General features: G+C 40.4%; 7 protein-coding genes and 1 long non-coding RNA gene across 15 annotated transcripts; 6 read left to right on the forward strand and 2 right to left on the reverse strand.

Moving 5' to 3' along the window:
* Nucleotides 1-9326: 9326 nt before the first annotated feature.
* On the forward strand, nucleotides 9327-18342 carry LOC141909824 (uncharacterized). Its single transcript, XM_074800465.1, has 20 exons — nucleotides 9327-9430; nucleotides 9530-9623; nucleotides 10478-10582; nucleotides 11001-11181; nucleotides 11252-11390; nucleotides 11884-11950; nucleotides 12091-12276; nucleotides 12883-13003; nucleotides 13121-13228; nucleotides 13416-13516; nucleotides 13601-13719; nucleotides 13804-13931; nucleotides 14009-14119; nucleotides 14419-14583; nucleotides 15077-15406; nucleotides 15865-16031; nucleotides 16149-16272; nucleotides 16602-16964; nucleotides 17631-17929; nucleotides 18101-18342. The coding sequence occupies exons 1-20, from the start codon at nucleotides 9411-9413 to the stop codon at nucleotides 18248-18250; spliced, it is 3078 nt and encodes a 1025-aa protein (XP_074656566.1). The 5' UTR covers nucleotides 9327-9410; the 3' UTR covers nucleotides 18251-18342.
* A 730-nt stretch (nucleotides 18343-19072) lies between these two features.
* Nucleotides 19073-32956, reverse strand: LOC141910047 (serine/threonine-protein kinase RIO3-like). 2 transcript variants are annotated; one of them, XM_074800748.1, is made up of 11 exons: nucleotides 32206-32956; nucleotides 30982-31080; nucleotides 29745-29849; nucleotides 27478-27587; nucleotides 26879-27022; nucleotides 26141-26268; nucleotides 23682-23873; nucleotides 22516-22675; nucleotides 21689-21859; nucleotides 20770-20874; nucleotides 19073-20105 (listed from the first exon to the last, which is right to left on the reverse strand). In XM_074800748.1, exons 1-11 carry the CDS (start codon nucleotides 32441-32443, stop codon nucleotides 19860-19862), a joined length of 1698 nt encoding a protein of 565 aa, XP_074656849.1. In that variant the 5' UTR covers nucleotides 32444-32956; the 3' UTR covers nucleotides 19073-19859. The 2 variants fall into 2 exon arrangements, with proteins under 2 accessions (XP_074656849.1, XP_074656848.1); XM_074800747.1 differs by having other exon boundaries at nucleotides 30982-31169; nucleotides 32199-32956.
* Nucleotides 32957-33287: 331 nt separating this feature from the next.
* Nucleotides 33288-42167, forward strand: LOC141909952 (centrin-3-like). Of its 2 annotated transcripts, XR_012619799.1 has the most exons (8): nucleotides 33288-33376; nucleotides 34580-34715; nucleotides 36823-36937; nucleotides 37473-37587; nucleotides 37995-38071; nucleotides 39395-39485; nucleotides 39593-41166; nucleotides 41532-42167. XR_012619799.1 is itself a non-coding variant. In XM_074800636.1 (7 exons), the coding sequence occupies exons 1-6, from the start codon at nucleotides 33360-33362 to the stop codon at nucleotides 39436-39438; spliced, it is 504 nt and encodes a 167-aa protein (XP_074656737.1). In that variant the 5' UTR covers nucleotides 33288-33359; the 3' UTR covers nucleotides 39439-39485; nucleotides 39593-42167. The 2 variants fall into 2 exon arrangements, 1 of the variants encoding a protein (XP_074656737.1); XM_074800636.1 differs by having other exon boundaries at nucleotides 39593-42167.
* Nucleotides 42168-43089: 922 nt separating this feature from the next.
* Nucleotides 43090-84332, forward strand: LOC141909731 (uncharacterized). 5 transcript variants are annotated; one of them, XM_074800324.1, is made up of 26 exons: nucleotides 43090-43454; nucleotides 49557-49762; nucleotides 50732-51460; nucleotides 58150-58342; nucleotides 58855-59009; nucleotides 59365-59443; nucleotides 59889-59970; nucleotides 60455-60641; nucleotides 62766-62899; nucleotides 63659-63847; nucleotides 64408-64651; nucleotides 65059-65179; nucleotides 65305-65406; nucleotides 65598-65704; nucleotides 66309-66573; nucleotides 66837-66996; nucleotides 67768-67818; nucleotides 68617-68658; nucleotides 69154-69288; nucleotides 70321-70383; nucleotides 71032-71149; nucleotides 78263-78326; nucleotides 79413-79550; nucleotides 80236-80383; nucleotides 81134-81361; nucleotides 82141-84332. In XM_074800324.1, the coding sequence occupies exons 2-26, from the start codon at nucleotides 49594-49596 to the stop codon at nucleotides 82222-82224; spliced, it is 3987 nt and encodes a 1328-aa protein (XP_074656425.1). In that variant the 5' UTR covers nucleotides 43090-43454; nucleotides 49557-49593; the 3' UTR covers nucleotides 82225-84332. The 5 variants fall into 5 exon arrangements, with proteins under 5 accessions (XP_074656425.1, XP_074656429.1, XP_074656426.1 ...); XM_074800328.1 differs by lacking the exon at nucleotides 81134-81361; XM_074800325.1 differs by lacking the exon at nucleotides 68617-68658.
* A 666-nt stretch (nucleotides 84333-84998) lies between these two features.
* On the forward strand, nucleotides 84999-86735 carry LOC141910226 (uncharacterized). The gene is made up of 3 exons (XR_012619875.1): nucleotides 84999-85058; nucleotides 85464-85530; nucleotides 86706-86735. It is a non-coding gene; the product is annotated as an uncharacterized LOC141910226 (long non-coding RNA).
* Nucleotides 86736-87587: 852 nt separating this feature from the next.
* On the forward strand, nucleotides 87588-89645 carry LOC141910003 (uncharacterized). Its single transcript, XM_074800693.1, has 3 exons — nucleotides 87588-87689; nucleotides 88729-88995; nucleotides 89548-89645. The coding sequence occupies exons 1-3, from the start codon at nucleotides 87605-87607 to the stop codon at nucleotides 89643-89645; spliced, it is 450 nt and encodes a 149-aa protein (XP_074656794.1). The 5' UTR covers nucleotides 87588-87604.
* Nucleotides 89646-91413: 1768 nt separating this feature from the next.
* On the reverse strand, nucleotides 91414-92511 carry LOC141910004 (adenosine receptor A2b-like). Its single transcript, XM_074800694.1, has one exon. The coding sequence runs from the start codon at nucleotides 92509-92511 to the stop codon at nucleotides 91414-91416; it is 1098 nt and encodes a 365-aa protein (XP_074656795.1).
* A 39290-nt stretch (nucleotides 92512-131801) lies between these two features.
* On the forward strand, nucleotides 131802-137311 carry LOC141910128 (zinc metalloproteinase nas-14-like). 2 transcript variants are annotated; one of them, XM_074800844.1, is made up of 5 exons: nucleotides 131802-131893; nucleotides 135542-135629; nucleotides 136502-136528; nucleotides 136602-136740; nucleotides 137078-137311. In XM_074800844.1, exons 1-5 carry the CDS (start codon nucleotides 131861-131863, stop codon nucleotides 137289-137291), a joined length of 501 nt encoding a protein of 166 aa, XP_074656945.1. In that variant the 5' UTR covers nucleotides 131802-131860; the 3' UTR covers nucleotides 137292-137311. The 2 variants fall into 2 exon arrangements, with proteins under 2 accessions (XP_074656945.1, XP_074656946.1); XM_074800845.1 differs by lacking the exon at nucleotides 131802-131893 and adding an exon at nucleotides 134996-135092.
* The last annotated feature ends 1216 nt before the right edge of the window (nucleotides 137312-138527 follow it).

The following is a 138527-nucleotide window of genomic DNA, read 5'->3' on the forward strand; positions in this document are numbered from 1 at the left end:
GGAGTTCAGTCTCAATACTTCAAGTGTAGACAAGCGACGCGACGCCTACCGACGCAAAAGGGCAACCACGATCGGAGCCAAGCTTATGTCGACTGCGCTCCGATTGACAAGCAACTGAGGCCGACTATCGGGATACGCGGTCCGACCGCTGCGATAAACTGCGGAATCTGCGACTTGTCATTATCATGAAAGAAGCCGAATTTGCGAAGGCTCCAAACAGGAACAAGATGGGTGGAATGACCAATGTCACAGTAACCTCGTGATTCATGATTCAACTTTTTGAAGGCGTGGACTGACTGGCTCAATAAACTGACAAAATTTAGAGAAAACAAACCATTTCTTATTCATTAAAGCTCATCAATTCTATCTTTCGCATCAAATTGAAAATCAATTTTCAGAAATCTGTCACAATTTGAATATACACATTAGAATGGTTCGTTTGATAAGTTGTATGAAGTAAATAAATGGTTATTTCTCCGAATTCCTGCAGCGGATTTTCGCACAGAAATATTCACGAATTTCTCGTCCCAGTAAAAGATATATGTAGAAATTAACGACGAAGTTACACATATGGAAATGTGCGAAAATGTCGAATAGAAAATCTTTCTCCTCCGGGGAAACTGGTAAATATGTTGTAACAGTGGACGGGAGTGTAAAAACGGCAAATGCGAGTGAAACTGTTACGAGCATTATCGTCGTACGTTTTGATTTCGTAGTTTTCTGATCGGACGAAACCATTTTCGAGCCTCTGAATAACTGAATTATTATCAGAGAATTCGATGTAATGATCAAAGATAAAGGTATCACGTGAATGTAGATGCCGCCTATTGTAAAATATTGTAAAATTAGGTCGGATAATTCGTAGAAACATCCGACGAATTCATCGGCAAAATGCATCGACAGACCTGGCGAGAGATATAGAACCAGTATGTTTGCTGCGGTAATTATCAGTATAGCGAATCTGGGTGTACATATCAAACGAGACGTGAACGGGAAGAGAACAACCGCCGCGCGTTCTAGAGATATCGCTACTACCAACCACGAACTGTTGAAACCCGCGAGTTGAACTGTAAATTCATAGACTTGACACGTGATCACTGCATTCATCAAGAATATAGGACCGATGACGTGTGAATTCAAGAGAGCAAACTGTAAAACTGGTATCAGCGTAAAACTACTGATAAACACAAATCGCTGAGGGATAAAACGATCAGATAGTTAGCGTAAGATAAACCGCGGAATCTGCGACTGATCATTATCAGGAAAGTAGCCGAATTTCCAAACGCTCCCAACAGGAACCAAACAGGCAGAATGACCAACGACACAGTTCGGTAGACTCCGGACTTGTTCACCACTGACATGATGATCAGGTTACTAACATAAGTCCGGCCGATTTGCATCTGAGTGTAATTCATGATTCATGAGGAAAGTGTAGCGGCTGTCTGGCTGTCTGTCTGTACTAGACTCGTCTCTGGCGTATTGGAAAATTGAATTGATTTAACGCTAACATAATACAATCATTAGAGTCTTTATCACAGCTATACAATTCATTTCTAAGATCCATTGTCAACAGCGAATGAAAGACTAATTCTCGCAAATCTCCCGCGCACACGTGTTTATTTTCAGGTTTATTCGCGTGTGAAATATAAATGCAACCTAATCGAATATAGATTTTTGTTTCATAAGAGTTCGTTGCAAATGAATGTGTTTGCACGAGTTGAATTCGTTTAGTGAGAGGTACTAGGATTAATATCGCATTGAAACCATATCTATGAGCATATAGGACTTATACCCCGTCGCTCGATGGGTTGGGTAACTACCGCAGATACCTGGAGGTCCCGAGTTCGAGTTCAGATACAACTGAATCATTCTACTTATTTTCCATTTACCAACTCGATGCCATTTACTGAAAACTTTTAATAGAACATAGCATTAAAATGAGTTCAGTTTATGAAACTACCTTCATACTATGATAATATGTAAGCCTCAATCTAGGCACAAATACGATCAACATAATGAGTTTTGACAATAGAAACTAAGTTTCACTTTGTCTTAAATATATTCTAAGCACTTTATGGTTTAAGGACTCGGTTTTGAAAGTTGTGAAGTAAAGAACATTCTAGAGAACAAGCTGCTTCTCGCGTACGTCACGTGGACCATCGCGAGAGTTCACGGTAGTTTGTAGCTTGACGTCGTGGACTTGGTGACCTGCATGGACACCTCATGGTGGACCATATGGCGAACCCCGACATTTGTATTTTCAAGGAAAAATTTTCCATTTTTTACTACAAGAGAATGAAAGATGAACTAGAGATGAAAGCCCAGAACATTGGAATGGCCTCAATTCGTACGTTTATGTACACTGCTTCCAACATATATTGCCCAATCACATTTCTAAGAATTTTTGATCAGCCAGATTTCATCACACATGTTCAGAATTTACCGAGACAAATTTTGAATGAAATTGAACTACAAAATCGGCCAATTCGAAATTCTATTTTTTTTGTGAATTTGAAATCTATTTGCAGGACGTGGACGGAAGGAAAGTTCCTGATATTCGACGACTCGTTCGAACACGAGGTCTGGCACGAGGGCGACACGTCCAGACTGGTGTTAATAGTCGATTTCTGGCATCCAGAACTGACCGAACAGGAACGATATTCGCTGTCTCCGATTTAGGAGTCATCGCTTCCACCCTGCACGCGTACAATATTACATCGAATGCTTTTTGTTTGTTTTTGGTTCTTCAGTCAGCTAGCGGTGAAAATTAGACTAATCTTCACTATCATTGATGGTGGCTGATTCGAGATATATCACTTTTTATTTGTCATCCTCCGCGAAAACAAATTTTACCACAAAAAAACAAATTATTTGTTTTTGCGCGGTAAAATTTGTTTTTTTCTTGTCCGCTCTGCTGTAGGACGAAATGAAGTTTTTATTACGCAGATAGGTTTCAATGCCCTCTAGCGGTGGTCAGGGTTAGTGTCTTGTTGAACGACAGAGCCGTGTATGCCAGAAGCTCCCCCTCGAAGCTTCCCGTCAAAAGTTGGGTTTTTATCTTTTTCATTCATTTCCGAACGCGAAAGGGTTTACATTTCCGCGTCCCTAGTTGAACAACGGCGACTCTGAATTTACTGTTAGACAAACAATAGACTAAAAAGTTCATACACGAATCTACCACAGTTAAACCGATAGCGATTTTTCGCTGAACCATAAGCGTGTCAAAAGCACTGAAATTACCTAAAAAAATTATTCGGATACCCGGAAAACCCGCATACTGAAATTTTTCCAAAAATATCAAAGATTCGAACGTGATGAAAACAGCAACAAGAGCAAACGACATTCTCAACGCGCGTAACTCTAACGTGTTGGAAGATTGATTCTTTATTGCTGAACGACTTTTACCAATTCGTGAAAATTTAATCACAATCAAAGCCAAAATTAAAATGACGTTTAAAGTAACAAGTGCGATCATAGGAGCGACGATACTCGACACAGTGCCTTGCCATTCTGCTGCAAAACTCTTCCATTGACGGAGAAGAGGAGAGAAGTAGGCAAAATCCCCGCGTTGCCAAAGAGTAGGGTATCTGTGAAAACAACGCATGGGTTCAACAACTCGATCTGGCAAAAATATTGGAAGGTAAAAACAAAAACTATAAATATTTATCAATATTATTATACAATTCACTACTTTTCGTGTCCAGAACAATCTCGATTTTAACGGCAAAATTGTAATTACGAGTCTTTCTAAACTGATAAGAATAACGCACCAGTTTCTGGTCTGTTGAAACATGTGATACGGCCCTAACGCAGTTCTTATAAATTCCCAGCCAAAATACCAATCGTCCATTCGCAAAATGACATCCCCTAAATGTGTGTAGAGGTGAATGGCGCGTAGAGGGTACATGACGAACACACTTATTGAATAACATATGTCCAAAATGGCGAGAACTTTGAGTAAATAGTAAACATCTTTGTTCATCTTTTTCAAGACTAAAATCGTTATGACATTCAAAGTGATGCCCAATATAGTGACGGGTCCGTAGAAGAAAATGTACATATAAACGCTGATTTGGTAATCCACACGGATATGCAGTTCACCCTGAGCCCGATCACAAATATCATGATAGACTGGTTTCGTAGTAGTTGACAGAACAGTAACGTTTGAATAGCTCATCATTCGTCTAGCGGCTTCTCTCACGCCCGATTCAACTCGACTCTCTGAAATATCAACCACCTAAACTTCCCGGCGTCAGTACACACCCATTTTCAGTAGCAGGTAGTAATTTGGCAGACGACTGTAAGGCGCTGGTATATTTCGTCACACCCTGAGGTATAAAGGCCTGGTTCACCGCTCGGGAACAGTATCTGCAAGCTCGCTATTTCGGTATTTCTAAAACTATGTATGAATATTTTCTATTTCAGCTTTAGCTAGTTTCAACTCTTGGTTTATAGGATGGTCTAAATGTTGAAATTTCATAAGTCCGTATATAATGTTTGATAGAGGGAGCATATTGTGATTCCAGTTCAGAACGGCCCGTATCCGCCCTGCCTATTACTCCTCAAGCCGCCCAAACCGCCCCGGCACTTTTTTCGTATGCTGCACAAAAACGGTTATAGTGGGATTCGAACCCAAAAGCTTACGATAAACTACACACCTAAGTCCTCGAAATATCAACCAGAAATCATTATCCTCCTATTTGGTATTTGGTATCGACGTGATGAACTTAGATTTTACCTTGAATTTTAATTTGAGTAATTGACACTACATAGTGCATTTCCTGAGTGCTAATGGGTTAATTACACATTTAGTGATCTGATTAAATCATTTCATTCCACGTCTTTGGTCACGATTCAAAGCGTTTCATATTTCGTAAAAATATAAACGCTATGACGATTTTTTTAAATTTTGAAAGTACCGTATAGTATGGAGTTTCCTATCATTGGTGTAGTTACTGCGATTTTGTATAATTCCCGAAAACAGTCTAGTATTTGCGGTTGAAATGGACTCAGTTTAGGCGCATGCTGCTTCCAGTTCAAAACGAAAACGATATTTTCTGAATACAGATTTTGCGATATGACTAAATCCCCTAATTGCGATTCGAAACAACTCGATAATAATTGATAATGATAATGATAATAATAATTGATAATGATAATGATAACGATTACGATTACGATTACGATTACGATAACGATAACGATAACGATTACGATGACGATGACGATGACGATGACGTTAACAATTACAATTACGATTACGATTACAATTACAATTATGATTACAATTACAATTACAATGATAATGATAATGATAATGATAATGATAATGATAATGATAATGATAATGATAATAATAATAATAATAGATTTCCCCTTTCTCAAAGGCTGTACGAACACTTTCGACGGAATATCAGGTTCCGATCTAAGGAATGAAAGCCACTTGCCCGGGGGGCAAGCATATCTGAAATTTGACTTGTCCCCTCCAAAAAATACTTGCCCTACACAGGTAGTCCAATTGTCACTATCATCCGTTGTATCGGGGGGAAAACAGTTTTGTGACATAAAATTGCACTAGCCCGGGAGACAAGTGGTAAATGATAACCTACTTGCCCTTATGAGAATATACTTCCCCGGGCAATCGGACAAGTGCTTAGATCGCACCTTGGATATGCTATAATACATACTGAAATGAGAAATGAAAGATGAACTTGAGAAGAAAGCCCGGAACAATGGAAGGGCCTCAATCAAAATAGGCCATTAGCTGACGTCATATACATTTTATTAGTCGAATGCGGTGTTAAACCGCGGTGATGATTTTCATAACCGCGATAAAACACGCGCAGGCGTTTTCCTGAATATCCGTATATCTGATTGACGGTGGGCATGGGCTAGAGACCAGACACGATAAATCAACAGTGCTCTAGTAGAACCAGTCTGGCGCAACCAGTCGATCGAAACGTCACTTCACTCGAGCCACAAATATGAAGAAGTCGTATTTGTCCGTGTTTTCGATTTGCGTGTTTTATTTTCACTGGTCGGTTTATTTCGCTGCGGTGCCGTCCTATGTGACGTACGACATTTTTCTGAAAGGAGCATCGCTTAGTATCAATATGACAGGTGAGGATTTTCATCTAGAATCGAGGCCCTTTACGTTTACCGAGTCTTGACCTGTTTCTAAGGTTTAATTCCCTGATACCTTATATCGTTTAAAAAAATCGCTAGATAATCTAGGGTCAATCTATGAAGTTTGTTGTAAGATCAATAGTCGGGACACTGATATATGCCTACCCGAATAACATGGTTTCACTGGTATTCGAACCCACGACCTCTCGGGTATGAGTCAATCACCCTACCCACCAAGCCACGAAGACAAGACATATCCTACCGTCATTTGGAGTCAATGGGAATATTAAGAATGATCCGAAGTTTTTTTCCGGAATGTTGAAAGGTTTTTTTCGAAACAGGTTGGAATGTCAGTATCTTCCACGGTAATGACTCGCTGCTCGCAGACGACGCCCGCAGTTCCGTGAGCTGTCCGAAAGGTCAGGCGATGGTAAGCTGCAGGTGCTCGAACAGGTGCGATGGTGCCAAGCTATCGCCGGCGACGTGTACTGTCTATAACTCGAATTCGCGAGGAACTACTCGGGTACGTCACGTGATACTAGCAGACTTACGGGCGACAATTCCCGACAAAAAGACGAGGGAATCGTCGCCCATACAGACTACCCGAAAACTTCGATCGCGTCGATTTTCAAGGCTAGCATATCGAGAGGTTTCTTAATCTGAATTCAGCTTATCGATCTTGAGATTATATATCATGTATTTATTTCCTGCGTATGGACTCAAATTTACACTTGGATCCACCCTGCCCCCTGGTGGACAGTAACCAATCCCAAAATCTGCATATCTTTTCTTTTAGGCAATTATTGGATGTGTGCCGAAAAGTCCGAAGCGAGACTTTTTAACGGAGGAGGCCACGGGAGTTCCAGTGGAACACAGTTTTCTGAAGGACCCAAAAGTCTGGTGTCAACCAGGGTGGACACTTGTCTCCTGTGCCCTATACTCTGCGTAAGTTTGAAGGAGCATAGTTCTACAATTCATGAAAAAAAAAACTGAGAAATTGTTGAGTCTTAAGCTTAAAACACGAATACGTCGAATGCGTCATACTGACCGTCGAATGACGGCCGGTATGACGCAATGTGACATCCTGGGCCCTGGGTAATATATCTAGTGGATAAATCGGTAAGCCATTGTGGTTTTATGCAGATTAACAAGAAATGTATTTAAAAGCTCGTTTGTATTTGTGGTTCAACTTTCAAATATATATATTATCCCCAGGTTTAACTTATCAGTGATCGCGTATTTCTAGATGGAGTCATTCTTACTTGAACGCGTTGCTGGAGATGCAGCAGCAAACACAGGGCTGCCAGTCCTACAACTGTGGACAATGCAAGCTACAAGCTCGGTGCACAAAACTAGTCGGTACGTTTCGTCAGGTTTTAAGTTGTTCCAGAGAAGCAGCAAAATCAATTTAATAAATCGATAATAGATTTTGCTAACTTTGGTCCCAGCGGCTACTTTGCGTTCACTTCCTGTCCGTAGACAGGGTTGTATTTTCAAAAAGTTTACAACGCGCTTCAATGTAGGCCTTGAATGTTCTTGATATTTAGTTGAAATATCGAGTAGAAATCTTGAAGAAGCTCTGGTCAATTGTCTTGACGTTTTTGTATGTCGTTTTTATCCGGGGCCTACTCGGGTCGATTGGATGGTACGCCTTCTTAACGTCATAAGTCTGTATTCTACGAGGCCTCAAGCTTCTTTAAAGTGTTTCGTATACTAGGCCGCTAACAGAAATACGGATAAAAATAAGAATTAGTTGTTTAGGCGACTTCCTTAGTGCGCATGGTGTCCCTGCCGAGATCCTAGTCGATGTGGTAAGTATACCCTCAGATCTAACCAAGCATCTATTGGTGTTTTTCAAAAACTTAACGAGCAGCGGTCATCATCATCGAACTGCAGTAAGTAAATGCCCGGCATCGATTTCGGTTATTTCGGAAACAATTCTCGATTGAGTCGCCTTTATGAGTATCTTCTTTATTTCCTCGAGTTGGACGGCGTTCTTGGACCTGACAGTGTATTTGTGTGTGTGTGAATTAGCTCATTAAACTGATTAAAATGGCCGTGTATGATTTTGAATGATTAATTGTGAATGTTTTTCATCAACTGCAGTAACTGCATCCAGACACGAACCCCCGGAGATTGAACAATTGCGGTATATTTTCAATTTTGCCGATATCTAAATTGATAAATGCGCATTGAAATAAGTTGTTCTTTCTAATTGATTGCATTAATTTAATGTTTCCAATTCTCTTCGCCGTCCTGGATATCATTATTTGAATTATTCATGATTTAAAAAAAAAATTATTTTGCAATATATACATCACATTTCCATCAAACCCCCTGATTTTCAACTCTGAAATATATGCAAACTCCTACCTACCGCGTTCCTAGATTTTATTGCAATTATCGCACAGCAATTAAATTGTCATATTCTATTTTCTTTTTTTTTAAATTTCATTGTTTGAAATGAAACCAGAGAGTTTACGATTAACGATGATACGTATGAATGTTAAAAAGAATTCAAATCCTTTAGTTTGAAGACATTCGTATAAAACTCCCATAATTCTATAAAAAAAATCCTAAACAAATTATCGAAAGATGGTGGTATTTCAGGCAGTCAATTATTATGACGGATATCGATGCAACGGAGAAAAAAACGCGCCTTAGCCCAGCTTCTAAAGTTGGTGGTGCTTGATTTCCATGAACCGGGCGCGATGCATGTAGTAATTAACACCTGTCCTGAGCTAGGGCTGGTGTTTGGCCCACGCAATAGGCTAACGTATTATGAGAGAATAAGGCCATACGTATTCATAATGATTGGCTATTCCAAAATCCTGCTCCAGGACAGCTTCGTGCCTTCGTCGCTCGCAATGTCGGTCGTCGATAACACAATAGATGAACTTTAACTGAAAACTGGGCTAAGGGCCTTCTCAGTCAGTTCAGTATTACAACTAGCCTTAACAAAATAATTCAGATCTAATAGGCCGATCTTATCAGTCGGATGAAGCCCATAGAAATGCATAAGCATAATTGGGAATTTCTGTTTGTATCACCGCTATCATCATTATATTATTTCTGTTATTTTCATTATTACGTATTTATTCATGAACTGCCAACAAAATTACTAATCACAGATTAAGCGGTAATTTCGCGAAAAAATACATATATTTGACCTGCGGGAGCTGTTTGCGAATACACCAGAGACTGTATAACATTGTGTCTAATAATCGTGTCAGGGGTTTCGGAAAGTCTTTCTGTCTCAGTCGGGCGCTGACGTGGTGTTTAAGATGGCGCTCGTGTGCAGAAGGTAAATTTATGAAGTTACAATTTGTGTGAATTTCAAAATGATTCGAAGCAAGCTTAAACACACCGTAGTTTAACCATCAGTGATGATGTTGTTTTTTAGGTTCGCTTCGGCGCTGTTGTTCTGCACGATGATATTTCTACCAGTTCAATCGAGTCAATTAACAGAACACGAACAAAATCAGCTACTTGAACAGGTAAACCATTTTACTAACCGAAAATAGTATACCGGGATATGTACCTAGGTAGTTATCTAGTAGTATCTAGTAGTATTTGGTAGTTCCAACAACTAAAACAATATATAAAGCATTAACGCAAGCATCCTCCCCCGGCAGGGATTCGAACCTGATGGCATCGAGATTGCCACGGCACGAAACCCTGCCATAATCGACCGTGTGCGCAGATACATGCGCAGTTCAGATGATGTGATTTTTAGCCAATCAGAAATCCCGTTTTATTTCAGCCCGGGTTTTCCCATTTATAGCTCTTCCTTGAAATTTGCCTCAACGTTTATACAACGAGCAATCTGATTGGTGCCGCCAGTTTTCGTTCGGAAAGCTGCGCATGTACCTGCGCACCCGGTCTACTGATGCAGGGGTTCGTGCCGTGGCTGAGTGTAGCGATGCCATCAGGTTCGAGTCCCTGCAGAGGGAGGATGTAACGCAAGCCAAATATATCTTGCTAAGTTTATAGTAGAAAAGTTAAATTCAAATTGTTGGTGTAATTGCCATTGTGGTAAGTTCATATCTTCAATGAGGACAACAATTCAAACTTAACTGTTTTAGGCTTTAACTTTTTCGTGAAACTGGGCCCTTGGGCGCAGAAAAAAAACTTGTTCGCGCTTACCGTGGTTAGTAAACTGGTCTTAAATGGGCGCAGGAAAACGCTGTTAGCGCTAACCATTGTCTTCGTGTGGCCTCTTATTTCAAGCCGGTTACCCTAACCACGGATAAGCCACTAACCACGGTTAGGCTAACAGGGTTTTTCCTGCGCCCGCCCCTGGTTGTGAGAAAGATTGAAGTCGATTGATGCTTTTATTCAAACATTCCAGATAGAAATCGATACAGACGAGATCATATTTGATTTCAAGGGCTATAAAATAGAGATCGCTAATTCGATGAGATATTGGGATAATGGTACTGAAATATTCATACAGGTTTGTAGTTGATTTTTTGATAATCAGCCAAGTCTATTTCTACGATATATTTACTTAATGCATCCTCGCTTGCCAGGGTTTGATTGCCTCCTGTCGAAGCTGATATCAACACAAATCATGGCTGCAGACCCTTCATTGGTCTATTACATCGCCAGAGATTTCTTTGGCGGACGGGTTGCCGCTCAGCGCCCACCAGTCTATGTATTAAGCCAATCAGATGCGTTGTTTTTCACCTGCAGATTCGCTCTGTCAGTGCAATGCATCTGATTGGCTTGATACATAGACTGGTGGGCGCTGAGCGGCAACCTGTAATAGACCAATGAAGCGTCTGTGTTGGCGTGAGACAATCAAACTCTGGCAAGCGAGGAAGACCTAAACATAACTATTTAACTAATCGATCCGATTAATGTTGCAATAGGTGGATAATCCAGAAGATGGACATTCGATAATCGACGAAAATCTTGGTAAAACGGACGAGACAACGACAGACGGATCAGAATTACTCACGCCTAGCAACGAGACCGTAGTGAAACGGAAAATATGGGCACAAGAGCGAACTTTATGGGCGAATGGTTTTATCCCATACTGCTTTACTAGTGGTAGGTAAAACTGAGATTTAGTTGTACAGCAAACGTATCACATTGACGTGGTACTTTTCTTTTTTCTAAGGACATTTCACGAACTCCGATAAGCAGAAGATTCGCGTCGCTCTTAGGCAAATAATGGCGGCGACTTGTCTGACTTATAGCGAGCGGAGCTATTGCGAAAAGAAAGCAAAGATGATCCGTTATAAACGTACCATGAATAGGTAACTAAACAACCGTGCCGTTATTTCTAATTAAATGCTAATGATATCATACATAAATCAACATCTTACTGAAGTGGTAACAATTACACGTACAAGTTCTTCAAATTCTGGAATGGGGTATCTGCAAAACCAGCTATCCTGCCATATGGCGTAACGTGCAGTAGGTTGTTCGTTGTCAAAATTAGTTCATTTTCATTTTCAATGAACTTAGAACTGGATGTTGAGACCCCTCAATCCATATACTATCGCAGCACCTATCAAATATACAATACTTTCATTCTTCTACTCAGATATCGGTTTAGTTTTCATAAATAATTGATTCATTTAAGAGAAAAGTTCATGAAATCGAACGCTGACGACCACGATCTACAACCAACACCTGGCGGATCCTCGCCTGCCAAACGCGGAATCCTCGATTGCCACAGTAGCACTGCGGGTACACAATGTCTAATCATTGAACGTTTGACAAGATATAATCTTCCTCCATTTTCAGTTGTCAGTCAAGCATAGGTCAAGGTAAACGAGGAGCTGGCACGAATTTGGGAACGAATTGCATGTTTGTAAGTTACGTAATCGTTATATAGAGATTTCTGCAGAAACTAACGCGGATGGAAATACGTGTGTTCAAATATCTATAGATTTGACTATTGCTCTATCGTGAATTTAACTTTTGATAAAAGAATCCGAAATATCGATTCAGACTGGAACCATAATTCACGAAACCCTTCACGCTACGGGATGTTGGCATGAACAGCAGAGAACCGACAGATCGGCGTACGTCATTGTATCCGAGAATGAGTACATTTATAGCGATCAGTTCGATTTCATGGAAACTATCGACAACGCCCCGTTTGACTATCGGTCGGTGATGGCTTACCGAGGAGTCGTAAGTAGAATAACCAGAAAATATCTGATATCTGGGATATCCAGGGGTGGATCTAGGATATTTGTAGGGGTGGGGTCCAGGGAAGTAAAAAGGGAACAATATATGAAATGTTACTGTAATGACGCCGACGTAAGAGACGCATAACGTCCTTATGACCAACGACCTTGAGGGGGTACTCGACAATAGAAAAAATGTTTTGAAATGTTGAGAAGAATTTTGGTGAGATTCCCACGAAGTTTGATAATGAAATCCATGAAATTAATCCTGAAATACGCGATATATCCCAATCACAATACCATTGTCTATTCATGATTTTGCATGAGAAAATACTACTCCCGGACCCAATTCCACAGTTGTGAGTAAGAGTTAACTCTGAGCTAAAGTTAGTTCATTTTCAATTAGTTAACTCAGAGTTGAATCTAAACTCGGAACTGTGGAACTGGATCCCGTTTTTTATTCACCTTAACTGAAAAAATGTCCTGGGGACATTCAAATTGAGGTGCCCTTGGATACCCTCTAAATCCGCCCCCGATATCCCAGGTATGATTAACTCGAACAAGCAACCGACAGTGATGAAAAATGTTAATCGACGGATCGGATTTGAAGGGAAAGCGAGGACGACCGGCTATGTTTACAGTAGACCCAGAGATGGAATTCGCTACGACGGGCGGACGTCTTCTAACATTCTACGACAACAAACAATTAAACGACGTTTATAAATGCGCAGGTACGTACCTACGTTCATCACTTGCACTGTCTAAAGCATTCCGAACAAAACCCTCGACGACGCTTAGATTTTTATATCGACGAATAAGTAAATATATAGTACGATATGAATTTCCAGGTCGATGTGGACCAAATCGATGCGAAAATGAAGGCTATCTCGATAAAAACTGTAAATGCGTTTGTCCAGATTTCGTTCGGGGAACATACTGTGGTCAAGTATCAACAGGTAGATGTCCGTATCGATTACGAGAAGCACTCACCGGGGATCGAACCCGAGGCAAGCGTGCAACTTGGGCCAGTGGTTATACAATTTACGTAGCATATCTGCCCTTAAATGTCGACTTAATATAGTTGCAATTCTATTGTTAAACTACTCTGTATTTTTTAATGAGATTAATCACTTGTTGTTGAAGGGTGCGGCGGAGTTATAAATGTATCTGGAACTAAGATTCTGACGTCACCTGGCTACCCGAGTAACTACAAAAACGGTCAGACCTGTGCGTGGCTGGTGAAGGTACTCGTTTAGTAATTTCGAAATGGAAATCAAATTCACGTTTTCGTTTATCAACATACACGTCCATCTTTAAATATATTCCAGGCACCAAAGGGATCAATAATGAAAATAAAGTTCTTAGATTTTGACGTGGAAGGATCGCCGACTGGTTGTAAAGATAGTCTGGAAGTACGGTACCATGGACTGGGTAACGTCGGACCCAGGTATATAACGGCTTAATGCGTGCGGTTATCATTAATGGTTATCATCAGCATTGATACTGCGTGTCTATACTTCTACATATTCAGATATTGCGGTCGCGGTGTCAAGAAAACGTTCGAAACGATGTTCAATAATGCCACGATTGTGTTGAGAACTAATAGCGCAGGTCAGCGCAGGGGTTTCAAATTACAGATAGATTTGAAAAAAGATTACAGTAAGTCTAATGTAGAAAAGAGAGATTCGTCACGGAATGAAAAGGACTCGGTAACGATTACCGGTGATGTTTTGCAGGTTGTAATCCGAATCCTTGTAAAAATGGTGGTAAATGTTTGAAAACTTTGTACGGGTTGATTATGTGCGATTGTCGGTTTGAGAACGTCGCCGGGCGCTGGTGTGAACACAGTAAGGATCGTTGAAGCCGGTTTATATAGATGTCTGGTTCCAGTTCCACGGTTCTGGGCCCAGTTCCACAGTGAGTTAGAGTTAACTCTGAGTTAAAGTTAGTTCATTTCCAATGAGTTAACTCCAATGAGTTAAATCTTAACTCAGAACAGTGGAACTGGACCCTGAGTTAAGATTCGACTCCGAGTTAACTCGTTGAAAATGAATTTTAACTCAGAGTTAACTCTTACTCACAACTGTGGGACTGGGGTCCTGGATGTCTTGTCTTGCGGTCATTGTGTTCGTTTTTCCGTTTCCAGCGAATGGTGCGTGGTCCCAGTGGGGCGGATGGTCGAATTGTCCTGGTAGATGTGGTTTACAGACTCGTAGAAGATTATGTAATAGTCCCAGGCAGACGGGACGGGGGTTGGACTGCTATGGCAACTCCGTCGAGTCGAAACCATGCGGTCAATGGCCCTGTGACGGTAAGTCAAAGATTGAAAAGTTTGAAAACCTATATCCAGGGTTCCCAGCTGTACGGCCAGGGTAAAAAGAAGTACTAGTGAGAACTTTTTCAGCAATTTTAGAACCGATGGATGGACTTTTGACTCGGAAAGAAGTACCGGTACCTACTAGTAAAATGAGGGCCCATAAGGTAGCATTTTTGCAATGCCTTTGCCAGAATACTAAAGTCATGTAGGACATATATACCGCGGTAATTCCATAACACTTTCCTGTAGATTCAATCTTATTGACAAGTGAATAAGCGGGCCCTACTCATAGAATACTTCAACAGTCAAATTCGTGACCAAATCGCACATGAAAAATACATCAAAATCAAATAAGGAAGGACAATGATGTTTGTCCAAACTTTTTCCAAAAGAAGGACTGGGAAGGACTTGGAAGGACCGCTGGAAACCCTGTATATCTGTTTCAGAAATCGAAATCATATACGCGATCCTTTTTTTATCGTAAAAGGTTTTTTCACGTGCGATTTTGACAAGTACAGTCTCGGGTCGACGTATTGCCCTCTGCGGCAAGTACAGAACTTAAAGGCGGATAAATTCAACGGAGCGGTCGTCAGCAATACCATGGCGATGAGCACGGTAAACAGTCAAAGGACGCCAGGTCGTAAAAGTTTCGCACCCCACGCCGATCTTACGTTGGGTAATAGTAAGGGTATGTTTTTCTGGAGCGGCCTAAACTATAAATGGTACAAGAAGGGATACGAAGCCTGGATAGTATCACCTACTATATCCACAGCCGGAGCGCGTTGTCTACGCTTTTACTTCCAGTCAACGTATCGAGGTTCGTCGTCAACAATCATTTCATCATCACTCTCAAAACGAATATAATCTTTCAACTGATATCTAAAGCCTAGCGCACATCGACACTGCGATTGGAGACAACTAGTTGTTGCTACCGAACGATTACCCCGCGCACATCGAAATCTAGTTACAACCGGTCAGTTGCAGCAACTGCATGGCGCGTGTCAATCGTCGAAATCCAGAGCGCGCACATCGACGGATATGACTGCGATTGAGTACAACCAGTTGCTCAAAAGTAGAACATGGGCAACTGGCTGGAACTGGAGATAGATCGACGCTTACCAATCGTAAGACACATTCAAGCAACTGATCGTATCCAGCCAGTTCCTCTCATGCGCCGAAAACTGCCTTGCAACTAGTTGTCTCCAATCGCACTGTCGATGTGCGCTAGGCTTAATACACTCTTTATTAATTAGTCTATATGTTTTTCGCAAAAAGGGAATCCGAAATTACCCGGGACCATTGTTGGATTTAAAATACTACGCGCACGAGATAATGAAAAGATAGCAGGATTTTCAAAGTTACCGATCGTGACTAAATACAATAAGTGGACTCTGTTCGAGGAGACCATTACAGATTTAGAAGGCGTCACGCCACCTTATAAGGTACCGGGGAACCTGATTTCTGTGTCTGGGGTTCAAAATGAACCTATAATTCACAGTTAATTATTCGATCAATATGACCGCCACTGACTTCAAGCGTTTCATTCTCATTACGTATAGGTGGTTATATATTTCTGGTGGTCCTCTTGGCCAGTCGGTTCTTTACCAGGAGCAGCAATTGACGACATTTCACTTTTATCGGGAAGCTGTAGCATTTACGAAGAAATGAAATACGCCACAGAAGGTAAGGTCGGCGATGTCCTGAAATGGGTTATAGTTTAGAAGAAGTTTAGAAGAGTTTTGCGTCCCAACTGCGAGTAACAGTGTAACCCTTAAGAGACGGCGGGGCCTTTTTTGTAGGTTGTCACGGATCACAAGCTGATTATGTAAGCATAGCATAGTCGATGTTTATGTCTCGACAGCCAATGCCAACGGTGGTTTAGAACCAGAGACCTCTTGGTTACCAGTCCTGCACTCGACCAACTGGGCTAACTGCAAAGGACCTTACGGACCTTAGGGAAACTTACTTCTCCGGACGTTTCTGATTCGGAAATTATATGCAATTTCATCTAGGAACATGTAAAGACAAAAATCCAAGCTGTAAGGCGTGGGCCGCGAAGAAGGAATGCAAGAAGAACCCGAAGTATATGCGGGTAAACTGTCCTGTGTCGTGCGAAAAGTGTGTTCCGTGTATTGACGCCGACAACAAGCAGTGCCCAATTTGGGCGCAGAAAAAAGAATGCGCTAAAAATCCCGGTTACATGTTATCGCAATGTCCAGTGTCGTGTCAACAATGTCTACACGGCTGTGTCGACCGGAACAAAGATTGCAGACCGTGGGCCAAATCGGGTGAATGTAGCAAGAATGCTAAATGGATGCGGACTCAATGTCCTAGAGCTTGCGGTAGGTGCAAGCCAGGATTTCTGATTCCGAACGGTGAGTTTGAAAGTTGAGTTCGGGGCTGTGGCTCTGGGCTCTATAGATCAGTAGATATTGTTATGGTACTTAACAATCTGAGCCACTTGTTATTCCACTAGCTTCTCCACCACTAATCGTTTCACGAAGATCTCCACCACAGTATCGTGTCCCATGACTATCCTCTATTGTTGCTCTAACTAATTTTGTACCGCTGGATCTTCTCGCTGACCTACCTCCTCCTCAAGTAGATATTAACTACTAACACTTCTACATGGTATGATCAAGCTTTTCTTTACTTCCCCTACACTGCTTACATTATTTCTTCTGCCTTATTTCCAACTCAAAAACCTTTGACCTATATACTAACAAGTACATTTTTCACATTCCTTAACCCTTACCTCACCCGCTTCTAACCTTACCATATTTGGTATGTTCAATCCCCGCTACTCCCTCCTGTACCACGCTAACCATCCCATAAAAGTCCTTACATTTTAAATATAGTAACTAAATGCTCTTCCGTGTTTCTCAACAAACTCCCAGCTTGATCTGATCTTTCATCTGGTACATTTGCAAACACATCTAGTGTGCGCTATCATGCACACACTGCACACGCTATCTTTTCCCGTACATATAAAACCCTATAACTATTGCCTTTACAATATCATAAATATTTTTTCGTTTCAGTTTGTAAGGGCAATAAATTATTATCAGACCGAAGGCACACATTCACCGCTTCCAGTTACAGCGGAAAGTGCCTCCCGCAAAACGCCGCTCGTGATGATGCGGATTGTAACGAGTGGTGTTCGGCGGAAAACAAAGCCAAAGGCTCGTGGATTCAAGTGAAATTCAACGGTGGCGCCAAGGTGGTAACATCGATGTCTTTGTGGTCAGGACGCACTTACGTTGTCAAACAAGCCACTTACAAATACAGCACTGACGGGGTACATTGGTACGGCGTATTCCACCGAGGGACCACAAATAACGTTAGTGTCTTCGGCTGCTATGTTAATTTTACGTTTCAAATTATAGATTTTCAAATTTCCTGAACTAATCCGAGGCTTGCCATGCCAGTCATTACTTTAGATAATTGATCATTTCTTACAACTGTGGAAGCCACCGACCCGCAATCAAAACTAATTGGATATCTTTTTCAGGTTTTCGAAGGCAACGGAAATTACTACGTCCAGAATTTCAAAGCAGTTTACGTCAGGATGTACCCGAAGCTGTGGACGCCGCACGATAAAGCGTGTGCGCGCTGGAATGCAGACGGCTGCGACGCCCAAGATATTGAACACGAATCCTAAAAACGAAACCTCTATCATCCTATAGAATGAATAGCAAATCACTGATAATTCAAAAGATCTTTAAAATGAGCTCATTTACTAATCGAGTGAACGCCGGGAATTCTAAAATATATATTCAATTGTTCCTTACTTCAGACTTTTTAGCAAAGAATTAATCAGCGACAGTTCGAGTTGTTTGTTTCTCCGACATATCCTACTATATTCATGTGAAACTCCAGCGTTCATTGCGCAGAATTTGTCTCCGAGATACTCAAAAGAATTCCAATACGCCTAAGAGCAAGGACTTAAAACGGTAAAGTACGATGTATTGAGTGCACTTGTTAGTGTGTCTCCATACAAGACACATGCCATGCTCTGGCAAAACAACGGCGAATGTGAAAGACGCCGATAATCAAACCGTTCGCGGTCCGGTTCCCAAATCAGGCCTCATATCAAGCTGTTCCATTCCTTGATCACTCTTACAAAATTTTGAAGTGGACTATTTCATAAGTCAGTTTTGTCACGCATGCACGCACGGACGCACGCACGCGACAGCAAACCTACAGACATCGTTATTGTAGAGAATAGCCACACTATTGGAAAATAGATCAAATCCACAATGTCTCCAAGAACTAGTTGTATCAAAATCTCTGAACTGGCTTAATATAAATGATCATCATTCTGTTGATGAGAGCTTCCGAGAATATCTTGCTAGTCAGAATAGCCGATAAACCTGCTTGAATTTTCATCCGTCAAAAGCCATCAAACTTTGAATCACCAACTGGTATGAACTCGGAGCACACGACTATCGTGATCAGTTAAAATAATTCTTTATTTTCCCTTAACGCAACGTAATTACAACAATATACACTGTACTAATATACACTGTACTAATATACACTGTACTAATATACACTGTACTATATAGCTGTGCAATAACTTAACTATTGAATTCCACATACCGGTACACCTTAAAAATTAACTCAACATGAAAATATCATCAAATTCATACTTCATTTGCTTCAGTTATCTGAACCCCACGCTGTGCCAATGTAGGTAAAATGCGGTGAAATGATTTCACCTATTGAGTCGCAACAGTGAAATCTAAACGGATCCCGAACAAGAAACCGATTCTTCAATGAGGGACCCGCAACATCGGTTATCCCACCAGATGGCGCGACGAGCAGTAGGTCTTACATTGCCAAAATCAGTTCATTTTCAATGAACTTTGAACTGAATATTTATACTCCTGGAGCCGGTTGCACAGTCATGGCTTAGACTTAAGACCAGTCTAAGACCAGCTTAGTTCTATAGCCAATCTAACAACTTAAGACCAGTCTTAAGACTTAAGACCATTTTTGGACTTAAGTCACAACTGTGCGACTGGCCCCAGGATCCATACATTATCACAGCACCACCAAATATACAATAATTTCATTTTTCTACTCAGATATCGGTAAAGTTTTCATAAATAATTGATTCATTTAAGAGAAAAATTCATTGAGTTTGAATTGAAATGTAGATGATATTGAACGCGGTAGACCGAGTTACTACTAGCGACACCTGGTGAATCCTCACCTGCCACAGTAGCGTTGCGGGCCGTTCCCCATTTCAGAAGCAGTTAGTTGATCTAAGTAGCATTATTATCCGGATCAGCGTCCGTCGACGAACGCCGTTGTTTTCGAGCTGATTTTTTCGACGACGCCGGTTTCTGTTGTCGCGTCTGCTCGGTTGCCCCCTGCGACGACGACGACGACGACGACGATGTTGTTTTTTGTCGTTCCTTCGTCGCTTTGTCGAAGAAGAAATCGAAGGGATATTCTTTACCGCTGGCGTCGTTCGCGATCAACTCTTCGTTCTTCTCGTAATCCTCGACCTGTAAACAAAGAATGAAAATATCGCGATAGACAAGCAGCTAATTAGCATAAATTATGTCACTTTATTTGCATAATTTACCCGCACCATTCATGGAATTGTTTTTAATTCTATAACAAATGACCTAATATTCGGATGATGGACGTGAAATTAATAGATGAAAAGTTAACCTATGTAGCAATACCAAGAAGCTGGTTGCTCAAAAGTTGGTTAGAGTTAACCAGTGGATATTTGATACGGTCACAATTGAAATTTCATTGTTACTATGGTATTTAACGGTCGGTTATCTTTAACCAACTTTTGAGCAACTGGCCCCTGCTGATCTCTACTGGATGCCAGGGCTAACTTGAACAGGGTAGTCAACAGTCAACAACAGAATGACCTAACCAGCAGCGTAGTATCAGCACCTACCCTTAACCGCTTTAGGAGGCGATTGGACAATAGTGGGTGGACCAGTTCTCTAGCCTGCTATAACTTTGCTATACATTTTAAGGTTCTGAGACACAGTGAAAACCACGCACTAATTTCTTCCAGTGCCAGACCGGCAAACAGGCGAGGCCCCAAAGTCAAGTCAAGTTTATGCAACACGCTGCTGGGGCTAACATTACGATTCGATTTCCATTGCTTTTACTTCGTTGTTTTTTTTTTAAATCATCCTTTTTTACCTGAGCCAAGAATTCTTTTCCTTCTCCGGTTAACTCCATGCCGGAAATATCGTTAAACAGTTCGTACGGATCTAACACGTTCGGCACGGATCTCTTCTCGAAAAACTATCGAACCAAATAAAAAATATGTAGACAATACAGGAAAAATTCATTGCGAAAATTTTGAAAGATTTGTATTCCAACAGGGGGGATCAGGGTCCAATTTTCTTATTGAGTATGAATAATTTCAAACATTCCGTTTTATAAAAGTCATCAGTAACTATCAGGCATTACTGACAGATTATGACAGAAATTCAAAAGGGCATTTTCACCACCGCATTCAGGAATACAAGGATCTGCGCCTGTCCATTTTACAGTAAACTCCTCAAGGCGGACATTTTAAAGCTGTAAAACTGTGTCCGACTTGCAATATCTGTGTTGGACAATATGTTTTTCATAAGCTGAGGACAACAGGGAGGACCAATTTTCTTATGGAGTATGAATAATTTCAAAGATTCCATTTATAAAAGTCAGTAACTATCAGCATACGCATATAGTTTTACTGATAGAAATTCTCCAGAATATGACAGAAATTCTAAAGGGCATTTTTTAGGAGAAAAGGGTTCTTTCTTCACCACTGCATTCAGGAATACAGGGATCTGCACGACTATATTCCGTACTAATTCAATTAGGCCTAAACTGTTCAACTTATGATGCACATTGAGATAAAGTTTGAAGAGAGGTCCTTTAGAAATAGGTGATACAAAATTCTCTTGAAAGACACAATTTTGACAATTTGAGGGGATTTTGAGGGGCCAAAGGATAAAACTCAGAATTTGAGGGCTTTTGTACCCTCAAAAAATGGGTTTTGGAATTTACGGGGGTTTTTGAGGGATCTGAGGGGCTGTAAAAACATATTATAGACACGTGACATATCTACCTGCGAGATGTTCGTACAGTCGCGTAGCAGGAACTGGTAAGCGTTTGGATGGGCGCGGTCGACGGCCTGACTGACGTCGATCACCCACACTTTACCGTCGTACCACAATAGATTATACTCGCTGAGATCGGCATGAATTAACAAACACTCGTCGTGCAACTTCTTCATTAACTAGAAAATGTAGCAAAAAGAGAAAGAAAATACGAATAATTTTTCCGAAACGCCAAAAACGTCTACAAAATACGTAGTTTCGTCTTTAACCCTTTCAGTGCGTCTACACCGCAGTACGGTGTACGAATCAGTGATTGATTTTGCTAGTACACCGCACTGCGGTGTATTGATGTAATTAGTAATTATCTCTCTTGAAAGATGGCAGCACCTGTCAAACATAGTGAAATACTAGTAACTAATGATACACCGCACCGCGGTGTAGACGCACTATAGTGGTATTCCCGTTGTTCAACACACTAGGGTGGAATCTTTTAGAATTTTCAAATTATCTCCAGCACTATAGGGTATTAATAAGTCAGCACTGAAAGGGTTAAGGCTGTACAGTGAATAACATTAGCATTCTAAGGTACAAAATAGCTTTTGTAACAAGATTGGGTAATAAACACCATGGTATATATTCTATTCAACAGCTTCATACAGAACATTTTTATCCAATATCTGGTGTTTGTTCCTTTTTCAAATGAAATGTCTCAGGTGAAATCGATACAAATAATTCGAAGATTAGCGATAGAGCAGTTTGTGGGGGTACGCGGTCCAGGAATCAGACTGATACCTGCTAAACCTATCAGCACGCATAAATGACCAGTTACACTAACCTGTAAACACTGTTGATAAGCCGATTCCCATTGTAAATCCGTTAACGTCACATCTTTCAGTTTCGGAGCTGAAATCTGGTCGCGACCGATGAAACTCATGACTAACACATGTTTCCTGAGCAAAACCGGGTCCGGGCACGGCACGTTAGCCCGGCGCATTCTAAAACGATAAATGTCGGCCGAAAATAAAATCAAAATATTTCGATTTTTTTCAGAAGCAAGGTTTCCTTTATTGTTCGAGAGAAAAGGCTGGCTCTGTAAATGATGTTATCTAGAAATTCTCACTAGCTAGAGTCACTGTCGAAATTGCATTTCATACAAGTAGTGACTGTGAAGTAAAATTTACGAACAAAAGATTACGGGACTATTCTCTACCATGATGTCAAAAACAATTACTGTAGGCCAATAATATCAGGCCATTAACAATGCGGTTATCGAGGTTAAATATCATTTCATCCATCGATACAGAAATGACTAAGGCAAAATTTTTCAATCAGAAATTCTTCCCACGTAAGTTGAGAAGGTCAGAATGGTTGGTGGATTATACTCTTCATAGTGGAGTTAGAGCAGGGAATGAGTGAAGCCAGATTTCGATCGCTTATAACCCGGATAAAAGCAGGTTTTAAACAGAACTCGAGATTTCTCCTACATTTCCCCCAAAATGATGCGGATATAAACGCAGCGGTCACGGCTAAGGTGAGACCGGTCTAAGATCATCTTAGTCCTATAGCTTATTAGATTAAGATTCGGATTAAATTGGTCCGATGGTTAAGCCGGGTCTATGTACATAGTAAGCTTCTTGTTATTAATTAGATTGCATCATGATACCTAAATCCTTTCAGTGCTGACTAATTAATACCCTATAGTGCTGGAGATAATTTGAAAATTCTGAAAAATTCCACCCTATTGTGTTGAATAACGGGAATACCACTATAGTGCGTCTACACCGCGGTGCAGTGTATCGTTAGTTACTGATATTTCACTATGTTCGACAGATGCTGCCATCTTTCAAGAGAGATAATTAGTAATTACTAATTAAATCAATACACCGCACTGCGGCGTACTAGCAAAATCCATCACCGATTCTTACACCGCACTGCGGTGTAGACGCACTGAAAGTCATGACCGTCTGCACAACTTGGATTTCTAATTCCTCAAAAACTTACTTCCTCAAATTCGTCGCTTCCTTCTCCGCCCACATTTTGATGATTTTTCGAGGGTTGTGTTTTTTGAACTCGTCCTTCGAGAACCGGTAGTCGCCGTTGACGTACTTCTCGCGAGTTTTAAACTCGTTCAACGTCGTTTTGAACACCTTCAACGCGCACTCGTTCGGAACGGGAATTTCCGTCGACGTCGACCTGAAATGAATACGTTCTCTAAATTTTTTTCTAAATGACAACTTACTAAAAGCTTGCGAGCTCATGGAGACTATTCAGACCCGGGACAAATTGGCACGGATCAGGCCCGAGTCGAATTTGGCCCGTGCCAAATTAGAGCTCATTCACACGTAAACCACTCACTCAATACTTGATACTAAACGCTGCTTAACCCTTTCAGTGCTGACTAATTAATACCCTATAGTGCTGGAGATAATTTGAAAATTTTAAAAATTCAACCCTTGAGTGTTGAATAACGGGAATACCACTATAATGCGTCTACACCGCGGCGCGGTGTATCGTTAGTTATTAATATTTCACTATGTTTGACACGTGCTGCCATTTTTCAAGAGAGATAAAAACTAATTACTATTTACACCAATACACCGCAGTGCAGTGTACTAGCAAAATCCATCACTGATTTATACACCGCACTGCGGTGTAGACGCACTGAAAGGGTTAAACCAAAGTGAAATGAGTCACTTCCGGAACCAGTTGCAATTCACATTTGACCGGTGTATATGATGTATCTACTTTCTATGTACTGTTATAATCACTCGAATCGTCTTTGTATTGAATCGATCGAATTTGGCGCGTGCCGAATAAGAGCTCATTCACACGCAAACCACAGTGACAGTGCTTATTATGGATGGCCCTAAAATCTGGATGACCTTGGGGGTCAGACCCTGAAGGTGACCCCCAAAGTTCGCGAACTTGGTACCATTCGAAAGCTTATGAAAAGAGCTTTTATGAAATACATGCAATATGGGGGTTATCCCTCATATCTACTGAGTTATTCAGTTTTCCCCGTGTAAGGTCCAAAAGCACTCACAGGCCGAAAAATACTCGCCCGTTAAAGGGCTAAACGAAGCGAAGTGAGTTACTTGCAAACAACATGAAATGATTTGACCCGTGTATACAATGTATCTATTTTTTATGTTCTGTAATGCTTGAATTGTCTTTGTATTAAGACCAAGAGTTTGTCGAATAAAGTATATAGTGAAGTAAAGCTGAAATTGGGCTCGGGCCTGGGCCCACGTATATCTAGGCGGGCCACACTAGCATACCGTGGATCCTCTCACAGCAGCGTTAACGGTTGCGTACCCATTTGCTAATTGGCAATTTTTACTTATCTTTTTTCCAATTATTTTATTAAATAAGAGCTTTACTTGACACTAATTAACCAATAGCATAATAATAATACTAATTGATAGCATAATAATATAATAATATCAATTGTATTTACCAATCTTCAAATCAAATCTGGAATCATTCATCTTACACCTAAATCTTAAGTAGTAATGAGCTCTAATTTCTATTTCAACCTGACTTGAGAGCATTGCGGGTGGCCTAGCTCGCTCATTTTTGGTAGTACATACCTGAAAAAGGTCTTAATAGGACCAGAAAGGACTGGCAGTCGACCTAAATCATCATTTTTTAATCTATTTGAAACAGTATTGAACGATATCCAAAAAGTCTTCACTAAAACGGGTTAAATGAAGAGAATAGACTCCCATGATTTGAAAGTTTAACAATATGTTTCCATGCCTACCGACTGAAGTTTGGTACGTAGGCATGGGAACATATTGTTAAACTTTCAAATCATGCAGTCTCTTCTCTTCATTTAACCCCTCTATTGCCCCTAACCCGCGGGCTATCTCAAGTGATAATGAATTGAGTTAGCCCCCGGGTTAAAGGTAATACCGGTCTATAAAACAGGGCCCCGAGTATTACCGGGTATTACCTTTAACCCGCGGGCTTACTCAAGTGATAATGAATTGAGTTAGCCCCCGGGTTAACCCTTTCAGTGCTGACTAATTAATACCCTATAGTGCTGGAGAAAATTTGAAAATTCTCAAAAATTCCACCCTAGTGTGTTGAACAATGGGCATACCACTATAGTGCGTCTACACCGCAGTGCGGTGTATCGTTAGTTACTATTATTTCACTATGTTTGACACTTGCTGCCATTTTTCAATAGAGATAATTACAAATTACTAATTACATCAATACACCGCAGTGCGGTGTACTAGCAAATTCCATCACTGATTTATACACCGCACTGCGGTGTAGACGCACTGAAAGGGTTAAAGGTAATACCGGTCTATAAAACAGGGCCCTGAGTATTACCGGGTATTACCTTTAACCCGCGGGCTAACTCAAGTGATAATGAATTGAGTTAGCCCCCGGGTTAGAGGTAATACCGGTCTATAAACCCGGCTACTGTAGTAATTACTGAGTGAACTTACGTTCCACCGTGAGCGTGAAATACAACCGACTCTTTACCGGTGCTGATCACTCCGCTGATACTGTCTAATACTTCACCATTCACTAGTTTATACATGATCAGTCGAGTCCTCGGGTCGACGGCCATTTCCTGAAATAGAAATATATACATCCAAGAATAATACTGATCTTCGGCTTAAATTGAATCTTCCATTATAGACATTCTTGGACGATGCCAAAACCAAGTCCACCGGCTGCCAGAAATGAAATCAAAATATTTTGATTTTACCAGAAACAAACGAAGTTTCCTTTATTCTTCGAGAGAAGGGGGTGGCTCTGAATGCTGTAATTTAGATATTCTCAGAGACCCTAGCTCACGCTATGTCGACAGAGCGTTTCATATACCGGTAGGTTTCATATACCGGTAGGCGACTGTGAAGTGAAATTTACAGACAAAAGATTTCAAGACTATTCTCTACCACAACGTCACACCGAGATCAAAAACAATTACAGTAGGCCTATAAAATCCGGCCATTTGTCACGAAAGTTTAACAATGCGGCTATCGTGGTTAAAATTCGTACCATCAAAGTAAACTTTTTTTTTTACCTAGACTTTAAGATAACCGGACTATCGAGGTCATTTAGGTTAAACAATCGCGATATAATATCAGGCCATTAGTCATAAAAGCTTAAAAATGCAGCTATCATGGTTAAAATTCGTACCATCGAAGTTAACGTTTTTTTCTTTTGTTTTCACTTACGGCTGTTGAATGTTCCTTTTTCTCGTGTAGTTTCGTGCGACGTTTCTCCTCGGTGATGCTGTGCTGTTTTAAACTGTTGTACGCGTGATTCGGCAGTTTGAAGTCATCTCCGCGAACGTCTCCCGATTCGAAATCGGGCGGAAACTGGAAAATAAACGACAAGTTCCGATTACGGTCCTTTTCAGTGTGTCTACACCGCAGTGCGGTGTATGAATAGGTGATGTATTTTGCTAGTACACCGCACTGAGGTGTATTGATTTAATTACTAATTATCTCTCTTGAAAAATGGCAGCACCTGTCAAACATAGTGAAATATTAGTAACTAAGATACACCGCACCGCGGTGTAGCAAACTATAGTGGTAATTCCGTTATTCAACACACTAGGGTGGAATTTTCCCCAATTTTCCCCAATTTTTTTCAAGCACTAAGGGTATTAACTAGTCAGCACTGAAAGGGTTAAAGGTAATACCTGTCTATAACACCCATCCCTGGATTTTCAAGAGGGCTGCTCTGCTGGTCATCCCCAAGAATTTCAATTGCTTTTGAATGAAAATTCGAACTCAAGATCAAATTTAAATTTCAGTAATTGTTTACTAACCTCCATCACTCGACTGGCGTTGCGTCTGCCGCAAATCGTCGCGTCGTGTTTCGTCGTAATATTTTTGCCTTTTCCGCGAATTCCTTGTTTGTTGAATGACTGAGTACGGTCTGCGAAAACACATAATAATAATAATAATAATAATATGTGTCTTATAAAGCGCTGAATCCAGCCGGGCTGCTCAGAGTGCTTTACATTTTCGGTATTATTACCCCGACCAATTTTATACTCTAACATGTATCAGTCATCTCTCACTGGGGAGAAGTAACACCGAGCTGCGAACAAGCGCTCAGGAGTCATCTATCAGGCCAGGTACCCATTTACTGCTGGGTAAAGAGAGGCTATGAGGATAAGTGTCTTGCCCGAGGACACTACGGCAATGTACGGGGTTCGAACCCACGACCTGGCTTCCCAGAGTCGAACGCTCTAACCGCTCGGGCACACCGCTCCACATAAGTAAACCGATTTTAGGAAAATATTCGACCGCTGATCCCAGTCGCTTCGATTACGACGAAAATGGCTTAGATCAGATCTGAATTTCAGCCAATTAGACACCCCAAAGGATAACCAATCATATCGAAGGCCGGCAACGGATTAAAAGAATTTAAAAACGAGAATTTATTGATTCAATCTAAAATATATAATAAACACAGCAGTTCGATCTCACCCTAGAGATCATCGTCATCTGACGATGATCTCTAGGGTGAGATCGAAACGTCGTGTATTCTATATATTTTAGATTGAATAAATAAATTCTTGTTTTTTAAATTCTTTTAATCTGTAGATAGTGGGTTTTTATCTTATTACCTGGCCTATATATTTAGGGGAGGGGGGTATGTTCCGCCCAGACGCCGGCCTTAAAAAAAAATTTGAGCGTCCATTTAAAAAAATTCACACGACATTCGCTTAATCGTTCGTTTTCGTTCAAATTATGCGAATACTTCCGAACTTACTTGATTTGAGGCGAATTTATCGGAGAAACGAACAAAATTTTCACCCCGAAATGAACTAGAAGTCGTGAAATTGCATCTAATTTTCAAAGATTTTCAGCCGAACTTACTCCCAGTACGGAACATTAATTGCGCGAGCATGTTACAAAAAGTTCAAATTTCACGAAAATCGAATCCCCCTCGAAACAACATGGCCGGTGACAACCAGTCGGGATTCCATGACTTTTGAGCCCAATTATTATTATTATATATGCCCTATTATCAGGGGTTCCCAATATCATTCTCCATACATTTTCCATACTTTTTCCATACCCAGATGATAAATTTTCCATACCACTCCTACATGGCCAACCTAGGGGATTTTTACCAGAGGGGGGATGTTAACCACGGGGATTTTTACCCCTAGAAACAGGCAACGTAGGTCTCATCGAGGAGAAAGAACTCCGCGAATAACCCCTTGAAAATACGATATATACGACGCTCAGATTGCGGCGTGGTTCGTCGTGTTCCCGGTCGTATCCTGAGCTGACAGTGCGGATTGCTCAGATTGCGGTGTGGTTCGTCATGCTCCCGGTCGTATCCTGAGCCGACAGTGCGGATCGTATATCGCTAAAATCTACTTTCAGATCTAGTTTAGAAGAGTTTTACGTCCCGACCGCGATTACTTACAGTGTAACCCGAGTGGGTCTTAAGAGACGGCGAGGGCCTTTTTATAGGTTGTTAAGCCTAGCGCACATCGACACTGCGATTGGAGACAACTAGTTGCAAGGCAGTTTTCGGCGCATGAGAGGAACTGGCTGGATAAGATCAGTTGCTTGAATGTGTTGATGTGAGCGAGCTTACGATTGGTAAGCGTTGATCTATCTCCAGTTCAAGCCAGTTGCCCATGTTCTACTTTTGAGCAACTGGTTGTACTCGATCGCAGTCATATCCGTCGATGTGCGTGTTCTGAATCTCGACGATCGACACGCGCCAAGCAGTTGCTGCAACTGACCGGTCGTAACTAGATTTCGATGTGCGCGGGGTAATCGTTCGGTAGCAACTAGTTGTCTCCAATCGCAGTGTCAATGTGTGCTAGGCTTTATGGCTCACAACCGGACTAAGTTAGCAGAGTTTAGTCCATGTATGTGTCTCGACAGCCAACTAGGTTTCGAACTAGGGACCTCTCGGTTCCCAGTCCTCCACTCGAACAACCAAGCTAACTGCACAGGACGCAACATACATGATCGCCGCGACTGCCTCTGATTTCGTAAGAAGGTCCCCGCGCGCAACATCTGCGGCAGAACCAGAGTCTTTATAACGATATCGGATACTGACCTGTGAGACTTTTATTCGTCGGTTCGAACGGCTCGTCGTCGCTGCTATCCTCGTCGTCCTCGATATACGGATGAGTGATACGATAATTAGACAGAGAAATCGATACTAAAAAAGAGACATTAAAAAAAAAAACTTCAGACGAATTGAATGAAATTAAGGTTTTCCGAAAAACGGTCCTATCCTAGCGTAGCGATTAGACAATTTTCTGAAAAATCTCCCAGTAACCTTTTCATCTAATTTACCCTATAACTAAACTATGAATTGAATTAATCACTGTCTCATCCTAATATTGGACTAAATCGATTCATTTCCCATCATCTAATTTATCGCGTCGATTATGAATGACACAGACTAATTGAATTTAATGGATCGATTAGGCCTAGAGACTAAGATCTTATCGATTAGCCTATAATCATCTTTCTGATTATGCTAAATCACAAAATGTAGGCCTCATTACGATCGACCAGCTCGCGTGGTTATGTTAATTACCAACCTACATTGATTATGATCCCATTCGAAATCATAACTCATTACGTTAGTTTTAAAACGTTCATCATTTTGATTACAAACTTATAGCGATAAACCAAGTCTAATTAATTACAATATACCTACATTTGTTTTGACCTTTGAATTCAGTTTTTAACTAGGCCTATCACGATTAGGAACCCCATTAATTAATTGTGTTTAACTACTTATGATAACTACTTCTCCGTTGAATTCATCATGAATCATTCCCTATCACAATATCGTAAATCACATTGATTAACCCTTTCAGTGCTAATTGATACCCTATAGTGCTGGAGATAATTTGAAAATTTAAAAAATTCCACCCCAGTGTGTTGAATAACGGGAATACCGCTATAGTGCGTCTACACCGCAGCGCGGTGTATCGTTAGTTACTAGTATTTCACTATGTTTGACAAGTGCTGCCATTTTTCAAGAGAGATAATTACTTATTACTAATTACATCAATACACTGCAGTGCTATGTACTAGCAACTGATTTATACGCCGCACTGATAGGGTTTAAACGAGTCAAATTATAGCTTTGCTTTGGCCATAGAATTCATCATGAATTATCAATAATTACAATCAAATTAATCAGGATAGTTTTTACCTTTGCACTGGCCATAGAATTTATGATTACCTATATCATATATTCATAAATTCATAGAGTATCAATAATTACAATTTGAAATCATATTGTTAAACAGTGTCTGATTAATTACAATAATTACCTTTGCTCTGACCGTTGAATTTATCCTCCTGTTTTTTCAGACATTTGTCGTATTCTTTGTCGTATTCGTATTGTAACATCTGAGCGAGCAGGAAGTCGTCTGACGTGCCGCCGCCGACGCCTCCTCCGCCGCTCACATCGTCGTTTTCAGCCAAATTGATTAAATGCGAAAAATTGCTCAAATCTCCGCTGAAAAAGCCAAATTATCAAGACTTGGAATGGAGTTCTGAATATAGACCAGACACAGTCCGAGTAAAATCAGATCCCTTCAGAATTCTAGCCAAAATATATTGTGTTTTATAGGCCTAGTCTAGGCCTATATTTTATTGTCTTTTTTGGAATATTTCACTAATTTTTCAGAACATAAAATTGGTCTAAAGAGGACTCGCTTAATTGTTCAGAATTCTAACCAAATATATTGTGTTTTATAGTCTTGAACTATATTTTATTGTCTAGTCTGTCAACCTTTTTTGGAATATTTCACTAAATTTTTGAGTTTGGTCTAGAGAGGACTCTTGGAATTGTGCAGTCCAAATGAAGCATCATTTTCGCTATTCTGCAATGTTTTTTTAGGATTGTCAAAAATACTTTTTTTTAAACTCAAGTTGAATAGAGAAATGACAAGATTTTTTTAACGTTTACCAATACGTTTATTACGTGTCTCTTGTCTTACAAAAAACCATGATTTTTGGCGATTTCGAAAATATCTCAACTAGTAGGCGGCACGGCACACAATATCATTTAAATTATTTTGGCCCCAAGAATAAAAGAACACTTTTCAATAATCCTTAGGTGAAACAAGTCACTGACGATACAAACAGGAGTCAGTTGCTTAAAAGTTGGTTTGAGATAACCGGCGAAAAATAGTAACAATGAACTTTTAATTGTCACTATGTTAACCATCTACTGATTAACACTAGGCGGCCTAACCAACTTTTTCGAGCAAATGACCCTCCAGGCCCTCAAGCTCAACTGGTCCTCGAGGCTTTCAGGCTCATCTGGTCCTCGAGGCTTTCAGGCTCAACTGGCCCTTGAGACTTTCAGGCTCAACTGGCCCTCGAGGCCCTCAAGCTCAACCGGCCCTCAAGCTCATCTGGTCCTCGAGGCCCTCAGGCTCAGGCTCATCTGGTCCTCGAGGCCCTCAGGCTCAACTGGTCCTCGAGGCCCTCAGGCTCAACTGGTCCTCGAGCTTAACTGCATCAATTGAATTATAAATACCTGTCACTGATAACAGCCGATTCCACTGTCTCCTGTTGAAGTTGCCGTGCCAACTGTTCGCTCATTACATCCTCCAGAGACACGGCATTGTTACCGACAGCAACCGATTGTTGACTGCCTCGACCCCACGGCGATACGGGCGGCGGTAGTTCCACGCGCGTAACAGCTATCGGAGCCCACGGGCACTTACTACCGGTGCCCGCGACTTTCGACGACGGAGTTTCTACGACAGTTCCCGTTTCCATGGTTATGCGATGAGTTTTTGGCAGTGAATTTTCAAAAAAAGAAATTCGGATGATTTTTTTCTGTTTTAAAGCTTCTCGGATTTTTCTTTCCACAAGTTGGAAAATAAGAATGCTAGTCCGGCAGAGACAGCGTAGGCCCACAACGAAAACTAGTTATTTTCCGGTGCGCTACCTGACTGACTGTGTTTTTTTTACTTCTTGTACTTCGTACGTGAGGCTTCTTTCCAGTTTCCGTGTCAGTCACTTCGCTGTGTAGTTGTTTTTCTTGAAATCCCCGCAACTGTCTTTTGACTGTTTTGGCGTCGCTTTCTGCCTCTAAATACCGAGTGTCTCTTACGGAGTGTTCCTGCAATATCTTCACCACGCTCCGAAATTTAAGTTATGAAATTTTCTACACCGGTTTTCGGCTATTTATCGGCTAAAAATACTATAGAAACGAAATTTTGGGGACGAATTTCGACCCGGAAATGAAAAATGGTGCAATATCAGCTCCACAGATTCGAAGTGATTGCGCGCGCAGTGGTGACGATAAATGGACTGGTTGCCTGTCCGATTCAATATTAGACTGATTTGCTTGTCACCGGTAACCAGTCTAATTTCATGTAGACCGATTACCGGTACAGGCAACCAGTCTAATACAAATGTTAAGACCGTCAACCAGTCTATATGTAATATTCGATAAAAACCGATTAAATTCTGATCGTAAAACTCGGCTAATTATTTCTACAAACGCGCAAAAATATTAATTTGTTTTAGTTTGTTGTCTAAAAAATCCTTGACAAATTTTAAAATTGCATGGTCAGTTTAAACAAATGTTCGGGATTCGAACCTACCGGACCCGCTCCCGCGACTTCTAATCCTCTGAAAATCGGTTTTTATTTTCTTGCTGTTTTCTGCTGAATTTACCGCTATCACGATGAGTTTATCATTGAGGTAGGTTTTAAATTTTATTCCATACTTTTGTACACATTTTAGAGATAATTTTGGATCTTTTTAAGACGCTACTTTCACTCGAAATGCTCTTTAAATTCAATTCAATTCAATACAAAGTAGTATTTTGTTTAATGAATCGAAGTAATCATACTTAATCCCGGGTTCGAAAATTGAACCTAAATAAAGCTAAATAGAAGCATGTGTGCATTAATTATGTGTCATTTTTACCCCTCGCGCTTAAACTCATCCTCGCTTGCCAGGGTTCAGCGGGCGGCAATCAACAAAACACTGACTGGAAAGCGAGGATGCTCAAACACCAAATTTGAAAATAGTGGACCAAACTAATTTAGTCAGTTACTGGACTAGGTTTAGTCAGTAACTAGACTATGATTTAGTCAGTAACTAGACTATGATTTAGATAGTAACCGAACTGATTTAGTCAGTAACTAGACTATGATTTAGCCAGTAACCAAACTGATTTAGTCAGTAACTAGACTATGATTTAGTCAGTAACCGAACTGATTTAGTCAGTAACTAGACTATGATTTAGCCAGTAACCGAACTGATTTAGTCAGTAACTAGACTATGATTTAGCCAGTAACCGAACTGATTTAGTCAGTAACTAGACTATAATTTAGCCAGTAACCGAACTGATTTAGTCAGTAACTAGACTATAATTTAGCCAGTAACCGAACTGATTTAGTCAGTAACTAGACTATAATTTAGCCAGTAACCGAACTGATTTAGCCAGTAACTAGACTATAATTTAGTCAGTAACCAAACTGATTTAGTCAATAACTGGACTATGATTTAGCCAGTAACCAAACTGATTTAGCCAGTTACTGGACTATGATTAAGCCAGTAACCGAACTGATTTAGTCAGTAACTAGACTATGATTTAGTCAGTAACTAGACTATGATTTAGCCAGTAACCGAACTGATTTAGTCAGTAACTAGACTATAATTTAGCCAGTAACCGAACTGATTTAGTCAGTAACTAGACTATAATTTAGCCAGTAACCGAACTGATTTAGTCAGTAACTAGACTATAATTTAGCCAGTAACCGAACTGATTTAGTCAGTAACTAGACTATAATTTAGCCAGTAACCGAACTGATTTAGCCAGTAACTAGACTATAATTTAGTCAGTAACCAAACTGATTTAGTCAATACCTGGACTATGATTCTATTTTGTTGTTTCAGGACTGATTTCGCGTTTGAGAAAGCTAAACGAAAAAAGCGTCGTGAATTAAGTGATGAACAAAAAGAGGAAATAAAAGAAGCTTTTGAATTGTTTGATACGGATAAAGATAAAGCCATTGATTACCACGAATTAAAGGTAAAGTTTATTTTCACAGTCCCCTCTCTCACTGCCTCTCACTACCTCTCACTACCTCTCTCTCTACCTCTCTCTCTCTCCCTCCCCTCTCTCACTACCTCTCTTCCTCTTCCTCTCACTACCTCTCTCCCTCTCACTACCTCTATACCTCCTCTGACTACCTCTCTTCCTCGCACTACCTCTCTTCCTCTCACTACCTCTTTCCCACTCACTACCTCTCCCTCTCATTACCTCTCTCCCTCTCACGACCTCTCTCCCTCCTCCCTCTCACTACCTCTATACCTCCTCTCACTACTCCCTCCTCTCTACCTACTCCCTCCTCTCACTACCTCTCTACCTCCTCTCACTACTCCCTCCTCTCTACCTACTCCCTCCTCTCTACCTACTCCCTCCTCTCACTACCTCTCTCCCTCTCACTACCTCTCTCACTACCTCTCTCCCTCCTCCCTCTCACTACCTCTCACTACCTCTATACCTCCTCTCACTACTCCCTCCTCTCTACCTACTCCCTCCTCTCTACCTACTCCCTCCTCTCACTACCTCTCTCCCTCTCACTACCTCTCTCACTACCTCTCTCCCTCCTCCCTCTCACTACCTCTCACTACCTCTATACCTCCTCTCACTACTCCCTCCTCTCTACCTACTCCCTCCTCTCACTACCTCTCTCACTACCTCTATACCTCCTCTCACTACTCCCTCCTCTCTACCTACTCCCTCCTCTCTACCTACTCCCTCCTCTCACTACCTCTCTACCTCCTCTCACTACCTCTCTCCCTCTCACTACCTCTCTCACTACCTCTCTCCCTCCTCCCTCTCACTACCTCTCACTACCTCTATACCTCCTCTCACTACTCCCTCCTCTCTACCTACTCCCTCCTCTCTACCTACTCCCTCCTCTCTACCTACTCCCTCCTCTCACTACCTCTCTACCTCCTCCCTCTCACTACCTCTATACCTCCTCTCACTACTCCCTCCTCTCTACCTACTCCCTCCTCTCTACCTACTCCCTCCTCTCTACCTACTCCCTCCTCTCTACCTACTCCCTCCTCTCACTACCTCTCTCCCTCTCACTACCTCTCTCCCTCCTCCCTCTCACTACCTCTATACCTCCTCTCACTACTCCCTCCTCTCTACCTACTCCCTCCTCTCACTACCTCTCTCACTACCTCTATACCTCCTCTCACTACTCCCTCCTCTCTACCTACTCCCTCCTCTCTACCTACTCCCTCCTCTCACTACCTCTCTCCCTCTCACTACCTCTCTCACTACCTCTCTCCCTCCTCCCTCTTACTACCTCTCACTACCTCTATACCTCCTCTCACTACTCCCTCCTCTCTACCTACTCCCTCCTCTCACTACCTCTCTACCTCCTCCCTCTTACTCCCTCCTCTCACTACCTCTCTACCTCCTCTCACTACTCCCTCCTCTCTACCTACTCCCTCCTCTCACTACCTCTCTCACTACCTCTCTCCCTCTCACTACCTCTCTCACTACCTCTCTCCCTCCTCCCTCTCACTACCTCTCTCACTACCTCTCTCCCTCTCACTACCTCTCTCACTACCTCTCTCCCTCCTCCCTCTCACTACCTCTCACTACCTCTATACCTCCTCTCACTACTCCCTCCTCTCTACCTACTCCCTCCTCTCTACCTACTCCCTCCTCTCTACCTACTCCCTCCTCTCACTACCTCTCTACCTCCTCTCTACCTACTCCCTCCTCTCACTACCTCTCTACCTCCTCTCACTACTCCCTCCTCTCTACCTACTCCCTCCTCTCTACCTACTCCCTCCTCTCTACCTACTCCCTCCTCTCACTACCTCTCTACCTCCTCCCTCTCACTCCCTCCTCTCACTACCTCTCTCCCTCTCATAGAAGATCCCCGTTCTATCCGTTTATATAAACTGATATTATGAATTTTGTCTCATTCCTTGATGACGGTGTTTGTCGAAAAACCGAAAATTTGGATTTTAAGATAACTGTAAACCTTTCAATATTATTTCAACTCGGGATCTCGCGACGGAAGCTCCACCTATATTCGGCATTGGAACCGTATTAACTGTGTTTTTTAAGTCAATGATCGGAACGTATTTTACGTTTGACACTATAGGTGGCGATGCGAGCGCTGGGTTTCGACGTGAAGAAAGCGGACGTGTTGAAAGTGATGAAAGATTACGATCGAGAAAATACCGGCCGGATTCACTTTGATGATTTCAACGAATTCAGTGAGTAGAATAAATAGTGAATGTTATATCATTTCCGAGAATCTTATGGTAACAGTTGGATTTGGGGCGGGGGGGGGGTTAGATTGAGACTAGTGGACTAGTAGGTAAGTTATTTTTTTTTGCTCCACTGTGACTGTCTGGTGGGCGGAGCTGTAGGGGAGGGGGTGATGAGTTGTCCTCTGTCCATCATCAACGTTTATTTGTATCGCATTTTTCTCGGTAAATGTCATGGGTCTACGTTCACAAAAAAACTTGCTGTATGGAGTTCACCTTGGTAACCCATTGTTGGCTGTCGGATAATTTTTCAATAGGACTACCGCTAGCGCCACCAGGTGGCGTTTTGTAAAAATTTGTGTCTTACAGGCTGGTGGTTGTGTCCCGCGGGACTTGTCTCTAAATATGAGTTAATCTCTCTCTCCCTCTCTCTCCTCCCTCTCTCTCCCCTCTCTCTCTCTCTCTCTCTCTCTCTCTCCTCTCTCTCTCTCTCTCTCTCTCTCTCTCTCTCACGTCTCACACAGTTCTCTCTCTTGTATAGTGACTGATATGATGCTGGAACGAGATCCGCAGGAAGAGATTCTGAAAGCGTTTCGATTGTTCGACGACGACGACTCGGGAAAAATCAGCATCCGAAATTTACGACGAGTCGCGCGGTAAAATCTCATTATTCATAGAAATTCATTCCAATTGCCACGATCGGAATTAAGCAAAAAATGTAAAATTAAAAAAAAACGATGTTAAGATTTATCGTAAAATCTGAATTTTTCGGTTTTGGCTAAAAAGAAAATTTTCAAGAAATGACCTGGAATAGATATTTTAACAACACAATTTCAAAAAGTTATAAATTATCAACGGTTCACACGTATTCAGGACTTCGCCCGGGACATTTTTACGCTTGAATGCTTGAAAAAGTCGTTTTATACGGAGGGGTGTATTTACAAGCCGTCGATTATCTATCGTACCTGTGTTACACTGAAAAAAAAAACTCAATCCATACATCATAATTTCATTCGACATTTTCTACCATTTCATGTGATTTGTTTCGTTCTGATATTTGCAGAGATTTAGGAGAGAATATGACGGATGATGAACTGAGGGCGATGATCGATGAATTCGACAAGGACGGAGATGGAGAAAGTAAGTGAACAAGTTCCTGCTACTACGTAAACCTTCTATATCCAGGGTGCGATCTAAGCACTTGTCCGATTGCCCGGGACAAGTATATTCTCATCGGGGCAAGTAGGTTATCATTATCACTTGTCCGCCGGGCTAGTGCAATTTAATGTCACAAAGCTTTTACAAGAAAACTAAATACATTGCAAAAAATTTCCTCGTCTGAGAGATTTCTTTAATTATAAACTAGCTTATTTCACAAATGTTACATTTGAAACAAAGCAGGGTGCGATCTAAGCACTTGTCCGATTGCCCGGGACAAGTATATTTTCATTTGGGCAAGTAGGTTAGCGTTATCACTTGTCCGCCGGGCTAGTGCAATTTTACGTCTCAAAGCTTTTTTTCGCGCTATATAGGGCAAGTTGATATTTGAGGGGGCGAGCGAAATTTCGGATATACTTGCCCCACGGGCGAGTGACTTTAATCCGTTAGATCGAACTCTCATATCGATAAATGCCTCCCTGTATCCCCCTATGAGATCATCGATTTGACCCATGGTCCGATTGATGTAAAAAGGGAAAACTATGAAAAATTGATTTTCGCTTCGAAAATTGTATAAAAAAAATGCGGATAATTTGAAAATCTGCGAACGATTCCAGATATCGTCAAACCCATTAGCACTCAAGCCGCCCGTATCCACCCTGACTATTACTCCTCAAGCCGCCCGAATCTGCCCGACACTTTTTTCGTATGCTGCTCAAAAACGGTTATAATGGGATTCGAACCCAATAGCTTATGATAAACTACACACCTAAGTCCTCGAAATCCAAACAGAAATCAACATCCTCCTATCTCAATTTCTCGAGTATTTCGAGTTTGAACATGACACATCTGAGCGCTCACTTCAAATCCAAGTAAGTTTGGATGAATTTCGGGGGGGGGGGCCAAAAGGACACGATTTTGGTGGCCCACCTTATCAAATCTTTCATCATATGAAAGCCTTGACTTTTTACTACAAAATAACACTAACTTGTAATGCATGGAAATAAACAGCAAATGAGCTATTCAGTATCGAGATGAACTTGGATTTTACCTTGAATTTTCTGAGGAGTAATTGACACTACATAGTGCAATTCCTGAGTGCTAATGGGTTGATATGAAAAAATTCGGTGGAAAATAATGTGAAAAATTCTGGTAGTTTTTGTGCTAATTGTAGCCAATTTAAAGATGTGAAAATAAAAATAAAGAGAATTCCACCAGAGTTCATCATTGACTCCTTCCTGTTGCTTCCACTCCCGAGTTTCTGCTTAAAAAATTTTTTTTATTGTATTAAATTGTAATTTACAGTTAATGAAGGAGAGTTTGTTTCGATCATGACCGGAGACACTTAAAAAAACCGATCAGAAAACGACGATAACAAAACTGCTGTCGAAAACAGGTTAGTTCTCGAAATATCCGTGGATATATTTCGACGAGAAATTCGATTCGATTTTGCAAAAAAAAAAAAAGATTGTTTTTTATTCTTTTTCATCGTTAACGTTTCAGATGTGCGCATGTTTTTGATTTGATACTACACAATTTTTAGCCGTATTGCATTTATCAGGTTCTCGTATCCACGTGAAAACCAGTCGGAAATTAACTTGCGACTTCCTATTGATTTGAAAGTCCGCTACTTAAGTCATCTGCTACGATTGTCATTACGTTTACGTCCAATCCAAATGACAATTTACACTTAGTAAATTGTTATTTGAAATACAGTTAACCTTGCGACAGTCGGATAATCGCTTATGCAGGGTCCGATCTAAGCACTTGACCGATTGCCCGGGATAAGTATATTCACATCAGGGCAAGAAGATTATCATTTATCACTTGTCCCCCGGGCTAGTGCAATTTTATGTCACGAAGCTTTTTTCCAACTCGATACAACGGATGATAGCGCCACCGATCGGACTGCCTGTGTAGGGCAAGTAGCTTTTGGAGGGGGCAAGCGAAATTTCAGATATGCTTGTCCCCTCGGACAAGTGGCTTTTATTCCTTAGATCGGACCCTGCTGATATCGGATGGATTCTGATTGTCCCGAATTTTCCTTATCTCTTTTTCTCGAAGAAACCTATATTCCGAAGAATAGAATGCGGAAAAGAAAAATAAACCCGGAATATTCCGGCGCTTTTATATATCATTTCCTGTAGATGTTGATTTAATTTTTACGTTTAACCCTTTCAGTGCTGACTAATCAATACCCGTATAGTGCTGGAGATAATTCGAAAATTTTGAAAAATTCCGCCCTAGTGTGTTGAATTACGGGAATACCACTATAGTGCGTCTACACCGCGGTGCAGTGTATCGTTAGTTACTAGTATTTCACTATCTTTGACAGTTGCTGCCATCTTTCAATAGAGATAATTACTAATTACATCAATATACCACAGTGCTGTGTACTAGCAAAATCCATCACTGATTTATACACCGCACTGCGGTGTAGAAGCACTGAAAGGGTAAAAAGAAAATCTACTCCCAAGTCGAGGTTTCTGACTCGGACTTTTTCAAATTCAGACTTTTCAGACTTCGGATGATTTTTCTTGGTCCCGTAAGATCCGACTTGTGCAAGGTTTACCTCACACGCACAGTATAGGTACTCGCAAATACTGACGACTCTTTGTGATAATGCGATGATTTATCTCGTGACGACGATACCACTTATGCATTTTTCAATTTTTGTAGAATTCGTTGTCAATTTTTCCATTAGAAAATAAGACTATATCGTATTTATCGTATTTACCGTATATACCCTAGTAATTTAGTTACCGTAGTTATCTTATAATTCAAACAGTGAATGAGCAGGTCTTATTCAAAACACATTTATATATATATATATATATGTAGTAAGTACTTATCGCCATCAGTTAATCACTCTGTGAAAAAGGTACATTTTCAGTTTTGGTGAAGGAAGTGAATATAAATTGTTGAAAATCATTTTAGAATTGAGTCTGGAGAAATTGTTTTCCTGCTGCCAGTGATGATCTGTTGGAAAATTCATTTTTATTTTAGGAAATCTCGAACACAAAGTCTTTTTTACTTGTCAAAGAAAAATAGGGTGCACCCTTCAACCTTAACCTCAGGTCAGCCACTGCCTCTAGGCAATGAATTTAGCATCAAAATGTCAACATTCAGGGGCTGCAGTTGTTCAGGACCCAGTTCAAAATCCACAGTTCTGTGTTGAGATTTGAATCAGAGTTAAGTCACTGAAATTGAACTAATTTTAACTGTAAGTTAGCTCTAACACACAACTGTGGAACTGGGTTCTGGTAGATAGATACATACCATGGTCACACTGAAATTTTACTTGTCACTATATCAACTATCCACTGGTTAACTCTAACCAACTTTTCAGCAACTACAGCCCCTGATAAATACTATAGTAACAATGAACTTTTAATTGTCGCTATATCAACTATCCATTGGTTAAATCTTTCCAACTTTTCAGCAACTGCAGCTCCAAGAATCCATATTTGTTGTCAGCTGACAAGATTTAGTGCAAAGCGCTCCCGTTGCAAGTTGTGACCCTAAAATACATATATTATATATGTGTACGGTGGGCTGGATATAAGTTCGTCCTCATATGCCGGGGCGTCCCCAGCTGAAACTTGGAAACTTTGGTGGTTCCTTAAACAGTGGATCTTTGAGCTAAACCTTAAATGATATGAATGTATTTCATATAAAAATCGAATTCACGCTGACCGAAACTTCGGGGTTCGAACAGCTTAAACCGTTCCGCTAAGGTTCCCTCAACTGTTAAACTGTGCACACTTGAGTTGAGTCTGTATTTTGTAAAATTCAATGTTAAATGTTTATTTTATCAATATATAATGTATGTACAAAAAAAAAACTTAAAAAAGCTGGTCTTGAATTTTGTCGAGGAATCTCTGAGGCTGAATAACAAAATCGTATGAATATCGCGCGGGAGATTGTGTTTGAATAGTGAATAGTTTCAGCGAGACAAATGCGTGTAATCTATGAAGATTTGTTCTACAATGAAATATTTTTAATTCGACGGAACGATTAGAAATACTAGAATTGCTGAGCGCTCGCGAAGTTTCCGCAAAAATTAGAAAAAAAAATAAAATTTTTTACTCTTTCACGAAAAACTTGTGGTTTATTAATTCGTAATTTTGTCGGTGATTGAAATTAAAATATCATTGTTTTCTTTTGGTCTGAAGACGAAGCGACTATTTTTGTCAGGAATGGCTGCCCATACATTTGGCATCAACTCGCAATACTTGCATTCCGCTGACAGAAGAGATCTATTAAAAATAGACTGGTTGCCTGTCCCATTCAATATGGGACAGGTTTTGCCCGTCCGCCATCTTCCGCGGAATTTACGGATCAGATTTCAGTATTTCATCACGTGAACAATGTAACATGGCCACGTTACACAGTGTCTAGATTTACGTTCCATGGACCTCTTTAAAGTCATTTTTTACATCAATGAAGAAAGAAATTCCGTTAAAACTGCCAGGCAGCGCTTCTGCAGGCACTTGTTTAGCGTGTGGTCCCGAAAATAGGTGCGAGGGTTGGTGCGCCGTGTGGTTGAGTCTAGCGATGCCATTAGGTTCGAATCCTCCCACGACAGGATGCCATCCAGTCTGCTTGTCGACGCAGGTCCGCCCGATGACGCTATTTTTTGTAAACACAAGCTTCCAAACATCATTCGTGGCCAAATTGTAGGAAAACGAAGCAAAATATTCTGAGGACCCTGTGATCTCGGCCATTTCCAACCCGAAATGGAATTGCGTCTAATTTTCAAAGGAGTTCTTTGGGAACACTCACAGCACCCTTGGATGTTACAAAACTATGCACCTAGGCGTGCCGAATAACCAGTTATACATTTTCATGAAACTCAAATGATAATGTGCCCTTTTCGAACACAAGATCCATATATGGTTTAATGCAAGGCCGGTAGCTGGCCATAAACTCTATACCGATATCTTTATTCGTCGCTCGATCGCGAATCAATCAAGCTTTATGACTGGTTTTACTGGCGGACTAGGTAGTGTTATTTATACAGCAGAGCGGTCGGTTTGACGCGCAGCGAGTCAGTGACAAGGACGCGCGCGCGATATTGGTTCTGGGACTGGTTGTCAGGACAAGCAGTAACGTCTCCACGCGTGGCGTCTCTCTCTGATAAAAGGCCAAAGAAGTTGTCGACGGTATCAAAAATTAGTCACCGGAGTATAGCAACCTGTAAAAACACCGTCTTTCATTCGTTGGAGATAGATTCAAGAACTCGGAATTCAGTTCAGGTGTTTCAGATCCGGTTCGATTTACTATTAACTGCTGAAGCGACTCGGGATTAGAAAAAAAATATTACATTACAATGGACTTTGCACTTTGTGAGGCCAAAAATTTGGTACGTATTCGGTTGAAAAATGATACCGTGTTTCTGCTAATCAGTCGGGTCGTGTTGTTAAGTGCAATAAAAATTTATAATCAGTTAATTTCTATAACGGCCGGGTCTGTTATGGTAAAATTGATCACGATTTAAAAAAAAAAGAGTAATGCCGATATGTGTCTTCCATTAATACAGGGTCTTTAGGTAGTGATTCAACCCGGTCAATTGCCTTTCTTAATAAAACAAGATTCCCCTTAGTGTCGAATGAAATTACATAAATCGGTTTTTTAGAGGCTAAACAAAAATGATACCTGGTCACAAAATGAATCTAAATGTTTGTGAAGTCGACACTGATTCGATACTAAAGGCAAGACAGACTCTCACTCGGTAAAGGTGAGACTATTTCACCAGTTAGCGTCGAATATAAACGGTATTGCGTAAGAGGTAATACACCAGTATAGGCTATAGACTCGTTTGACTTTTGAGATTGGTAACAAATTCAACCGCTATACACCCGTTCGTTATTTGAAATATCCACTATAACATTGGCTGGAAATGTCTCTAAGACGCTTGAAATTTTAAGAATTTTTTTAGGTAGAAATCCCACCAAACCCCGCACGCAGCTTCGCGCCTGTTCCGCCGTATCTGAAATACGCACCCACCTGCGCCGCACGGGCCCGCCCGCGTAGACTTTTGGAAAGCGTAGGGTAATTCTTCATCGTCTCGTTAAATAGAACATTCCCAACTGAGTTAAGCGGTTTAGACTGCAGGTAGCCGACAGTCCATATTACACTTTAATTAATTTATTTAGGACACGCGTCGGTCAGCAAATTATGTTTTGTCGCTTAACGGTCTTAAGCCGAAAGCACGGATTTTATACTCTGGTGAACATAGCCGACAAACCGTGTTAAACGCGACCTCTTGTGACTATAAACACAACAAGCCCTAAATGAATTCATAATTGTGTGGCTTCTGATATTGTATGTTCACGTGCCAGGCCTATGCATGTATTTTATATAGGACTCTGCAGTCCCCGTAACCGGTCACATTAAGGTGAGTGGTTAAATGCATGTCTTGCGAGTGTGTACGGTAGTGAATATCTCTCCCTAATGATGAATGAGACAGTTAGTTGGGGCCCCCGACAACTATTTCCACAGACCTTCCCGATTGTTGGAAATGATATATAAACCGTACTTAATTATTCTTCTCCGTTCAATAGTCAAAACATTGGCCAGGTCTGATTATGTGGACAACTACTAGGAGCCGAAATTCTTAGATCGAAATTATGGGTTTATTGCCTTAAAGCCTGGAGTGGGCGCATGAAAACCCTGTAGCTGCTAAACCGTGGTTAGTAAACTGTGGTTAGGCGTAAAAGGGCGCAGGGAAACGCTGTTAGCTATTCATTGTCTTCGTTCAGCCTCTTATTTCAAGCCGGTTAGCCTAACCACGGATAAGCCACTAACCACGGTTAGGCTAACAAGGTTTTCCTGCGCCCGCCCTGGCCGTGGGATGGGCTGTTTCAGTGGGGTATAAGCTATAAACATATATATATATATATATATATATATATAAGATTGTGGCATTAGGACTGGAACTAGCTTAACCCGGCCCGGCCTAGCCCGCGGCCTGGACTTGCTGGTTTCTTATCTTGACTCCCTCCCTCTCAATCCCTCTCTCATTCTCATCGAAATCCGGATCCGATTCAAACACAAATTACTAGTGATTAATCTCATTCATTAGAGCCGCCCGTGTTCCATTCATCCGTCCTATCATTATCCATCACTCGCACCATGGATAATCACACCTGCCTCCTCCTCCATATCGACTCAACTCGCTGAGCTGCTGCTGCTGCTGCTGCTGCTACCAGTGCGGCTGCTATGGACACGCCAATTCCCGCTGATGATAAAAGTTACCGATAAAAAATCGACCAGCGAATGGTTCTATCTATACGGGTATCAAACCCCTAAAGCCTAGCGCACATCGACACTGCGATTGGAGACAACTAGTTGCTACCGAACGATTACCCCGCGCACATCGAAATCTAGTTACAACTGGTCAGTTGCAGCAACTGCATGGCGCGTGTCGATCATCGAGATCCAGAGCGCGCACATCGACGGATATGACTGCGATTGAGTACAACCAGTTGCTCAAAAGTAGAACATGGGCAACTGGCTGGAACTGGAGATAGATCGACGCTTACCGATCGTAAGCTCGCTCACATCGACACATTCAAGCAACTGATCGTATCCAGCCAGTTCCTCTCATGCGCCGAAAACTGCCTTGCAACTAGTTGTCTCCAATCGCAGTGTCGATGTGCGCTAGGCTTTATAACGTAAGCAAATCGCATTCGTGGATCCTCGGTTATGAGAAGTGACAATGAAGTACCACGGGATTCGAACCCGGGTCTCGTATAGATAGCAAGCGCGCTAGCCAGTAGACCAATATAACTAGTCCACCTGGCCAGTGGTTATACAGCTTCTCGTATATGCGTAACATCTTTTTGAGATCTTTTTTAGATCTTAATTCCACAAAGATACGAATTTACCATATTTTTCCAGTATCAAAATCGATGTATATTTCGTGCCACAAGAACGATGGATATAGGGGTAGACGGACAGTCCTCAGAAATGAGAGAATTTGCGACCTTTCTACCATGTATTCTTATAGGCCTAATACACGTATAGCTACCTACTAACAAAGAAACTCGTATTGTTTTGTATATGTAATTTGATTATTTACTCCCACGTCGCCCGTCAGACGACAAGATATATTTGAAGAAAAAAAAACTACTATAAATTCCTTCACACATAAATCACATACAAAGAGATAGATATGATTATAAATATGAATATGTTTATCGTAAGATGAGTTAAAAAATCTCCTGTTCACAAAGAGGAACACGCTGGAGGGTGGGAAAGTTTAGAGAAAGGCGTTTTGTTTGAAACGCGAGTTTAAACGTCAACTCAATGCGCAATAACTTTCGGATTTATGAGGCAGCACGCGTGACAAAAATAGGACAATTTCGGTATAAAAATTGACAGCGTTCGCGAAAGACTATGATTAAATTCCTATCGACTGCTTTTCTTGTCTTGGTTTATTAGAAACGTTGTACGCTTAAAAATAATTATTTTCTTTTTTTTAAGTTTTAAAATTCTCCGTAGAATTTCAGAAACATTTTGCTGGTAATCTTAGACATATTTAGTTCACTAAATCTTGATATTCATACGTTTTAAATCATTTTTTAAAGTCTTTCAATTCTTAATTGAACCCTGACTCTTTGTCAATTGTAATTTGGTTATTTTACTTTGTATTTCGTAAGGGTTCCTTTTCAATTCCTATTTACACAACTGTAGAACAAAGCCTTAACCGTTTGACAATAAAAATAGAATTCTAATAGCTTTTGAAAAAACGTCGTCAAAAGTATTGTTTCAAAATCTTCAAAAGATTGAAAAAATTGTTCGCTTTTTTCATATACGAAAAATCCTTCCAATTTGTACGAAAAAAGCCCTGAAAATGTAGAACAGTTTGGAAGGATAAGAATGGAAACATGTTTCAGATTTTTTCTAATTTCGTTAAATTCAAACTCATTTTTGTCGTCGTCGTTGTTGTTGAGAACAGAGAATTCATTCTCATTTTCTGAGTCGCAGGCCTACGACACACGCTGCAAATGTGTGCTGAAGAAATTTCATATTTCACAAGCCCTTTACTGCATTAACGCGCTATCAGGTTTAACGAACTACGTTCTATAAATAGTCGACGGTAAAGAGTAGATCAGTGGGCTAGGGGGTAGCTTCATTCATAAAGGCACCGGGATCTATTCTAGTTCGGAGAGACTTTTATAATAAAGAGGGCCAAAAAATTGGGGCGACCATTAAATTTGCTTCGGCAAATCACTAAAACAAACAAAGCGACACAATCGCTTAAAGCTTTTTTTTATAAAGCGGGTTCCACAACGTGTGGTAGGATATGTTTAGAAAGCGAAGAATCGATTTACAAATCTGACAGAAAATAATTCACCCAGTTATAGAGACCTATTTCGTGTTCGAAAACTGAAAACTTGTTTTAGAATAAGTGCGTCCGTAGTCAATACGTGTTTGTGTACAATATGTCTTTATACACCATTGAAATATAGAGCGTGTTTTCTGTTTTGCGCCGAAAGAACCTTTTTTTCTAAATGACATTTGAATAAACACCGTTACAAATCACGCGTGACAAAAGTTACTTTCGTTTGAATTCTCGTAACGGTCTATTCGAAATTTCTTTGCAAGATTTCGGGGATTTATATGTTCGAATTCTTGAACAAGCCCACCGGTAATTAGGGCCAGTTCAATATGGTTTGAATAATATGACTTTGGTGGTCACAGTTCTGAGTTTATTTGATTCTGGATTCAGTTAAGTACACAGTTTTGTGGGTCTGACTCAGAACCAAGTTTTTCAATTGATCGGGATTACAATTTCATAAGGTATTATTTGACGCTGGATCCAGTTACACAGTTTTGGGTTCGAAACAGAACCCAGTTTCAATATTTTATGGGCAATTGATTTTTGACCCAGTTCCTCAGTTTTGTAGGTTAAACCCGACCCAGCACCCAGTTTCCACGACTGTTTTGGTTACTTTAGATTCTGGATGGTCCATTGTCATTCAAATATGATTCTTCTTAGATTTGAAATTATAGTCCATTTTAAATGTTTTCAACCAGCGTTAAATTCGTACTATGATCCACAAGTTGTAATTTGACTTAGAATTGCTTTAACCATTGATTTGAAATTAGCTAATTTTGCCAGTCAAACCTTATGGAACTGGGTCCATCACGAATCATGAATAGACGATTTGCTTTGAATTTCATTAATATCCGGTCGCCTCTATGCGTGATTGCATATAAATGCGTATACATAACATATGAATTAGGCATTTGGGGATATGGTATTACTTATGTAGGTCTGGTATTAATTAGTTGTTTTTCTATGGAGAGAATTTCAAAGGACTCCGGGAAAAAACTGCTCGACGTAGAATTCGCGATGTCTCGCGATGTATGAGTTCATTGATCGGGCCAAACTATAATTGAACTCATAACTCTAGAACTAGAAAAATTAAACCCGCACAACTGCAGCGGCAACAGGCTCGAGAACAACTCGATCCGTTAAAAACTGGTTTTATCAATTATGGAGTAAAAGAAAAACTATCATCGTTGATTTACAAACATACGCGGTGTTTTTCTTGTGGCGCCTTAACCACTGATTACAAACCGGCCTTTTGACAATTACATGAACTGTCAATATGCGCGTATATGTTTTGTCCACATAAAAATCCGTCTAATAGAAATTAAATCCCGTGGCACTACAATGTATATACAGTTTATACAGTGTGTAGTGTATATGTAAAGTGTGTTAAACGTCCTACGCTAACAGAGTTGATCTATTGGTCATTTAACGTGATAAATACGTAAGCTGTAAATAAATACTAACTGCTGCCGTGGTTTATTTTCGTTTGGGGAATTTGAATTCGAAACGACGAGAATTTGATTCACATTCTATTGCAATCGTTCGCCTAGTAGATGAATGGCTGCGGCCCCGGGGCCGGGAAGCAGATTGATACGGTTTAATCGGGCAGCCTAGGTAGTTAGTCAAGTTCGCCAGGTAACTTAATTCGTTTGTCGAAGCGCTTAAGCTGTCGGGAACTTGTCTGACAGTCGTTTCAAGATCTTTTCATATTCAACAGTGTTCATTTCTATAAGTTCAAGTTCGGAGTGCTCGGGTAACTTTGACTCTCTATATCGTGTTTGAGGCCAATCCAATTATTCGATTACCGATATATTCAAGTCCATAACAATATATGATTTATATTATATTGTTTATTTTCGACAATATCGAGCGATATATTCATAATCTTTCAAGGCGTCAACATAGATTTTTCAAGTTAGTTTTCTAATTTATCTATATATGGGTTGATATGTTGCCTGCATACGTTCAGTTGTGTATTAAAGCAGCCCGTTTTCAAAACAGTTCTTTGTTTCGTGTATGGTGTTAGTGACGATTTTGGCGTATCTCATTAGTTCGATTTTGATGATTTTAAATTGTCGCGATTCATATCGATTATTCTGGTTATATTGTATTTTGTAGATGTTGAAAGCGTTGATTGCTGGTTTGTGTTGACAGCATGTTGACCGGAAGCAGAACTATCTCACCGTCGCTGCAACTTCACGCGGTTAAGACCGGCAATAAGAACCATCGCCACAAAAAACACCACCGCCCCGCGTTCAGCCGCGGTCTGACGGAGGAGATCGCCAATCTAACTGAAGATAAAGGCAAACAAATCGTCATGCCTGGTAAGTCAACACCGAGGCCTCTTTTACAAATTACTTAATTTAGTCCGGCGCCCGGAATCCTACCAAAAACCCATCGCGTTTTCATCGAACATCTTTTAAAAACATGTTTTTTTTGTAAATTCTGTCCTAATTTTCGATCAAATCATTTGTGAAAGATAATAGTTTTATCAGTTTTTCCCATCGTTCGAAATTCGATTCAAACACGATTTTCTCCGGGAAAATACTGAAATGATGAAAACGTGCTTATGCTTCTCCCGGTCCCCTTCCATTTGAAAACGCCTACGACAGAAACAGATTGTTGCGGTTTATTTTTTTCCTTCGCCCTTCTATTTTTTTCTTGAAAGAATAAGCACTCCTAGTGATTTAGAATTGCCTAATAGATAAAAAACGATTGTTCCCTCCATAAATCCATAAATCCATTTTAATGTGTTAAAATGTGTTATTATTATTATTATTATTATTATTATTATTATTATTATTATTATTATTATTATTATTATTATTATTTATTATTTATTATTTATTATTTATTATCTATCATTTATTATTATTTATTATTTATCATTATTATTAATTATTATTATTATTATTATTATTATTATTATTATTATTATTATTATTATTATTATTTATTATTTATTATTTATTATTTATTATCTATCATTTATTATTATTTATTATTTATCATTATTATTAATTATTATTATTATTATTATTATTATTATTTCTATAATTATTATAATTTTTCAGGTGCAGTGACCTGTACAGCCTCTAGGCTTTCACTGCTTCCTTCATTTAACTGTTATTTCTCTTCACTATTGTCGTTATTATATCTTGTACTTTAAGTTAAATGAAAAATAAATTATTATCATTATCAATCACCATCAAAACATAGTCGGATTCGCACTTTTACAACGTGCGGCACGAAATTGTAATTCTAACCGAAACTGAATTTCTGTTTTTTTTCAGAAGCCGACGGCTGGAAGGAGTCGATTCGTCAACAGATCGAGGAGGACATTGACAGACGCGTCAGAGCGGCGCTGGAAACCCCGCCCCTCGAGCGACTGAAACGAAACCGCGAACGAGCTCAAGAGAGATACATGAAACAACTCGAAACTCTAAACTCGCACTTACAACTCGATCTAACCGATAAAGAGCGGGACTATATGCGCCATCGACGATACCGAATCCTCCACGACTCGCGCCGCAAAGACATGGACGACGCCGACGGATTTTCCGATACCGACACGCCAGGCGGCGCCACCGACGACGCTGAAATCTCCAGCTCGAAATTCAATTTTCTATTTTCGTCCGACGATCGATTCAAATCCGGCGCCGCCGCGACGGACGCCGGAAAAGACGATCTTAACAATAACAACTTCCGGGAAGGTATGCAGGGCTACTTCCGGAAAGGAGAGGACGCGATGCGGAATTTCGGAACGCTGACCGGACACGAGCGGCGCGAATTGTTCCATATTTTTACCAGAAAAGCTTTTAACGCGGCGCTGAAGTTGGGTAGAATGTCGGACGGTAGTTACCTGCAGTCGCTGCCCGGCGGCAAATACAGGGATAAATACGGTATAGTCAGAGACGCCCACGGGCCGTTCTGGCCCCACGATTACGGACCCCTCTACCCGACCCCTGAACACAAGCGAGCCTGCTTGAAAAAGTTGGAGCCACTCTCTCACTCGATAAAAGGTGAGCGATCTTTTAAACGAAATACCTCTATGAATCTCGAAATGATATCATCGAATAACCGTTAAATTCAAAATCATGCACTCGCTGAATAGAAGGTGACTGCCCCATAAAACAAACCTCTTATGACGTCGTCTGCTGTTGGTTTGACAGCTAAATTCTGATTGTTCATTTGATACTGAGAGGTTTTATCGCTCAGTTTTACAAACATGATTAAGGCCTAAATCGATTTAAGATAAACTAAATTAATGAAGAATTTAAATCGATTTAAGAGTATACCTTTTTGTGAAACTGGGCCCTGGTTCTATCAAAAAGTATTCAAAAGGGCTACAGTGTTAACATTAACAGTAATTTGACTATTTCAAACTGACGTTGTATCTACCGTGGCAAGAAGCTGCTTGCTAAGGTTTGTAAAGCCTAGCGCACATCGACAAAGCGACTGGAGACAACTAGTTGCTAGTGAGCGAGTACCCCGCGCACATCGAAAATTTAGTAAAAACCAGCAACTACCTGGCTCATGCCGGTCGCTAGGTCTATAGCGCACACATCGACAGCAACTGAGATGTGGTCTAGCAAATATTCTTGAGGGCGTCACGTGACAAATAGCTTTGTTTTAGTCAGTTACAACCATGTGTTGTTGATTATGGAGCGCTCACATCGACGGATATGAGAGCAACTGAGTACAACTAGTTGCTCAAAAATAGAACATGAGCAACTGGCTGGAACTGGAGATAGATGGACGCTAACCAGTCGTAAGCTCGCTCACATCGACAAATTCGAGCAACTGATTGTATCCAGCCAGTTGCTCTCATGCGCCGAAAACTGCCTGGCAACTAGTTGTCTCCAATCGCAGTGTCGATGTGCGCTAGGCTTAAGACACGTTATTATCCACGTACAGATTGTGGTTAACGTCTGCATCGACTGCTTTGTTTTCACGAGCGGTACCGCAGGAAAACGCCAAAACTGGCCCGTAGATGGAAACTAGTAAAAAGCTGTTGCAAAATCTATCAGCTGGCTCTGAAGATTCTGGTCACTGTACATCCTGCTCTTAATTCAGTTGCTTCCTGCTTCCTGCTAGTGAAGTTAGGGTGAAATGACGTGCCCTCGCCGGGAGTCGAACCCGGGTGTTGTACGTAGAAAGCAAGCGTGCTAACGAATAGACCAATTGAACTAGTATAGCCCGCTCGGCCAGTGGTCATACAGATCGCATCCTCCCTCACTGCAGGGACTCGAACCTGATGGCATCGCTACACTCAGCCACGGCACGAACCCCTGCATCAGTAGACCGGGTGCGCAGGTACATGCGCAGCTTTCCGAACGAAAACTGGCGGCACCAATCAGATTGCTCGTTGTATAATCGTTGATGCAAATTTCAAGGATGAACTATAAATGGGAAAACCCGGGCTAAAATAAAACGGGATTTCTGATTGGCAAAAAATCACATCATCTGAACTGCGCATGTATCTGCGCACACGGTCGATTATGGCAGGGTTTCGTGCCGTGGCAATCTCGATGCCATCAGGTTCGAATCCCTGCCGGGGGAGGATGTACAGATCGCCGTGTATGCGTAACATGCCCCCTAAACGTTTATGGAAACTTTTGTCGATACCTCTGCTGCAGAAAGGGCCACCTTCGGTTATCAGAGTTCGTCGACTATAGTCGAACTAAACGAAACCGAACGTCCGTTAGTCGGAACTATATTCCGGAAATAGTTCGAAAATCAAGCGCATTCGGTTATTAGTTCCGACCACTAGTCGACTAGATACGAAAACTGAAGTTGGCCAAGTCAGTCAGCAGCCGTTCATTGCAATCAATTTCAAATCAATTTGATAACGTATTTTTTGTTCATCCAGATAGCACAAACGAGGAAGTGAACTGACTGACTATGCCCACGGTACCAAGTTTACAGTGAATACATTTCATCTAGTCTAATATATACGGCAGCTGGTGTGGTGGGTTTGTAAGGGATACCAAATCAAAACAAAAACCAGACGAAATCTACCAATTAAATAAATAACAGGGTCAGTCCCTATTTGAAGATTGCGGTTTTTAAAATTCATTATGCATATTGTCTAGAATACATGACACTTGGTGGGATCTCCTAGTGCGATGCCCTGAAGCCTAACTCAGCTCGCCCTAATCAGGTCGATGTCTGACTTAGGCTGTAGGCAGGTCGTCGCTGTCGTGACCGATAACCAAAAGATAATGAACACCCTTTTTGACCAAACGCAAACGCATTTATTTCTTACAATAGTCAAACAACCGATTCAGTTAACAATACAAACAAAAATGATTTTTAATTAATCTAAGGTCTAATATCGTTTCGCCATGATCAGCAAAATATAGAAAAAATACGGATTCACGGATTCAGTTCATGGATATCTTGATCAATTTCTAGTACAAGATCAGGATATCTGGCTATTGGCAACGCTCAGACTACAAGTTATTTAATTAAAGCACTTCGAAAATCTGATTTTCTAATAGCGCTAAAGGGACGAATGATCAATCTCTCATCTCTAAAATCTGCCTAAAGTTCGTATTATGGTCGTTATATAGACTTCGTTTGGACCAAGCTCTGACAAATATAACGCGACGGACATTCACATACACTACAACGACGACATGATAATAACAGCTCATGGATAGTTCCACAGTTGCGAGTTAAGAGTTAACTCTTGAGTTAAAGTTAGTTCATTTTGGATGAGTTAACTCAGAGTCAAAATCTTAACTCAGGATCCAGGAAGAAAGCCACTAAATATTTGGATGGATATATGAAAGCTGTGGGTACTGGAGTGTGTAATGGGTAGTGTAGTGTGATCTGTGTGCATTTTGGTGGCCAGCACACAGATCACATTGTTCATTGGGGTTTAGTCTAGGACTCGCGAGATTTTCAACAACACGGAAGTAACGTGTAATAAATAATAATCAATAACATTTTAGAAATGGCCAGAATTTTAACTTAGGTTCTATCTCATTTTTATTTTACAATTGCGATTGGTATAATCTTTTTTGTAAACGGCCGTTAAGGCTTCATGTTTCGTCTGCAATTCACTGCAAATAGTTACGCAACTACGCACATTTCAGTGTTTTTGGCAGCGGTACACTCAATCGGCACCGTTCGTGACTAGCTTCACTGCGGAATTATCATTAATTAACATAGCCATATCACATCATCAACTTATATTGTGCCTTAAAACCCTAACAGCCGAAATAATTGAAATACACACACGATTTCTATCATTGAAAATTGAGAGAATGGCCGTGTTTGTGTTCTGCTGCTTCGCATAAATCCCGCGGGGTGGTGCCACCGCGCGGAGTGGGGCCGAAACGTCCAGTTCGACAGTTGTGAGTTAGAGTAAACTCTTGAGATAAAGTTAGTTCATTTTCAGAGAGTTAACTCTTGAGTTAAATCTTAACTCACAACTGTGGAACTGGGTCCTGCGGATTGCATGATTAATAACTGCTAACGCATCCGAACCAAGTGAGGTACACATATTTCCGGATATAGAAAATAAGTTAAACCGTAACACAATGACAGCGCCAGCTGAGAATAATCCTGAAATCATCTTTGAAATATATTTATATAAACCTCAACCTCATAATCAAAAACACAAGTAATTAGAAACATCGTATCGAGTTGCGTGTGCGTAACAATCGTCTGCTGTGCTAAATACGTTACTTTTTCATGTTCTTATTTCTGACGATGTTTTGTCCGTGTAACCAAATCAAAGAGTATACGGCGAAATTTCGAGTTGGCCGCGACGTAAACGAAAAAGTTCAGAAACGAATCGTTCACCGACATCATTAGTGAAAACTTTCGCAACGTACCTCGCCATGCAGCCTTACTACCGGCTAAAGAAGCCAGTCTATCGATACAGGGCGATATTTCACAGATAATAAACAGAAACACGATCATTAAAACGGTAGTCGTCGCCTGCGAAACGGATTTAGATTCTTTCCGCGTAGCGCCGAGTTCGGTCTTATTCGACGTGAGTTTAACGGTTTTGAATATGATTAGAAAATTGAATATTATCAGCGCTAACATCGGACCAAACGCTACAGTAACGTAATAAGACGCTTGGGATGGTTTAACTAGCTTAGGTAATGCATGGATTTCTAATGATTTATCGCATTTATTCGTTCCGTAGCCATACTTTGTAGTAATTGCGCCGTGACTGCGCGAAATTAGTGCAACCAGTAATAAAATGACAAAGGCAATATTGAATTTTGCTTTACTGACCCAACGTCGAGCAAAAAAGGGAAAATACAAATTGATCACTCGGTCGGCCGATACAGCAGGAATAAACATATTCCTGAATCGTAGGGATGTCCCATAAGCATACACAGATGGTATATAAAATGCGGGATAGACATTCCCTCCTCCGAGGCGGAATACCATAGTTCCTTTCAGAAAGTAGTATGCCGAAAATCTTACGGTAAAATAGAAAAACGAACATATCAAGTACAGAATATCAGCGACAGCCAAAAGTTGTAGCAAGTGAAATGATACGATAGGAGATTGAAAAGCGCGTAATACAATGATGTTCACGATATTCAAAACGACTCCAAATACACAAACCGGTCCAACGTAGAAAATGTTCATCATCGAAATAATTTCCCGACTCGGTCTCTCCGGGCAAAACAGACCTCCGTAAGTGGTTGCGTTCATATCTCAGTGAAGACAAATTGCTGAAGGAATTCAATGAATTTCAGCCTTTCAGAACGCGGTACTGTAAGGATGTCTCTATTGTGTTCAAGATCGCATGGTTCTATTCACTGGTCAATTTGCTCAGAATCGATGGACGACTGAATTTGCTCCGTTCCAATTTGTATCTCGTTAGCAACATTCTCCCGATAGAAATTACGTAAACGTTTTATTAGAAATTCTGTACGAGAGCAAAATGTGAAAATGACTTTTATATATAGATCTAATAATGTAAAATATGATATCATTTCTACAACCGAGTTTTTATAAAGAGTTCCATCTGGTTCATTTTCAGACCCCAATAAAGATATCGAATATGTAGATGTATTCATTTCTAGCTGTCTGAAATAAGATTTAAATTCAACGCGCTATTTCTGCGTGTGAAAATCAAAATACTATTGAAATCGAAAATTTCACGCAAGTTAGCCTCGAAATACGCCGTCTTCAATCTTAAACAATTCTCAGATCTTGATCTTGATATTTTACTGCGTCTATGACTGCGTTGCCGCATATTGGTGACGCAAGGAGTTGCTTAATTCGGGCGAGCTTTAAGGTAGTGGTATACTTCTTGCTTCAATTTCGCCCTATATGTACAGGCGTTTTAGTCCATGGTCCACTACAGTTCTTGGGGAAAAGGTCTTACCGTACGCGATAATTCCGAGATGTACGGTACACTGACAGCTTGTTACTATTTCCGCTGCTTGTGCGTGATGATACAGGAGAGATACAGTCCTCATTGGGGATGGCAATTGTGCCAGGTGATCTTTTGATCTAGTGAATTCACGGCGCTATGAATAGTTTCCTACCCCCAACAAAATTTATCATTACTATTTCGTATACAAATATCTACTGACAAAGATATAAGCCGCGATTTGGACCAAATTGCCCCCGATCAGGCCTGAGAAAAATTTGGCCCGTGCCTAATTAGAGAGCGCGCAAACCAATCATGCAAAAATACTGAAAAATGCTTAAAAAAACGAAGTGAAGTGAGTCACTTCCAGAACCAGTTTTTATAATTTGGATAATTCTCTAAACATTCGTATCATTAACATTCGTACCTCCCCCTCTCCCCTCTCCCCCTCGCCTCTCTCTCTCTCTCTCTCTCTCTCTCTCTCTCTCTCTCTCTCTCTCTCTCTCTCTCTCTCTCTCTCTCTCTCTCTCTCGGCAGTCTTCTTGAACTTGAACTTCCTTCGAATTTTTAACGAGCAAATCCAATCTCATAAAAAAAGGAACGTCTGTAACGTTTTAAAGGAAACGTTTGTCTGAATATGCCCAATCGCGCTTGCGCGTGGTGGTTGTCCGAGAATGATCACAACGCATGTTAGAACCTTGTTATTATTGCGTTTTAGTAATACGTACTTACTGACTTTGGCCTAACAGTCAACAATTCAATCTACGGTATCTAATTCACACATCTACGTTGTTGTTATGACGCATTTATGTACATACTGCCGGTTTCATACATAGATTAGTGCGGAGCCACTTAGCGACTTGGCTGAAATCTGACGATTATTACCCGGTTTTACAAGTTCAAGTCCAAGCCCATCTATCAACCATCTATTCGGTGGTTTGATTCTAAAGGAAATAACACGAAATTCATGGGCAGCTTTCCTCGTAAACTTTGAATGGAAGTAGCAAGTTTCTCAAACTTAGTGTACATAGTTTTAAAAAATTTAAGGGTGTTAGGACGACTCCGATGAGAGCGAGGAATCCACTGGTCTTAACTCGTCAAACATTTACAATATTGATATACCTGTTAAGCAGCGATAACGGGTTTTCTGCCTAGCGGCATTGATCAAATAATCATCAGATAATAAAATACACCCCCAAAACCCATCCTTCAAAGTTATTCTTTGTCGTGGAAAGGAGGAGAAAATAACTAACGGTACATACAAGGGTATCTTAACGAAAATAGAGGTATTTTTGTAAAATGGCTACTAAAAATTGATCAAATCATTTAAGACATGCCATTTTCTATGTATTTCAGATTACAGTAATTTTCAAACGTTTGATACACAGACTACGCAGTTCACCGGAAAGTGGCGGGGAGTTCAGATCGTGTACGATTGTGACCGCAGCGCTAAAGACTATCAGCCTCCGATCGTACCGGAAAACTGCTGTCCTAGTCTGACCTTCGAATCGCGGTTTGAATGTGGAAATCTGCAGCAAGCTCGCCGGGTGTAGGCATCATTTTAAGATCATTCAGTTAAAGAGATTTAATAACCTTCAAAAAATAGCTTTCATCCACAAATAAACGGAAACTAATGAAATATTTACTCATTTTCTTTAAAGAAAATGCACATTTGAAATGATTCAAATTCAACAATAATCACTGGCTAATTGAATCTATCTATCTAGGCTATCTATGACCCGTGATCTAAGATCATAGCCATGGCACCATGGCAGCTGGCAGCAGTTGATATGCGTGCCCAAGTAAGATCGATTGTCAGCCATATCCGAATAAGTTGTGATGTCGTGAGGCCGGTCCACTGTTTGATGTTGTCCATCCAAGGTTTCTCGGCCTTCCTCGCCTTCCAGCAACAGTGCCTTGTAGGGTGGTCTTGGAAAGCGAGTTATGTCCGCAAACCTTTCGAGCTTCTGTCTTTTTACGGTGGTCAGAAGAGCCTATTTTGTTCCACATGTGGCCAATTGATTACGTCTAAATAAATTGTCTGATTTTCTTTTCCCGTAGCGGTCAATTCGAATATGAACTGGTGCTTAAAACCGACCTGTACACGAAACGCCACACTCAGTGGTTCTACTTCCGGATACAGAACATGGTTCCCGGCGTCACTTACAGATTCATCATTATAAACCTACTGAAAGCTGATAGTCTGTACAATCATGGTAAGATTCAGTCCCCCCTCCCCCATCAGCTTCTCTTCCCATGCTGTCTACTTATTACTGTCTCTCTATCTCAATCGCCATCTCATTTCCCTCTTCCGACTTACTCTCTCCCACAAATCTCATGGTCAGTTTTATGTTACCGTGTATGACCCATGGGTTCGAGTCCTGCTGGCTGCTTACAGTGTGCGGGCAACACTTCAAAGACCGCGGTTCCGTCGTGAGGTTAAACGAGCAATCCAATAGGGTTAGTCTTTGGAAACCAAGATCTAAGCGACGTAAAGCCAAACAAACAAACTAATTATATATATCATATATGCCATGTTGAAAGTGTATCAGATATGAGTTTTTTTTGAAGGTATGCGTCCGCTATTCTACTCGGAGATGGAAGCTCAGCGGAATCAACTAGGCTGGTATCGACGAGGTCACCATATCAGGTACGCGACAACCAGGTGCTGACAGTCCACCAGGTGGCGTAACTAACAGTCGGTTGCGCATCCTTCGCCTCAGATTAGTTCCTTTTCTATCAACTTTTCACTCCCGAATGCAGATACCGCGCAAGCCTCCAGAAAATATCCAAGTTAATATCGAAGACTTTTCTACTATCGGTGATCGGTACAGTTTTCATTGAAATCAATTGATTAACTTTGTAGTAGAAAAGCCTATTTTATATTCATTGAGATGTAAAATAAGTTCTTACAAGTAACTGCCCGCAAACCTGGTGGATCCTTGCCGAATCTTCGTCGAAAATTCGTCGGTTCAAAAATCACTGAAATTGTGATTTATAATAAATCCTTTGCTGCATATCTAATTTTCGAAATTCATCTCAAAATCTTGTGCGCTATTGATATTTTTTTCAAATCTGATCTTTTTTTTCATAAGTTACTGCCGGAACGTGCTGCGTACTCATTGTCCACTGTTGCTACGAGATCGAGGTATTTACCACCAGTTAGAGTGGCAAACGGTATGTAAAAAGAACCAACAAGAGAACCCTGTGTGACGCTGTGTATAATGTCTGTTTCTTTTTGTAATTAACAATTTTGGTTGAAAAAACAATTGTCAGTTCGCCGATGTATGACCATGATAAAATTATTTTGAGAGGCGCAGTGGCCGAGTGGTTTAAGCCGCCGCTCACTGGTCTCGTCAATACAGGGGTTACTTGGTCGAAGGTTCTTCTCTGGTCTCTGGCCCTGCGTGGCGCTTAGCGGTTTGAGGGTGTTAAAAAAAAAAAAAAATAATTTTTGGGAAAATTTAGTATTTAAAATTGAATTTTTCTATGTTCGAAAAGCACCTTATTTATAAAAAGATATGCGAAAGATATGAAAATCTTTTGAAAATATGCTCGAATAAAACTGACTAAAACTGAAATTCCGTGCTAGAAATAAGTAACAAAAATTGTGTTTAGAAATTGTAAAATCGAAACCGTTTTTCTTGTAAATTGTTTTCAGGATTTCCCGCAGTTGGGCGACACGTGCTATTTCGCGCACTGCTACCCGTACACCTATACCGACATGAAAAACGACATCGACTCGATTACAACCGACCCGAAACGCCGACACGTCGTCAAACGGGAAGTGCTTTGCGAGTCGAAAGCCGGGAATAGTTGTTTCCTGCTGACGGTTACGAATTTCAACGGTAAATATCGTTCTGAACGCACAGCTGCCTGGGCCAAATTCGTTTTCATTTTCCGATCTAGTCGACTAGAGGTCGGAACTTTTTAACCGAATGCGATTATTTTTGTGAACATGATTAACGTTTTAACTCTTTCAGTGCTGTCTAATTAATACCCTATAGTGCTGGAGATAATTTGAAATTTTTTGAAAATTCCACCCTAGTGTGTTGAATAACGGGAATACCACTATAGTGCGTCTACACCGCGGTGCAGTGTATCATTAGTTACTAGTATTTCACTATGTTTGACAGGTGCTGCCATCTTTCAAGAGAGATAATTACTAATTACATCAATACACCGCAGTGCGGTGTACTAGCAAAATCCAACACCGATTTATACACCGCACTGCGGTTAGACGCACTGAAAGGGTTAAGAATCAGTCAAACGACTACCGCTAAAAAAATCCACTTTCTGAGGTGCTTGGTGTGGCACCTTCAGATGGAAATTTAGTACGAGTATCTTTAAACCTGTTTGGGTGTTTTACTAGATATTTCACTATAATTGATATTTATTTGTGTTCGAGAATTCAATTATTTCTAAGTAGCCGTTACTGCATCTTACACAAAAGAATCTACAAACCCGAGTAATTTGCGTTAGATTTTCAGAGAATCGATTTTCTATTCGCTTTCAACAATGCATTCGCGACAATTTCATCATACCGAAACCAAAATCGTTTGACAAAAATGATTAATAGCTTCACAAATAAGACATGATTGCAATCTGAATTCATTTTACCAAACGCGACTCGCGTTCACACTTACGGAAACTTCATCATCCCGCAAATCATGAATTCGACTCAGATGCAGATTGGTCGGACTTATTACAGCTACATCGTATTGATGTCCGTAGCGAAGCGGTCTGGTAGCTACCTTACCGTGTCATTGGTCGTACTGCCGGTCTTGTTCCTGTTCGGAGCGTTCGGAAATTCGGCTACTTTCCTGATAATGATAAGTCGCAGATTCCGCGGTTTATCTTACGCTAACTATCTGATCGTTTTATCACTTAATGATGTTATATTCTGCATCAATCTATGCTTGATGCCTGTTTTACAATTCGTTCTTTTGCACGTTAAAAACAGTCCTATATTCGCGATGAATTCACTGATCAGTTGTCAAATCTACGAATTCGTGATACTCCTCGCATGTTTTAACAGTTCCTGGTTGATAGTAGCGATATCTCTAGAACGCGCGGCGGTTGTTCTCTTCCCGTTCACGTCTCGTTTGATATGTACACCGAGATTCGCCAGATTCGCTATATCGATAATAACAGGAGCGAATGCATTGATATCATATGTTATACCTACTCTATCGATGCATTTTTCCAACCAGTCTTTCGGATGTTACTATGAGTTACATGACCAGATAACATATTCCATCATTGCAGTCGTCCATGCTTATATCGTACCATTAGCGTTGATCATTACATCGAATTCTGTTATAATAATTCAGTTGTTCAGAGGCTCGAAAATGGTTTCGTCCGATCAGAAAACTACGAAATCAAAACGTACGACGATGATGCTCGTAACAGTTTCACTCGCATTCGCGATATTTACACTACCGACCACTGTTACGGTATTCTTACCGATCTCGACGAAGCGGAAGGATTTTCTTTTCGATATTTTCACACAGTTCCAACAATGTAACTATGCGGTGAATTTCTACATATACCTTTTACTGGGACGAGAAATCCGTGATTATTTCTGTATGAAAATCTGTTGCAGAAATTCAGTTAATAAACGTTGATTTCAAGCTGTATTTTAATTACATATTATTGATTTCTTTTTGCTGTTCACTATACAAACTTTTTGTTCTGATATCTCATAATAAATGTATCGGTCCAAGCGTAGAATCCGGCTAAGTTGTTCCAGGATGAATCGCATATTAATGATCATCCGCCCTACGCTTATCTTTGGGTCCTGGCATTGACTGTAAAACTGGCCCTTGGATTAGGGAACTGAAAAGTAACTTTACTCTAAAACAATGGCTGTCATTTTCTTTATCAACACTTTATATTCATGAACAGCTAAATCGACAAACGTTCCGCAAATGCATATTAATTCTTGTGAATCTCTCAATCTGGTTACGCAGCGAATGACGAGAATTGTGGAAGCAAAAAGAAAGGAGTTGTGATAACGGCCCGAGTTCATCCCGGTGAGTCGAACTCCAGTTGGATGATGAAAGGCGTTTTAGACTATCTGACCGGAAACTCGCAAACAGCTCAGGTAAAATATCTTTATATCCGCCTTATCACGAGAGTTGTTCGTTTGGTCGAGGTTGCTTAAGTAGGAATAAAGAATTGGGGCTGCAGTTGCTGAAAAGTTGTTTAAAGATAACCGGTCCTGAAAATGCCATAGTTAAACAATGAACTTCTTATTGTTACTATGTCGACTATCCACTGATTAACTCTAACCTACGAGCAATTATCTGATCAGATAATTGCTCGTAGCTCTAACCAACTATTGATCAACCGGGCCCTGGATCCAGTTCCACAGTTGTGAGTTAGAATTTGACTCAAGAGTTAACTCATTGAAAATGAACTAACCTTAACTCAGAGTTAACTCTAACTCAGAGTCCAGTTCCACAGTTGTTGAGTTAAGATTTAACTCTGAGTTAACTCATTGAAAATGAACTAACTTAAACTCAGAGTTAAATCTAACTCAGGATCCAGTTCCACAGTTGTTGAGTTAAGATTTAACTCTGGGTTAACTCATTGAAAATGAACTAACTCTAACTCAAGAGTTAACTCTAACTCACAACTGTGGAACTGGATCCTGAGTTAAGATTTAACTCTGGGTTAACTCATTGAAAATGAACTAACTTTAACTCAGAGTTAACTCTAACTCACAACAGTGGAACTGGAGCCTGATCATTTGAAATGAACTGGATCAGATTCCGCATACGACCACATCTCCTCTGACCATATTTAGATTTTAATTCATGGTTATGTTTTTGTTCTCTTACACGTTATCGTATTGTTGCAGGCGCTGAGAGATCGTTACGTATTCAAGTTAGTTCCGATGTTGAATCCAGATGGCGTGATCGTCGGTAACTATCGATGCTCATTGGCCGCGCGGGATCTGAACCGGAACTACCGCCATCCGCGCAAGGATAACTTTCCGACCATTTACTACACGAAATCGATGATGGAAGAACTGTCCAAACAACACGAGGTGCGTAACCAATATCAACGTTTAGTTCAGGTCAAGTCAGGTCAGTTCACTTCAGTGCAGTTAGCTCAGTTGGTTGAGTGGAGGACTGGGAACCGAGAGGTCCCTAGTTCGAAACCACCTCAGGTGTTGACTGTCGTTAGATACATGGACTGAACTCTGCTAACTTAGTCAGGTTGTGAGTCATTAACACCTATAAAAAGACCATGGCCGTCTCTAAAGACCCACTAGGGTTGTTAATTTAAGAAAATCTAGAAATATCGTAGTTCATACATACATGTAAAGATAAACATTAAAATTTTTTGCTCTCAAAATATCTACGGCAATCATGATCCAATGAATGATTTAAACGTTTCAAGTGGAATGATAAAGAATTGATGACAGACCATCAGGGGGTTTATTGGAATCAGCCATCTTTTCTGGTAGTGACTTTGGCGACAATTTGATTATTGCATGCTGCATTCATTGAACGGTCGAACGATAAACTGGCTTGTGGGCGATTTGATCATTTCCTAAGAGTATTTGAGAATACGTTTTAGATTTTCTAACAATTGTTTATCTAGATTGTGTTCTATTGCGACCTGCACGGGCACAGTCGTAAAAACAACGTGTTTATGTACGGTTGCGATTGGAACTACGACTCGCCTCCGCCACCGCCACAACCACCGGAACCGGAGACTACTAGCGCCACCACGGCGACGACGTCCGCAACTAGTACGAGCAGTAATAAAGTGAAATCGACGGTGAACGAGAGGCTGTTTCCGTATCTGATGTCGAAGAAATGTCCGGAAAAATTTTCATTAAAAGGTATACCTAAAACAACTTCTTTTTCCTGCAAATTAATGATCTTTCAAAGAGTGTCGAATTAGGTATAAATCTTTGAACAAAATTTTAATTTTTGAACTTAGCGTTTCTGGACACATATTCAAAAGTTGGTCGATTCCTTGTGAGCATATGAATTCAACGATCAAATCATCAGACTAATAATTTATTGAAGTTTAACAGGTCTCTTCGTGGTGTTGAAATGCTACGACATATTTTCGAATCTGAATGGCTTAAAACAGCAATCTATCAAAGCATAATAATTTTGCGGCCTCGCGTAAATATTCGAGACCAATAATTTCATAACAATTATGCAATTAGATTCAAATTTCAAATTTTAGAATATTACGATGTTTTTTCAATCCTTTAAGTAAGTTCTGAGTTTTTCTTAGGTTGTAGATTTCACATCAGAAGGTGTAAAGAAGCCACTGGTAGAGTCGTCATGTTTCGCCAAATGAAAATTCTAAACAGTTTCACAATGGAAGCCACGTTCTGTGGAACCACTTCGTCGAAGTAAGTTCAATTTGTCCATATTCGTTAACTGAATCGAAAAACCAGCGAAAGCTGGAAGTAAGGAAAGTCAACTTTAAAAATTGTTTCGTAAACTGTATTTTCTTTTCGTTGGTACGGAATTTTAGGGGTGAAGGCGGGCGCCATTTTAACTTCCAGGATTTCCAAGAAATAGGTCACGCGTTTTGCGAAACGATCCTGGAATATGAAATCACCCAGGGAAACAAGGAGTAAGTAACATAATTCGGAAAATTGAAAATTCTACATAAAGTATGCAAGAATAATGTTTTGAATTAGATACAGAATTTTCAAAAGTTTAACTCCAATATGCCTTGGACTAAAAAAAAGACGTTCCTGATTTTTCTAAATGTAATTCGAGCAATTTGAATAGTTTGAAGGATAATTCGTTTTAAATTCTCAGGAAACAACTGAACGCTATTGTGGATATTACTCGCTGCATGGCCGAACAAATTCTAGAAAATCAAGGAATTATTCGCACTCAGGATGAGCCTTCACAGCTTAAACAAGGTCAGTTATAAGAGGAAGCCCGGAGTGAGGTTTGCTTACTTTGACCTGGCGGTTAAGTGAGTGATTTGTTAACAAATAATTGGGCTTCTTGCTACCTTGTTTCTCCGCTCTGCTGAGCTTAAATGTTGACCCGGCCGGCCGCCTATCTACCCTATACATTACTTTTTTTTAAAATCGTGATCAATTTCACCATAACAGACCCGGCCGCTATAGAAATGAACTGTTTATAAATTTTATCATATTTTACAAAAATGACCCGGCCGCTGAGGAGAAACAAGGTATCATTTTTGTTTAGCCTAACCTCCAGAGTTTAGTACATATAGGCCTCAGGCCACTCGCAAAGCCGATGCTTGATTTAAGACCAGTTTGAAATATCAACTTAGTTCTAGAACCAATCTAACAACACAACACCAGTTTAAGCATATATTGGGTGTAGTATTTTCGAAATCAGACTTGTCACCGGAGGAACACTCGATACATGTTGATATATGCCATTTAAAGACGTCTTTTAAAGAATTTTTGAAATTTCTAGGAGGCCTGTATTTTATGAAAAATATCATTCAGAATTAATATTTTACATTGTTTCAAATGTTGTCTCCACTAGGAACAGAACCGGAAGTGAAAAAAGCAAACATTTCCGACGAATTAACCGAACATTTGATGAAGTTTATAAATGGACAACAGGATAATGTCGGTGGTAAGAGCAGTGCGCGAGGGGGCCAGGTACCGAACTCGACACAACTGGCTCTGCTCGATTATGAAACGGATCGTCTGCTGATGGAAACCGAATGCCTTCTCTCCGGTGAAGCGGACGATTGTTTCCAGCTTCTAGAACGGTTACAGATCTCAGACGATATGATGGCCACGGAGTACGTATGGGCGGTAGTCAGAACAATAGGAATGCTTTAATGAAATCCCCAATTGACGTCATTAACTTGCTTAGATATTTGACGTCTAGCCGTTTCAAGAAGAGATGGCTGCCCTTTTATGAATCGCCAGCTCAATACACATCATACGACATCACCAAGTTACACATTCAGACACTTTTTAAAAAAAGATGGATGCCCCTGAATCCCTCTACGGTAACATCGTCGAATTACAATCCATTTCGCATTCTAAAATCCCTATTCAGGTCGAGTGACAGTGATAGCGAGTCCGAACCGGAACTTCCTGTGGAAAGCGAACAACGAAAACCGGCGAAAAAGCACAAAAAGAAAAAGAGGAAGCAACTGAGTCGTCGAAACAGTCGATGCGAGAAAATCAGAATGGATTTAGAAAAACCAAAAGAACAGGTATATATATAGGTATATATATATATATATATATATATATATATATATATATATATATATATATATATATATATATATATATATATATATATATATATATATATATATATATATATATATATATATAGATACTCGGTTATCATTCATTTTGGGAAGCTTCGTTCCCTTATGAACTATATGAAATAATTTGTAACGCTGCATGATTATGAACTGGTGATAAACTCTAGTAATAACCTCGGTCTATATACTGGGGGTATTACTAGCCGTCCGGATAATCTACATACCAAGTTACGGGGGAAACCGGTCAAATATGAAGACGGTAGGGTGGGACTGGCCTGGCCTGACCTGCATGAGGAAAACACAAAGAATCCTCCCATAAATAATCATAAATTAGATCGGTTAAAAACTTGATTGTAAAGCAGGATCGAACATAAGCTGTTCGCCGACGTCAACCGGGCTTAGGGAAAAAATGGAAAGTTTGTGGTCAAAAGAGAGATTCAATTCAGTATATAATCTAAATCCGCATTCAACGAATACATAAATCGAAATTTCGGAAATAACCAGTTTCTTTAACTATATTCATGCACTACTTAAACGTATTACATTATTAGCTTTACTTTTATTTTAGTTTATTTTGATTCTTCGTCTTCGTTATCTAGTATCTAATATAATCTATTATCATTTCTATATTCTAACACACGAGACAACATGTTAACGAAGGTTCTTCGTGTGATATCGATTTATTGAAAATACGTTATGGAACTTTTTCAGATAAATACAATGCCGCCTCTCCTTCCGCCAGCTGATCCTTCTGACAAGCCGGTTAGTTCATTACAAACCCGCTTGGTGACGCTTTAACGTGTTATTTTGGCTATTCTTCGTAACACTAGAAATAAGAGCATGTTCTCTGATAAGTCTGCTAATCGACCAATCAGAACCAGTTCCGATTGTTTTGTCTTTCGCTGATTGGTCAGTATCTTGACGTCGTATCTTCGCTAATCGACCAATCAGAACCAGTACCGATTGGTTTGCGTGTTTCTGATTGGTCAGTATCTTGACGTCGTATCTTCGTTAATCGACCAATCAGAACCAGTACCGATCGATTTGCGTGTCTCCGATTGGTCAGTATCTAGACGTCGTATCCGAGCTAATCGACCAATCAGATGCGCCTGAACATTTCTTACTTCTGGTTCCGAAATACGATTTTCCAAAAAACCTCATTTCATTTTGGGGATTTCAATTTGCCCGGAGTAAAATAACGATTGTAGCTCCGTTTGTCCGTAATGAGAAACCGATAGTTTGGGTGAAATAGACGAATAGGGCGCAGCTTCACAAACAGTTTCAAAAGCCATCTTTCAAAAGCATTTTTCTCCATGGAAAGATTTGTCAATTTCACAAGCTAGAGATAGAAAAATAGTCGGTTTTACCTATTACAAGAATCAAGGCCTTGAATTGCCCTAATTTAACAAATGCACTCATTTAACTTTCTAACTGTCGCTTTTGCTAAATTCAAGGACATTCTCATCACATAGACTATTTTCTGCCTTTCTCAAATATATCAGATTAGAAAAATAGAACATTCTATAAGATAATGTAGTAAACTTTGCTTTTTAAATTCAGCCGAATTGCTTTTACTCATTGGTATATGACGGTTGTTTTCGGGTAAGTTTTCTATATACGTGTTGTTATTGTTGTGCTGTTTTGTGGACCTCACCTTGTTTTATTGCTGTTTTGTTTGCGTGTGAGACTTTAGAGCACTTAGACAAATAGAAAAATCTACTCCCTTCTGGGAGGACAAGCCATTAGTAATTTAGAGAACGGTGGATTTTTATGCCCTTACAACGCGTTGTGAGGCGCATGCTGAATTCATCCCGTCCTTCGTCATGGTCTGTCCGTCTGTCCACACTGAAGTTTCCATGTCCTTGCATCTAATCCGGCCAAGATATTTTCCTTTAGAATTTGACAAGTTTCCATCATCATCCCCGGGAAACTCGTCCACAATGAGGATTGACCAGAAAATGCTTAGAACCTTTAATAAAAACATTTCCACTAGACAATTTTTTTTGTCAATAGTAACTTAAAAATAAAGTAATTTCATCATTTTCCGTTTCTTAATGAAATTACATTTCGTCGTTTATCTTTTTCACGCAACCGCAGACTCAACCGAGGCGCAACAAGAAAATGAACCAACTGGTGCCCACGTACCCGCTGTTTATCAGTAAATACGAGGGCCGCAAAAACAACGGAATTCCCTGTTTCTCGCACGAGAGAAGCATCGAACGGGCTACAAGGGTACGTGAAACATCGAAAGATTTATGATAGCAGATTATCATTTCTAGCTTTAACATCCATAACTACTAGAATATATCAATAAGACTATCGCGGGAGCATATGCCGGTACTTTGCCGCGTCCACCTTTCGCTTCCTTGGTTACTTACGGGCAACTGCCCACGCCTGTTGTCGACCCACGCCTCTGTGATGAACGACATCGTCTCCACGGCCATTTTCCAACCCACAGAATCAAGGATGGTCGACAATAACACTTTAATTAACTATAGCTTGAGTCATAGTATCCTACGACGCAATTCTGTAATATGACCGGAAATCATTTATAACTAAACGGAAACACCTAATAAGTGTTAGTGCATTACATATAATGCACGTATAGTCCAAAATCTGTTTTTTTTGTGTGAAATCAACTTCAGTAGTTGTTGACAATTCGAGCGTTCGGGTTGAAAATTTTCACGCACTTGCACGAGGATTTTCAGTAAGCAAGATCACAGTGGTCCTACAATCACCAGGAGGCCAGTCAGGTGCCCTTGAGTCAGATTTTAGCTCAAAACTATGGAATTATGTGCGGAATGATTCATTCACTCTAATCTGAATAATATATCATATTAATAACTATATTTACTGCGATTGTTTTCACATTATATATTCATACAGTAGGTTATATAATATGTACATTTTTTAGAATGTAAGAACAAACCAGCGAGGACGGTTACAAAGAAGCTTGGTGCTTGTGTTATGTACCGCCCTCCTGAGTTACAAAATGGAAAAAAAACTAACAAAAGAAAAAAAAAACAAACAAACAAAGAGAACAAGATAAAGAAAAAGAAACAAAACAAAGAGAATTTATAGAAAGAAAAAAAAATAAATAGATAGATAGATAGATCATGACAAAAACGTAAAAATATCATTAACACATTATGATTCCATAACAAAATATATTTAATTAAAGGTCTTCGAGGTGAACGTTTAAAAGTTGCTTGAAGTGTCTCGATTTAATTTCATCAATTATAGCAGTAATTCCTTTTTTTATAGAGAATGCATGAAATGCGGAGGAGAATGGAAGAGGCGAAACAGCGCGAAACTGAACTTTACTTTGTAAGCGTTTTATCATATCCTACATCGGAGGGAACAGGCGGTGAAGCTTCCAGGTTTTGGTTTCATGTGGGTCTGGGGACGGAATTTACCTTATCGGTATCACAGTTAGGGTCCAAAAGGCTACTAGGGACCAACTATCGGCGGTACCTATTTACAAACTTCAGATAGCAACCTTGCTTTGAATGAGCACCTACCAGTGATATTGGAACATCCTTTATAAATATAAGATTTTTTACAATTTCTTGTGGAAATAATGTATTATTATCACATAGTTATTGGACGCCCAACTTCATGTCACAAGTCCCTGTGATTGGTAAGGGGTAATGGGTCAGATTCATCCCCCAAGCGATGAAACAATTCGCATTTAAGCTTCAATGCCTTCATTCATGATTCCAACCCTTCGCTTAAGAAAAGAAATCAAATTTGAACCTGCGTTTGTCAATGTTATTTCATAATTGGAGGAAATCCACAACTTGTCGCAAACTAGAATTTGTGGCAACCTTAAAAAATCCTATTTTAGTAGTAGATTTTGTGTAAACTGGTTTTTGGTGGGCCATGTGCTAATACCGCCATCCAATCTAGTGAAGTACTTACTAATTATTGTGTTTTGCGGTTGCAACGATTTTTAACGATTTTAAATTTTTTCAGCTGCAAAAGTCTCAAGACGAACTACGAGATCGTCTGCAACAGGCAAACGACGCGGGAACTGCGAACGTGGCTCAGACTCTACTAGGACTGAACTATCAACCAACTATACATAGTAAAGGTACATATCAACTTCGCAAAAAATATTTGGTAAACACTCACCGACTTCAACCAGCGCTTTTCTTAGATTTCAACTGGATATCTGGCATAGTCAGCATGGTTGAAATCTGATTGTTTTGAGGTAAAGCCTGAAGATGAAATAGGTCATTTTTTAGACTAATTTTAGGTAGCTGTTTATCTATCAATCTGCCATCCTCCTGACATACATACATGGCTCAGTCCTCAATACCTAGTTGAACATTCTGGTTACTTTACCACGGCCTCCTTTTACAACGGACTTCAGGGAAACAGCTTTTCTACTTGTCAATTATGACATCAAACAAATTCATTATTTGAGTAAAACTTATCAGATTCTATTTTCGTCCGATGAATTCGTACAGAAAGCTGCCCCTAACTCGAATCCATCATCTCCAATCATTTTGACAATTCTTTTGTTTTTGTTTTTTTCATTTTCCGGTAAGGGCAGCCCCGGACACTTGAAAAAAAAGTTAGTTAATTTTCAATGAGTTAACTCAGAATTAAATCGTAACTCACAACTGTGGAACTGGACCCAGGTTGCATAGTAACACCCTAATCTTCGGTACCTCGGTTCTCATGGCTTCATTATCCGGACCAGTTCTTCACGAAATGACTTCAAATTCGCGATATATATGAAGAAATTTATAGCACTGTTTGTGACCATTAAAACGCCCCCGATAAGGTTCATCAAATGTCTCATTTCATTTGGTAACTGCCTCAGTTTATCGCTAGAATAATTGATCAAGTTTCGTACCGTGTTCGGCCCGTTCAATACGAAAAAGGCGATGATTATGCAAATCAGATTGCGCACGCATCTGCGTTCCTGATCGGAAGTGTTCGCGTTTTTGAATTGGACATCTCGTCTGGCGAACTGAGTAGCGATCAAAACCGTCGAAAATATCAAGCCAATCCAAGGAATTATAGTCATCGTCGTGTAAGAATAGATTACGATTATTTGTGCTATGATTCCTAAGGCGGTATTCGTCTGGCAATTTTTCAAGTTATGTCCTATGGTTTTAACGTGGTAAGTGATGCCCCGAGCGCCTTCCGTTACGGCGTAGTAAAGAAACACGGATACGACAAGATTCCGGCGTCGCTCCCGGGTCACCAGTCTTCCGATGCGCAAAGGAACCACTACAGCCATACTGCGTTCTACGGCAAAACACAACAGAATCCACGAAGAGTTTTTGATTCCGAAATTGATGAGCACCATTCCCAGTTTGCACGTGACTTCATTAACGGCGTAGAACACGTAACGGCCGTGCGCATCGCCGGCGACGATATGAATTTTTTCCAGTGACTTTAACGAAAAAGTGACGACAAAAATCGAATCGGAGAAAGCAAGCGGTACCAGATACTGGAAGGTGCACGCGTCTATCGTGCGACGCAGCCGGTACAGGACGACTATGGACAGTATACCTCCCGTAACACCGGTCACCATCCAGAAATAGATGTAAATATTGAACGTGTACCAAACTGCGTTCTGCCACGTTTCAGATAGAAACGCGTGACGCGCCTCGGTTTCATCGGTCGAGTTTGTATCAGTTTTAACTGTCATCTTCCTGAAGTTTATGCCATTCCGGTGTACGTAATTATATCGCTTATAGGGATATTTTGAAAGCCTTTCTGGTCGGTCCATTAGCACCTTCTGAAACCGAATCCATTTGCTAATAAAACAACGTTGCAGGTAAGGATGCATTAAAATCCTCGCTAATGCGTCAATAAATCTAGAAATAGTTATAATATATGCATCTATTTATAGATGCATCTATTTATAGAATATAAGGTATTTTAGCGAATATTATTCGCATTTATGTTACGAAGATATTGAATTCCATTTGAACTACACCATCTCTTCTACGTAAATCATCTATAGAATAATCAGTTACCTGGGACTATAACTTTCAAGAACTCGTCCCATCCCGAAAAGCGCGATCGTATCTTAAGAGGCGACATGAGCCTTGCCTCAAACCCAGCAGAAAACATGGCCGTCATATCCTATCAATTCATGGGGTATTTATTCATTAGAAATAACGACTCCGATTTCTAGGAAATATATTTGTTGTTCAGTTTGACGATGTACGGATGATGATCAGTCTAACATCGTAGTTGAATTCGTGTAATTTTTTGTCGAAAGTTTATCACGCAAAATAGATTACTTCAGATTGTGAATCATTTAAGTTTGTTGAAACGATTAAGGGCACGTGACTTATCCGCCTCACGAATCTACCCAAGAACCACGAAAGTTCTAATTGAAGAAGGATTTCATATTTTCTAGATTTTACCGTCATGGACATTCGACCAGCCCGGCAAATCATATTGTCTAGATTTCATGCTCCAAACGTTGATTTCTTTTTAAATATTTTGATAGATTGGTAATTTACATTAGCGCTAAGTTGTTTTTTAGATCTTTGAATAATTTAGACAGTCCGCGCAAAAACCTCAGTGTCACATTTTTTATGTTTATTTTGTAGGAATTATTCTGGTTTCTCACATAACCTATTTGTCCTATCGTTTTCAATGGTTTTGATAAGTTTTTTGTTTTTGTTTCGATAGTTTTTTTTTCATTCTCCGTTAAGGGCAGCTCCGGACACTTTATTCATTTGGGATTCACAAATGGTCACATGTGTGAAAAGTACGTAGCACTGAAATCCCTCTTTCTCAGCCAACAGGCTCGTGTCCAGGTCCCAGTTCCACGGTTGTGAGTTAGAGTTAAAATTAGTTCATTTTCAATGCGTTAACTCAGGGTCAAAATCTTATCTCAGGATCCAGTTCCACAGTTCTGAGTTAGTGTTAACTCAGAGTTAAAGTGAGTTAATTTTCAATGAGTTAACTCTGAGTCAAATCTTAACTCACAACTGTGGAACTGGTCCCAGGTTGCATTATAGTAACGCCCTAATCGCCCTAAGGTACCTCGGTTCTTATGGCTTCATTATCCGGACCAGTTCTTCACGAAATGACTTTAAATTCACGATATATATGAAGAAATTTATAGCGCTGTTTGTGACCATTAAGACGCCCCCGATAAGGTTCATCAAATGGCTAATTTCATTTGGTAAATGCCTCAGTTTATCGCTAGAATAGTTGACAAGGTTTAGTACCGTGTTCGGCCCGTTAAATATGAAAAAGCCGATGATTATGCTAATTAGATTGCGCACGCATCTGCGTTCCTGATCGGAAGTGTTCGCGTTTTTGAATTGGACATCTCGTCTGGCGAATTGAGTAGCGATCAAAACCGTCGAAAATATCAAACCAATCCAAGGAATTATAGTCATCGTCATGTAAGAATAGATTGCGATTATTTGTGCTATGATTTCTGAGGCGGTGTTTGTTTGGCAATTTTTCAAGTTATGTCCTATGGTTTTAACGTGTTAATTGACGCCCTGAGCGCCTTCCGTTACGGCATAGTAAAGAAACACGGATACGACAAGATTCCGGCGTCGCTCCCGGGTCACCAGTCTTCCGATGCGCAAAGGAACCACTACAGCCATACTGCGTTCTACAGCAAAACACAACAGAATCCACGAAGAGTTTTTGATTCCGAAATTGATGAGCACCATTCCCAGTTTGCACGTGACTTCATTAACGGCGTAGAACACGTAACGGCCGTGAGCATCGCCGGCGACGATATGAATTCGTTCCAGAGACTTTAACGAAAAAGTGACGACAAAAATCGAATCGGAGAAAGCTAGCGGTACCAGATACTGGAAGGTGCACGCGTCTATCGTGCGACGCAGCCGGATCATGACGACTATGGACAGTATACCTCCCGTAACACCGGTCACCATCCAGAAATAGATGTAAATATTGAACGTGTACCAAACTGCGTTCTGCCACGTTTCGGATAGAAACGCGTGACGCGCCACGGTTTCATCGGTCGAGTTTGCACCAGTTTTAGATGTCATCTTCCTGAGGTTTAAGCCATTCCGGTGTACGTAATTATATCGCTTACAGGGATATTTTGAAAGCCTCTTTGGTCGGCCCATTAGCACCTCCTGAAACCGAATCCATTTGCTAATAAAACAACGTTGCAGGTAAGGATGCATTAAAATCCTCGCTAATGCGTCAATAAATCTAGAAATAGTTATAATGTATGCATCTATTTATAGAATATAAGGTATTTTAGCGAATATTATTCGCTTTTAGGTTTGGAAGATATTGAATTCCATTTGAACTACACCATCTCTTCTACGTAAATCATCTATAGAATAATCAGTTACCTGGGACTTTAACTTTCAAGAACTCGTCCCATCCCGAAAAGCGCGATCGTATCTTAAGAGGCGACATGAGCCTTGCCTCAAACCCAGCAGAAAACATGGCCGTCATATCCTATCAATTCATGGAGTATTTATTCATTAGAAATAACGACTCCGATTTCTAGGAAAGATGTTGTTCAGTTTGACGATGTACTGATGATGATAAGTCTAACATCGTAGTTGAATTCGTGTAATTTTTTGTCGAAAGTTTATCACGCAAAATAGATTACTTCAGATTGTGAATCATTTAAGTTTGTTGAAACGATTAAGGGCACGTGACTTGTCCGCCTCACAAATCTACCCAAGAACCACGAAAGTTCTAATATAAGAAGGATTTCATATTTTCTAGATTTTACCGTCATGGACATTCGATCAGCCCGGCAAATCATATTGTCTAGATTTCATGCTCCAAACGTTGATTTCTTTTCAAATATTTTGATAGATTGGTAATTTTGATTAATGCTAAGCTGTTTTTTAGATCTTCGAATAATTTAGACAGTCCGTGTAAAAACCTCAGTGTCACATTTTTATGTGTATTTTGTAGAATTTATTCTGGTTTCTCACATAACCTATTTGTCCTATCGTTTTCAATGGTTTTGATAAGTTTTTTGTTTTTGTTTCGATAGTTTTTTTTCATTCTCCGTTAAGGGCAGCTCCGGACACTTAATTCATTTGGAATTCACAAATGGTCACATGTGTGAAAAGTACGTAGCACTGAAATACCTCTTTCCCAGCCAACAGGCAGGTTTCTAGGTCCCAGTTCCACGGTTGTGAGTTAGAGTTAACTTTGAGTTAAAATTAGTTCATTTTCAATGCGTTAACTCAGGGTCAAAATCTTATCTCAGGATCCAGTTCCACAGTTCTGAGTTAGTGTTAACTCAGAGTTAAAGTGAGTTAATTTGCAATGAGTTAACTCAGAGTCAAATCTTAACTCACAACTGTGGAACTGGTCCCAGGTTGCATTATAGTAACGCCCTAATCGCCCTAAGGTACCTCGGTTCTTATGGCTTCATTATCCGGACCAGTTCTTCACGAAACGACTTCAAATTCACGATATATATGAAGAAATTTATAGCGCTGTTTGTGACCATTAAGACGCCCCCGATAAGGTTCATCAAATGGCTTATTTCATTTGGTAAATGCCTCAGTTTATCGCTAGAATAGTTGACAAGGTTTAGTACCGTGTTCGGCCCGTTAAATACGAAAAAGCCGATGATTATGCTAATTAGATTGCGCACGCATCTGCGTTCCTGATCGGAAGTGTTCGCGTTTTTGAATTGGACATCTCGTCTGGCGAATTGAGTAGCGATCAAAACCGTCGAAAATATCAAACCAATCCAAGGAATTATAGTCATCGTCATGTAAGAATAGATTGCGATTATTTGTGCTATGATTTCTGAGGCGGTATTCGTCTGGCAATTTTTCAAGTTATGTCCTATGGTTTTAACGTGGTAATTGACGCCCTGAGCGCCTTCCGTTACGGCATAGTAAAGAAACACGGATACGACAAGATTCCGGCGTCGCTCCCGGGTCACCAGTCTTCCGATGCGCAAAGGAACCACTACAGCCATACTGCGTTCTACAGCAAAACACAACAGAATCCACGAAGAGTTTTTGATTCCGAAATTGATGAGCACCATTCCCAGTTTGCACGTGACTTCATTAACGGCGTAGAACACGTAACGGCCGTGCGCATCGCCGGCCACGATATGAATTCGTTCCAGAGATTTTAACGAAAAAGTGACGACAAAAATCGAATCGGAGAAAGCTAGCGGTACCAGATACTGGAAGGTGCACGCGTCTATCGTGCGACGCAGCCGGTACAGGACGACTATGGACAGTATACCTCCCGTAACACCGGTCACCATCCAGAAATAGATGTAAATATTGAACGTGTACCAAACTGCGTTCTGCCACGTTTCAGATAGAAACGCGTGACGCGCCACGGTTTCATCGGTCGAGTTTGTACCAGTTTTAACTGTCATCTTCCTGAGGCTTATGCTACGAACGTAATTATCGCTTACAGAGATATTTTGAAAGCCACTTTGGTCGGTCCATTAGCACCTCTTAAATCCGAATCCATTTGCCAATAAAACAACGTTGCGGTTGAGGGATGCATTAAAATCCTCGCTAATGCGTCGATAAATCTAGAAATAGTTATAATGTATGCATCTCTTCATAGAATATAAGGTATTTTAGCGAAATTGATTTGCTTTTAGGTTTGAAAGATATTGAATTCCATTTGAACTACACCATCTCTCTAAACCATGTATTACAATAATCAGTTTCCAGGGACTAACGAACTTGTCACATCGCCAAAAGTGCTATAATATTCATAAGAGGCGAAGGGTTTATGAGCCAGGCACCAAACCCAGCAGAATACATAGCCGTCGTATCTTATCAATTCATGGTGTATTCATATTTGTTCTTTAGATTGCGGATGTAGTGATGATGATAAGCTTAAAATCGTAGTTGAATTCGTGTATTTTCTTTTTAAGTTCATCGCCCAAAATCGAGCACTTGAAATTGTGAATCATTTTTGTTCGTTGAAACGATTTAGGGCGCTCAAAAATATGACTTCTCTGCCTCACAAGTCCCCCAAGAACCACGGAAGTTCTAATCGAAGGATTTTATATTTTACCCTGCATTTTACCATACACAAAGCGCTAAGCTGTTTCTCAGATCTTCGAAACATTCGGACAATTCGGGAAAAGACCTATTGTTTTGTTATTAATATTTATTTCGTAGAAATTGTGCTGGTTTCTCACACACAACTTATTCAAACCTATCCGTCCTGATAAGTAGGTTCTTAGAACATTTCTTTTGCATTTCATGAACAGATGATGGAATGCGCCCTCTAGTGAGAATGTCTTCGCAGCTCAACAGCGATGTACCGAATAACAGGTAAACATGGATATTTTGGGAGGTGAGCGTGGTCTGTTGACAACCACTAAAAAGATAAACCACCAAAATTAGATTCATTCCACATTGAATTAGTTTGTTAATTTGTAAATATTTCGAAAAATCTCGAAGAAGAATAATCATCAATTTCCTCTTGTCATCATTTGTTTATTCTAAATTTTGCTTGTTTTAATCTTCCATTGGTTCTGCTAATATATCAACACGTCCATTCACTAATCATATTGTTATTGACATCAGCCAAGACTGAAGGTAACAGTACCATCATCCCGATTACGATATATACCCAGCCTCTTTTTGTGGAGAACTTGAAAAAAAGAGAGGTTTCGAATAAACTCGTTCTTGCATATGCATTTCCCTGCGTAAGCGTCTTTTTCATTTTCCGCCGATTGAAAAAATCATGAAATTAGAAAATCGAAAATTCTCTTTCTTGAATTCCGAATTTTGTATTTCTACGACTGGTCGCGATTCGATTGCGAGTTCGCGGTAATGAAAGAGTTGGTAGCTTTAATCGTACGCGCAAATGCGAATGTATTCCGGATTACACGTTCTTTCTGCGATAAAACTCGACAACCAATCCACCCGGCTTTCAATCGTGTCGAGTACAGAACAGTGCGGATAGGGAAATGAACCGTGGTCTTCCTGTTCGTAAACAACTCGAACATCGGTATATAACGGTCGCGTAGTTCAATATAACATTAAAAGGAAATTATAATTTTACGCGTTATTTATTACGAGTACTTGCCCTTTCCTACGGTTTTTGCTAATATGCTCTGAATTTGGATTTGATCTCGCCAGAGATTTTTCTATACGACCCCCGGCACTGCGGTATTGCATTTAGCCGCGGACGTCCGCCATCTTTGTTTCTGGCGGTTCTAGCAGCGTGTTTAGGTAACCAAACGGGCTAATAATGCCTTGAGTGGCGCTCAGCGGGTTGAGAAAAATACTCATTGTATTAGTAGGATAAAGGAACAACGATAAATCCGCTAATGAAACATCGAGACCCCCGAAAATATTCAAAAAGGCCAACATCTTGTTAGATATCTAAATAGTTTATGTCAATCGTTTCAGCATCAGCGAAGGCGAAAGCGAAACTTCAGACGACGAAAATCTAAACCACGAAATGATGCTCCATCGACGAATGACCACAATGCAAACACCATATACAACCTACAGCGCTCTGGCGCATGCCCGGATGGACAGCAACGTGTAAGTGGCCAATCTCTCGTCGCCATTTACAGTCAAAGGGTTATTTGACGCATTATTGAAAAAATTCAGAGCTAAGTGATGACAGCACCGGTAATTTTTACCCACGATTTAAAGACGCCAATGTTACAAGTCATATACAGCAAGGACACAAGAGCGTGGGCGATTTCAACTAAATTCGTACCCTTCCCCCTGTTATAATACAACCTTTCATCAATGGTCATCAATCTTTTTTTCAAATGGTTTTATTTGAAGTTTTAGTTTAAATGGGGAGAAGGGTTTGGGGGGGGGGGGGTACTACTAGTTTTACAATACTAGTCAACATTTAGAGTTGAGTATCAATTCAATTACTTCGAACCGGATTTCTAAACTCACCATCCGAATTTTACTAAACGAGCCTTGGAAGAAGGATAAAACATTCACGTTCTTACTCGTGTTTTTAGCATAGTTTTTCTTCGATGAAATGTGTGATGTTCAAACGAAATAAATTTACCAAAAGAGGACCCGGTGGACCCTCACTTGCCACAAGTGGAATTTGTGCCACTTCAACGTCTCGTTCCTCGATTTTATGATAATTTTGATTTCGACTCTAAGTTCAGAGCGTTATTCTAGTATTTCACTGCCTTTACTCGCGATACCGGTAATAATACCTTATATGTATCTAGAAATTTGCATATGTAAATTTCAGCGGACCACTATCAGCCAATCAGCGATACGGAAACGGCGTGACGTCGATACCGAACGTAAGCCGATTGGTCGGGCTGGACCCAATCATGGGCAAGAGTTTGGGCGCCGCGCAGAATAAAAATAAGAAGGACGCGAAGTTCAAACCAGTGGTAAATTTTCAGAACAGAAACAAACACCTTATTCCTCGTTGAAAAGGGGTTAAACAGAATGTCTTCTTAGATTGCTTTCGATCCCCGCCTCAAAACAAGCCAACAAGCACATTGGATCAAAATGTGGCGAACTAGACCCAGCTTAATCCAGATCAGTTGAATCTTTTACGATATCATTTATGATTTGCTTGGTGGACGTAATGTACATAATGATATACTGATCGAATGAGAAGGAATAGAATCTTTCGAACGGATTTGATCATTGAAAATTACAAAAACAGGGCCATGATGGTGCTACATGATTCAAAAATTCGGCTTGAAGAACCTTGATCTAGTTATTTGCCATGACGTCCTCGGAACAGAATCATAATTTGTTAACTGACTAGTTATCAGCCTCCGGAATCTGACAGTGGGACCAAATCTCAAAAGTTGATCTCAGTTAGCTTGAGCCTGCTATTTATTGATAACACAAATTAATAATGATGCTATAATTGATAACGCACGTGATTCTAATTCCGGCAGTTACTGTGGTGTTGTCCGCCTCTTGTGGAAAACTCGAAGGTAGTAATAACGCACGTACTTACTAAACAAAGAAATAATATCGCTTTGAATAGCTCGAATATTACGTACCTTAAGAAAACCCGCCATTTGATACAATAGCAGACATTACATATAATCTTACATATAATCTCTTCTGGCTAGAGGCTTTCAGATAATCACTGAGCTCTCTCTCGCATTTTCTTTTCTAAGACTCAAGACGCACCGACGAGGGAACAATACGAAACTAATTCCAACTGCGGGCCCGGTCCCGATGGATCCGGTTCGGCGTCCGTATTCAGCTACCTGCAGTCCGTATCCGCAAACGAACCGGTGGTTCTGAAGCGAGAGGATACTGAATTTTTCATGATCAATAATCGCCTAGGAAACCAAAACTTGACCGCCGATCCGTCGATCAAAGATGAATCGGAGGTGACATCTGTAAGTGGGCGTGGTTTGTCGTGTATTTTTTGGATCTTTGCCAATTTTTTTTTTCTTATAACCGTTTTTTTTTCAAATCTAATCAATGAAAGTAGGCCCTTACCCTGTTTCCTCTTTCCTTTTCCCCTTGTTCCAATAGCGAACAAGAATCGCGCTAGAATGGAAAGGTTTTTTTTTCAGTTTGTCAAAATAGATACTACAATTTCTTATCGTAGATTGTTGATTCTGATAAGAAAACCTACTACCGCACAATTGTCACCAGCAACTGCGGCCCTTCAACTGGCGAATCGATCGCCCAGTTGGCCTAGATGATGTCATCTTATTGTAGGGCTGTGTGCAACACATACATGCCTATTCGATCCTCATTGCTTATAACGGTATCCCCGCTTACCGCAGTAGGCTAGTATTCAGCTTCTCGTCAATTACAGTGAAACCTCGTTAATATGAGAACGACGTCGATCTTTTACAAATCTCGCTGTGTAACGACAGTTTTCTCTCGCTCCGGGTACTCGTGTCAACGAGGTTCCACTGTAATACGGCTCATATTTACACAACAGAAGCTTTTTCTCAACTTATCTATATATTACTAGGCTTCCTATTGTGACTGGATGCTATGACCGTATATAGGCCCTATCCTTCCGACTATTTATTAGATACGCGCTGGTTTCTGAACGAGCCAAACGTCGATTTCAGTGAACACCAGCCGGAAAAGACGTCCCTCATGACCTGATTTCGTTCATAGATATTCATACGTGCTTTTTTCTTCATTTTCTTTGCAGTCGGCCAAAGACGTTCGCTCCTTGATTAAGGTCCCCCGTCTGAAGCGCGATAGAAAAAGTGTCGGAGCCATCAGCGATTCGTAGCAGACTCTGATGTGACTGGCTCGCTCCGGTAGCAGACTCTCTGATGTGACAACTACTGGCTCGCTCCGGTAGTGGACTCTCTGCTGTGACAACTACTGGCTCGCTCCGGTAGCTGACTCTCTGATGTGGCAACTACTGGTGCGCTCCGGGAGCCGGCTCTGATTTGACAACTACTGGCTCGCTCCGGTAGTGGACTCTCTGATGTGACAACTACTGGCTCGCTCCGGTAGAGGACTCTCTGATTCGACAACTACTGGCTCGCTCCGGTGCAGTGGACTCTCTGATGTGACAACTACTGGCTCGCTCCGGTAGCGGGCTCTGATGTGACAACTACTGGCTCGCTCCGGTAGCGGGCTCTGATGTGACAACTACTGGCTCGCTCCGGTAGCCGGCTCTGATGTGACAACTACTTGCTCGCTCCGGTAGCGTCTCTGATGTGACAACTACTGGCGCGCTCCGGTAGCGTCTCTGATGTGACAACTACTGGCTCGCTCCGGTAGAGGACTCTCTGATTTGACAACTACTGGCTCGCTCCGGTAGTGGACTCTCTGATGTGACAACTACTGGCTCGCTCCGGTAGCGGGCTCTGATGTGACAACTACTGGCTCGCTCCGGTAGCGGGCTCTGATGTGACAACTACTGGCTCGCTCCGGTAGCCGGCTCTGATGTGACAACTACTGGCTCGCTCCGGTAGCGTCTCTGATGTGACAACTACTGGCGCGCTCCGGTAGCGTCTCTGATGTGACAACTTCTGGTTCGCTCCGGTAGCACACTCATTTGCATAATATATTCATAGGATTAAATGTATATATTCATACGATTTCTGTTTTTTTTCATGAACTTAAATCGCATTTGTTTTAAAATGCTAATTTGATATCATGAAATCTATTCTTTAAAATGTCATTTAATGTCATTTTCTGAACCTGGTGAACGGGAGGTGGTGATACCATGCTTACGTATTAGTTCGGTTGTTGTTATGTGAGGATTGAATCCATACAATAGTTGCCTGACGGTATAGCTGTTGTAAAACTGGGCCGTAGGAACGAATCGTGAGGGGCAGAGACCTACAGTAAAATGAAGAATCGAAGCCATTGAAGAAATGTTTGAAGCCCCGATTCCCCCACGTGTAGAAAAGTTTGAAAAATCCTTGGTGAAATTGTGTAATTCTAGCAAGCGGTGACCGGAGAGGGATATCAGGAATATTGACCATTTATTGACCACGTCCTTGATTAGAAAACATACCTTTCCCATTCTAAAATTCATTGTCAGTTTTAGTCTTATAACTACGGAGATCTGCACACGTATATGTATAGAAAAAGTTTACGTCTATCATTCTTTTCAACGAATTCTCATCCTCCCCCGGCAGGGATTCGAACCTGATGGCATCGAAATTGCCACGGCACGAAACCCTGCCATAATCGACCGTGTGCGCAATACATGCGCAGTTCAGATGATGTGATTTTTAGCCAATCAGAAATCACGTTTTATTTTAGCCCGGGTTTTCCCATTTATAGTTCTTCCTTGAAATTTGCCTCAACGATTATACAACGAGCAATCTGATTGGTGCCGCCAGTTTTCGTTCGGAAAGCTGCGCATGTACCTGCGCACCCGGTCTACTGATGCAGGGGTTCGTGCCGTGGCTGAGTGTAGCGATGCCATCAGGTTCGAGTCCCTGCAGAGGGAGGATGCGAATTCTTCGACTACGTAGAACCACGTCATCATATAAGTCTTCTCTTTCCGTTTCGTGGTAAAAATACAGATTACAGATCAGAGCATATTAATAGAAGCTAAAGTTTATGTACAAACTGCATAAAATGAAGGTTGAAATCTATCAAAAACCCACACGAACTGTTGAAAAGTTGGAAACTGTAACTTTATATCGCTATGCATGAATACGACCATAACGGATATTTTTACGCTAGGGTATCATATGAGTAAATGAGAAAAGGGGCAGGCCATGTAATTAATTATGCAAAACCGTAGTAATAAATTATGTTAATGTGTCAAAAAGTACCCTCCCCGTCCCTACGGCTCTGCCTATTTTACATGCACGTATACAGCAATTCAAACATAATGGTTTAAGGCCCTTTCGTGAAGCGGGAGCCAAAATATGTAGCAACGTTAGTTTTTATATTCAATTTTTAGAAGTATATTCAAGTTCATAAATAAATTATGTGGCGGAATAAACGTATCTGCAATGTTTATTTGTTATCCTCAACCTCAAACCTACAACAGCCGTACGCGCAAGTCTTTCGATACACATTTGCATCGAAGATTAGATCGATTTTCCTTTGCACTGAAAACTCGCAGACCCTTCAGAAACCGGTCGCAAATGGTGGTAATTGTGTACGTGTATGTGAATAGTGAATAAATCTGTTAACAATAACGATAGCTCTTTCTGAACTTCCGCAACTGAACCTATTTTCCAAACCTCTCAACTCAAACCTAATAACGAATGCAGCTGGAACCCTTACAAAGACTAGAATGCTTAAGTTCGTTGATCGCAAATAGTAATTTATGTATATATGAATAAATCTGTAAAAATACTGATCGTTCTGAACTTCCGCAACTGAACCGATTTCTCAAACCCCTCGACTCAAAACTAATTACGAATGCAGCTGGACTCTTACAAAGAGGAAATAAAAACTCACCGCAACGTGAAAAGAAACTTATGTCGGTTATCGATACGAAAAATGTCGATAATTGCTTCTATAAAAATATAGTTTATTCCGCGTAAATGGTCAAATCGTCCGCAACTTCTTCTACCGAGCTCAACGATGTCGTCGATTTTAGGCGCCTTGGTTTTCGTCAGTCTCTGCGCCTCAACCTACCAGGTAAGTTATCCGCGATCAGAATCGCAACTTTTACTAGAATCGTTAATAATCACATCGGAAATGTTTCGGAGGAAAATGTGCTGAATACACGAAAGAAAGAATATTTCCACCAAAAGTATTGGAAGTCATACTACCAACGGAATTGCCGGCTAGTCCAGTATCTAGCCATTGTTCGTCAGGGTAACCCGTACGTCGTGCGGTATTCAGACTACAATCTTGGCATGAACAGCATCTGACAGTAAAAAAGGCTTTCAGTCTATCAGTAAATGGCGGCATCACCAGTAGCGTACTGAAAAACTTTAAATATTACTGGTAATTTATGAAATTATTTAAGTCAAACACGGTGCTGGTCGATTTGAGGTCCTCGGCAATCGGTTCAATTTCGATTCTCGACTGATATTCTAGTGGGATCCTGATGGTGCGCAAAAACTTTGGAAGGATTCAACGATCGAGTACTTGGCTACCGATTTCTGTGAGTCACATTATTTATTTAAAAAATTTTTTTACAAAAAAACGCCGGTATTTCTGAGTAGATTTCCTGCATACTGATTCCATAAATTAAATTCGTAGAATTCATTCAGTTGAAGTTATAGTTTACATGTTTCCGTCATGTTCTTATACCTATGGAAAAGGGAAATCATTTCAAAGCCTTGTATTCTAATGGAAATTAGAACGTCGGTAATCGTGATCTCATTTAATCGTTGTAATGCAAAATAAAAGGATCGTCATTTAGTAGCCGATATTAGGTTACACCAAAACCTGGGACACGGTTAACCGGAATCCGGCGTGCTAAAAATGCCACAGGTAAAAATACCAGTAGGATATATTTTCTACACACACTTAGGCAAACCTGGATGAAATTAAAAAGTGAATCCATAATTTATAGAAAAGTCAGGCACATGGAAGAAGTGGATTAACATTGGACGCATGATATTACTATTCGCCCTAGATGGTCATTAGATACAAACTTTTTTTTGAATACCGTTGGATTGAAAAAAAATTGATGGAAAGTTTAGATATGATATATACATTTCTAGATCGAAGAAATTTTTGAATGATTTATTCCCTCTCAAATAGCAAGACAAGACCCCCTTTTCGCATTAGGGTGCCCTTCGTGATTACTTTAGTGCACTTGCGATTACTTTTGTGCCCTCCCTGCCATACCCTGGTCCCCCTTGCAGAAATCCTGGCTCCTGGCCAAATATCAAATCAACATCTAAGTGAATAGTTTACGATCGAAGATTGAGACGAGGTAGTTTGTTGTATGGGGATATAGTGCAAATTTCCTTGAGGCATTTTTACATCTGGTACTTAAACACCCTTGGCATTTTCAATACCGGCGTTATTACCAGTGGCATTTTACCCCTGGTGCCGTTACAGGATCCTTTCTTAACGTGGCCGAATCAGCCACCATTGATTCGGACCACATCTATAGTATAACACTTCAATATCCACCGATCTTTTATTTAACATTTTTAACTTAAAACAATATTCTAAGTACAACTGTATGTCGAACTCTCCGTATTGTCATACGCTCAATAGGTTTGGGTTACCCTAGGCTTTGAAATCACCAGCTAAATTCACAATTTCGTTCAATCACCGAATACGGTTTTTGTTTCTCAATCTTTTCAATAAACCTGTCTACAGCTGCAGAAGAATTAAAGAATCTGACGGAACGTTTGCGAACTTTCTCCAAATTGATCGGAGCGAATTGTCTTAAATTCATTCCGCAAAATGAGAATCCTGAACTCCGAACGAACGGAGGGAAATCCATCGACTTTAGAAGAAGGTTAGTATACTTTAATCTGCTAGTCTGCGTAATACTATCGATGCGCCATCCTCCCTCTGCAGGCACTCGAACCTGATGGCATCGCTACACTCAGCCACGGCACGAACCCCTGCATCAGTAGACCGGGTGCGCAGGTACATGCGCAGCTTTCCGAACGAAAACTGGCGGCACCAATCAGATTGCTCGTTGTATAATCGTTGAGGCAAATTTCAAGGAAGAACTATAAATGGGAAAATCCGGGCTAAAATAAAACGGGATTTCTGATTGGCTAAAAATCACATCATCTGAACTGCGCATGTATCTGCGCACACGGTCGATTATGGCAGGGTTTCGTGCCGTGGCAATCTCGATGCCATCAGGTTCGAATCCCTGCCGGGGGAGGATGTCGATGCGCTTCCACGGTTGTGTGGGCTTACTTTGATAATTCTGGGTCCAGCGGTTTCGCATTCATTTTTACTTAACTTGATTTCGAGTGCCGTTAAACAGAAGCGTGGGCTTAACTTGATTCTTAAACCAGTTCCAAAGTTGGTAATTGATTTCTATTTTCTTGTAGTGGTGCAGGTTAATCTAGGTCGTTTAAAAACCAAAATAAATGTTTGGATATCTTTGGCATATTTTCTGTTCTAGCGGAGGCTGTAGGTCATTCTACAGCGGGATGCAGGGCAAGGGTACCTATAGGAGAGTTTACCTGGCCGAAACCAACCCGAGATATGGAAAGTGCAATTTATTCACGAACCAGGGCAAATTCAATGTCGCCATGGCAACAAGACTCGGTTTGATGAGACAGACGAATCGGCCAATCAGAGACGCGTTTCTTAAGATGGCTTTTAAGAAACCATTATGTAAGTCCATTTATATCCCAAGGTGGTGCCAATAACTCTAAGTCTGTACGATACATATCTAAATAGAACGCTCTTTGGCAGTTGTATATAAAACAATATCACTCCTCACCAGGAAGATATGATTGATACACAATTTCATATACATGGGCCATAAGGGCATTTATCACCTTTTCCTTGGTAAACAGAGTTTATTAGAATACTAGCGCAGTGTGTTTGTTTATTTGTTCGTAGGCAAACATAGTTTATTAGAATACTAGCGCAGTGTGTTTGTTTATTTGTTCGTAGATAAACAGAGTTTATTCGAATACTAGCGCAGTGTGTTTATTTGTTCCTTGGTAAACAGAGTTTATTAGAATACTAGCGCAGTGTGTTTGTTTATTTGTTCGTAGGTAAACATAGTTTATTAGAATACTAGCGCAGTGTGTTTGTTTATTTGTTCGTAGGTAAACATAGTTTATTAGAATACTAGCGCACTGTGTGTTTGTTTATTTGTTCGTAGGTAAACAGAGTTTATTCGAATACTAGCGCAGTGTGTTTGTTTATTTGTTCGTAGGTAAACAGAGTTTATTAGAATACTAGCGCAGTGTGTTTGTTTATTTGTTCCTTGGTAAACAGAGTTTATTAGAATACTAGCGCAGTGTGTTTGTTTATTTGTTCCTTGGTAAACAGAGTTTATTAGAATACTAGCGCAGTGTGTTTGTTTATTTGTTCCTTGGTAAACAGAGTTTATTCGAATACTAGCGCAGTGTGTTTGTTTATTTGTTCCTTGGTAAACAGAGTTTATTAGAATACTAGCGCAGTGTGTTTGTTTATTTGTTCGTAGGTAAACAGAGTTTATTAGAATACTAGCACAGTGTGTTTGTTTATTTGTTCCTTGGTAAACAGAGTTTATTAGAATACTAGCGCAGTGTGTTTGTTTATTTGTTCCTTGGTAAACAGAGTTTATTAGAATACTAGCGCAGTGTGTTTGTTTATTTGTTCCTTGGTAAACAGAGTTTATTAGAATACTAGCGCAGTGTGTTTATTTATTTGTTCGTAGGTGAAGGCGATTTGAGAATCAATAAGAAAATGGAAGACGACTCGGCCTTTTTCGAAACGCCTTTCAATATTCTGTCGCACAAACGAGCTGCTATGAACGAAGCTCGACTTCAACCGAGTGTCATCGAAATCGTGAATAAAAAACTACAGGCTCTAACCGGGAGTGGTAATATCGAAGAGCTGTACAAAAAGAAGGCGAACGACCTGAGTTACTTCGACGTTTCTAACCTTCGAAGCGCGTACTGTACGCCTAAACCCGACTGGAAAAGTAAGTGTTTTGAAAATATATTGGCTGCTAGTGTTGCTTGAACACGTATCAACTAACCGTGCGTAAAAGCCATTTGTTTACTCGTGGAACATTGTAAATAGTACACCACACCGTTTCTACGAGCGATACCTGCTACGATTGGTCTCCGTAAGGGCCGCAACTTATACGTTGAGATAACTTCAATTTGTTCCAAAATATAAACCATATCATCCTCCCACGTCAGGGATTGGTCTCCGTAAGGGCCGCAACTTATGCGTTGAGATAACTTCAATTTGTTCCAAAATATAAACCATATCATCCTCCCACGTCAGGGATTGGTCTCCGTAAGGGCCGCAACTTATACGTTGAGATAACTTCAATTTGTTCCAAAATATAAACCATATCATCCTCCCACGTCAGGGATTCGAACCTGATGGCACCGAGGCTCGCCACACGGAACGAAACCCTGCCACACTCGTCCGTAAGTCGAGTACACAACCCATTCAAAATACTGACCCGCGCAGCTAATAGACCCAAAATCGCCCAATATTATTTTTTTTGGTCATTTTACAGAAAGACCGGGCGTCGAAGACCACATGGCTTGCGTAGTGAAAAGATGTCATCCTCTGACTTCGCCCAGATTCGACTATACGCAGTGGGTTGCTTTTTAATACCACGTTGAATGCACCGATACTACTTTGTTACTTCACTGTGGACCCAAGAACACTCGCGTCTCCGTAATTCTCAAATCAGAAATAAATACGATGGCAATACATGAGTTCCGCATTCGTTTCCTAGCGCAAGCGTCATTTACTACTGTTTCGGTCGTGCAGACAGGATGGATAGGTTTTACTGGCTCCATGTGCCTTTGATAGTAGTTTTCTATTTCTACTCGTGATAAACGACCAATCGGGATCAGTGGTGGAGCGTTTTATACGAAAAACGATATGATTCGGTCGATCGAGTTTGATATCAGTTAAAGGCTAAACAAAAATGATACCTTGTTTCTCCGCAGCGGCCGGGTCATTTTTGTAAAATATGATAAAATTTATAAACAGTTCGTTTCTATAGCGGCCGGGTCTGTTATGGTGAAATTGATCACGATTTAAAAAAAAGTAATGTATAGGGTAGATAGGCGGCCGGCCGGGTCAACATTTAAGCTCAGCAGAGCGGAGAAACAAGGTATCAATTTTTTTTTGGCCTAAGTATATATAATAATACTACTGATATTTGAGACATAGTGCAACTAATCGACCGACCATAACTGAAACCGAATAAGGAAAGACATTGTGTCCTCTGTGTGACGTGCACTGCGGTTGGCACTCAGCGAGATGAGGGCAATGATAGATGATAGTCCCGTGCTTCATGACGACATGCCGTATTAGCCTCACCTCCGCGCAAAACAAACAGCAATTTCATAAACTCAACAAACGATAAATTTTCGCCGGAAAATTCGAATTAATAGAGCATATGCGAACATGAATATTTCTCATTTTTATGATGAAGATTTCTAATTGATTTCACAGAATAACAGCATAAAACAAACATTCATTTTCGTCGATATAGTTATCGGTTAAAGATCGGAATTTCGATGAAATAATTCTCTTTAAAATTCAGAAGCCTTCTAAAAACTATGTACGAAAATGTAATGAATTTTGCGTGTATTTTTCATTATTTCAATCTATGTACACGTGACATCGGGAGAGGCGGGCAATGTTATAGCCCCTACTCCGAGAATGACTTCAAAAAATTGTTGGGATCCTTTGATCGCCCAAAAAGCAAGTCATTGTGAGAGTGAAAACCTTGAGAGTGAATTCATCTATAGAATGTGAGACATATTTGCAAAATTTGCGTCTCACAAATCGAATCGTTCGGCAGCCGTTGAATAGATTTGCATCCCGCGGTATTGATGCCATTTACGGCATGATGACATGAATCCCTCACGCTATTTGCAATGAACCATTTTATACAGTTGCTAGCCGCCATTTTGTTAGGGTACTGTTGTCCTGCTTTTTTTTATATTTTTCAATTTTTTTTGCGATGTATCATTCATCATAATTCATAATGTTCACGAATGGATTTGGACATTTAAACCGCGTACTGAATCTCTAGTTTTCAGTTAACCGGCAGTCAAACGTTCGATCTTTCATTCCTAAAGAACAAATGATCTCCATCTCGGATCTCCGTCGTTGCGAATTCTTACGAAAGATACATCCATAAACGATGAATTAATTGAAGATGGACGCGCGCTGGGGTAGGTTTGACGTGATCCTTCTCGGTGTAGGCTGCGGTCATCCGACACAATGGCCAAATAAGTCACTTTGATGGAATGCGTGTCGGCGTACTATATACACTTGCGTCTCGGTTTTTTGTTTCACAAATCCCAATCGAGGCGTCCTTTTATGATGCCAGACATTGATGAATATCGAATAAAGAATATTATGTAGATTCGCTGCTGTTATTGATTTCGGTGACCGCATTTTCCTGAAACAATCTGCGCTGTCTGTTTGACCGGCGGAACAATTTAAATATCGCCGCTCTGTATTCCGGTAATTTCCATGCGTAAATACACGGATTTATCGCCGAGTTGATCACGCTCAGCGGCAACGTCAGCCGTTTGGCGTTCGAATGGACGACGACGGTCGGCTGTGACGTCACCATTTCGTCGTAAATCGTAATCGAGCAAAGTGGTAGCCAGCACACCGCAAATAATCCCACCAACAAACACATGTTCTTCGTAAGATGTATCTCCTTTTCGAACGCGGCGAATAGTCGTTTCGGGCGCGTGGTTTTTGATTTATTATCGCCCGTTTGTCCAGCGTTAGCCGGCGGCGTCGTCTTGCCTTGATCGTCGGTGACCGGAAGATCCGGCATTTCCACGAATTGCGTCGATTTCCAATCGCGGATTTTTTGCCAAGCGACCGTCGCGATCCAGCCGTAGCAAACCGCCTGCACGATCACCCCTAGTATCGGCTGGAACGCGATCACCAGTAAATGTTCCCTGATCAGAAAATCGTGCGCGTAGCATTTCCGCTGTGGCGAAAATACGTTCCAGAAAATCGCCGGAATCGTCTGCAACAACGACGTCAGCCACGTGACCGACGTGATCGCCAAACAGCGCTTGCGCGTCATGATCAGGTGATAGTGTAACGGATCGTAGATACAAACCACTCGGTCGCACACGATACACAACAAACAAAACACCGAATTCAACATTGAAATCAGCATCAACAATATTCGAAAGACGCATAGATTTTTCACGTATAACAATTCGGGTCGGGCTAAAGTCGCTATCTCCATCGCTAGGGAAAGACCGATTCCTAAATCAGCCACGGCCAGGCTAAAACTGAAATAATTCGCCGGCCGAACTTTCAAAATTTCGTATTTCAAAGCGCACACGATAACGATGAAATTGCCGCTTAACGTTATCACCATGGTTATGCCGTTGAGTACGATACATAGTATGTCGATGACGTTGAGGCCGGTAACGCCTGAAAGTTGGTCCCGCGTAACGGAAGAGTTGAATCCGGCAGCCATTACGGCATTAACCGTGTGTTGATCCCGGCGGTATCTATCTCACACTGTTTGAATTACACTGTCGTCCGATATTCCGTCTATGTTTGTTGATAAACACACGCGACAAGCTTTCTACATTTCACGTAGTTTCATGTTTCGATTTGCCTCTAGTAAGCTTCTTGCTACGAAAACGACACGCGGAGCATTCCCTGAAATAAAGAAAACTTCATATTCAAGATCGACCCTTTTCATAAGAAAGTGTTCCTTTTTACGGCTTAAAAGTGCTCTTTGTTTCTTGAAATAGCGCGGTCCCTCAAAAAGCTTGGCACGGACCTGAGCCCAATTTCACAAAAAAAGTTGAACTCAAATTTTTGTTGTAATTGCTAATAGTTCCTTCATGTATTCAATGAGGACAAAAATTTCAAACCTAATAACCATAGAAGCGATAACACCAAAAACCTCATTTAAGTAAATACAGTTTATTAACATGAACGTTTTCGGGATCATGTCCCCTCATCGGGTGAAATACAAAGTGAATCTATGGTTATTCGGATACTTGAACTTCAATTTCAAACCTAACCGCTTTAGGCTTAAACTTTTTTTGCGAAACTGGGCCCTGAGAACCTGCGTATAAATGTCATAGGATTTATAAAAACAGCCGTTCTTCATATTAGATTTAAATTTTAAAAGTAATGGTATCAGTTCATCATAAGGTCCACTTACCGTGTTGCGCGCAGAGTCTTATACTTATCAAATCCGATAGATGGTCCACAGACGTCGTTCGGGTGCTGGAATTACATCGATCAATCAAATCGGATATTTGGAGAATCGTCCGCGCTCGCTCCGGTTTGAACGTCGGTCGTCTGACGCCGCGTGTTTCAGAAACCGGTGGTCAAACGTAACCGGACGTCGGGGAATGAATCCGAGATCCGGCGAAAGAAGCCATAATTACTTAATGTAGCGTATAAGTTCAGCGATCCACGTCAATGCGATTCCTACTGGCAGGAACTTGAAAACGATCCAGAGCTTGTTTCGGGTTAGATCTATCGCTCGTAAATAGTTCCACGGGGACTCGCGGCTCACCGGACAATCTGTGAAGCTATGAGGTATAAAAGTCGAAGCATTTTTGCTGAAAATTAACCAACAATAGTTTCTACGAGTGGATTATAAGTTTAAGTAAGTGCGTCTCGAATGCAAACTTCTCATATAGACCGCTACAAATAAGGCAACCATTTAAAAACGATTAAGATTGAATGTCCTGACATGAAGAGAATTTGTTTAAAGTTAATAGGATTTCTATATAAGGTGTTACGGTTGGTCACCACTTTGAACGTGACGGAATTCAAATTTCTGACCTACATTGACCCGCAACAGACGAACATTGACCCGCTACGAACACTTAACCAGGATTCATTAAGTGTTAAGATTATAGTTTTTGAGGGGATGCGTGCTACGTCATCAAGCTATTGGGGTTAGACTGGTTGCCGGTCAATTCAATTCAATTATTGATATATCCAAATCTTAATTATTGATCCTTGATATTAGATGTGTATATCATTTAATATCATCTTTTTTATCGTCGACAATATTAAGCAATTTGTGTGTTGTTTTTCAAGGCGTCGATTGAACTTTGAATGAAGTTTTCTTGTTATCAATTACCACGCAGCCCTTGCCGCAAACGTCATAAGAATGGCCATTCGAACGCCGGTGTCAGTTATCTGGCATTTGGACAGCCGATGTCTAGATCATTCTAAAAATTCCACTAACTTTGACAAGGGTTTTCTGAGGATATTTCGCAAAATGAAATTGTAGAAAAAATAATGTTCTTTTCGTTATCTTCGGGTATCTTATAGCGCATTTCAATTTCAAACTCACTCGCAGGATTTCATATTCAGTTCATAGCTGCCACCTTATTGTCAGCGGTATATCGCTGAATCGCGACCACGATTTAGTTCAGTGGTTCACTCCTATAGTACACACAGTATACGGAGCGCCGTGAACTGGACACTCTCGTGACTGGGTGAACCGGTGCCCTAGACATTTCTAGTATAGCTATTAAATGCACCGCTCCATTGGCCACATATACGGAACATACTAAACCTAGGAGTACAGACTCTCGGTGGTTGTACGGCTGTCGGAGTTGTTACAGTAGGATACATTTAGTATTTGTAAGTTGAAATCATATCTCACCAGTTAAAGTTGCACAAGTCGCGCATTCATCAATGAATTGTCCAATTGTTATTTAAATGTGCCTTAAAAAAGCTGAATTTCTTTGATCATAGACACAGTAAATGCTAGGTGTACTGGACTGGATTAAGCCGAACTGGCTCCTCCTAAATTCCTCGCATAATCTATTGGTTTTGCTTAAATTGCGGATATAGAACGTGGTTCTCGGGGTCACTCGGTGGCCCAACTTGTTTTCAATCATCCAGTTGAAATTAAAGTTTTTATTTCCTTTTCAGATGACGCCTGTTCGCGCAATTCCTCGGCACCTGATCGCTGCCAGTATTTGCTGAATAAACCAAAAAATCAGACAGAAGACTCGACGTCATCTTCCGAAATCGTCCACGAAGCTCCACGCGTCACACGAATCGCGGTTAGTAGATATTCCAACTCTCTCCCGAATGACAAACGTCGATTAGTTCGGATTTAAGCGGAAATGCATTCAACCGTTTGTTAAAAAATTCTGGATATTATATCAAACTTCAATAGGTGTTAAGTATAATTTGATATCCGATTGCTTTTTCAGGGAATAATCTTCTCGTTCAGAATCTGATCGCTTACAACTATACGTGGCGACTACATCGGCAAATACAATTTCCAGATTCGAGACCTTTCTCGCTTCATCGGGACCTGATTGCATCAAATGTGAGCTGATTAAAACAACCCGGTCGCTCGGATAGATAACTCTAGCTGAGAGTGGCTGACTTTGTCTTAACTTTGAATTACATCTCGTGGAAAAAATAATCTTAAAAGCTGCTAACATAAGTCGGTGAGTACAAATTTTGAACTTTTTTGTTGTTTAGGAAACTTTGTTTAATATGTTCGGTTTATGCTTAGTTAAACAGATGGACCCTCGCTGTCGAAAACTCAAATACGCTCGACTCAAACTTAACTCGATTGTGACCAGCGATTTGTGTTTAAGTCCGAATTAACGGAGTTAAGCGATGGCGATTTGATTGATACATGTATGGCTCGAGTCCGATCCGTGCCAATTTGGCCCGGGTGATCGCGGCTTATAGTTAATGTTAGCTGCCTATAGCTGTGGTGATGTGTATATTTTACTGACCGCTGTTCAGACAAACACAGATAGGAAATACCGTAAAATTATCTGATATTTGAAATATCAATATGTCTCGATATTTTAACTACATCTTTCGAAGCTATTGATAATGAAAAAATCGTTTTTCACTATTGACTATTTAGGAATAAGGTATGATCTTCTCGTTTGACAACAACAGAAACCGCACGCGTATTTCAATCGCGGATTTCATTCAGCGCATATATTCCGCAGCCCGTGTCACTTTTCTATCCGTCGCGGAGATAGACCTCTGATAAATTCACCGCTTCAATGGCCGCGTATAACGGGACGTACTAATCCTAATCGTGTCACCTGATTCCTAGTCGTAGTGTAGTTGTACGAGCGGTCTGTAGCTGTTGGAACGCGACAACCGGAGGCCCCTCATCGCTTCCGTAGATTCCGCATACGATACAATAACGTTTATATATTCGTGTAAGTTAAAATACTACATTTAACCAGTTTAATCTTTACATTTACACGTCGCAAATTCATTTTCAGTATTGTCCGACTGTTATTTACACGTATCGTAAAAAAAGCTGGATTTCATCATTAATCACTATATACATTACTATCATATCATCATTTTCAATTACTAATATTATTACTTAATTGATTACTATCACTACATATATATTGCGGTGCGATTATTCTTGAATCGCACCAGCAAGATTCAAGAATAGGGGACTAGTGGTTAGGATTAGGGTTAGGGTTAGGTTTAGTTCCCTAATCATCATTAATTACTATATACATTACTATCATATCATCATTATCAATTACTAATATTATTACTTAATTGATTACTATCACTACATATATATTGCTATAGTCCCCTATTCTTGAATCTTACCATGCTCGATACACTTTCCGACTTAATCGGCTCGACGATTTTACCTAAATATATCTATGTATTAAGGCTCGGCAAAGTTCCATCTCTCGCGTCTAAGATGCATTATACCAGCAGCGGTTTCATTTCAGTTTCAGTGTTTGTTTTTTTAAATGAATTAATTTCTGACCAGTTATTTAGGTTTGAGTTTATGCGATAACTGCGAATTTAGCTGATATTCTTCTATTGTTACAATGGATGTATGATTTGAGTTCAAATTTGAAAAAGATATAATTCGGCTGTTAAATCATTCGATTTAAGGAGCGAGTCAAGTATCGCTTAAATAGTTTTTGCTTTGAATGGTAGATTACCTTACGTAAATACATAGTAATCATTTTTGAGAAATTTTAGCTGTTATGAGTGATGGATTACTGAAATATTAAAACCCTTTCGCTACGTGGTATACGGTCACCGTCGACCCGCATTTTCATAGGGAATATTCATAATACCCATGCGCCATCTATCGCAAAACCTTCGAAGTACTAACACAGTCAAACAGTCGTTTCTAAATATATTTAGCGGATCAATATTGATAAATATATTTCTCTAATTGCACGGACTATCTTGCACAAACAAAAAAGCCATAATCTTTCCATCAAAAGGAATTTTACCGTCAAATTCTCAGATAATCACCAGCACATACTGCAGGACAGAAAAGCAGGCTTTGTTTAGCGATTGGTAGGATATCCGAAATTCGCGCACCTGTTATTAATAATTTTGATGGCCACCACCCGGGGCCCGGTTTCGCGAACGTGAATTAAGCCTCTATTTCGGGTTAGTTTGCTTTTTTTCGAATCGAAAGTTTTAGGTTAATTTTCGATGCCCGCTTCACAAACGCGAATCAACTTTAATTTGAAATCCATCGGAGCGGGATTAAATCGGCTAATTCGAAATGGGGCTACTGCACGACTGGAACAACTACGAAACTCAAGTTGGTCGACGATACCAATTATAATGAAGATATCTATTTTATTAGACCTAGGACTTTTTAGACTTTATTGATAATATAATTGAAGAAAACAACATTCAAAGAAAATGCGAAATGATCAAATTCAATTTCTCCGTACGACCAAAAGCTCCTACGATACTTAGGATTTAGGCGTTTATGAATGAAACTTTGTTCATGTTAGGACTACTGCATTATGGGAAGCTAATTCGGAAATAACTTCGGAGATAATTCCAATTAGTGAATTTTTCGCTAATTCGCGTTTGTGAAACCGATTTGATCATCGAATTAACCAATTCGATTTAAACATTTTTAATTAAAAGATAATTCCCGTTCGCGAAACCGTGCCCTGGGCAAGAATCATTTAAAATGAAATATCTGAAGTATCTAATCAGTCAACAACGATTAACCGGGTTGAAACGAACGGTATTTTCTGGTCACGGGCGAAGTTCGGGTTTGACTATTTCACGGAATGGCTTGTTATCGTAATAACGCGAGTTTCAGGTTCGGAGATCGTGACTTCTACAAAGGGTGGTTCTTAGAAAACGCGACAGATGTCGCCTTCGCTGATTTACACTTGTCGTATAGAGTTTTCTCTGTAGACACGGAGGAGGTTAGCTCGGCGGGCACAGGACGGCGCTCCGGCCCGCCGGCCAATTCATGTTGAGGCCAAAATGAAACCGCGTTTTTCATCACTTTCAAATTGAAAATATGCCCGAACCCTAGTCAAATAAGAAACATATCGTCTATTTTTACGATACAACCTTTTTAAAGACCATACAATTAATAAACACCTGCCGGCGAATGAATTTACACAAGGGACCTGCGCATGCGCGGTAATGAAACCCACGGCTATTGGATGATCCCAATCTTAGTTGTCGATCGAAAATGGCGGCTTTTTGAAGGGAAAACCAAAGGTAAATCTAAATGAAATTAATATCCTCGATACGTGTGCTGAGGAACGCGGAATACATTTTTGGTCTTAGCAACTGACTTTTTATTGACGGGTTTTCGGACTTCGCAACCAACAGATGTCTCAACCTCGTTCACCAGACCGACCGCCTCATCACTCGTAGTCAACCTGGCTTAAGTCATTATCAGATGAGTCATAACACTATTTCACGTATTTACACAGGGTTTCCAGCAGTCCTGCCATGACGTTTTAGAAAAAATTTGGATAAACATCACCTTCGTCCTACTATTTGACTCTAAGTCCTTCTTGATGATAAAAAAGTCCTTCCAAATTAAATTTTTATGTATTTTTTGCGCATAATGTTGTCGCGAACCCGACGGTTAAAGAATTTATTAGTAAGGCCGGTTAATCCAATTGTCAGTAAGATTGAATATACAGAAAAGTGTTATGGAATTACCCTGGTCTACACGACTAGTATGCCGGTGAAGGCATTGCTAAAATGGGCCCCCATTTTACTGGAAAGTACTTCTTTCCGAGTGCAAAAGTCCCTCATTTTGGGTCTAAAATTGCCAAAAAGTCCTTCTGAGTACTTCTTTTTACCCTGGCCTTACCACTAGAATCCCTGTACAATTCACTGGTTTAAAACAAAACTTCCATTCGATTAGTGATCATCTAAATGTTTCTCGGAACACTTAAGCGAGGTTGACTATCGTTCCCAGCGACCAGTTAGCTACTGCAAGAAGATGGAGATTATTCCCAGAAGAAATGATGGCATTGATGAAATAGATTCAAACGAACTTTGTGAGATTTTGAATAAATTATCCGTGGAAACAATTTCGTTTTGTGTCGGTTTGTCATATTAATGAAAGCTGCGACAAGTGTAAATCGGAGTCAACTTCATTCAAACGATTCTTGCTCGGTCACATGTGCAAAATCAGTACAATACATTGAAGTCAAGTATTGACACAGTTGAATATCAGTTTGTCAACTTCGGTTTTAAACTAATTGTAAAAAGGACACTTGTTAAGTTGTTGAGAACCACCCGATTGAGCTAGAATGCGGTTAAGGACGCTTCGCTCATCTGCTGGCGCCGAGTTCGAATTTCTTTGTCGTTTTATCTGTAGGTAGGTGAATTCGTTTTGTGTAGGTTTCAGTCATATGAAATAGTCAAACCCGTGAGTTTTGCAGTAACGAGGGTCCATTATTGCGGGTATCAATCTGTATCCTGGAATCAACACTTGAAATGTCTTATAGTGATCAGTCAGCTGATCGAATTCTTAATAAATGTCTGGCGTCCAGTTCATTTCTTATTTTGATTTCTAATCTAATTTCTGGTATGAAGTCTTAACGATCGAAAATTGAAATTAATGGCGATAAAGTGTCAAGTGTAAGAGGGGTAGCAGGGTCCAGGCTGCAGTTTGAGTGTAGCAGGGTCCAGGTTGCAGTTTGAGTGTAGCAGGGTCCAGGTTGCAGTTTGAGTGTAGCAGGGTCCAGGCTGCAGTTTGAGTGTAGCAGGGTCCAGGCTGCAGTTTGAGTGTAGCAGGGTCCAGGTTGCAGTTTGAGTGTAGCAGGGTCCAGGCTGCAGTTTGAGTGTAGCAGGGTCCAGGCTGCAGTTTGAGGGGTAGCAGGGTCCAGGCTGCAGTTTGAGTGTAGCAGGGTCCAGGCTGCAGTTTGAGTGTAGCAGGGTCCAGGTTGCAGTTTGAGTGTAGCAGGGTCCAGGCTGCAGTTTGAGTGTAGCAGGGTCCAGGCTGCAGTTTGAGTGTAGCAGGGTCCAGGCTGCAGTTTGATGCCAGCATTAATTCATAAAACGGTTTAGAATCGATTTAATCTACGTTGTCTTTAGTGATCATTATATATAATACTGATCGCTATAGCGACTATGATGTCTGAATCCTATCAATTACAACCAACTGTTCATCATAGTTCGTTTTGGCAAATTCTCTCACTTTCGTTGTTCCTCAAAATTAGCTACCAACCCAAATTAAGCGATACAAACTTCTGAAATCTGATTGGTTCAGCTCGCTCTTGATTCGGCCGCATCCTTTTAGTTTTTCAATGACATTCGTTCAAATCCAATATATCCATAATTAATCAATTGCAACAGATGATTTTATTACAAACAATTCAATTTATTAGAATTCGAATGTTTATTTCATAAACACAATATTTACAAAATCTATCATGTATTAAGAAAACCTTGCACATGTTCATGAATCCTCGATCTCCTGACATCATCATCAGTGCCCTACAAAAATTAAAAATTGAAAAACTAAAATCACGATGATGCTGAAACTGTGCATTAAACGTTGGTGTGTGACTGGTGGGAATTCCCCCATCTGTTGTTGCAGCTGAACCCTAGCGGCGGATTAAGAAGAGACGCAGGAGGATTCCGACGGCAGAGGGCGCTGCCTATTACGAGAAAAAAGGCCGGCAGACGGCGCTGGCTGTTTCGTGCTTACTCATGCGTGACGAAAACGCCGTCACGCATGAGTAACCACAAACAAAATCGACCGGCACCGGGGTATTTCGTGTTCACTCAAGCGTGACGAGTTTTGGAAGTTTTTTCACTCAAAACTCGTCACGCTTGAGTGAACACGAAATACCCCCGGTACAGGTCGATTTTTTTTTTGTGCTTACTCATGCGTGACGAAAAAAGAAAAAAAGTCGACCGGTACAGGGGTATTTCGTGTTCACTCAAGCGTGACGAGTTTTGAGTGAAAAAACTTCCAAAATCGTCACGCTTGAGTGAACACGAAATACCCCTGCCCCGGTCGACTTTTTTTGTGTTTACTCATGCGTGACTTTTCGTCACGCACGAGTAAGCACGAAACAGCCAGCGCCCTCTGCCTTTTTTCTCGTAATAGGCAGCGCCCTCTGCCGTCGGAATCCTCCTGCGTCACGAAACAACCAGCACCACCCCTCTGTCGACGCGCCTTCCTACACACCTAAAAGTCAATCAAAACCACGATAAGAGTATCCTTCCATAGTTTTAAAACGATGATGCTTTTTGTTTTGTAGGGTGCCGTAGTTAGTAGTAAGAGGTGAAGAGGTTGAACTGGTTAGGGTTATGAAAATAAAGTTTTTGTGCAATATATGTATATGAATTATCAATTTATGCAATTTAGGTCTGGTTTAGGAACTTTCCATGGAAATCCGAAAAGGATGTGTTTCCCTATAACAGAAAACGCGAGCCTAGTTCAAGGGAATTCAAAATGGTTATTGATGACGACATTATTTTGAAATTGAATCTTCTTTCGATGGCACAACTTTACAATAAGTAAAAGTAGATAAGATGACTCTAAAATGATGTCAATAGACCGACCGAACTTTTTTGTAATAAATCATATAATTTCCAGAATAATTACGCGTATTATCTTGAAATTTATGTCTGGGTCAATTGCCAGTAAATGGATGTTATGGATGTTCTAAATCGATCGAATGTGGGGTTCGAACCTACGGTGACAAGCCCGGAAAGGCGGTTATGACAGATAGCATTTAGACACGTCTTCAATTTTGTACAATACACGATACCGTAATAGAAGTGGTCAGCAATAAAAAGTAACCACTTACGCAACAAGTGACCGCTGAAGTCAGCGTGTAATAATTATTGATTCTAAACAGTAACCGACTGAATGTAGGCGTCAATCTGCTGCCGGAACCACGACAATCGATTTCGACAATCATTCTGATTGAATGTCCAGGGACACCTCGAGGCTAGCTTATGTCGACAAATGACTCGACGCCTACCGACGCAACATAAGCCGGCTTGTGACGGCAACCCGACGCCTACCGACTCGCCGCAAGCCGTATCCGGCTAGTTGCCCATGTTCGACTCCGGCCTACGGAAGGCGGACACTCGATCGCAACCGACATAAGCTCATCTGCGACGTGACACGTAACTTTAGCACAGGAATTCCAACCAATCAGACACCGAATATACAAAATTATGCAAATCAGTAAAAATTGGGTCAAAAACTTTCAAATTCAAATCAAAGGTAAGCAAAACAGCCTTGTAGATCACTGCACAGGTCAGAAGATCTCGAGACGAAATTGGTAGAATTATGGTCAAAAATTAAGTTAAAAACTTTAAAATTCAGATTCAGTTTCAATGGTAAACAAACCAACTTCAGTAATGCTAGAATTATGGTTCCGATACATGCCTGCTTTCTTAAGTTGGCTGTTCCATGGCATGAGCGTAAGTCAAATCGAAATTGAAATTTATCTCTAAATGAAATACATATTTATTCGCAATAATTCAGATCTATTCGCAAAATGCCCATCATTTGACGATTTAAAATCGTTCGAGTTGCCAGTAATCGTAACCGACATAAGCAGGGAAGCAACTAGGAGGATCTCGTATCCCGATAGTCGGCCTCAGTTGCTGCGAATCGGAGCGCAGTCGACATAAGCAGGGCTGCGATCGCGGTTGGTCTCAGTTGCGTCGGTAGGAGTCGGTAGGCGTCGCGTTGCTTGTCGACATAAGGCCAAAATAATGATACCTTGTTTCTCATTTACGGTGGAAAAATGTATGCCCAAAAGTGATCCAGCAGGCAGCATTTTATTTTTATTTTTTCCATAAAGAAAGTGTATGAAATTTGATATTTTTCCACCAGGAATAATAAGTACAGGATATGGTTTTTTCAGAAATTCTCACTGTTCGTCAAATACCATTCTAATAGGCCTGTAGGTTTAGTTTGATTGCCAGATGGAGCATTCCCATATTGCTGTTTTTCCCAATTTGCGAGGGCGCGTCAATTATTCAACCATTTTTAGCCAGAACGGAAACAATAAGCAAGAGACTCTGCCTGGTTTAGCTGCCAAACCTTGAATCATAACTTGCCGTTCTAATGGTGTTTCTGTGATATTCTATAGAATAAGCTTTAGTTGATTCAAGAAACGCCATTAGAACGGGAAGTTATGATTCAATCACGTGAGAATACTAATTAAGTGCTATGAATTAAGAATATAAATTAAATGAAAATATATTTTCTAAATCCAAGACAAGAATCATTATCATCAGCATGAACGAAATATAAATTACCTTCCCTACAAACTTCATGTACCCATGTTTACCAGTCGATGGTACGGGACAACGGCTAGATACTAGACCTCCCGACCTCACGCTATTCGGCGTCTGACTTTAAACAATTATTTATTTTTACGATTTTTACCGTCAATTTATCTGACCCGGCCGGGGAATGAGAAACTAGGTATAATTTTTTTTCTGCCTAAGCCAGGATTTATACGTGCCACGTGTTTCCAGGATGATCCAGTTCGGCAGTTATGAGGTAAGGCTAAAAAATTTGATACCTTGTTTCTCCGCTCTGCTGAACTTAAAACTTGACCCGGCCGGCCGCCTATCTACCCTGTACATTACTTTTTTTTAAATCGTGATCAATTTTACCATAACAGACCCGGCCGCTATAGAAATGAACTGATTATAAATTTTATCATATTTTGCAAAAATGACCCGGCCGCTGCGGAGAAACAAGTTATCATTTTTGTTAGCCTTACGCCAGAATCTGTACATTACTCTTTTTTTTAAATCGCGATCAATTTTACCATAACAGACCCGGCCGCTATAGAAATGAACTGATTATAAATTTTATCATATTTTACAAAAATGACCCGGCCGCTGCGGAGAAACAAGTTATCATTTTTGTTAGCCTTACGCCAGAATCTGTACATTACTCTTTTTTTAAATCGCGATCAATTTTACCATAACAGACCCGGTCGCTATAGAAATGAACTGTTAACATATTTTACAAAAATGACCCGGCCGCTGCGGAGAAACAAGGTATCATTTTTGTTTAGCCTAAATCTAAGTTAGGATTAGTTCAATGAGATCAGTTTGAGTTAAATCTTAACTCTAAAACTGTGGAACTGGGTCCGGAGGTCACCCGAGACAAAAACTATACAAACAATATTGAAATCAGTGCACTGATTGTTCGCATATCAAAACAGTAACTGGTAAATGTCTGAAGGGGCGGTTCCTAAAGATTGACACCTGCACTACAGCGGACCCTCGTTATTGCTAACTGTATCGGTTTGACTATTTCAGATGGCTAAATAAACACTTCACTTACCTATAAGAATACTATACCATACAATGTCAGCTGTATCGGTATTTGGCACCCAGCACCAACGAAGTCCTTATACAGCACCAGCAGATGAGCAAAGCGTCGTTACAGCATCTAAACTCCGCAGGGCGGCTCTTAGAAAACGCAACAGATGTCATTTTTCTCGGATATATTTATCACCAAAGATTATGAACTGATAGAAACTCTTATTCACCGGGTCAAAAATCAGCTTCTCCATTTCAATGTATTGTACTGGTTTACTAGTTTTATACATATTTTGACTGAGCCAGAATTGTTTGAATAAAAAGAGACTCGTAATTTACACTTGTCGCAGATTTGACTAAAATGACAAACGTAAAAAAACAGGACAAAATGTTTTTTCTACATGAATTTTATTCCAAATCGTACAAAGTTTATTCACATGTGAAAGCGGTTTCAGCGACAGAATCATTTTTGATGAGGCTCTGCTTGCTACAGTTGCTGACATCGCCACTGATCAGCCAGATCCCAGTTACAGGAACGATATCTCAACTTTTGAATCAACCTCTACAATAATTCATTTCACAGGAGGGAAAGTAGTGGCAAGAGCTTGAGGATTTGTGAACGAGGTTGATATCTGGCTGGCCGCAAAGAGCGATGATCGTCTCAGTAGAAGTCGGTTTCTAACCTGAATCCGTCTGCGGGCCGGAGCGCCGTCCTGTGCCCACCGAGCTAACCTCCTGAGTCTCCTGAGAAAACTATACGACAAGTGTAAATGAGCGACATCTGTTGCGTTTTTTAGAACCACTCTTCGTTGTAGCCACAATCTCCGAACCCGGAACTGACATTTCCATAACATTATTACAATAACAAGCCATCGAAAGAAATAGTCAAACCCGAAATTCGTGCGACCATAAAGAAAAACTTTGGTTATACCCGGATAATCGTCCTTGACTGACTATTTCATTTAAAATTCACGGCAAGATTTAAAATACCAAACCAAACTTGAGTCCATGATTCAGCACAAAATTGGCATCAATTATGCACAAATTCGACAAACTTCACTTAGTTTGACTTCTCTCAGGCGCTGTATAAATGTCTCGGACGATTGAACGGTTTACGAGTCATATTTGATAATCCAGTTTTATGGTATAAATCCAAAGTTTTGCTTTTTCCGATAAACTATATTCAACATTAGAACCCCTCCTCTTAACTCGAATCATTTTTTAAGTTGAATTATCATTTCAAATTTGAACTCAAAAATTTTAGAACCAGCGCAACAGTAGAAGAGAATATTAATTGAACGTTTCCAAAATGAATTATCACTTTATCCCAAATGTGAATCACTGGGACCAGTTTCACAAAAAAAGATTAACTCAAATTTTTTGGTGTAATTGCCATTGGTTACTTCATGTTTTCAATGAGGACAACAATTCAAACTGAACCGTTTTTGGCTTAAGCTTTTTAAATCGATTCGAGTTGAGAGTCGAGTTGAAAGCATGTGTTAGGAGTTTACCCCGCAACGAGGGTCCATCTGTTTAAATAAGCTTCAAACCGACATAACCTAAGTTTCCTGAGAAAAGAGTTAAACTGTCTACTCACCGATTAACGAGCGGAGTTTCATGGTCTAATCCGATTAGTTAGTCTATTCCGTTGAAAATACTACGGCACTAAGATCGCTGAGAGTCATCCATCGGGTCAGGTTGGTTTAGTCTACACGCATTGACAGCTATCAGGTCCTGGGGTAGCGAGTAAGGTCTGTAAGTCCACTTAGTATTAGCTGGTGGTATATATAGTCAAACACGGTCCCGAGAAAGTGATGGTGTGAAGTCCATTATATATTTACTGGTTTAGTCAACGCGCATTGAGAGCTATCAGGTCCTGTGAAAGTGATGGAGGTCCGAAAGTCCATTTTGTATTTGCTGGTTTAGTTAAGACGCATTGAGAGCTATCAGGTCTTGAAGAAGAACATATCTAAAGAAAAAGAATACGTAATACTTTTAATGTGACTCAATACATGAACACCGCAGGTCTGTGTTACATCCAGTATTAAACAAGATCAAATCTACTCACCACCGATTTCAACATGGTTAATTTCAAATGTCTCTCGTCGACAGTGATGGTTCGGTCTGCCTTGGCAGCAAACAAATCCGAGTTTCCCAAAAGTGTGATATTTGCGTCTATAAGATCCAAGAAACTCAGCTTTTTACAACAAATATGTATATTATAATTGATGAAACTGGCCTAATATAATTTCAACTTACGAGTAAAGGATAAATCTTACTAAACCTACAGCGACTAACAGCGCCCATGTCCACTAACCACCACAGTCTAACCAGATATCAGGAGACATAATCGGGTTTAGTACATTTCGTATACGTGGTCATAACCCGTAACAATAATCGTCTCTCTGTGAATGAAACTCGATAAACACGTGATCCCAATTGAAAACGTTTGGCACGAATGAATGCATGGTTCTCGGCGATTAGCGTCACCGACTCGGGTCTACGCCGCAGGAATGTGCGATGATCCATTTCGCAACGTCGCTAATTTGAGTCAGTGAATCGATTATCTACTGTGTACGAAGGCGTCCTACTCTCTTGGGGCCGGTTGCATAGTCGAGACTTTAAGTTCAAAAGTGGTATCAAATCTAAAGACTGGTCTTAAGCTGTTATTATATTAGCTATAGAACTTATATATTCTTAGACTGGACTTAAGTCTAAGCCACGACTATGGAACCGGCCCCTGGCGAGATCATTTACGATAAAAAAACTCACTATTACTATTACCATTGCTAAGATGTAAATCCCACCATCACAGAGCCATAGGTGATATTGACCAGAAATGGACAGAGATAAAAGTTTATTATCGGGATTGAAACCAAGGTTACCTCTCTGGTCAATGTCGCTTAATCTTGTGTGCAATAGTGTCAGGTCTGGAGTATCCAGACTCCCCATTGGGTGGGTGCGAATTAAGATATGGCGGAACTTATATGACGACGGAGCAAGTGCTACGGATGCGAAGGATCCTATCTCCAGAAAACCGGATGTGTTTTAGAGGCATTTGCAGCGAATGTTTGTTCATATGAACAAGTCGCCGAGAAATAATTCGTAATCTAATGAATTTTCTTTGACAAAATTAGTGGAACTCAGGATCTTGTGGGGAGGTGTGTTCGCACCCAACGCAACCCCTTTGGCTACGGGCCAGTAATTATGAAGATGATGATTAATCTTATTCATGAAGATGACTATTAGGATATAGTGGAAACGTTGAATAAACTACACTAGCTCAAGGAAACATTTCAGACTCTTTTTATTCTTAGTGTACAGGGATTTTATATTATCTTTACAACACGGACTCAGAGTGTTTCATCAATGGTTATAATGAGGACAACATCAGTATTCCTGAAGATGACTATTAGGATATAGTCGAAACGTTGAATAAACTACACTAGCTCAAGGAAACATTTCAGACTATTCTTAGTGTGCAGGGATTTTATATTATCTTTACAACACGGACTCAGAGTGTTTCATCAATGGTTATAATGAGGACAAAATTAGTATTCCCGAAGATGACTAATAGGATATAGTCGAAACGTTGAATAAACTACACTAGCTCAAGGAATACAGTATTCCTGAAGATGACTATTAGGATAAAGTCGAAACGTTGAATAAACTACACTAGCTCAAGGAAACATTTCAGACTCTTTTTATTCTTAGTGTGCAGGGATTTTATATTATCTTTACAACCGAGACTCAGAGTGTTTCATCAATGGTTATAATGAGGACAACATCAGTATTCCTGAAGATGACTATTAGGATATAGTGGAAACGTTGAATAAACTACACTAGCTCAAGGAAACATTTCAGACTCTTTTTATTCTTAGTGTGCAGGGATTTTATATTATCTTTACAACACGGACTCAGAGTGTTTCATCAATGGTTATAATGAGGACAACATCAGTATTCCTGAAGATGACTATTAGGATATAGTCGAATCGTTGAATAAACTACACTAGCTCAAGGAAACATTTCAGACTCTTTTTATTCTTAGTGTGCAGGGATTTTATATTATCTTTACAACACGGACTCAAGAGTGTTTCATCAATGGTTATAATGAGGACAACATCAGTATTCCTGAAGATCACTATTAGGATATAGTCGAAACGTTGAATAAACGACACTAGCTCAAGGAAACATTTCAGACTCTTTTTTATTCTTAGTGTGCAGGGATTTTATATTATCTTTACAACCGAGACTCAAGAGTGTTTCATCAATGGTTATACTGTCCGACTTACGCCAGGTCTTCTGTATAATATACGGCAGAACTGACGTAAGTCGGACAACTCAAAGTCGGAATAGAGTATTGACCCCGTATAAATCAGTTGTTGCAGTACCGTCAACATTCAAATTGTTAGAAAAACCGACAGAAAAACTTACCAACATTAATGACTTCTCCAAGAGGATTTAGTTAAAAATGCTGATCACGTGTGTGTATGGATTACGGACTTGAAACAAATATGATACTTTGGATTTGATAAACTCTTGAATTCTTATCGATTTATCAGTGTAAAGTTTGTTTCATAGATTTACGTTCTATGTTTTCTCTGGATTATAAGTGTCCTTTTTAGAATTCTGGTGAGGATTAAATCACTTTTTTCTGGCTGTGTCTTAGTCCGTAGCTAACTCTGATTTTTCTTAGAAAACCCCCGAAATCCGACTTACCCCATAATCGAAATTTTTCCAAGTCGGAAATTTTCCCGTAGGCCCAACCTATCCGACATACGACAGTTCTACTGTACTGAGGTTGTTACTTCGCAAGTGGCCTTTGACATTGCTACTTTATTCGAGAAATGCATTTTCCATTATTGTATTCCTAACCTTTCTAGATTCGCCCACGATTGTCTTCTCATAATTTTGGAAACGAAATGGATTTCCCTAACCAAGCGTGGCCGGTTCGGTGTCTCTTATGAATTTAGGCCGGTGAAGATTTCGTCTTGAGTGTATTGTGAGCGTTTTATTTCCCGACGTTGTAATAGTGAATGACAAAGCATCCTTCGTTTTTCAACGCCACTGAACTTTTTTATTACTTGAATTCCTTTGAATTCTGTGTGCAGTTAACAACATTAAGATACTTCACAAGGAGGTGAAAAATTACACCAAAAAAACAAGCCAAATATAAGTAAGCCGCCAGTACAATATAATACCAGACATCGCCTAGTATTAGCAGATAGTCACTGATCAACAACATTTGATAATACATGTAATATATCGCAAGAGATGCCCGCTAGATCGTACGGTAGATAATAACCAAATTTGCCAACCTCTAAAACTGCCATCAGTAACGAATTGAATTTTTTTTCAGTAACATCTCTTTGCAATATGAAAGAAAATATTCAAATTGATAAATATCAACAGTAAGACCCCCAGTAACATCTTTCATATTTCTGTACGCATCATCTGTTAGTAATGTAGTAACAAATACTGAAAATCAAGAACAGTTGGCAGCTATATGTAAGAGAAGTTAAGTATTAACAATAGAGTTAGATTATCTACTACGATCTGAATAACCGATTCTTAAGTAGAATGTTTGGTGTTTAAAGTCCATCTGAAACTGAACATGTCTCAGATGAAAATATCAAACATGTGAAGTGGGCATAATCAGTTATTTCAAGTGTGCTGAGAAAGTGTGTAGAGTTAACTTAAAATAAAAAATGTCAAATTTGTTTTTGGAAGGTGTAATTTATGGCTGGTGTTCGTAGTTCATTTACAATAAAAAATGTCCAAATACTGAACGATAAATTTCTGAGATTTTTCTTGACCAGATGTTTAAGATCTAAAGCTTTGCAAAATGTGCAACGAGGCAACACTAATATCTTGCACAGATTAATGGACCTTCTGTATAAGATACAGCAGAAACTCGTTACAACGAACTCGGATACAAAGATTCATCGGATATAACAAACATAGAATTTTGTACCAAGTAAGAAAATTCGATTAATTTCATACTGGATATATAGAACTATCGGCTACAACAAACAGATTTCCTTGTCCAGTGAAAATCGCTGTAACGACGTCCTACCGCAAATCGTTAATCTAGGTTTTAACAATCGGTTTCCTTCGTTCATTTCGTGCTCTGACCGATTTCATATCGATAGTCAGAATAGTGTAAAGTAACGGGTTTAAAGTAGAGTTTATCGGTAAGAAGAGAACGGCCAGCCAAGCGGCGACCTGGTTCGGTATTTCGACCGAAAAAACGACACAAACCTGGACGGTTATCAACGGCAGCCAACAGAAAACATTACACAGATTGATGACCAAGCTACGTCGGGCTAGAACCAGTTCTGTGGGATCGGCTCTTCCCGAGCCAGACCTGCTTCCGGATACGTGTCTGTACATCTGCGCGTAGGTGATCATTATCATAGCAAGGACCATCGTATTATAAACAACGAATATACCAAAGGAATATTGCCAACCATTGACGTTCATAGAAAGTAAGTTCATTGGTAGACACACGCCTGTGTTACCGTAAAAGTAGTCACCGAAAAATGAGACTTTGGACAGTGGCAGAAAAGCGGCTAGACTTGGAAGCAACCAACATAAGCACGAAACTATAGTCAACCATTTTGAGGATAGAAATGGACTGCCAGAAAATGGATCGATGATTTTTAGGTATCTGAAACGCGTCAGTAGAAGAAGATACGTCAACGAGCCTTCACTTGATATCGTTACCACGACCCCTGCCACACTGCATAAGACACTTCGTGTCCAAAATTCCGAATGCAAATAATAATCTCCTTTATAAAAGTAATCGGCTCCCGCGATCAAAAACAAGTAAACTGCCATCAGAAAATCGCAAGCCGCAATATTGATGATGAATATATCTGAATATTTGCTTTGCGTTTCTGACGAATTTCGAATGAAATTGACACGAAAAAATATGACAATACTGTTCACGAACAAACTGAAAAAAGCAATGACCCAGATGATAGCTCTCAGCACAGTATTCTCCATGAGGTCCGAGCACGATGAAAATTGATCGGGAGCCGGGAGACACCGGCCAATATTCGGTGCCATACAACAGAATTTGTACGCGTCAGAAGCGAGAGAATGTAACGATGTCAAATTGTCCAAGATGTTAGCTTCGACTGAAATGATCTGAGAGTTGTTGGTTAAATCTAAAATCTCCAGTGAACCTAGCCTAGAGAATGCGTATCGGGATATCGAATCGATTGTATTGTCGCTAAGATTCAAAACTACCAACGCGGTTAGACCTCGAAATACGTTCGGACCAAGAATCGATATGGAGAGACCGTTAAGATTAAGAACGGGAAGCGACCCCAAACCGACGAAAGTACCGTCGAATAAGAATCGTAGCGGATTTCCAGCGAGAAAAAGCTCTTTCAGACTCGTTAAACCAGCGAATGTATTGGCAAATAACGAAACAAGGCGATTATAGGAGAGATCTAATGTATAAAGATTGTGAAGTTGAGAAAATGCATTAGATACGATACTAGATAAATCGTTACGTGATATGTTGAGAATACGAAGATATAAGAAATTGTTGAACGTCAACGTGTTAATAAGTATTCGGTTATTCGACAGAATTAAAGCTCGTGTAAGAACAGGAAAGAATCCAGATATATCCGACAAACTACCATTTTCACAATTTATAAAATGACCTTGACATTTACAGGAGCCGGGGCAGGTGACGTTACAGAAGGACTCGTCATCCGAGTTATATTTACAATTTACGACACCATCACAAACTTCAGATTGAGGAATACATCGATTTTCTTGACCGCATTTGAACATACCGGGGCAGAGGAAAGTCTCACAGTTTTGCTCGTCTTCTGAATTGGGACAATCCGAATGACCATCGCACACCTGTCTGATCGGAATACAGTAAGATCCTGGACATTTTACAGTACCAACTGGACATTGGAATTCAGTACAACTCTGTATATGTTCAAGTCTTCTACAAATGGGAAAACCCGTCGCCATCCGTTCTAGAATACATCTATGGCGTCTTGAATAACAATAAGGAGAATCAAAAGAACATCTCTGTTCATCCGCTTCGTTACATAAATTAGTGAATTCCGTCTTGCAATTAGAGTTACTGTCACAATCAATCGGTGGGCTAACAGTTATATTGGTTACTATCTCATCTTCTTCGAGGTCCCCGCCACAATCTACAACACCATCCCGATACAACTGAGAGCTGATACAATTACCATTAACACACAAAAACCCGTTACATTCGTTCGAAGAACAGCCGATCTCATCGGATTTGTCTTTACAATCATTAAGTCCATCACATCTTTTTTGTTTACCCACGCATTGTTTATTGTTACACTTAAACTGTTCAGATGAACATGGAGTATGATAGCACGAGTTCTCATCCGATCCGTCAGCGCAATCACGTACGAAATCACACACATTACTGATCGATATTACTCGTCCGTCGGAACAGTGGAACTGATGCTGTAGGTTCGAACCAGAACAATCGAGTTCATCTTCACCGTGTTGACAGTCGCTCCTGGTATCACAAACGCGATGGTCGCTGATGCATCGTTGATCGTTACATTTGAACTGCCACGATTTACAACCGCTTATGGAAGCTATCTCGTCGTCAGTCACGTTATACGAACATAGCACAGAATGTTCTAGATCTGTGACATTATTGAAATAAGTTACCGACCATTCCACTTTTTTAATATATGTGATATCATCTCTGGTTACCACTGGTTTGACTGAGATTATTTCATTGCTATCCGCTTCTTTTGCCAGTATACCTCCGTATTGGTGCCGATAGTCGAACGACTCAATCAAAACCTGAACGCCGGGTGTCACTTTTCCTATTTCACCGCCGATTGTACGACACATCTCCTCAGCTTCCCAGGTGAATAACTTTCGTTTATTCCAGGCCGTCAATATCTGATAGCAACGTCCTTCAACGCCAACCCACCCTTTTAGACACGTGGCATTGAATTTGTCAAACACGTTTTTTGTTTTTCCACTAGTGTCATTTAATGCACCATGATCAGATACGTTCAGCGCCGGCGAGTTGTGGCTTCCATCTCGTTCACAAATAAACGTTGTATGTGCTTGCGTGACCTCGCACGGGAATCGAACCCAATTCGCCGACCCTCGAGGATTATTCAGTATCATAGCCGTACACGGTACATTGACGTCATTTATCGGTTGTTTCCGTAGCTGGGATATCAATCCTTGGATAACGGCGGGTAGTGTTTTGTTAATTGCTGGTATATACCACTCTGTGTAGCTCAACGGTTTTCCGTCGACCCATGTATAATAGCTACCATTTACCTGCAAGAAATATATATATATATATATATATATATATATATATATATATATATATATATATATATATATATATATATATATATATATATATATGTATGTATATATGAATATGAATATATATATGAATAAAGTTTATGAATATAAATATGTTAAAACAATGAAGGAATTTTGTTACATTCAAATGTCGTCGTTCTTTTCCTTACCTGCCATTTTAGCCCAATCAGTAAAACAAGCGCCGGTCGTGTATACGCTTTCAAAATCAATTTAGTAGCGAACAGGTGTTTTACAGCCATCATTTCATGTTCGGAGTTGATACTGAGAAGATGTGCTCCATATTTCTGTTGACAGTGCAATTCAGCGTTCTCCCAGTTTAGATGCTGACCCGTGATGTATCTAATGCACGACACACCGGAATCGAGAAAACCCGCTGCGCAGTCATTATCTCGAAGCTTTCGCATAGTTGCCTTTTCTAAACTATATTGAATTCGAAATGTTGGTACATAACCCTTTACCGAAAATTGCAGTTCATACCCGAGTAGACTGTGCAATACAAATCCGGGTAAAGCGTTTCTTTCACATATCTTGGTCTCGTAGATGCTTTCAGCGATAATCTTAAGTCCACTACGAATTCGTACGTATTGCCTAAGCAATACACTATCTCTAATTACGTGGGTTTTAGACTCATTGCAGGAAGTTTGTCCTATCGATTTGATGACGAATCTGAGGTACGCGTTTGGACCGCGGTGGTCAAAATAATAATACCACGCCCTACATCCAGTGATGGGTGGTGTCCCAGGATAGAGCACCGATTGCACAAGTCCGCACTTATGCCTTTGTATGGCATGGGGCGAAACATAAACACCCCTGTTAATTTTCACTCTTTCGCAGTGATGACGGATGACAACTACTAAACCTTTACCAGACATCCCAGCCTTCATGAACGGATATACACCTGATAACTTAATGTGGCTACGTATGAGCCCATTATCTAGCAGTCTACTAGAATACTTCATTACAAGTCCACAAAAACCAATGAATTTCCCCGAACATCCGCCGAATTGGTATTTATACTTCGATAGTACGAATATGTTTTCTATCGGAAGGCGTCGGTTTTCGGCCGTAATCGCGAGGCATCGGGACGACGCATTAATATGACGTTCCCCTTCCCTCAGGACATACCCGTCACAGTCAGTTGGAGCAAAGGCAATACTCCCGCTTCCCATATGACTTCCCCACTTGTAAGCGTAGCCGACCACAATAACCGGTCCCCCTGATGTGATCAGGTTTACCACCGAGCGACCGTAGTTGACCATTCCGTGATGGCAATACGGCCCGAAGCGGCGGGCTGTACTAAAATCATTACCATCGAATATATAAAATCCAGCTCGCTCGCACGCCTCTGATGCCACTTTGAACACTAAATCATCTTCAGAGATAACAACCTTCGAGGGAAAGGGGAATCTAGTGACGCGATATTTTAGCATTTTCTTCCCACTGGAATGGAACATATCCCCGAACGCCAGTCTTTCTATCCCAATTGCATATCTGTATACCTGAAATGAATCATATCAAAATCTGAAATGTACTTTCGCCCCGCATTATATATAACCTCTGTACAGATAATAATTATATAACAATAACTTATTCAGGCTAAAATCCATATAAAATATGCTCATTGGCTTATAAACACCATATAAAAAAAAGCAAACACAAAACAGTGAAAACTAAAACTGGTTTAATCGAAAGCTTTGATGAACAAATGGGTCTTGAGTTTAGATTTAAAATCATCGATTGAAGGACTCGATTTAATTAGCCTGAATAAATTATTCAAGGGTACTGGGGCAGAGTACGCGAAGGCTCTCCGCCCGGCTGAGACGAGATTAACGCCATGTGGGGCAGATGAAAGTCCCGAATAGATAATTTACTTTATACATATATCCGAATAACAGAATTTCGAATTTCTCGAACGATAACAGAACCCCGGAGATAAAACAGCTGTAGACGATACTGCGGGTTCACCTTACATGATATCAACTGCTTATTCAATCTCAGATAATTCGTCGGCCACCGATTGCCTTATCGAAACCAAAAACGTCAGATAAAAGCTCATAAGTGTACAAGACAACTTATTTTTCATCTGTTTCAATGTTTTCCCGTTTTTTATCAATGATCGTACACGCACGGAAACATTACACCATATCCCAACTTAAAGGGCGCAATATGCCAACAAAATTCAACTTTCCGTGAGTAGTTGAGAAAAATAAAATGGATGGCGACCCGAGATGGCACTGATCGAACAAGGTATCTGTAATTAGCCAAAAATTAGTCATTAATTTATCTTTCATTTCGTGTACGTAGTTCACACACAGCCCGCAGTGGCGCTATTTACGTATGGCGTTTTCGTTTGCCTGCTGTATTCACAGAACCACGCAACTAACTAATATATTTTTATCATGTCAAAAAGTAAAAATCATGGTCAAATGATATTGTAATCGGGCAAATGATATTGTTATCGTAAGATATTCCGTTAAAAGTTAATCATTACCTTAACGAAATGGGATGGCCTAAGACGAACAAAAAAATATAGCTACTTCACGAACCTGTCGAGTTGCTACATCGATGTCTGTTATTTTCAATGATTCCACTTTGTAGTTTATAGATGAGTTAGAAGCCGTTCTGACAAAGCTATCTGATTTGAGTAGACACAACGTCACCAGAAATCCGTCAGACTCAACGCTTAATGATTCGAGGTAATTGTAACTTTGCAGGATATCAGATTTCACATTTGACGGCCCCTCGTGTTTATATACACCGATTACCTCGCTGGAATTTATCAAATTATGTGTCCAGCTAAAGACCACGTACTGCAACACTTCAGCAGTGATGGACCAGCAGTGCAAGTGTCTTGATTGAGTCATTACGTATAAACTCTTGTCATTTGGATTAAGCACTCCATAGCGATTAGTAAAGGTCTGAATCAAGGGATTCATAATGTTCCAACCCGATGCGTTATAGGTTTCCACAGTCAGCACACCAGTTATAAAGAACCAGGGGCCTTTCCTCGCAAAAACCATTCTGGCTTGATTATTTCTAGCGTAAACTATCCACGACGATTGTCCTCGTTGATCTCGTAACGCTAACAAAGCTTCACTCGAGTTTGTGCCATCGTAAACCCTAATCGCCTGAACCGAGCCCGGCTCGGTCATGTAATCGAGGCCAGCGATAGTCAGTTTCAATCCCATGCCGTCGGGTAGACCGGGCCATTCCAATTCCAGCTGACAGAACCTATTGGGTACATCAATAAAGAATTGGTCGTGTCCCGTTTTATGAGATTGGAATTGAGATATAGAATAACCTCTACAACTGTGAGCATATTTTAGGCGAGTGCCGTCTTGAAGACGAAACGCTATAAAAACGTAACCACCTCGTTTGTTTGAGACACCTTTGTACAACACGGAGAACGAGTTAGTGCGCATCATGCTTACTTCTTTCGCTTTGCCGCATAATTTTCTATCAGATTCACTGATCATTAGATGGGGTCCTTTGCTGCACAACATGCTATCATAGATATCGTAGTAAGCTTGGATACGGATGAGACCGGGCAATGACCTGTTGACGGTCCAACGGCATTCGACATCGCGAGTCAACGAAGGATAGTTCGGCGAAAAGAGAAAACCGGATCGCGAATCGACAAAGTGCCACGTGTTGTTACAGGACGCGCTGACGGTTACGTACGGGTCTTCGTTAGCGCTTTGAACAGTCGTTGGAGTCTGCGCTGCGACCTCTGCAGTAACGAACAGGCTCGACAATAACGCTATGAGGTGACGTGTCATTGTGACGACCAGTAACGACGACTAAATCATGAATTTCATTCCATCCAACAGAATTCATTAATTGGCAAATTATTAATGTAATAAGATATCGACGTGCTGTGCTAATGGGCATGCAGGGAATCATGTATCAACACGCCTCACCTCAGTTCGACTTTGCCTACGAATTCGATATTCCAATTATGAGTAACACATTCCTCACAATTATAAACGAGTATACTATCTGAAGATAACTTGTTCAACTTTAATGCCAGGTAGGGATTGCTTAGGTTCTCTTATCAGGAGTGTGGTTCTACGCTAAAATTGCTATAGCAAATATTGTTGGAAGATTTTTTAACTACTGACCTTCAATGGATTATTATTGTGTTTCCAGATATATCTTGGATTTAGCGTTGAGTTAGGCTCTCATTGTTAATAAAAATAAAGGTTGGTGAAATAAATTAACACCTCCATTGAAAAAATGGGGTCACCATAAAACTGGCCCCTAGCGCCAAAACGTTTTGCCATAGATAGGCACGACCACTTGCAAAGTAACCTTAAGGTTGTGAACTATAACTTCACCTCTGACTTCAAACTGAAATCTCATTAACTTCGAGATGATAATGGTAATGATAGAGATAGGAATAACGATAAATCGGTATGATTACTATTTTGAGAAAGTCGCAGAAACTAATCAACATTAGAGAGAATCCCACAGTAGTAACGGAAAAACAAAGTCCAAAGACGTAACTGAAGCTAGTAGTTTATTCAACGTTTCGACTATATCCTAATAGTCATCTTCAGGAATACTGTATTCCTTGAGCTAGTGTTGTTTATTCAACGTTTCGACTATATGCTAATAGTCATCTTCAGGAAAACTGATGATGTCATCATTATAACCATTGATGAAACACTCTGAGTTCGTGTTGTAAAGATAAAATAAAATCCCTGCACACTAAGAATAAAAAGAGTCTGAAATGTTTCCTTGAGCTAGTGTAGTTTATTCAACGTTTCCACTATATCCTAATAGTCATCTTCAGGAATACTGATGTTGTCATCATTATAACCATTGATGAAACACTCTGAGTCCGTGTTGTAAAGATAATACAATCCCTGCACACTAAGAATAAAATGAGTCTGAAATGTTTCCTTGAGCTAGTGTCGTTTATTAAACGTTTCGACTATATCCTAATAGTCCCCATGTAAAAGTAACCCCTTCCGGGTATTCTAGCAACCGGCTTCAATTGAAGTGGAATTACGTCGCTGAAAAACACGGTATCAATTTCAATGAATTTCTATTGATATTCCAAACAAATGAACATAGATTTTGTCCCATATGTGAATATCGCGAGCAGAACACAGACACGGACACAGAACATTTCTTCCTTGTTTCCTGTACATTTCACATTGCATTGACATTCCGGCGCTCGACCAGTCATCTAGAGTGGATATAATTCGACTCGATGAGTTAAGAGAAGTTGAAATGTATAATGATAATTCGACTATTCGGATATTTGAGTTCAGAACAGTTCATTGGAGTTTGTTTCAAAGGTGTCCCGTCCAGAGCTCAGACTTTTGATCGCGAATGAACGTTGTGAAAATCGCGAATCTGGTGAAATGATAAAATGTCTAACGTCTGGTGTGTCGTTCATTGTCGATTAAAAACATCTCAAGTGAAGTTCTGAATTCGTCCGCATTATCGACGGTCAGCATTTGAAATGTCTAATGTAGGGTGTTAGTAGTTCATCTTCAGTAAGAAATGTCCCAAGTCCTGAACCTAAGTGTGAACGATCAGTTTATGGGAGTGTGCTGATGAATGGTCTGATATCTGAAGGTCATATTCAAATTTAATATGTCTCAGGTGAAGTGCTTAACATCATTGAATAGATTCATTTGGCTTTGATTTCTTTCAAGAAATAGCGGCTTAGCAAAGTATTTTCCTAAAATAACGGACTTACAAAACCAATTCATGGAGATTGAGAGATGAAATTTTATTTTTCAGAATTTAAGCCGAAGTACAAATACATGTAGTTTTAATTGGCGAGAATTAATCATGAAAAATCGAAGCAACGAAAGAAAGTTGGAAGGTATCCATTGAACGACATTTTTGCGTTGCATTTAAATCAGCCGTCCTAAGAAAGGACGAAGCCCCCCTCTTGTTGACCTCGCCAAGATATCATTCAATTTCAATTCATTTTCTTCTTGGTCGGCTGCAGCCAAGGCGCAAATAAACGCGATTATCCCAAAAAGTAGAACGAGCAATTTAAACATTTCACCTGAAAATACATAAAGAATGTTGAAAAAGGCCAGAACCTTATGAACCGAGCTATATCCCTCGACTACAACCATACGATGACGTAATGACGAAAGTAATGCCGTAAATAACTTGAGTAAATTCCCAATAAAACCAAATGCATTCTATAGACGACCAATCAAAATAGCCAATGGCATCAAAGGCAGCCAGATGCAGGGAGAGAACAAGCAGAGCTAGAAAAAAATTGTTGTTGTCGAAGGCACATGTTTCACCACTAGAAACTCGCAAACGGTAATGCGCTGTGCTGAGGCGACTTCTATAAGCTGACTGCCGAAATGCAAGCGCAACAAAAGATGGTTGACTATAGCTGCTAAACTACCTGTTCACCAAGAACAGGTAGTGAAGGCAAATCAGACACCGACCTCAAGTCATTGCGAACACAAGGTGTAACGTTGGTCAAAATAGAATTGATCATATTAACCAATATTGATAAAATACACGTCGTTGCAAATATAGACTTTAGAATAGTTATAGAAATTATTCAAAATATATGTAAGTCTATGATATATCTATGTCTATACATTACGGTGGCGTCCCGGGCAAGATGCTTATCTTCATTACCTTTTCTGATAGATGACTCCTGAGCGCCTAGCAGCTGCTCGGATGTTACTTCTCTGCAGGGAGAGATGTCGTTTGCTGAGGGTAATACGATATCAGTTTAATGGAAAGCGGCGCCGTTGAACATTGTCAGAGTGAAAAGGCCGCTATAGAAATTATATTACTATTACTTTTACTACCTAACATAGATTACTTACGCATCATAGTTGGTTATGTGTTGAACCCTGGAAAAAATGTTTGGAACATTATTCGGGTCTAAAATGGGAATCAAAGCCCACGAAATATGGTACAGAAAATGTATCACTTCATTGAATTCGCAACGATATTTTCCGATATTCTATCAGGTTCTACACTGCGGTGTTACCGTATAGGCCACTTAATTCACTAGGCACAAACGAAAAAACCGAGAATGCTCGTAACCCAAGAATGCTCATAATTCTGTAACTTACCTCACGTGTCTGGTTAAACGAAGTGAATTCAGCTTTCTCGTAGAAATGGGAGTATTTTATATAATATAAGCTAGACAAGCGTTTCCACAGCAGTATTAACTAAATATTACAATGTAAATTCAAAAGTTTGTCCAGATTTTCAACGGAAGGAATTCGAATCGACTTTCATCGATTGGAATATCTCAATAATTCCAGCTGCGTTACTTTATAGCTATCGGCCCGAGCTTCATATTTCAAAAGGAATATCGTCCGTCCTCACCAAGTAAATTATTTGATAGAATCTCTCGTTTTAATGGTCAATTAAAAGTCTCCTGGCACACGTAACGATTTCTTTTAAGATTTTTTCGTGGGATTACTTTTGGCCGAGCATGTTGCATACTGCCTTATGGTTTTCAATCCGGATTGAAATGAAATTTAGTATACTGAATATAACTCCTTATGGCGGCAAATTCTTTAGCAAAACAATTATTCGGTTTATAACTTATGAAGCGAGCGAAACTGTATTAATCACAGTCTAGTCACAGTAGTCACGATGAACCGATCTTATGAACACGAATCATAAAATCCATACGCATGAACGAATGCCCGTCTTATGTCCATTATGTCCATAGCCCAGGCCTCAGCATAAAAGAGCAGTAAGTTCACGCGGATGACCCGCGGGCCCGCATACAGCGAGGCCAATTATCATTATTTTCATCCATCATTTGAATATAATCAAGATAAAGCACACGTTTATTCATTTCATCGGCGCATGCTTCCAAACTTAATTGATTTTGAGGCAAACTATCGTAAAAAGAAGCAACATTTTCACCCGAAATATGCTAAAAATCAAATTGCTTCTCTTCCCTCATTTTAAAATCTTTTTCTGCGCGACCAGGACCCGATATTAGCGCGGGTGTATATACCTTACAAAAATTTCCACTTTCAAGAAAAGCGAACCCCCCAAAGACATTGGTGAAATCATTTATCTTATTGCATCTCATTTTCGAGAGTATTCTGCACGAGTAGCATACTTCCAGGATCCGACGCGTTAGCGTGGGTACATTTACAAAAAGTTCCACTTCCATGAAAAAAGTTCCACCATGAAATTCGATTATTTTATCTGATTTGAATCGATTATTTTTGAATGTATCTTTGTGTTTCATTGATTCAACACCAAGTCTGTAGACGAATCAGTAACGTTTATTTCGTCATCAAAAATAATGCAAAATTACTAATGGAATATTGGAAGGTACAGAATTAATCAATTGATGCTAGGAGCCTGAATAGGATAGGAGCTTTAACTGGTCTTTCGTTTTAGAACTTAGAAGAGCTTTGTGTCAAGGGCTTAGACTGAATCTGTAGGTCGGTTGTAGAACCAATCTAAGCTCATTTAAGTTCTAAAACCAAACCGAAAACCATTAAAAACCTCATCTTCTTAATAGCGCTATTTTCTAAAATAGACAGACATTTATGGAAAGATCTTCTGAATAAAACAATCATTAAAAAGTAGTATAGCATTGCGAAACATCAAAGTTTTTAAGAAAAGATGTTGAAAAGTAAATTTTTGTGGTATTTTATGAGACATTAATTTGTCTTTACCGTTAAATATATAGTTATCTAAACGGACCAAGTGATTGTTTTCTGCGTCTGGGGCGGTGTGTTTTATCATCACTGTCAGTGATCTGTTTGTTCTTGTCGCGTTGGTGCACGTAACGCCGAAAGTCGATTTCTTGCGGCGTGGCGACCAGCGCGCGGCGACCAAACACGCCACCGTGTACATTCCGCGACGATGTAAAATCCCAGTCGATATGAAGCCGATGTTTCGGCCTAGTGAAGGCAAGACTCGGTGAACGACTGTCCCTGAGCGGTTTGCCGAACGCCACCGAAAGCTTGTCCAACGAGGCGTGTCCTAGGAACAAATTTGGAGTCAGGCCCGGACACACCGGACCACCGGCTAACGCGAGATTACTATGGCCGGAATGATGATGGATGTTGTAAGCCGTCGCTCGCATTCGCCGGATTTTCTCGTCCATTTTTTTTCGTATTATCTCTTGTTTCCACTCGTAGTAGCCGAGTTGAAGCGTGAGCGCCGATTCGACGGCCATATTGTCCTTCTCCGCCCAACGCATCGCTTCAGAACAGTACGATTCCACTAAAGACTGCGGCACTTTCTGCGACGCTTTCTTCCGAGTCTGACGACTTTTCAGCCCCATTTTCATCGCCTTTCTAAACATACAACAGAATTGATATCGATAGAAATGGCGTGATCATTACAGAGGCTTAAACAGAGTCTGGCTCAGGGAGGGATAGATACACTGCCAAAATAGGTCACATCATTTTAAAAGATAGGACATCCCGAAAGATAGCTCATTGGAAACATTAACCCCTGTATGGAAATAGGAATACATCACGAATTTTTCCGTTAGTTCAATAATATCGATTTTCCCTTGAAATTTCAGAGCGACATAACGACCTTTTAAGCGGGCGCTGTCTTCCCTGGAACTGGGCGGAGAGTCACGTGTATTCTATAGCGAAATTTGAATAATTTTAGAAACACCGTGATGCCGTGTGGCATAGCGAGTATAAACCACTAACAGTGAAAAGGGTCTGAAAATGTTTCCTCCAGATGATAATCGGTTCCTGGAGATGATTACTAGGAATAGGAAAATGTAGTCAAAAAGTCGATTTGACATAAGGAACATTTCATATTTTCTTTTTGTGCAGCTCAATAACAGCTCAGGATGTTACTTTTAGAAATTGACCTTGTCACGCTGAGTGTGGGTTTTACATCGCCACAGACAACAGGTGAACTTAAAATCTAACCAAGACTGTTTGACCTCCTCACCTGACGAAGGTATGTCTCTTTGGAACGGAACTTTACGTTTTTTACTTTAACTTCTATTAATACAGAATAATTCAAATTTTATTATCAATCTATTTTTTTTAAGATTTGTATTCAAATTCATTTGAAAAACCAATGAAATCTAGAATAAAAGAACACGACATTTCGGACTCTCGCTCTCCCCATCCCTGTAGTGGGTTACAATTGTATCAAGAATACACATGATGACACTATACAAGATACCTACCACAAATATACAACGGATCCTGATACAACCTTACAACCGACTCGCATTTGTAGCGCTATTGTTGTGTGAATGCAGTTAGCGAGTGCAATAACGTTGATACCGGAAGGAGTCGGTTTCAACGGTTTGTAACCCCTGGAAACCAGAAAGACGCGTCCAAAATGGAAACGACACCAGCAGCGAACTCACCGTCCGTTTCAACAGCTCTGAATAATACAACACGTTTGTACGCGCGTGATGAGAGTGTCTATCGATTATGTTAAGCCGTTACAAATCTATCGATTATCAGCGAATCGTTACGATAAAATGTCTCGTTTGTATCGAGTCAGTATTGAAAGTTCATTCAGCAGCAGTGCTCGAATACAGTTATAATACACTGGGTTTGAACTCGAGAGACATCCTCTATTCAGTATCAGGACCGCTCTGAATCAGTGTCAGTAATTACTGGGTTCGAACCCGGGAAACCCCTGTACATCCTCTATTCAGCATCAGGACCGCCCTGAATCAGTGTCAGTAATTACTGGGTTCGAACCCGGGAAACCCCTGTACATCCTCTATTCAGTATCAGGACCGCTCTGAATCAGTGTCAGTAATTACTGGGTTCGAACCCGGGAAACCCCTGTACATCCTCTATTCAGTATCAGGACCGCTCTGAATCAGTGTCAGTAATTACTGGGTTCGAACCCGGGAAACCCCTGTACATCCTCTATTCAGCATCAGGACCGCCCTGAATCAGTGTCAGTAATTACTGGCTTCGAACCCGGGACACCCCTGTACATCCTCTATTCAGTATCAGGACCGCTCTGAATCAGTGTCAGTAATTACTGGGTTCGAACCCGGGAAACCCCTGTACATCCTCTATTCAGTATCAGGACCGCCCTGAATCAGTGTCAGTAATTACTGGGTTTGAACCCGGGACAACCCTGTAAATCCTATATTCAGCATCAGGACCGCTCTGAATCAGTGTCAGTAATTACTGGGTTTGAACTCGGTTCGAACTCCTCTATTCAGTAACAGGACCACTCTGAATCAGTGTCAGTAATTACTGGGTTTGAACCTGGGACAACCCTGAAAATCCTATATTCAGCATCAGGACCGCCCTGAATCAGTGTCAGTAATTACTGGGTTTGAACCTCGGACAACCCTGTACATCCTCTATTCAGCATCAGGACCGCTCTGAATCAGTGTCAGTAATTACTGGGTTTGAACTCGGTTCGAACTCCTCTATTCAGTATCAGGACCGCTCTGAATCAGTGTCAGTAATTACTGGGTTTGAACTCGGTTCGAACTCCTCTATTCAGTATCAGTACCACTCTGAATCAGTGTCAGTAATTACTGGGTTCGAACCCGGGACACCCCTGTACATCCTCTATTCAGTATCAGGACCGCCCTGAATCAGTGTCAGTAATTACTGGGTTTGAACTCGGTTCGAACTCCTCTATTCAGTATCAGGACCGCTCTGAATCAGTGTCAGTAATTACTGGGTTTGAACCTGGGACAACCCTGAAAATCCTATATTCAGCATCAGGACCGCCCTGAATCAGTGTCAGTAATTACTGGGTTTGAACCTCGGACAACCCTGCACATCCTCTATTCAGCATCAGGACCGCTCTGAATCAGTGTCAGTAATTACTGGGTTTGAACTCGGTTCGAACTCCTCTATTCAGTATCAGGACCACTCTGAATCAGTGTCAGTAATTACTGGGTTCGAACCCGGGACACCCCTGTACATCCTCTATTCAGTATCAGGACCGCCCTGAATCAGTATCAGTAATTACTGGGTTTGAACCTCGGACAACCCTGTACATCCTCTATTCAGCATCAGTACCGCTCTGAATCAGTGTCAGTAATTACTGGCTTTGAACCCGGGACAACCCTGTACATCCTCTATTCAGCATCAGGACCGCTCTAAATCAGTATCAGTAATTACTGGGTTTGAACTCGGTTTGAACTCCTCTATTCAGTAACAGGACCGCTCTGAATCAGTGTCAGTAATTACTGGGTTCGCACCCGGGAAACCCCTGTACATCCTCTATTCAGCATCAGGACCGCTCTAAATCAGTATCAGTAATTACTGGGTTTGAACTCGGTTTGAACTCCTCTATTCAGTAACAGGACCACTCTGAATCAGTGTCAGTAATTACTGGGTTCGAACCCGGGAAACCCCTGTACATCCCCTATTCAGCATCAGGACGCCCTGAATCAGTATCAGTAATTACTGGGTTCGAACCCGGGACACCCTGGACATCTTATACTCAGCATCAGGACTCTCAGCATCACTATTCGGCATCCTAAACTCAGCCTCCGACTATCCCGCTAGATGGCGAGGGTGTCAATAATACCTCAATCATATTGGTGAAACATTGTTGAGTCCAGGTTGTAACGACAATATAGAAATCGACCTTCACCTTGAATTGCGTTAGAGATTTTAAAAATGAATCAAATAAAATCTAAAACCATAATACATACATGTGCATAATACATGAAGTAATAAGCACCCGTGAAAAGCACTTGAAACACACATTAACCAATTGAAACTGTCAGATCAAACATGACATTTTGAGCAAACCATAATGGACGCAAATTAAAGTGCTTGATCCAATTGACATCTGAATCGTGTCTCGCACACCGACGGTTATGAATAAATAATTGGGGCGTTAATTGATTGCAGCAGACTTTATAGCGAATATGACCATTTCATAATCGTTATTCCTTAATGAACGAAGCCTCGGTAAAAAACTCCGTTATTGTCAGAGCTAAAGAATCCGTCTAATATCTGCAATGAGGTCCTTTAACGGCTGCCTATTAGCGTTTATATTCACCGCTCTGATCTGCTGTAAATGTTACCCATGCCGGGCACTGCCGCAACAGCAGCGGCGGCAGACGTCGTTTAAGCGGTCTACTGCGGGCACTGCTGCGAGATTGTCCGTTTCGGCGACAGTTACGAATTTGAAATCACGGTTACGATGTTCGGAAGCGTGCACCTTGCGAGCGGATTGCCGTGCGATGAGCTTCACGCGTCGCGGTCCGAAATCATCCGTTTGTCAACTGTTTCGTAAAGACGAAATGTCGACCACGTTCCCGATCCCGATCTGGGCAGATGGTGAGTAAAAAAATGTTATTTAATTTCGATAATAGACTTAGTCCAGCTCGCTGCTTACAGCGAGCGGGTAGAAATGCGTGACCCCGTTTTGGGAGCAAGACCAGTAGTGATTAACAAGCGGGTTCGCCTCTCACTATGATAACGCTCTTCAACAAGCTTAGGAATCCATCAATTGATATTGATATTGCACCATTTTACATTGTAGATGTACACCCCCTTCATAATTTACGTAAATAGTTACAATTTTCTTTGTAAATGATCTGATAAAAAAATAGAAATCAATCTGCCAAATAGTCTGAACCGACAAGCAACGAACTGGGGTTTATTTTGTTGGTTGCTAAATTTGGTACTTCGAGATTTGGGCAATAACTATATATGCTGGGCTGAAGATTATTTTTTCATTTTTATGTTTTAGAACATGTGGAATTTCTATTCCTTGCTTCGCGCGATCTATTTTGTGATTCGTCAACTTTCTTTTCGTTTTCAATTGTAGCGTCCTATATACCTTGCCCGAAAGACCCGGGTTACGTGCAGAGCGTCGCGGGGGACCAGTGTTTCTACGTCATACCGGGAACCCGTAAAAGCTGGCTCGATAGCTTCACACACTGCAAAAATACTGGTCTCAGACTCGCGGAACCGAGAACTCGACAAACAATGGATTCTCTGGCTGAACGTATCAAGCAGCAATATACAGCAGGTAAATATCTAGATTAACTCACTGTTAATGAGGTGACCTTGAGAATCCCACCACAACAAGCCTTCTGTGGCAATCGAGGATCGTACTTGCGGTGGGCGAGCGTCCACTAGGTGTCACTAGTCGTCTTTCGATCGTCCGAGCACCAATTTCTGTACATTCCAGTCGAAATCAGATTAACTTTGTAGTAAGAACTACACCGACTGAACGTTGCAATCCTTCATGGCCACCGTGCCACACCCGATGGATCTTCACTTGCCACAAGCGGATCCTATATTGCCACAGTTGATGTCCTATTGCACTCTAGCGACACCTGGTGGATCCTCACTCGCCACAAGTGGAATTCTCTATTGCCGCAGTAGTTGATGTCCTACTGCACACTAGCGACACCTGTTGGGTCTACATTTGCCACATGTAGAAGAAATCATATATAACCGCGGTAATCGAGGTCCTACTGTACACTAGCGACACCTGGTGGATCCTCACTTGCCACTAGTGGAATCCTCTATTGCTGCAGTAGTTCTAAACGACGTGTCTCTTCTTTTCATTGATTTAGTGTACATGCACATAGGGGGCGCTTTCATCGATGGTCGATGGAAATGGAAAACTTCGAACGCTTCGATAGACTATGATTACTGGACCGACGGCGAACCGAATGACGACCCGAATTCGGGTCCGATCTGTTTATCCCTGTTGAACGGCGAACTGACTTGGATCGACGTGAAATGTAACAACCCTGCGGAAACATGGCCGTTCGTGTGCGAAAAAACGCACGTCGACGGAAACTAATAAACTAAGGCGATTCCAATTAATATCGGGACAACATTTATTTTTGCAAATCTTTTTATTCACGGAATGAATCGTTCACGAATTTAAAATCGCACGTAAATATAGATAATCGCATTCACGATTTGTCGAAGTTAACTGCCTCTGAAAAAAAAATCGAATAAACATTTGCGAATATCATTAGAATGCCGAGATTTTTTCCGCTTCCCAAAACCGAACCGAGCAAAGCTATTTGTCGACAATGGTAGAACGTGTGCCTAAGGCTTTAAGCCGAATGCGCATGGCGAGGAAGCACTTTTTCCTCGTCGAAAACGTTTTCGATGCGCTTTTCTATCAAAACAGAAGAAAACACCGAACCGAAAAACGTTTTTTGCGATGCAAGAGAAGTATAAACTGCTCGATTTGCGTTTCACAAAAAATCCACGGCCGAATAACCATTCGTTAACGAGCAATCGGTGCATCAGAAAACTTTTTGCGAAAATGCCGGTACTGCTCGAAATACCGTGTGCGTCGGGCACAGAACAAAGCCTAAAAAGATTTTATTTCGTGGGTAAAAGTCTATCCCAGTGGTTATGACCGCGGCATTTCACTCTCAAAGAGCCAGTATCAACAACAATTTAATTGATACTGACAGCTTTAAGTGGTCAAACTCACCATGAGCATCGCTGACTCGCTGGACCCCAGCTGCTTGTTGCTATGGTTACAGGCAAGAGTGAATAAAGAGCAAAACTTTTCCACACTTAATCCAAGAAAATGAAGTAATAAGCAATGAAAATTCAGTTTTGAAGTCTTGTTGCATTCAAGAGTGAATATTTTCGCTGGATGCTGAAGTCAGTGTTTACATAATGAAGTGTCAAAACCAATTTCCAAGTTGAAAGATTATATTTAGATGGTGTTTCAAGCAAAACAACACCACTCGACTCATGAGATGATTCCAGATTATATATGCTCACACTCTGAGGAGTTTATAGATGTACAAAATCAATCAGATTGAATTTGCCACATGACATGATTATTCCCAAAATGAAACTAAAAATCCAAGAAAGGATTTTGTAAAATTATAAAAATTGGAATTTTATATCCTTTAATGAATGGCCAGTTGATGGTATATTATTCACTCTTGAATGCAGTAGTCGCTTGACCTCAATTACTCGTAAGGCTGAGTGATAAAAACCACAGGGATCCTGATATGTTAGTGTAACAACTCTTTGATGCACCGCGGTCATAACTACTGGGATAGACTTTAGATGTGTGCGCTAGGCGCAAGAAGCTCCAGCTTCGGTCGGAAAGACAAACGCGATGCTGATCACGGAATAACTTCCGAATGCAATTTTCGATTCAAGCAAACAAATTTTGCAGGCCTACTGTTTTGTTGTTGTTGTTGTTGTTGTTGTTGTTGTTGTCGTCGTTGTTGTTGTTGTTGTTGGTGAATCGATTTAGGGGGCAAACATTTTCCCCCGGGTAGGCCTAAATTTTGGCCACGGTTAACAATCAACTCATTTCTTACCTCCCAAAAATGTCTTCATCGTAGTTGATTTGGGAAGTATGTTCAGCACCTGTGAAAACAAAAAATAATGTAACATCAGGCGCCAGTTTAATAGGGAAGTTTCCAGGCGCCATTTTTATTTGAGGCGGTCCCAGAGGTCCCGCATTGTTGGACAGATTTCAACATTTTTTAAACTAGAACCTCTAGCGCGATCAATTGTCATCCATCCCTCTTTTGGCACATAATTTAAACTTGTGAATCGTTAGAAAGGTGACAATTTCTATTTTTCTGACGGTGTTTATCGCATTTTCTCGGCTGCCACAATCGAACACGGTTACAGTTTAAAAAAGATACGTCACTCTTAGGAAGGCGGAATAAAAAATTGGTAATTTTGTACTCATTAACCTTTTCATTTTTTGAAATGCAATTTGGAATTTTTCACTGCATATCGAGTTTTATCTGAGGGTTTTGTTGATATTGCATTTGTAAAAAAAAATATCCTCATAAAAACGCGCGTGGCCACTGGCAACTTCCATATAGACTTGATCGACCCGGGTTTATCATGTCAGATGCAACCAGTGCCCTCAATCCAAACATGCCTAAATCAGCAGTTCCCACGAGACAAGTATCAATCGGCATCTTGTCTGGAGCACTCCCCGCACAGAATGAACCAGTGTGCAGCCTGGTTCGGAGCCTCCCTAACCACCTCATTCGCGTCTTACCTGTTTTGGTTTTGTTGCCTCCTACACCAACAGCTGGCTGAACTAGAAAGTGAACCGAATAGAATAAAAATCTCGTTGCGGTTAAGCACTGAGATGAGCATCTTAAAACTACAGCTGGATACGAAACCCACAATGGGGGTTTATTCAACTGATATCCCTGACTATTAGGATATAGTCGAAATGTTGAATAAACTACACTAGCTCGAGGAAACATTTTAGACTCCTTTTATTCTTAGTGTGCAGGGATTTTATATTATCTTTACAACACGGACTCAGAGTGTTTCATCAATGGTTATAATGAGGACAACATCAGTATTCCTGAAGATGACTATTATGATAAAGTCGAAACGTTGAATAAACTACACTAGCTCAAGGAATACAGTATTCCTGAAGATGACTATTAGGATATAGTGGAAACGTTGAATAAACTACACTAGCTCGAGGAAACATTTCAGGATCTTTTTATTCTTAGTGTGCAGGGATTTTATATTATCTTTACAACACGGACTCAGAGTGTTTCACCAATGGTTATAATGAGGACAACATCAGTATTCCTGAAGATGACTATTAGGATATAGTCGAAACTTTGAATAAACTACACTAGCTCAAGGAAACATTTCAGACTCTTTTTATTCTTAGTGTGCAGGGATTTTATATTATCTTTGCAACACGGACTCAGTGTGACACCGATGGCAATTGGTTAAGTTTTCAAATGTTCTTCAAGAGAAAATATGATTGGATTTCAATTGAAATGTAAAATAAATGAGGACACGCTCCAAGTACGGTGGTGGCCCGTTGCTGGATAGCGGTTCGTTCATACAAACCCTTTGAAACCCGTTAATCCACTCACGGGTTAACGCACCTGACTGGTCACCATTCACGATACTGACCAGACAAACCTCTAACACGTCACTTGTCTATCGGGTTAGTGGTTAGCATGATCGGCTGCCATGCCAGGGATCGGCGGTTCGAGTCCCGCTGGGGTAAGTGTTATTGACTGGCTCATGTTAAATTCATTTTATACAGTTTTCAAAATCTTTATAAATTCCATTAATAAATTATTATTCATATTAATATAATAATCAAGCAATATATGTTTTATTTTTCAAGGCGTCGCTAAACTGTCAAGTTAGTTTTCTTATCTATTAAAAGCATTATTTACTTACTTATGGGATATCCAGCGCTTTCCTCAACTGTCCCTAGGGGCGCTGAAACTAATAATAAATCGTAGTCAGATAATCGATCGAGTTAAAAGTCTCAGAGTCCACGGTAAAATTTACAGAATTTTTTATTGGGAATTCCAGTTCCAGTTCGCGTGAATGCTCCTCCATCCAGCCTGAACCGGCCAGCGACTGATTGGGGTTTATTTTTATTGGCTGCCCAATTTCAATACATTAACACAATCAAAGATTTCAAGTAATGAACACGGAATACTTGAAGAATAGATATTAATTTTTATATTCAAGTTTTTTAACAAACGGATAATTTTTTCGTAATTTCAATGTCATGTATTTCACCGAAAATTGCATCTTTAATTTTCCTATTTCTAACCTAATAAAGTGTTAAGATTACACTATGTAGACAGTGCGCTATATCAAGAAAATGAATTATTATCAATACTAATATCATAATCGGATGTTGTCCAAACACTGGCTTCAAAATAATGTACAGACAAAAGTTTCTTAGCCGTAAAGTAATCAATCAAGAACACAATTCGTAAACAGTAGGGTCTATATAGTAGTCAACGATAACCACACTAAAACGTGGTGAACGGATAATAAGATAAAATCCCACTATTAACAGATTAAACGAATTTAAAAACCTGAATTTATTTATTCAATCAAAAATATATTAATGACACGACACCTGACGATGATCTCTAGGGTGAGATCGAAACGTCGTGTCTTATATATATTTTTGATTGAATAAATAAATTCTGGTTTTTAAATTCTTTTAATCTGTTAATAGTGGGATTTTATCTTAGTAGGGTCTATTCGCTTTGCGATGGAGATTTTGAAATAACTTTCAACGCATCCCCGTTTTCCCAGTCCGAACACTTACTGATTCCGTTGGTCGCGATTATGAGTATGACAAGACTGGAGATGCACCATAAGGCTCGGTATGAAGCCATCTTGAAAATCCTGAAAATATGGAAGGAATATGTCTCAATTTGATTCTATTTCTCAATTTCAAGTCGTCGTTACTTCATTCGGTTCCATTTCTGAATGCCTTAGTCGTCATTAAGATCGGGACATTCTTGATTTAGATCTCGTATTTTTATCCGATTTGTTTTTTAATTCTTTTTACGATTTAATTCACTAAGTTAAGTGTAAGTCATCGTTTTGGCAAGTCGTCACATTGCTGAAGTCATTTGATAAATACAACATACTGATAATCTTCTTCTTTTTTTTCTCAATATGGCGTCATATTTAATCGATGACGTCGCCTACAAAACCTTTTATCTAAGGGGCCTGAACGTCCTAGTAATTGTACAGCCTTTAAGGCTCTGTTCCTAGGTCCCTCATCATCAATCTACTTATTTGTTATATATTTTATTTGTAATTATAATTGATGATGAAATAAATTACATTACATTAAATTTCTATATTTTCAATCCAGATTTGAATTTGTAATTCAATAAGGCCTACTGATGATATACACATATAAGGTCGTGATTTGGATAATATTCACGTATCGGCTCCACGCCTGAATTTACGGTATATTCTACTAAAAAACTACTCACTTTTTTCGAGATCAGCAAAGTTGAATCCCTCCGGTAATCAGTTCGGTCGTTGTCGAGTTGGAAGATTTTCTCGAATACGAAGACGCGAGTCGTATCGCAATCTTCTCGTGCACGCAATGGCCGCCACATGCTCGTGAGACTACTAATTAAATGAAATATCATCTCAAAAGAGAATCGACCCGATTGAGCGTGGAATACAAAAACGATTTAGAGACCCTGCTTTGACGCATTGTGAGTTTATCTATGGTTCTTCATAATTACATTTTTTACGTATATTGGTTTTGCCTGAAATCGCCTTCGTATGAAATACATCGTTACCGTTATTAAACCTTAATCGAATCATCCCCCGCTGAGCGAGGCGATTGTGTCAACGAAAATCGCGTTGCGTTCGTTTCTTTAAGGATTATTAGAATTATAGATTTTAGAATTATAGAACCATATAGTTATTGCGCGGAACATATCATATTGAAACAGGTGTTGAGTGAAGCTAGATGTCCCCCTCCCCTCCCTCCTCCTGATCAGTCTCCGTCTCCCTAGCACTCTCATTCTACATCTTCCTCTCCCTCTCCCTCTCCCTCTCCTGGCTTCCCTGGCCCTCCCTCTCCTGGCTCTCTCTCTCTCCTGGCTCCTCCTCTCCTGGTTCTCCCTCTCCTGGCTCCTCCTCTCCTGGCTCTCCCTCTCCTGGCTCTCCCTCTCCTGGCTCTCCCTCTCCTGGCTCCTCCTCTCCAGGCTCTCCCTCTCCTGGCTTTCCCTATCCCTCTCCTGGCTCTCCCTCTCCTGGCTCTCCCTCTCCTGGCTCTCCCTCTCCCTCTCCTGGTTCTCCCTCTCCTCTCCCCTCTCTCTCTCTTCCTCTCCTGGCTCTCCTGGCTCTCCCTCTCCTGGCTCGCTCCTTACCTCTCCTGGCTCTCCCTCTCCTGGCTCTCTCCCTCTCTCTCCCACCCCTGGCTCTCCCTCTCCCTCTCCCTCTCCTGGCTCTCCCCTCCCTCTCATGGCTCTCCCTCTCCTTGCTCTCCCTCTAAGGTTAAGTAGTTGCCATTTCATTTGTATGAACCAACATGCATAACTAATGGGATTTTGTATCATCGAGACTCGTATCCATAAAGTATATAAGTATGCAAGTATATAATAACTAAACTCAATGAAAGATTCATTTACACACCCCGCTCTCATCATAATAGCTTCTATACGCTCAGTAAGCATCACATTAATTATCCGTCACAGTTTTTCATTTTAACAATATTCCCTCGACGGGCTGCAGGTCAAAACGCGCGGATACCGTAGTATGCTTGTGCGATGTTGCGTGATGTTATACAGGCAGCTGACAACACCTATAGCCAGCACACTGTTTATCGTATAGCCTATGTAGGCCTATGATGAATTTCATTTTCAACATAAAACTGACTAGTACTACAGTGTAACTGTCATTCTATCACATGCAGGTTAGTTTCCCTTGTCGGGCCATTCTTTAAGATTATGCGCTTTTAGATTAATTTGCGAAGGGCCAAAATGATTCCATGCTTGTCTCAAAAACTTACGTTTCGTTATGACTTGACCAAATCGTTTTCATTCTTATCTACATAATGTTTTGTAACGTAAAGAATCTTAACATTTAGAAGCAATAGAGCGCTACATACAAATAATTAAAAAAGGATTTGCTAGACGCCCGCTTAGGGTCCACCCCCAGACGCTTTGTAAATATCATTTGGTATATCCAACAGCACTGCCTTTTTCGGGGTTCTCTGATCCCTCCCTCCCCTATTCACGTGGTTATACGGCCCTGGAAAAATGGTTCAAGAATTCGGCAGCAAAAATACTGACCTACCATTACTTTCTTTAAGCCATGCATTTAAAAGTCTAATCTGAGTGTATACGTTTTGATTCATTCTAGTGCGATATATCTCGACTTCTTAACATGTCAACGATACGGGCCGCCATTTTGGTGACGTCATTCGTTGTGGCCGCCATTGATGTCACATGTAAGTTGAACATTGAAATAGACAAGTGGACTGCGGTTTCACGAACCGATACTCATATTGACTCAGAATTAAATTGAAATCAGGCCCCAGGTTAAAGTTTATACCGGAGTCTATAAAACTGACCCAGGCGCTTCGAATATTTGATCCATAATAGCCCGGCATCGATTCTAGTAAAAAAAAAACGTAGATTCATTTTAGAATATATCGAGTCGCTAAAAATGTTGTTAAGATTTGTAGAGGGTTTGCTTGTTGGGTCGTCTTCGTTCCCTTCGACTTACCCGAATGGATCATTCATTTAACCTCATGACGGGCCGGCCTTTGAAGTGTTGCCCGCACACTGCAAGCAGCCAGCAGGACTCGAACCCACTCAGCACTGGTCGTGTTTCCCCAGAACTAACCCTATTGGATTTTTCATTTAACCTCTCGATTGGACCGCGGCCTTTGAAGTGTTGCCCGCACACTGCAAGCAGCCAGCAGGACTCGAACCCACTCAGCACTGGTCGTGTTTCCCCAAAACTAACCCTATTGGATTTTTCATTTAACCTCTCGATTGGACCGCGGCCTTAAGTGTTGCCCGCACACTGTAAGCAGCCAGCAGTTCGCTTGCGTGATCACTCAGCTCTGATAGTGAATAATAACGGCATAACGCCTGATCCCACTGAGCTAGTAATACTAGTATATATCACTGATATATACTAGTATTACTAGCTTCATCGGCGAAAGCTCGGACTTCAAATAATGTAAGTCACCCCTGCATTAAAGTCTATCCGCCTGGTTTCATTTGTTGTGTTTAGTCACTAATGCCCCAGTTGCATACGTGCAGATTATGTGTTATTTTCAAGGTGTTAAGTAAGTTGTTTTTCTCGTTACAGATTCAAGCGAAGAACACCTAGTTTGGGGTATGTCATTTTAGAAACGAAACGCACCATACGAGCTCGATTCGAATTTGATAAGTTTTCCTTTTTCCGATAGATGGCATATGCGTCGACGAAGGACAACACTGTAGCGAGTTGGCGAAAGGCGGCGGTTGCCACACAGCCATGTGGTATATGTATCGTTTCTGTCGGAGTTCGTGTAAGCTTTGTCGCGGCTGCCAAGACTATCGTAACAAGTGAGTTCAGTTCTTTCTGGTAGACTGGTTACCGGTGTCTATCTCCACATTGAATGGGACAGGCAACCAGTCTATTGTTTCTGGTTTCGTGCCACCGTGGCGGAGTCTCACGATGCAATCAGGTTCGAATCCCAGGGAAGAATGTGGCAGAGTCTCACGATGCCATCAGGTTCGAATCCCAGTCGAGGGTGGGATGTGGCGGAGTCTCACGATGCAATGAGGTTCGAATCCCAGGGAAGAATGTGGCAGAGTCTCACGATGCCATCAGGTTCGAATCTCAGTCGAGGGAGGATCACTCAAGTTTCTATGATCGTAACTACATTTTTTTCTATTCTAGTTGCTTAGATATAGTCTCCGCTGGGACTTGCTCCGCGCACAAGCAGGACTGTAGACTATCATGCGGATTTTGTGAACCGACAACCTGTCGGGACCGTCATAAATATTGCCAGTTCTGGGCGGCGATTGGCGAGTGCAACAGGAACCCCAGATATATGAAAGTACATTGTAAACTTTCTTGTGAAATTTGCTCGTACAAATTTGCCTTAACTTAACGATTCTCGTGGTCGATTAAAATGTGTTGATATTTATAATGACCGACTTCTGTATCATTGATTTCTGAAAAGATCATCGTAAGTAAAATTCATCAACCTATAGATGGATAAGAACGAACTACAACATGAACTCAGGACTAGACTGACCGACTGCATCCACCAGGATTCAAATGTAGCAACAGGATATGTTAGAATGTTCAAGATCAGTCTAAGTTCATTTTGGTTCTATAACCAATCTAACAACTTAAGACCGGTCTAAGCTCATTTTGGTTCTATAGCCAATCTAACAACTTAAGACCAGTCTAAGACCAACTTCGTTCTATAGCCAATCTAACAACTTAAGTCCAGTCTAAGCTCATTTTGGTTCTATATAACCAATCTAACAAATAAATACCAGTCTATGCTTATTTTAGTTCTATAGCCAATCTAACAACTTAAGACCAGTCTAAGCTCATTTTGGTTTTATAGCCAATCTAACAACTTAAGACCAGTCTAAACTCATTAGGTTCTATAACCAATCTAACAACTTAAGACCAGGCTAAGCTCATTTTGGTTCTATAACCAATCTAGCAACTTAAGCTCAGTCCAATTCAATCTAACAACTTAAAATCAGTCCAATCTAATGTTTACTTCTATAGCCAATCTAACAGCTTAAGACCAGTCTGAGCTTATTTTGGTTCTATAACCAATCTAACAGCTTAAGATCAGTCTAAGTTCATTTTGGTTCTATAACCCAATCTAACAACTTAAGACCGGTCTAAGCTATTTTGGTTCTATAACCAATCTTACAACTTAAGACCAGTCTAAGCTCATTTTGCTTCTATAACCAATCTAACAACTTAAGACAGTCTAAGCTCATTTTTGTTTTATAACCAATCTAACAAATTAAGACCGGTCTAATCTCGTTTTGGTTCTAAACCAATCTAACAACTTAAGACCAGTCTAAGCCATTGTGGTTCTATAGCCAATCTAGCAACTTAAAACCAGTCTAAGGTCATTTTGGTTCTATAACCAATCTAACAACTTAAGACAGTCTAAGCTCATTTTGGTTATATAACCAATCTAACAACTTAAGACCAGTCTAAGCTCATTTTGGTTATATAACCAATCTAACAACTTAAGACCAGTCATAGCCAATCTAGCAATTTAAAACCAGTCTCAGCTCATTTTAGTTCTATAATTAATTTAACACTAAGCTCATTTTGATTCTACAACCAATTCTATACATCTTAAGAC

The sequence above is a fragment of the Tubulanus polymorphus genome, chromosome 8, assembly GCF_964204645.1.
Source record: "Tubulanus polymorphus chromosome 8, tnTubPoly1.2, whole genome shotgun sequence".
In the NCBI taxonomy this organism is placed as follows: domain Eukaryota; kingdom Metazoa; phylum Nemertea; class Palaeonemertea; order Tubulaniformes; family Tubulanidae; genus Tubulanus; species Tubulanus polymorphus.

Coding starts and splice junctions, on each gene's coding strand:
- LOC141909731 (XM_074800324.1), top strand. CDS start 49,594: ATGTTGACCGGAAGCAGAACTATCTCACCGTCGCTGCAACTTCACGCG. Junction 65,705..66,308: donor GCCTTCACAGCTTAAACAAG/GTCAGTTATAAG, acceptor TGTCTCCACTAG/GAACAGAACCGGAAGTGAAA. Junction 80,384..81,133: donor ACGCGAAGTTCAAACCAGTG/GTAAATTTTCAG, acceptor TTCTTTTCTAAG/ACTCAAGACGCACCGACGAG.
- LOC141909824 (XM_074800465.1), top strand. CDS start 9,411: ATGGCGCTCGTGTGCAGAAG. Junction 14,584..15,076: donor CGGTCAATGGCCCTGTGACG/GTAAGTCAAAGA, acceptor TTATCGTAAAAG/GTTTTTTCACGTGCGATTTT. Junction 16,273..16,601: donor AATGAAATACGCCACAGAAG/GTAAGGTCGGCG, acceptor AATTTCATCTAG/GAACATGTAAAGACAAAAAT.
- LOC141910003 (XM_074800693.1), top strand. CDS start 87,605: ATGGCAACAAGACTCGGTTTGATGAGACAGACGAATCGGCCAATCAGA. Junction 87,690..88,728: donor GGCTTTTAAGAAACCATTAT/GTAAGTCCATTT, acceptor ATTTGTTCGTAG/GTGAAGGCGATTTGAGAATC. Junction 88,996..89,547: donor GCCTAAACCCGACTGGAAAA/GTAAGTGTTTTG, acceptor GTCATTTTACAG/AAAGACCGGGCGTCGAAGAC.
- LOC141910047 (XM_074800747.1), bottom strand. CDS start 32,443: ATGGAAACGGGAACTGTCGTAGAAACTCCGTCGTCGAAAGTCGCGGGC. Junction 23,874..26,140: donor TTTCACGCTCACGGTGGAAC/GTAAGTTCACTC, acceptor TATTCATTTCAG/GTCGACGTCGACGGAAATTC. Junction 20,106..20,769: donor GAAAAGAATTCTTGGCTCAG/GTAAAAAAGGAT, acceptor CTTTGTTTACAG/GTCGAGGATTACGAGAAGAA.
- LOC141910128 (XM_074800844.1), top strand. CDS start 131,861: ATGCCAGGGATCGGCGGTTCGAGTCCCGCTGGG. Junction 135,630..136,501: donor GGCCGCCATTGATGTCACAT/GTAAGTTGAACA, acceptor TTCTCGTTACAG/ATTCAAGCGAAGAACACCTA. Junction 136,529..136,601: donor CGAAGAACACCTAGTTTGGG/GTATGTCATTTT, acceptor TTTTTCCGATAG/ATGGCATATGCGTCGACGAA.
- LOC141910004 (XM_074800694.1), bottom strand. CDS start 92,511: ATGGCTGCCGGATTCAACTCTTCCGTTACGCGGGACCAACTTTCAGGC.
- LOC141909952 (XM_074800636.1), top strand. Junction 36,938..37,472: donor TGATGATTTCAACGAATTCA/GTGAGTAGAATA, acceptor TCTCTTGTATAG/TGACTGATATGATGCTGGAA. Junction 38,072..39,394: donor CAAGGACGGAGATGGAGAAA/GTAAGTGAACAA, acceptor TGTAATTTACAG/TTAATGAAGGAGAGTTTGTT.